Source organism: Myotis daubentonii, chromosome 2 (genome assembly GCF_963259705.1).
Source record: "Myotis daubentonii chromosome 2, mMyoDau2.1, whole genome shotgun sequence".
Taxonomy (NCBI): domain Eukaryota; kingdom Metazoa; phylum Chordata; class Mammalia; order Chiroptera; family Vespertilionidae; genus Myotis; species Myotis daubentonii.
This window is the reverse complement of record NC_081841.1, coordinates 47875-181530: the sequence shown is the minus strand read 5'-3', so window position 1 is coordinate 181530 and position 133656 is coordinate 47875. Positions and strand designations below refer to the sequence as shown.

Here is a 133656-nt window from a genome sequence, read left to right as displayed (position 1 = left end):
TCAGTTACCTTCCCGACCAGTGATTACTCTTTTTTAAAAAAAATATATTTTATTGATTTTTACAGAGAGGAAGGGAGAGGGATAGAGAGTTAGAAACATCAATGAGAGAGAAACATCGACCAGCTGCCTCCTGCACATCCCCTACTGGGATGTGCCCGCAACCCAGGCACATGCCCTTGACCGGAATCGAACCTGGGACCTTCCAGCCTGCAGACCAATGCTCTATCCACTCAGCCAAACCGGTTAGGGCAGTGATTACTCTTGTAGGAACAAGTCCTCTTCCTCGGTGGCATTCATCACGTTAAATGTTTATTTCTATTGAAGTATGAAATACACGACCTTATAAAGTGCACACATCTTGCCCTGACCGGTTTGGCTCAGTGGATAGAGCATCAGCCTGGGGACTGAAGGGTCCTAGGTTCGGTTCTGGTCAGGGGCATGTACCTTAGTTGCAGGCACATCCCCGGTGGGGGGTGTGCAGGAGACAGCTGATCGATGCTTCTCTCTCATCGATGTTTCTGACTCTCTATCTCTCTCCCTTCCTCTCTGTAAAAAATCAATAAAATATATTTAAAAAAAAAGTGCGCACATCTTAAGTGTGTAGCTCGACTGCTTCACACACATGTCCACACCCCCAATCAAGATGGGGAGCATTGGAAGCACTCAAGGTTCCCTCAGGCCCCTTCCCAGGCACGTTCCACACCCCCACCCACAACACCGCAGGTTTCTGCCACTGAAAATCCACGTGGGTCTTTGACCCCAGGGTCGATGCTCCTCTTCTCTGTGGGATGGTGGTGCCATGGAGCGGGAATGGGTCCCCTCTGGTGACCTGTGCCCCAGCACTAAGCATGGCCCTGGGTGGTGAATAAACGGGAACTAACACAGGGAAGCCCACAGGCCTAGGGGAGGGGCCTGCAGGTCGTGCAGGTGTGAGCATTCGGTTACTCTGACTGTGCTCAGCCTTAGGACCTGGTGCTCGGAGTGTGGCCCTGCTTCAGGGCCTCTGTCCTCGGCCTGGAACGTGGGCCCCGCGGGGGTGGGGGGGGCAGCTGCAGGCGTTGGGGTGCGTGCCCAGCCCCCAAGGACCGGGGCCTCCGCTCAGACCACAGTGCAGGTGGCCCTCCCGAGGCCAATGCAGTGGCTGCAGGGGTCCCCGAGGAAACTACCGCCCTGTAGGGGGAGCCCCCCACGCAGAAGGGGTTGGGGCACAGCCAGTGCAGCCCCCAAACCAGACCATGGGTGGCGGGGGAGTCGCCTGGAGAACAGGTCTGATACGCAGGCCCACTCAGGAGCTCACCTGCCCGTGCACAGGCGCCCCCACACATCCGACCACAGGCCACGCCAGGAAGGCCGCCTTCGGCCGCGAGTAACAGACAGCTCACCAGCAGTGGCGTGAGCAGCAGGGTTTATTTTCTTAAACTGTGAGCTCTGGCGGTGGATGGCCAGAGGCATGGGCTTGGCAGCTACACAAGGTCTGGTCAGGCCCAGTGACGCTGTGGAACAGTGCGCACAGCCCCCAGAGGACCCAGGGAGCCCAGCAGACTTCCCCTGACTTCCGGATCAGGACTCCCCTCATGCCACCCTGGAGCAGGCACGGGACTCTGAGTGGCTACTGCCCTCCTGGGACAGGGAGAGGCCGTACCTCCACGGTTCAGAGCCTCTGCCCACATGGAAAAGGTGGGGCTGGTAATGAGGGGATGTCTGTCTGGTCTGCCAGGAGGAGGGGGCTCGCTGGGGCCCCGAGCACCCAGGTGGCACTCTTCTCACCCAGCCCACACTGAGGGAGCAGTAGGGTCTGCCGGTGTCCTGGGAGCACATGCACCCCTGCTCTCAGCACACACGTGGGACCACGAGGGCTTCATGCCACTGTGTGGACACAGGCAGGCAGGGAGTCCTCCCTGCAGAGCCTGCGATGAGGGGACAGGAAGGCTGAGGGGTGAGAGCAGCCTCAGTGGGCACGTGGCCACTCTAAGGAGCCTGGGTTTTATTCTGAGCCTGATGTTCTGAGCAGGGATGGAACCAAACCTGACCTATTTTTAAGAGCACTTTGCCGGGGGGATGGCTTACACTGGGTGGGAGGGGAAGCCAGGGGACAGGAAACGTGTGCACAGGCCGGAACGTAGCGCTCTGGGGCTCTGTCTGTCTGTCTGTCTGGGGCTCTGTCTGTCTGTCTGTCTGGGGCTCTGTCTGTCTGTCTGTCTGTCGCTCTGTCTGTCTGTCTGGGGCTCTGTCTGTCTGTCTGTCTGGGGCTCTGGGGGCAGAGGTGGGCCAGGTCACGGGATCTCAGAAGCTGCTCATGCATCTTCCTTGAGTCTGACAAGCTCCAGCCCCTTTGTCCCCACCTGGAATGTGCTGCTCATCACGCCCCTCAGGCAGGTTTCTGGTAAGAGCCAAGGGGGTCTGTCCCTGTGCCTCCAGGAGAACCCGGCTCTCTGGACACTCGGCACCTGCTGGGTCTCCTGTCTGCGGTGCCCTTGACCATCCCCGCCCCGTTCCTGGCCACACAGGTGCTCATTGCAGCTCCCGTGAGGGGGCCTGCAATCACAGGAGCCAGGATGCCATGGAGCAGACCCCAGCCCAGCCTCACTGGCCATGACCTCAGACACGTTGCCGGATCTCTCTAGGCCTGTCTCCTCACTTGTGCACAAGCAGAATAGCACCTACCTCTGGCCATGACAAGGACTAGAGGAATCATCACGCCTGCAAGTATGACCTGGTGTTATTGGGGTATCAGGTAGAAACATGTCCATGCCTGAGCCTCAGCCACGGGGGGCGGGCCTGGACGGGTGCCCTCAGCGCAGGGGCCCTGGGCAGTGGCAGCAGGTGGGCCAGGGGCTGCAGCTGGGCTGGCAGCACATCTGCAGGGCAGGGTCCTCGCCCCGGGCCATCTGGCTGGGGCTGAAGGTCATGCTAGCATCAAACTGGGCCTTGAGCAGCTGAAGCTGTTTCATCGCCTCCAGGGCCTGGGGGGCGACCTCGGCCCCACTCCCCACAAGGTTGTAGTTCTCACCAGGGTCCTCAGATAGGTCAAAGAGCAACGGGGGCTCATGGGCAGTCAGAGGGCTGGAGGCGTGGCAGGCAGGGTCTGCTGTGGTGTCACTGTGGATGGAGCCTGGGGGGGGGGGGGCGGGAGACACATCTGTGCACAGAGGTGGAGGCAGGCTCTGGGGCCCGAGGGGTCAGCGGGGTCAGGGGAGGACGTTACCCTGGGTGAAGAAATGGGCCTTGTACTTCCCGCTCCGCACAGCAAAGACCCCACGGATCTCATCGGGGAAGGTCGGGTAGAAGAACATAGTCTGCCGGGGGCTCTGGGGGCAAAGTCAGGGGCAGGGGCAGAGCCCCAACACCGATCAGCCTGCGTTAGGTCCTGGCTCTGCCCACTCAGCAGCAGCACTTGGATGCCACTCAAAGAGGTGACCTGCTCACAGTCACTCCGGGGCTGGGCGTGGGGTTGCTGGCCCTACCTTGCCTTTGCCCAGCAGCAGGGGGCTGAGGTCAAAGCCATCCAAGGTGACGTTGGGCAGTGGGGCCCCAGCCAGGGCTGCCAGGGTGGGCAGTAGGTCCAGGGAGCTGGCCAACTCGTGGGTCACGCCTGGGGACAGAGGGCTGTGTGGTCGCTCAATTCACCATCAGGTTGGGGAGGTGGGGCCAGGGTTGCATGAGGAGAGGACCTGAAGACTGACCGGGAGTGATGTGGCCTGGCCAGAAGGCCAAGGCAGGTGCTCGGACACCCCCCTCAAAGGTGGTTCCCTTTCCACATCGCAGTGGGCCAGAGCAGCCGCCGCGGGACATCCTCATCGTCTCCGGTCTGGGACACACAAGTGGTCATCAGTGTCTCTGACTCGCCCCAGTGGCTCCAGCCCCAGACGTTTAAGTTACGTGCCCAGAAATGGCCACCGGGCGCCTGTCTCCTCCCTGTCCTACCAGGACCAGCTTCATGGATTGTGACCTGGAAGTCGCCATAATGTGGCCAGCATTTTCTGAGACCCCCCCCTTATCCCACTATGTCTGTGGTCAAGATGGGGAGACCTCAGGCTCACGCCTGTGAGAAATCACCCGCATAGGCCCTCCCTGGGGCCTACCCGTTGTCTGCGGTGAAGATGACCAGTGTGTCTTTAAGCAGCCCCAGGTCCCCCACGGCTGTCATCAGGGCTCCCACGGCCGAGTCCAGCTCCATCAGGGAGTCTCCGAATGGCCCACGGCCCGAGCGCCCGGCGAAGTTCTGCCCACTGAACTGGGGGTAGTGGGTATGCTGGGGGCAGAGCCTGGAGTTAGCATTGGGCAGGGGGCAGGGCAGCCCGGGACATGGGGCCAGGGTTACTCACGTGGGAGGCGTAGTACAGAAAGAAAGGGCGGCCCTGGCGATGGGCATCGACCATGAGGTCATGTGCGAAAGCCACGTAGCGGGCCTCAAGTCCAGGCAGCCAGGGGGGCTGCGCCTCCACAGACAGGTTGGCTAACAGCGGCACAGGGACCAGGCCCTGGTCACAGATTCCACGGCAGGGGGTGGCCGGTGGGAAGCAGGTCAGGTTCTGGCAAGGGCCCTGGGGAAAGGGCTCCATTTAGGGTCTAGGTCAGCGGTTCTCCACCTTCCTCACGCTGCGACCCTTTAACACAGCTCCTCATGTGGTGGCGACCCCCAATTTCATTGTTGCAAACTGAACATAATGAAAGCATAGTGATTCATCACAAAAACAATATGTAATTATATCTGTGTTTTCCGATAGTCTTAGGCGACCCCTGTGAAAGGGTCGTCCGACCCCCAAAGGGGTCGCGGCCCACAGGTTGAGAACCTCTGGCTTAGGCTGTGCGGTGGAGCTGGGAGGTCAAGGGAAGGGGAGTAGGAGGAAGTGGACAGGGGGCAGCTGAGGGCTCTGGCTGTTCCTACCTGGTCATGGGAGTATGGGATGCCCAGGAATCGATGGAAGCCCTGGTGGGGGGGCAGAAAGGTCCCCTCAGGCCCCACCCCAAGATGCCACTTGCCAGCCATCCCTGTGAGGTAGCCTTGGGCAGCCAGGATCTCAGCCAGGGTCACCTCCTCCAGGGGCAGGCCCCCTCGGGAGCCAGGCTCCAGAACGCCAGGGTACAGGCCCGACCGGACTGGGAGTCGGCCGGTCAGGAGGGCAGCCCTGCAGAGCCAGTCACAGTTGGTGAGACAGTGAGAAACGAAGACAGAGGTGCACCCGGGAGACAGTAGGGAACTATGACCCTCACTGCAAACCAGAGGAAACCGGGGGGAGCTGGGTGGTCAGGGTGGGCACGGGGTGAGGGCTCCCTGCCCCCTTGCTCACCGGGAGGGTGTGCACAGAGACACTGGCACGTAGAAGTCCGTGAACCGCAGCCCCGCGGTGGCCAGCTGGTCCAGGTTGGGGGTGGTGGATGTGGGGTGGCCGTAGGAGCCCAGGTCCCCGTAGCCCAGGTCATCAGCAAAGATCAGCACGATGTTCGGTGGGTAGGCAGAGGCCAGACCTGCAGCCAAGGCCAGAGCGAGGGCCCACAGCACCACCATGGCATGCGGCACACACAGGCTTGTCACCAGAGACCCTTGGGAAAGATGGCAAACGAACTCCAGCAAGCTCTGCGGGAGGCCCCAGACCAGGCAGTCTCCCCCCGCCCCCCGCCCCTCCGCCCCCCCTCCCCCGCTGCGGTTCTCCCTCCCCCCGCCTTGAGGCCCCAGACCCCATTAATCCCAAGCCAGACAAAAGACAATCCCTTCCCGAAGCCTCGCGCCACCCCCCCCCCCATTGTCCTGGGATCTAACTCCCTGGAGACCCTCCTGGAGACACCTACAGATTCTCGCAGAGACCTGAGCCTCTTCTCCTAGGGGTCCGGCCCAGGCTCGCGGTCAGGGCCAGAAGTCACATGACACTGACCCGCGGGTCCGGCGCTGCGGGCGAGAACAGGACAGAGTAAGGAGGGGGCAGTGGGCGGTGAGGCCCTTCGCGGGCACTTCCGCATCGGCCCCGCCCCGGCCCGCCCCGCCCCGCGCTCTGGTGACGCGCCGCGCTGATCCCGACCCGGGGCGGGGCGGGGCGCAGGGCCGGGCGCAGGGTCCGGGTAGGTGGGCGGCCAGCTGGGCGGGCGGGCCTGCTCGCACCGTGAGCGGGTCGGAGTCTGGGGTCGTGACCGGGAGGCCGAGAAGGGGTGCGGCGTGCGCAGGGCGGAGCGGGTGCGCGTGGGGCCGCTGTGCTTCCAAGCCGTTGGAGCCCGGGGCGCGGGCCTGGTGGGCGGCGTGGGGGTGGGTGCGGCTCCCGGCGTTCGCGCCTAGGTGGCGGGGGCTGTCCCGGCCTCCCGGACCTGCGGGGCTGGGACCTGAGCGCAGGGCGTGTCCGGAGCGCCGGGTGAACCAGCCAACCTCTGCTGGCGATTCCGTCAACACCACTCGTGCTGGTTTTGAAACACTAGATGGCGAATTCTTTCAAACCCGTCCTTCCCCGTGTGTGTGCGTGTGCGCGTGTATGTGTGTGCGTGAGTTTGCGTGTGTGCGTGTATGTGTGTGTACGCGCGCGCGTGCTTATGTGTGTGTGTGCGTGTATGTGTGCGCGCGTGTGTGTATGTGCGCGCGCGCGCGTGTGTGCGCGCGCGCGAGTGTGTGCGTGCGTGTGTGCGCGCGCGCGCGCGCGCGCGCGCGCGCGCGCGCGGCGTCTGGGTCTGGGCTGTCTCCAGGGCACACCAATGGGAAGGACCCATCAGAAGAGAAGATGCATGGTCCAGGCTCTGTCATGGACAGACAAACAGCCTTGGACAGATGACTTCATCTTCTGGTTCCCAGTTTGTTTAGCTGTCTCCAAGTAAGAGAGGGGCCCCGCGGGTTGTTCGGTGGGTAAGGTACTCCTGTGCTCCCTGCACTGCTCCACTCAGCAGCTCCCCTACGGCCACTGCCCCAGAACCCTCCCTAGGGCAGCTCTCTGGCCTCAGGTTCCTCCACAAGCTCAGGGCACTCCTCTGGGAGAAGTAGGACTTGACTTACCGTGGTTACTGACCCTGGAGGGCAGTGAGGGACAAGGCTGTGGAAAGGCCTCCGGGACTGGGGTGGGGGACAGGACATGGCTTCCTTAGAAACCGGCCCTGTCTGGGGAGCTGCTGTGAACACGACTCAAGACAAGGGGCAGTGTGGGGAGCCAAAATGGAAGGGCTCAGAGATGGCGCTGCTGACTTCATGGGGAAGGAAGGGGTCAGTCTCCAGGAACCATCCCCTGGCTGTCCGCCTCTAGCCTGGTTTCTGGGCTGGTGCGTGGGAGCTGAGTTTGGGGGAGGGGGTGCGGCCTGGACAGAAAGTTTCTCTGCTGCCCAGAAATCTTTGAACCTGTAATTGGAGCAGTCACAGCTGGTGGGCGCTGTGGACGGGAGTTTAAAAGGAACCAACCAAAGGCTCTTTCTGCTCTTTCAGCTGCAAGCTGGGAAAACCCCGGGCAGCAGAGACCTGCCCCGATTCTCAGAAAGAGCCTGCCTTCGGTTGTAATGTTACGCAAATGGCTGCCCTGTCCCCTGTGGTGTCTGCAGGCTGCTCAGGTGTTTGCACACGGGACCACAAAGCCAGCCCAGCCCTGACCTCTGGATGGGGGAGGAGGTGTATGTGCCACCAGCTATGTTTGTTCAAAGCTAAGCCTCTGCAGGTGGCTGAGTCCTTTGGAGCTGTGAGCTCTTTCTGGCGTTGCTGCAGGGTCAGCTTGGGGCAGATACTGAGTGGGAGGCGGCCCACCAGGGTGCAGGATATGGCTCTGGACCCCTGGGCCATTGCTAATTTGGAACTCACGCCCACAGTTAGCAGAGAGGCCTTGCAAGGTGTGGGTCTTGTCTTTCTGGGACCAGAGATGAGAGAGACCTCCATCTCCTGGGCCTGGGTGGGTGGGTGGGGTGGGTGGGGTGTAAGCTGCTTTTGTGGGAACATGGACACCTAAAGGCTCCTGGGCCGGCTGTGAGAAATGGCTCCCTGTCCAAATTTAAAATGACCGACTAGGGAACAGAAGCACTGCGAAAATGAGACTCTTAATAACACTCTTGAGAGTGGGCACTCATTGTTCAGGAGGGAACGCAGCCTATTTACTTAGTCCCTCCTCCAGGTCCTCATTGGCTGAGTACTATTCGGTCACCTACTTCCTAATAGGTCACCTAGGTCTTACTGACTCCCGTTAGGTTATTTTAAAAAATGGGCTAGGGCCTTTTCTAGTTGCCTCCACCTCCCTTTATCTAGGGCAGTGGTTCTCAACCTGTGGGTCACGACCCCTTTGGTGGTCAAATGACCCTTTCCCAGGGGTCGCCTAAGACCATCCTGCATATCAGATATTTACATGACGATTCATAACAGTAGCAACATGACAGTTATGAAGTAGCAACGAAAATAATGTTATGGTTGGGTCACAGCATGAGGAACTGTGTTTAAAGGGCCAGAAGGTTGAGAACCACTGGTCTAGGCCAGTGGTCGGCAAACCCATTCGTCAACAGAGCCAAATATCAACAGGACAACGATTGAAATTTCTTTTGAGAGCCAAATTTTTTAAACTTAAACTATATAGGTAGGTACATTGTTATTAACTTAATTCAGGTACTCCTAATTAAGGCTTAGGAAGAGCCACACTCAAGGGGCCAAAGAGCCGCATGTGGCTCCCGAGCCGCAGTTTGCCGACCACTGTTCTAGGGGAACCATCCTAGGATATGCTATCAACCATGTGTCCCTCTCCCCACCCCTCACATCCTGTTTGCTCTGGGGAAATTCAGTAACCACCTGGCCACATGCTGTTTCTTTTCTATGAAGATGAAGCTTAGAGGCATGCTTCCTACACAGCTGATGTGAGGACCTGGGGCACCGGAGTCCAGCTGCCAGGCTTCTGCTGCCCCTCACTCGGCTCTACCTCCTTGCCCTCAGCAACCACCATTCCTGCTTCCCCACTTGGCCACCCAGCTTCATTTCCTTACCCTTCGTCACACAATGGCCATGTGGTTGATCTCAATTCTGGGCTCTGCAGATGTTGCAAAAGACCAGAGAAAAACCAAGCGACGCTTTACAGAAAAGGAGTGACACTGTTTATTTACGCCAGCGGACTCGGAATAACTTTCCAGATCTGAGTAAAGTAACATGCAGGGGGCTTCTCTTTATATCTTTCTGGGGTCTTTGTCCCACAAATATGGATTATGCTCCCGGTCCTTTTCACGGGATTTGCAAGAAGCCCCCCAGGTGTGGGAGTCTCCAGGCCGTATCTGATGGTCTGGCCTGGTGCCAGCGTTAATAATAATAACTCACCTCTGGGGCAGTGCACTGCTCACAGTCTTATGGCCTCTGTAACAGGTTCTGCAAGACCAGTTTCTGGGAGAGAGGTAGTGACTTAACTATAGGTTATCAAGAATGTACACTGAGCTTGCTGGCATGGATTCAGGTCGCTAGCCCCCCTCAAATATCAGGATCACATTGGAATTAGCCTTTGCGCCTCCTCACAGATAGGTGCACGCCTCAGCCAGGGAGACGTGGCAGGTGGCAGATTCTCTGCTCAACCAAACCTAGCTCCTAAGCCTTCGCCTGGGACCCTCTGCGTCCTTCACCTGCCCGCCTTCAGCAAGAGTCCTGGTGGGTGGATTTAGCCAGAATTCCCCCTCATCCCTGCTGTTTTCTCGTAGTAACTTTCCACTCCCTGTCACCCCTCTCCCCTTGCTCTTTGGCTCTTGTAGAGGAGGAAGAGTTTCCCTTGACCCTCACAGGATCCCTGGCTGGGCATGAAAATTAAACTGACAAAGAATTGTCATCAGGAGAAAAGCAGTCACATTTATTTAATTTTATAAGTTTGATGTGACATGGGAGACTTCATAAGAATTGAAAAGAAACAGTTACCCCTGAGTATGTTGTGCTGGTTTGATGGGGAGTGGACAGTCGTGGCAGTGATCAGGTGTATGTCATCCCGGTGTTTCTGAGACTAAATTGATCTGCTTCCTCATTCATGGTGGCCAGGCGTGTAAGTTCAGGGCTGGGTTAAAAGTCTTTGGTTTTTGGACACAGACAGTAGGTGGGTGAGGGCATGCGCTGGGGGGTGGGAGCGGCTGGGGAGAGGTCAGCTTAGGGTAAAAAGAAGATTCATGTAATATTTAAACAATAAAGAATTAAAAAAAAAAAAGTTTTTGGTTTTGCCTGGTCAACTAAGAACTGCAATAAAATCTTAGCCAGAACATAAGGTTAAATATATACATTTGATTACTTAATACATATTCTGTTAGTAAAAGGGTGGGAAAGAAAAGAGAAATTAAGACAAGAGGGGAAAAACAAAACCATACCTTTATTCTACCCTTATACCCCTATCAGAATGGAGTGGGGCCCTAGCTGGTTTGGCTCAGTGGATAGAGCGTCGGCCTGCAGACTCAAGGGTCCCGGGTTCGATTCCGGTCAAGGGCATGTACCTTGGTTACGGGCACATCCCCGGTGGGGAGTGTGCAGGAGGCAGCTGATTGATGTCTCTCTCTCATCGATGTTTCTAACTCTCTACCCCTCCCTCTTCCTTCCTCTCTGTAAAAAATCAATAAAATATATTTTAAAAAATTAGAATGGAGTGGAGCAGACAGGGGAGGCTCTGCCCAGGAGCGCGGTGGCTGGTGGGAGGTGGCTCTGTGTGGTGCTGTCCCTCAGCCCCCTCTCTGCTGTCCCCTACCCTCAGCCTCAGGCTGCAGACCTTGCTGTGCCCCATCTGGAATTCTTGATCCTGGCATAGCTAGCTCCCCCACTCCTTCCAGTCTGGTGGATGCTACTTTCTCAGTGGGGACTTCCCTGGCCCCTGGTCCCTCTCCCATCTCTCTGCTCAGGTATGAGCTGCTGCTCTTGGGCTCCTGTGAATGGAGGACAATAATCTTATGCACTCAGCTGGTTGGTGGGCAGGGCTAAGCCACTGCTGGCATGTGACGAGTCTATATCTTTACTACTGTTATTGTCGTGTGGGGGCTGGGTGGTGCTGGGCAGGTGCCATGAGAACGGCAGGCAGGAGGGATCTCCCGCTGAGACCTGGGGAAGAGAGGGCTATCTGGCCAAGGACAGGGTGGAGAGATGAAGACAGGTTGCCACCCAGCAGCGGTCAGGTTTCATGACAATGGTGCACGCAGAGGCAGGAACCTGAGCGGCCACGTCAGGGATTCACTCAGGGCGGGAGGAGGATCCGTCTCAGACTCAACACAGAAAACCTGTGGTGAAGACCCTCAGAGGGGCTGGTGACCGTTTCCAAATCAAGTCATGCTGTCATTGAAGTTCACTGGATTATCTCAAGAGCATTTTATCAGGAACGTCCATTCCATCCCAGAAGGACATTCTGCCCAGACCAGGCGAGGGGAAATTTTCAAGGAACTAGATGGAGCTCGAAGCATCTTCTCCAGCAGATCCAATATGTGGTCCTCCAAGCGGCAGCCTGGGGACTCACGGTCTGGCAGCCAGGATGCCCCTGCAGGCCTGGTGCAGGTCCGGCGGAGGTGGGCTGATAGCCGGCTGCCGTTCCACAGGCCCAAGGGCTTGAGGAAGGCACATGGGTCACAGCCCAGCCTCCGGAGGAGGAGACCTAGACACCAGGACAAGTGTACCCTTTTGCAAAGTCCTGAGGCAAGGATACTGGAGGAAGATGATCCTGCACTGGGTGGATATGAAAAGGTATCCAAAGACTGAGAGACAGGAATGTCTTGTGCTTGACCTGCTCAAGGTCCCTGAACTCTCCTCTGGGAGGGCCTGAGGACACCCCCTCACACGACATGAGGGGCAGCAGCACCTTTGAAAGGAATGTACTGTGCTTGACCTTGAAAGCGGTGGGGAGGCTGGCCTCTAGAGGGCAGAAATGAAATGGGGTACAGAGAAATGGGTGGAGCCCCGGGTCGATCTCTTTCTCAAATCAATCAAGAAAAAATATTAAAAAAATTTTTTTATTGATTTCAGAGCAGAAGGGAGAGGGAGAGAGAGAGATAGAAACATCAATGATGAGAGAGAATCATTGATTGGCTGCCTCCTGCACGCCCACTCCTGGGGATCATGCCCCCAACCCGGGCATGCACTCTTGACCAGAATTGAACCCGGGACCCTTTAGTCCGCAGGCCGATGCTCTATCCACTGTGCCAAACCAGTCAGGGCAAGAAAAAATATTTTTTGAAAATAAATGGGTAAAGAGATCGTGGGGTGACAGAGGCCATGTGGCCAGGTAGGTGTGGTCACCATGATGGTCAAGAAGAATGGTGTGGCCTCAGAGACCTTTGGCTCATCGGTCATGGAGTCACCCTAGGACAAAACAGGGTTCTGTCAGTGGAGGTGGGGGTGGGGGTGGAAAGACCCCCATGTCTCAGGAACACGACTGGAACCTGACTCACAATGCAGTCACATCTCCCCTTCCAATTCCTGGACATGAGTCATTCGCATATCCGGAGCCTCTGCCAGAGGGAAAGACCTGGCGGAAACACCCAAGGCCCTATGGTCTTCCCCTGCCTGGTCCCCCTCCCCCAACACAGGGATGTGCAGACCGGCCAGGATGGCGCGTGCGCTGGGGGCGGGGACACCCCAAGCTCTCAGGAACAGCTGGGCTCTGGCTCTGAGCTAATGACACTTCCCAGACTCTCTGATGCCCCCGCCCACCCACAGTCCACTGATCGGAGGGCTCAGATGAAACATGCATTTAGGGCCACAGCCCATCTCCCCACGGACACAGCGGGAATGTGAATCTATCTTGTGTTAATTTCTCCGGTTCTCAAGGCGTTCGGTTTGGATGGATGCACTAAGCAGCAGGCCAATGCAATATTACCTGCAGATCCCGGCAAAGACTCAGGCGAGAAGCCCAGTGGAGCCCCCGGGGGCTCCCTCCTATATCAGTTGAGGAAAAACCAGCTACTTGGATAGGTAACCCCCAAATGCTAGTGACTTAAAACAATTGATGTTTATTTCATGCTCACAGAAAGTCCAGTTGGCAACTTGGGCAGGGATGGCGGCCCTCTGCTTCATCTAGTCATTCAGGGAAGTGCTGCTATTGTTGACATGAGGATTTAAGGTCATCCCAGGAGGGTGAAGACAGCACAAGCAGGACTGGGCAACAGAGATTTGTGGGTCTGGGAGTGGCCCACAGCATTTCTACCCAGATCGATTCCAGAGCTCCGTGACACGGCTCTACTGGGTGCAAGAGGGGGTGGGAGGTACAGGTCGGCTGAGAGGGTGGTCCGCAGGGAGCTGGCAGCAGGGCATTTGCTTTCTGACGCCTTCATTTGCTGCTGCTGACTGTGGCGACAGGAGTAACTCCCCAGGGGACCTCCGGGTTAGTGTGTTTGCAATGACTCTGTAGCACTAAGTTCGTGGATTCAATCCCTTTCTGCTCAAACTAGGCGTCTGCAACCTACACCCAGACCCTAGCTTTTACAGTCAGGGAGGTGAGAGGTCAAGGAAGAGGGAGGCCATAGTGCAAGGAATCTCGTGGATGGAGATGGATGAGGTCAGAATTGGGATGCACAGGCAACTCATGATCAAGACACCAAAACCTTCAGTGACTGAGAGGACGTGGTTGACCAGAGGGGCCCATTAATCACCTCTCTGTTCCTCCTGCTTTGTGCTCTGGTGTGTATGTATAATAAACGTTTTAAAATGCAGAATGTTCTTTTGTTCATTTATGCATTCATTTAATATCTGCCCAGCAAAAAATCAATAAACACTTCTACAGGCTGACTGCTGTGGCTGAATAAGAAAAACAGTTTCAACAAAATAATCTAAAGCCCCTGTATTATAAAGCACTTGGAAATGCTGACAAAAGTATAATAAGCATTTTTTTAAATGCATAGCTGAGCTTGAAAGAAAGCAAGGTGTATTCCCAGAGACACAGAATGAAGTGGAATCTAAAAGCAACAGCGTTAGCCCATATGACCTTGGGACAGTCTCAGTACCAGGAACTTAGAGCTTGGGGTTTTAATGGCCGCACAGGAGACAAAAGACAGGCTTAGGCCCATGCAATACAAGAAGTTAGAATTTAGATTCTCACACAGTCAGGACTTTTAAAGACCCATAATTTCAGTGAGAAGCTAGAAAGACTGAGAAAAACCCCTGCTCTCCAGGAAAGAGAAATGAAAAAGATTTTGTAATGATGTCACCACAAGATGTAAATCAAATCTCCCAAAATTCAGAAATATACATTTACCTTCAAATGGGTGTGAATTTTAAATATATATGAGGAGTGGTCTGGAATCAGTTGAAGGTTGTTGGTTGGCAGCACTGAGGCACTGCCTGAGCAAATGATCAGCCCAGCGCAGTCCCCCAGGATCCCACGGATAGAATGGGGCAAACATGAGGTCATAATCTAAAGTCACAAAACATGGCTTGGCCGGCATGGCTCAGTGGTTGAGTGCCGACCTATGTACCAGGAGGTCATAATTCAATTCCCTGTCAGGTCACATGCCCAGGTTGTGGGATCGATCCCCAATAGGGACATGCAGGAAGCAGCCAATCAATGAGTCTCTCTCATCGTTGATGTTTCTATGTCTCTCTCCCTATCCCTTCCTCTCTGAAATCAATAAAAATATATTTTAAAATAAAAATAAAATCACAAAACATGGAAGTATGCCGAAGATATTCACAGAGATAAAAGATGCCATTGAAAACCTGGACAAGAATGAGAAACTACCGAAAAGGATCAGAAAAAAGAGAAACAGAAAAATCTGATAGATTTGAAAAGGAACAAAAATATGTAATAACTACATTTTAATGGGCAGGTTAACTAGCAGACTAGACACAGCTGGGAATTACTGAACTTGAAGATAGTCTGAAGGAATTACCCAGCACCCGGGCAGTGGTTCTCAACCTGTGGGTTGCGACCCCTTTGGGGGTCGAACGACCCTTTCACAGGGGTCTCTTAAGACCATGGGAAAACACATATATAATTACATATTGTTTTTGTGATTAATCACTATGCTTTAATTATGTTCAATTTGTAACAATGAAAATACATCCCGCATATCAGATATTTACATTAGGATTCATAACAATAGCAACATTACAGTTATGAAGTAGCAACGAAAATAATTTTATGGTTGGGGGTCACCACAACATGAGGAACTGTATTAAAGGGTCGCGGCATGAGGAAGGTTGAGAACCACTGGACTAGGGGATGAGAACATTTTGCAGAAAAAATGTCACACTTTATAATTTCATTAAATATATTACAATGCTGTAGAACCATCACCACTATTTCCAGAACTTTTTCATCATCCTAAACAGCAACTCTGTGCCCCCAACCAATAACTACCTAGCCTCTCTGCCCCCATCCCTGTACTTCTATTCTCCCTTCTGTCTGCATGACTCTGTGTAGTCTAGATACCTCTTGTAAGTAAAGTCATATGTTTGTCCTTTGTGATAGCTTATCTCACTTCACATAATGCTTTCGAGGATAATCCTTGAGGTCTAACATATTTTCAATAGGAGATACTGAGGAGACAATATTAAAGAAGATAATAGCAAACTAGCCAGGGAAGCTATTTCAAGTTGAATTTCCTAACTTCATTGTCCACATGGATAAGATGTCCATAGTCATACCTGCCTTATGGGGTTACTGTGAGGGTTAATGAAACGATGTGTGTTTGGGACCAGGCTCCCTTAGGGGTGCTGGTTTCCTGTCCCCATTTGTAGGTGGGTTAATGGTTTCTATGGCTGGGCAGCTAGTTAAGAGGAGGGAATTTCTAAGCCCCTTCTCTGCTGGCCTGACCAAATCCTGTCTGAAGTCAGGGGAACCTCACCACCTAAGAAGAATCTCACCTCACCCCACACTCTGGAAGGTTCCATCTCCAGTGTAGGATCTGTATCTTCCAAGATCTGTTTTACTTCCCCCAAATGCTCGGGATCAGTTTCTTCTATAGTCTGTAGGCACATCTGTATTCCTCACCTGCACCCCTCCCACTCTTCCCCTTTTATATCACACTAGAGGCCCGGTGCATGAAATTTGTGCACAGGTGCAGTCCCTAGGCTTGGCTGGCGATCGAAGTGCGCGTGTCTGACGTGGAAGGGCAGGTCCCAGCTGACCTCTGGGCCCTGGGCAACACCTGGGCCCCTTCGTGCCCCCCTCTGCCTGAGTCACGATGCCCGAGTCCCCACGCGGAGATGCAGGCCAGGGCGCAGCGTGGACCTCTGGGCTGACCAGGGGCGCCAAACAGAAGCCAGGCAGGCAGCATGCTCTCCCAGCCAGCCTCCCAGACCGGCTCCTGTGTGAACTCAACGAGGAGCCTGACTGGCCCCTGCTGTCCTGGTGGCTGTGGCCTGGCTCACCCAAAGAGGCCCCGGGGGTGCAGGTGGGCTCCTCACAGGTGCCCAGCACCTGATTTCGGGGACTTCCCCGGTGCGCAAGAGCCCTGGCGTCCTGGGGTAGGGTGGCAGAGGGAGTGAGAGCAAGCTTGGTGGACACCCCGCATTCTCACTGCACCTCCATCCCATCATTCTCACCCCCAGGTAGCCGGTGAGAGGTCGCCCCCCCCCCAACCCAGACAGGTGCCACAGGAGGTTGGTCGCCACAACCCACCCCCAGTTCCCGTCCCAGCCCAAGGCCAGACCGATTGGGCGATCAGGCCCTGCTCGCACCCGCCTTGGCCTGGAGCTGCCTGCTCACCTTCTCCACCATCCCTCCACAGTCCTGCTCTCATCAGGGCCCATGGGGCGAGCAGCACCTCCACTGCTGCCTGCTGCCTGTGTTGCGTCGCTGATGCCCACCATGCTCTGCGCCGCCCCCTGGGGGTCAGCACACGTCATAGAGAATGTTCGAACTCCCAGTCGAGGGGACAATTTGCATATTAGGCTTTTATTATATAGGATTTTTAAAATATATACATTTTTAATTGATTTCAGAGAGGAAGGGAGAGGGAGAGAGAGATAGAAACATCAATGATGAGAATCATTGATTGGCTGGCTCCTGCACAACCCCCTACTGGGAATCAAGCCCGTAACCTGGGCATGTGCCCTTGACCGGAATTGAACCTGGGACCCTTCAACCCATAGGCCGACACCCTACCCACTGAGCCAAACTGGCTAGGGCTATATCACATTTTTTTAATATTGGATTTTTATTTTACAATAAAACTTTGCTGATTAAAAAAAGAAGATAATAGCAGAGAAATTCCAGATTTGATGAAAGACATAACTCCTTACAATCAGAAACCACAACAAACCCCAAAGAGGACAACTAAAAGTAAAACCACATCTAGACACATCATGTGAAACTGAATAATATTAAAGACAACAGGGTCTTAAAAGTAGCCAGAAACTTATACAGAAAAAAAATGACAATTATAGGTAGCATTTATGTAAATGGCAACAATAGAACCCAGATGACAAAGAACAGTAAATTAAAAATTTGGCATGTAAATGACTGTTCCTCTAGAATTGCATGATTGCTAGTTGCCTATCCTAATATCCATCTTGCCTTCTTCATTATTCACAGCAGCATGGTTTTATAGGGGCAGCAATGTGCTCGCCTAAGAAAGAACCTCATTTCCTAGCCTAACTTGCATACAGACCCAGTTCTGGCTAATGAGAGGTAAGCAGAGTCATTGGGTAAGGTTTCCAATAAGTTCCTTTAGAGAGACAGACATCTGTACATGGTGCAGAGGGAAACTTTCTCAATCTGATAAAGGGAATCTACAAAATACCTTCAGATAACATTATACTTAACAGTGAAAAAATTGAACATTTCCCCCATATGATTGACAGCAAAGCAAGGATGCTTGCTCTTACCACTTCCATATGACACTGTGCTGATGGTCCTAGCCATTGCAATAAGGCAAGAAAAAGAAATAAAAGGCATAAAGGTTCAAAAGGAGGAAGTGTTTGGTATTTGCTGATGCCCTGATTGTTTATGTAGAAAAACCCAAAGGAACCTGTAAAAAATGCTACTAGAATGAAGTGAATTTAACAAGGTTATAGGCTATAAAATTTTATATACAAAATCAGTGTACTTTTATGTATTAGCAAGAAACAGTTATAAAATGAAACTTGAAAAGTTTAGTTGCAATAATGTGAAATAACAAAATTCTTAGAAATAAATTTAACAAAAATATGCATACTTCTAAATAAGCATACTTTTCTGCAATTCCCAAGCCAAAAAATATAACTGATATTAGAAAGTCATAACAAGGTTTAATTAACAATACTACTTATCAAAACTTAAGGGACAGAGCTAAAGTGGCATTTGGTAATTTATAGCCTTAAGTGTCCATTGAAGAAACTAGAAAATGAATCATAGAAATAAAAGAAAAGGCAGAGAAAAATAAACAGATTAGAATTAAACAAATAGAAAATAGAGATGATAAACAAGATGAAAAAAAGATTCTTTAGAAGTTTTTCCTAGAAAATTTAACAAACCAGACTCAGGATGAAAAAATACCCAAATATACTGATAGGCATTAATAAGCAGGAGCAATAAAAAAGTCTACCCACAGAAAAGACCAGATCCAGTTTTCGAATCAACTGAGCCTTCAAGGATTCCTGCCTCCTGCAAACTCATCTGGAGTTTGGGAGATGTCTGTCCTGAAGGCAGGTAGGTGTGAACAGCCTAGAACGGAAGCTTTGATTCATCCACTCAGCAAATATCTGTTGAGTACCTACTGTGCACCAGGCACTATTTCAAGACCTTGGACACACTGGCAACCAGACAGGTCGAGCTCCCTCCCCACAGAGAGCCCATGTTCTGGTGGCAAGACAGATACTAAACTAGTGAGTCCCATACAGCACCTGACAGTAGGTGCTGCTGAAGACAGAGAAGTAGATGGGAGTGAGGGGGTAGGGGGCTGAGTCTACTGGGGGAAAGCGTATAGACTGGGCAGAAAGGAAGCGCAGACAGGGAAGGCCTGATTGCAGAAGCCCCTGCCCCCATGAGTTGTTTTGGAAACCAAGGGTGTGAGGTTCCAGGAGGAGTCAGGTGAGCCAGGAAAGAAAGCTTATGGTGTTATTCCAGGGTGGATATGGGTCTAGGCCGCTGAGGCACGAGGAGGGCAGGGCTGGAATTCAGTGAGGCAGTGGCCCCAGGAGGGTTAGAGGAGGAGGGAGGGGTGAAGGAGGGGGCACACCTGAGCTGCAGTGAAGGTCAGTTGAGACAAACACCTTGTCAGAAGAGTTGACCAGGAGGCACTTGGGGCCTCAGGGGAGGTGGAGTGAAGGCTGGAGCAGCGGGGGCCAGTGGGCAGGCTCCATCCAGGGCTGGGTTTGCCCTGTGCCAGGCACTGTTTGGGGTGTTTAGCTCACATGTGCTCCCCAAGGCCCTAGGAAGCTTGTTTGTGGTGGGAGAATGTGGGGAAGAAGCAGGGACAACGATCTTTCTGGGACCCTGTCCTGAAGGAAGGAGGGAGGCCATGGTCAGGTGAATCCTCACCTTCGAGGACAGAGGCAAGGGAGGCGAGGGGGCAGGGCTGGGCCAGGCAAAGGTGGACCTACTGAGGCAGGCGGACAGGAGCCTGGGGCCTTCTAGTCTCAACAAAATAACGAGCACAAACGCCAGCGTCCTTGGCTTCCACGTCTGCAGACCCACCGCACGGCAGGCACAGAGGCCCCGATGTGGGTGCAGGGCTTCTGGGTGTGCCGTTTTTGCTGCTGCGGGTGGTGGGGGAGCCGGGGAGTGTGGGCCTGGATTTCATGCGTATGTGCCATCCTGTGTGCCATGCTCTTTGCGGAGCCAGCACTGTATGAGGCTCTGTTATCACCCTGGGCTGAGCCAGGCCAAGCGGAGACCATGAGTCCGATGGAGGGTCTCTCCCCAGGGGCTGGGCATCAGTGCACAGGGCTCAGGTAGGGAGACCTGGGGAGGCAGGAAGGGCCCTGTGAGGGCCAGTCTGGGTGGGCAGGTGGGTAACGTGGCCATCAGGCAGGTTTGCAGGGAGTTGGTGAAGGACTAGGACTGCTCCGAGTCTGGGTGGGGGAGCGGCACAGCCTCCTCCTGGCGTCTGTCAGGGACTTCGGTGAGCTTGTCCATGGCCTTGCAGTGGCCACAATGGGAGGAGCCTCTGGGAGCAAAGGCAGGTGGAGGTGGTAGTGGTATGGATGGGGGGTGGCAGGGCCGCTTTGGGTGGGCATGGAGTTGGGGGCCGGGGTGACTGGGGAGGGAGGAGGCGGGAAGGGGCAGGAAGGGGCAGGAAGATGGTGGAGACACCAAGCACCGGACGCAGTCGTTTCCTCTCTCCAGGGCTGGGCCAGGAAACCCAAACTCTCATGCTTCCCAAGGTGCTTCCTGCAGATAGTGGGCTTCCAACCGCCCCTTCCTGCTCCCCGCTTTCCCCACCCCTCCCATCCTGCTCCAGTCCCCAGGGGACCCTCAGCTCCCTCACTCAGGCCAGGCCAGTGGCCTTGGGAAGAGCCTGGACAGGGAGGTGGGAGGCCTGGGCATCCTGGGGCAACGCTTCCCGGCAGGGAGTGTCTGCTGAGAAAGCGGGACAGACAGACCCACAGTCAGCGCTGGAGGCTCGGCTCTGTGGGGTCAGTGGATCCTGGGGGACAGAGATTTTCCCTAAAGTAGGTGGATGGGGGTGGAGGGAGCCAGGGCTCCCTCAGCGGGTAGAGCTGGCCCTTGGGAAGCGGCCCCTGCCCTGGGGAGGAGGGGGACCAGAGGCTGCCCTGGAGGCAGAGGGATGGGCATGGGTGGTGTGGTGGGAGGCCCTGGTGGTGGTGGTGGCTCTGTGGGGAGCCGGCTGTTCTTGGAGGGAATGTCAAACACTTCCGCGTGGGGTGAGGGTGTTTCCAGGTTGCCATGGGGAGGGCCCGGGAGGTGTTCTGTGTGTGGGTTCATTCAAGTGTATTCCTGGGAGCCCAGGGAATCCAGGGCTGCGCCTGGAGAAGGTGGGGGCGGCCGAGGTCAGCGCGTTTTCTCCAGGCGCCAGGGTGCCCCATGTTGGCCAGGCTGTGAGGGCTCACAAGTGTGCGCTGTGAGGGTTCGCAGTGTGCCTTCCCCGAGGGTGCGCGGCTCTGCTGGGAGGGGCAGGGCCGTGTTTTGGGGGAGTTCTGGGGGAGTCAGGAGGTATTTCTCTGGGGTTTAGGGGTGTTGCGACGTTTAGTGGCGGCTGCTCCCAGAGCCCTGGGGTGCAGCGTTTGGACGTCCTGGGGTAGTTCCGTAGGCCCCGCGGGTGGGGGGCCGGGCAGGCTCCGCGGGGTGGTGGTGCCAGAGCCAGTTCTTCCCTGCGCTCCCCTCTCCTCCACCCACTCGCCACCCCTCCTGCGTTGCCACGACAACGGGTAAAACTAAAATTCTCTTCCTGCCGCAGGTGGAGTCTAGTAGCGCCCCCTCCCCTAAACCCTTCCTCATAGGTCGCGCCCCCCATCCTGCCGTCGCTAAGGTGACGGGGAGGGGGCGTCGGGCGTTGGATCTGGGCGAACCTGGAGGCTGGGGGGGGTGGGGAGGAGAGGCGGGCCTCCGAGTCCGGAGCGAGCTCCCCAAACTCGGCGGAGAGCCGCGCGGAACGCGGTGGCCGCGAGGTGGCCTGGCTCAGGGAGCGCACAGGCCCGACCCCGCCCGAGGTCCCCACCGTCGGACCCGGGCCTGGGGCAGGCTCCGTACCTGTCAGTCCCGGGCCTCGGTGGTGGTGGTGGTGGGGGTCGAGCGGGGAGGTCGGGAGAGCGAGGCGCAGCCGCTCCCGGACACTAATCCCCGATTCTCTCTCCTCTCGCCCTCCCTCGTCCCGGCGCCCCTCCCCAGCTCCAGGACCCTCCTCGCCGCCTCTCCCGCGAGGTCCGCGGAGGCTCGGCGCAGCCGGAGCCACTCCCAACGCCCAGGCCAGGGCTCCCGCACTCGGCAGCCCCCAGGTCCCCGCCCGCCGGTGCCCCCTCCGCACCCCCCTCCCACCTCACCCAGGACCCTCCCAGGCGCCCCGCCCCGCCCCGCCCCGGGCTGGCCCCGAGCCCTACCGCCCCCGCCTCGGCGCAGCCCCCCGGCCGCCCCCGCTTCCCTCCGGCGCAGGCCCCCTCCCCCCGCCGCCCCCGCCCCCGGGGAAGCAGCGCCGCGGAGCCCGGGCCCATGCAGCTGAGCCGCGCCGCCGCCGCCCCAGCGGAGCCCTCGGCGCCGCTGTCCCCCGCGTCGGCCCCGGCCCCCTCCGGCCCCCTCCCGCACAGCGAGACCGACGGGGCCCTGGCGGGGGGCGAGGGGGGGCCGGGGCGCCGCGTGGAGCCCCCGAGCACCCCGCTCCCGGACGCGAGCAGCCCCGGCCCCGGCGCGGGGATGGACGGCCCAGGGGCCGGCGCCGTGGTCGTGCGTGTAGGCATCCCGGACCTGCAGCAGACGGTGAGCCCGCGCCCGGCCCCGGCCGCCCCCTCACCCGGCCGCCCCCCGCCGTGCACTCCGAGCTGGGCGCGGGGGACCCCCGGCCCGCGGCTACTCACCCCTCCCCCGCCGCCTCGGAGGGGACCCTCCCCAGCGCCCCGCGGGGCGGGGCCCGGGGAAGCACCGCCCTTGGGGCGGGCGGGGCCTCGCCGGTGGCCGTGGAGGCGCCGGTCCGCAGCGTGGGCTCCCGAGTCCCGGATTCCCGCGGGGAGCCCGGGGCACGGGGCCCTGCGCTGCCGAGCAGGGCAGCCGCGCTCATGCGCCCGCTCCGCCGCAGAAGTGCCTGCGCCTGGACCCGGCCGCGCCCGTGTGGGCCGCCAAGCAGCGCGTGCTCTGCGCGCTCAACCACAGCCTCCAGGACGCGCTCAACTACGGGCTCTTCCAGCCGCCCTCCCGGGGCCGCGCGGGCAAGTTCCTGGACGAGGAGCGGCTCCTGCAGGAGTACCCGCCGAACCTGGACACGCCCCTGCCCTACCTGGAGGTGAGCGGCGGCCGGGCGCGGCCCGGGCGGGAGGAGGGCGCGCGTGGTGCGACCACTGAGCTCCGAGGCGTGAGCAGTTCGTGTGGGAGCGGGGGCTTTGTGTGCAGGGAGCGATGTGAATTGTGTGTGCGGTGCGTGCAGCGAGCCGTGGTGTGTGTGTGTGTGTGTGTGTGTGTGTGTGTGTGCAGGGAGTGGTGTGCCGGCCTGCAGTCAGCAGCGTGTGCGGTGCGAGCCCAGAGCGTGATTCCAGGGGTTGGGGTGCGAGCAGGGGTGCGCCCAGAGCGTGTGTGGAGTAAGCCAGCGCGTTATCTGTGTGTCGTCAGCCCCCTCCCGGGAGCCTGTGAAGGCAAACCTAAGCCTCCTCGTTTGCTCACCCATTTGTGCTGTAAAGGCCAGCAGTGCCCTGTCAGGCATGGGGCACAGACTCGTGGTTTGGGCGGAGGGATGCCAAGTGCAGTGAACAATGAAATAAGCATTGTGGTAGCTGAGCTCCGACTTGGCTTGGCCCCTGTGGTGGCCCTGGGTCAGTTCTGCTCAGAGAGTGGGTGTCAGGGAAGGGAAGCCTGAATCCAGGTCTTGGAAGAGGAGTGGGGTTTTTCAGGGAATCCTGGGGGCAGGAATGAGACAGAAAGCCCACTGCAGGCCAGGGACAGCTAGGCGAGGCGTGTGTCCCTCTGAGCTGGTTGGCTCTGTGCCCATGGTGGTGGGGATGGGATCTGTGTGGCTGGCGAGAGGGGTTCTGTGCTGAGGGGGTGATCTGCGTGAGGCCTGAGCCGCAGAGGTAAGCAGGACTTGGTTTTGTGCGAGCGTTCACTCAGCCCAGGAGGGTGCCTTTCCCTGCCTTATTGTCACCCGAGCAGTTTCGATACAAGAGGCGCGTGTATGCCCAGAACCTCATCGATGATAAGCAGTTTGCCAAGCTTCACACGAAGGTAAGCAGGCAGCCATGCGGCTTCGGCTCAGCCTCTTTTGTCCTGTGGTCAGGGGCCCAGAGCAGGGGTGGGGGCTGGAGGGCTGGGTCTGGGGTAGGTGGTCTGGTGCCGGGTTCTGGTAGGATCAGAACCTCTGGCCCACCCTGTCTCAGGAGGATGGAGTGCGACGGGGCACATGCCTTGGTGAGAACCTGGGGCCGGGGAGGGGAGAGAAGTGAACACGCACCACCATGGTCACTGGCGGAGAGGGGGTCACTCCGTGGTCACCAGGGCTGGGCACTTGGAGTCAGGCGTCTCGTTAGTTCCCTCCGGGAAGGGACTGTCAGCCTGTGTGGCACAGGAAGGTACCGAGTCCTGAGCAGTGAAGTGACTTGCTCACTGCAGCCAGGGGAGCTGGGCTGAACCCAGATCTGCCTGACTCTGGGGCCCGTGCCGGGACACCCTGTGGGTCACTCCCGATGCCATTGCGCGGGGGCACCTTGCTGCCGCCTCTGAATGCGGGAGGGGCAGGGTAGTGCTAGGGGCCCTCCCCACAGGTGGACCCCCTGAGCTCCCTCCTCAGGTTCCCATGAGCCAGGGGATGTTTGCTCGCTGGGCTCTTCTCTGGAGCCTAGACAAGCCCCAGTGACCCCTCTGTGTCCCAGTGACCCCCCCGTGACCTTGGAATCTCCATGCCAGACTTCTCTGCTGCCCAGAGCACGTGGTGGTCAGCGATGTGACGCTGTGGCTGCAGAGACTATTGTGGCCCCTTTGTGACCCTGTTACCCTGGTTCCTCCCATGGTTACTTCTCCTCCAAAGTCCCACAGGATACTGGTGACTCCTTTTTTTAAAAAATATATTTTTATTGATGTCAGAGAGGAAGGGAGAGGGAAAGATAGATAGAAGCATCAATGATGAGAGAGAACCATCGATCGGCTGCCTCCTGCAGCCCCACACTGGGGATTGAACCTGCAACCTGGGCCTGTGCCCTGACAGGAATGGAACTGTGACCTGGTTCATAGGTCGATGTTCAACCACTGAGCACCGCTGGCCAGGTGACACTGGTGACTCCTGCTCTTCAGTGAGCCCTACTTGTTTTTGGGATGAGTTTCAACCTCATACCACGGCCCTGTGTCTCCTCCTGCCTGGGCTCCAGCTGCCCCACCCTGACACCACCCACCCTGGATCCGGCTGAGGCCTCTCCCTCAGTCGTCCTGAGCAACCTGAGGAGGCCCCCTCCTGTGGGGTGGTCCCCGTGCTGCCCTCTCCCGTTTCTGGTGTGCTTGTGTGTTTCCAGCCGGGCACCTGCCTGTGCACGAAGCTTCTGTAGCAGCAGGGACTCGGGGGCTTTGCTGGGCAAGGTCCTGGCACAGGCGGGGCCACCTGTGGGTGGAGAAGACCCCGGGAGGTCTGCCAGGGGGCGAGCGCATGTGGAATATGGGCCAGGGAAGAAGCAGGCCACCTTAGACCCCCTAACAGAGCCCTAATGGGGACGGGGGGTGGGTGGGCTGGTCCTTGCCTGGGTGGCCTTGAGGCGCTAGTATCAGGCGAGGAGCCGGGGCAGCGTGGACGCTCCCCAGGAGGCCTGAATCTGGCTGTTGGAAGGTGGGTGACGGCCTGATGATGGCGGTGGTGATGGGGCTGACCAGGATGGCCGGGTGTTCCAGGCGAACCTGAAGAAGTTCATGGACTACGTCCAGCTGCACAGCACGGACAAGGTGGCCCGCCTGCTGGACAAGGGGCTAGACCCCAATTTCCACGACCCTGACTCCGGAGGTGAGAAGCAGTGGGGGAAGGGGCATGGCTCTGGAGTGGCCGGAACATAACCTTCCTCTGTCCCTTGAACCCAGAGTGTCCCCTGAGTCTGGCGGCCCAGCTGGACAATGCCACGGACCTGCTGAAGGTGCTGAGGAATGGTGGTGCCCACCTGGACTTCCGCACACGCGACGGGCTCACGGCTGTGCACTGTGCCACGCGCCAGCGGAACGCCGCGGCTTTGACCGTTAGTACCGGTGGGGCCGGGTCTGGAGGGGCATGTGGACCAAGATGGGGAGGAAGTTGGGTCCAGCGTGGACACTGAGGCTCCTCGCCCTCAGACCCTGCTGGACCTGGGCGCTTCACCTGACTACAAGGACAGCCGTGGCCTGACGCCCTTGTACCACAGCGCCCTGGGGGGCGGGGACGCCCTCTGCTGTGAGCTGCTCCTCCACGACCATGCTCAGCTGGGGACCACTGATGAGAATGGCTGGCAGGAGATCCACCAGGTGGGCAGGGAGTCCTGTCAGGGGGGTGAGGCCCTGGGCTCTGTCGGGCGTAGGGGCCTTTTTGGCTCTCTCTGCAGGAGTTGGGATTCCAGCCCCCCTGCAAGCGTGGGGGTCCCAGGCTCTGTCAGAGGCCCAGCAGCACCCCCTCTTCCCCTAGGCCTGCCGCTTTGGGCACGTGCAGCACCTGGAGCACCTGCTGTTCTACGGAGCCGACATGGGGGCCCAGAACGCCTCGGGGAACACGGCCCTGCACATCTGTGCCCTCTACAACCAGGTGTGACTGTAGGTGTACCCGTGTGTGGGGGTACCGGTGATCCCATGCAGTGACTACATGTGTGTACACGTCTGATCCGGTGTCTCTCCATGCATGCTTGTTCTGCGTCTGCAGTGAGCTGTGGCCCTGCAGGCCTACGTGTGCTTGTCTGTTTCCTGAACACACGTGTGTTCTGAATCACAGGTGTGCATTGTGTGCACCTGGGCCTCCTGGGCCAGATGGGACCTGGTGTGTACTCCTGCCCTGCTCCTCTCATGCCATGCGTGTGTGCTCTGAATGTGTGGTGCGTGCTGTCACCCCATGACCCTCACTCCCACGCTGCCAACAGGAAAGCTGCGCTCGTGTCCTGCTTTTCCGCGGCGCCAACAAGGATGTCCGCAATTACAACAGCCAGACGGCCTTCCAGGTACCAGAATGCGCAGGAGCGAGAAGCCACTCCCCGGGTGTCTGTCTCTTTGTGGCTAGACCTCTCTGGATCTTGGTTCTTCCCTGAGGCAATCTCCCCCGGGTGGGGTGGGGGACCGGGTGGCCAGCAGTGGGGGACTGACTGATGGGGGTGGTGAACTCTCACTTTCTGGGACAGGCGGGTCAGAGGGCTCTGGGGCCAGGGGAGAACAGATGTGGGTCTGACCTTCAAGAGACAGGAGGGTGCAGAGGTGACGGGGGTCAGAAGGGTGGTCCCAGCTCCTGACTAATTTCGGTATGTTTCCGAGTCCTTTCTCTGGCCGGGTTTGGTTCTCGGCACCGGATGACTAGATGGAGGGGTGTCCATGTCTCCTGAAATGTGTGGGAGGAGTTGGGGACCACGGAGAGAGCTGGGGCCTACCAAGGAGATGTAGGGAGAGCAGATCAGGCCGCCATGCTATCCAGCAGGTGTCGAGATGGCAGTGGAGGGCCTGTGGGAGGACCAGATGCAGGGGTGAGGGAAGGGCAGAGGGAGGGTGGCAGGAGGGAGGCAGTGGGGAGCCATGGCTCAGAGAGGAAAGGTGGTGTGTGGAGGGACCATTGAGAGAATAGGTGGAGTGACCAGCACGCCCCTGTGTGCTCAGGGCTCTTCTGATTTCAGCTCTGTGTCCCAGGACATCCCTCAGTCCTGGGCAGACTGGTGGGAGAGTTAGGCGGGGACAGGGTCTGAACCTGGGGCCACCAACCCCCAAAGACAGGAGCCCCAGGAGCCACCAGGGCCCAGGGATGGGGAGTGTGGTGTGGCTGAGCCTCCCCCGTCCTCCCACCCCAGGTGGCCATCATCGCGGGGAACTTTGAACTGGCGGAGGTCATCAAGACCCACAAAGACTCGGATGTCGGTGAGTTCTGCCCACCCCAGGTCCAAGTTGAAGGTGGGTTTGTGGGGGTTGTCTGGGGTCAGTGGGAACGTGACAAGGGAGCCCTCATGCCCTGAGCTGCTTCTTCCAGCCCTGGCTGCCAGCTGTGCTCTGTTTTGTGAGTCCATCTGTGGCCCCTGCAGGGCTGGGGAATGGGCTGAGGGAAGGGAAGGGCCTGTGCAGAGTGGACAAAGGGTCAGGGTCAAGGTCAATGTCAAGGTCAAGGGCATGGTTAGGTTGGGGCTGTTGGTTGGGGCCAGTGCTGGGTTTAGGGATCCGCTGAGGTTGAGAGGGGGTTGAAATTAGGGTCAAGGCTCGATTTCCCAATAGGTCAAGTGTAGGACTAGCCGGGGGTATGGGACAGTGGCTGTGAGCCCCTGCCCACAGCAGGAATGAGGTTCAGTGACAGGGTCACCCCCCCCCCGGACAGGGTGACATCAGTGTGATGCAAGCACACAGGGATGGGGTGCTGTCCTCAGGGCCAGAAGTGTGAGTGACTTGTGGTCCCAGAAAAAAAAACAGACATGCCATCTAGTCTCGACTCCAGGGCAGGCAGAAGCATGGGCACGCCTCACAAGTAGCCTCAGGGAGGTCCCCTCCCCCCAGTCCCTGGGGCTGTGGGCTGGTCTGAGATCTGTCCTAGGAACCCTGCTATCCTTCTCTGGGGTGGGGAGCCTGGAGCCGCAGGAATGGGTGGGCCTCCTCTTCAAGGAAGAGTATTTTCTGGCCAGAGGCCACCCCTCTAGGTACCTGGCCACATAGTGGCTCCCTTTTGGGCTCCCCTGTGTCCTGGTTGGCCCAGCTTTTCTGCCCATGGCGCTCTCTGGAACACAGATTCCCAGGCTCCCCTTTCTGCCCTGAGTAACAATGAATAGCAGCGAGCCAGGGCGGGTCTTAGGGCTAGGGCCCTTCTCGGTTGTAATGTAAGGTTACTGTCAGGTCTGGGGTTGAATTTTGGACTGGGGTTGAGACTAAGGCCAAGTTCACCTTTAAGGACCTTTCTCTAGAGCAGTGGTGGCGAACCTTTTGAGCTCGGCGTGCCAGCATTTTGAAAAACCCTAACTTAACTCTGGTGCCGTGTCACATATAGACATTTTTTGATCTTTGCAATCATAGTAAAACAAAGACTTATATTTTTGATATTTATTTTATATATTTAAATGCCATTTAACAAAGAAAAATCAACCAAAAAATGAGTTTGCGTTTCCCCTCTGACACATGTGTCATAGGTTTGCCATCCCTGCTCTATAGGGTCTCCCCTGAGTAGACCTCTCAGCAGTAAGGCTCGCTTATGGGCCCCTGATGCCCGAGCAGGGCCGGGACCATGGAAATGGGTAGTAGGTCCTGGTGTGGGCGGGTCCAGGGCAGCAGCGTCCATCTGCTGAGTGAAGTGGTGTCGGGTTTGGCTCTGGCTGACAGAGCTGTGCTGAGGTTGGAGGTCTGTTGGGCAGGAGACATCTCAGTCTGGCTGGGCTCGAGCTTGCAGTGGTTGTCAGCCTGGGAGGATCTGGGTCCGAGGACGTGGGGGTCTCTCTTCTGCTTGTGGTCCTCCAACTGTGGGAAAGCTGCTTAGGGCCTCTGTGCCTCCATTTCTCTTAAGCAAAAATGATCTTTTACGATTATTTGCACCCACTTCTCACCTCTGACCTCATGTGGGATTCGGTTCTGTGGGTCTGGACTCTGGCCGTGGCCTCAGTCCAGCTGATTGAAGGGAGGAGGCTTGCCTGAGCCAAGCTGAGCAGCAGGAGGGCCCCAGCTGCCTCTCATTTTTGTGGCGTGGACAGAGATGCTTGGGCTCCTGGGGGCACCATTATGGCAGCTGACTGCCTGGCCGGCCCAGGGTGCGCTCTCTGGTTGGCGTTAGAAGTGCTGTAGGTGGGTCCAGGTCTGGGGCCAGCATCTAAGTCACTTAGGCCAGTGGTGATTGGCTCTGTGGCCACTCACCTCTTTCTGCTCACTTGTCACATGCACACTTAGATGATACAGCCTGATGTCCCTGAGCCACAGGCAAATGTAGTCATGAGTATTTATTATAAACCCTGTTGTTGTCTAACTTACCTTCTCAGCAACCCACCCTCCATGAGTGATTATTAGTTCACGATTCCCGAGGGGGAAACTGAGTCACAGCCGGTTAACGGCAGAGCCTGTCTTCAGACCTGGACCATCCCAGGGGTCTGTCCTCCCCACTCCCTCTGCACACATTCACTCCAAGGACACGCCCTCAGTGACAGATGCAGGTTGCTGTGTCCATCCCAGCTCTGAACCTGGGTGGGGCCTGCACACAGGAGCTGGAGGAAGCTCTGCCCCTCTACCCCTTCTTCTTCCTCAGGGAAGGAGCCCACCTGCAGGGTCTGCCAGGCTGGGACCCGTCACCCTCAGGGGACAGGACACTTGGGCCTCCTGGCAGTTCCACCTGTCCCTCTAGACTGCCAGGCCTGAAACAGGGCCCTGGCCTAGGAGCAGCCACCTTCAGACCCACGTCCCCCAACAACCCATGCGCACACTCAAGCCCGTGTCCGCACGGACTTGTGTCTGAAGGTGCACTAGGGAGGCCCCCACCCACTCTCATGTCACATCTTCTCACCTGATCACATCTGACTCAGTGGACCTGGATGGAGCCTGAGATTCCGAATTTCTAAGGTGCTCCAGCTCAAGGTGAGCCTGCTGGTCCATGGCCCACACTTCTGTCACAGGCGTCTAGAATAGGGCTTGGCAAACGATGCCCTGCAGGCCAAATCCAGCTCCAGTCGGCATTTTTTGTATTTAAATTCAGGCTTTAAAATTGAGGATTTAAATTTCATTTAAAATTAAATTCACATAACATAAAATTAACTATTTTAAATGGAATAATTCAATGGTATTTAGTACCTTCACAGTGTTGTACAACCAATTCTATTGAATTCCAGAACATTTTAATCACCCCAGAGAAAACCCTATATAACTAAGCAGTTATTCCACATTCCCCTCTTTCAACCCATGTCAGTCACTAATATATTTTCTGCCTGTATGGATTTACCATTCTGGATATTTCATATAAATAGAATCAGACTATGTAACTCTTGTCTGGCTTCTTTTTGCTCAATACATTTTCAAGCTTTATTCAGATTGTAGAATGCATCACTGTTTCATTCCTTTTTATGGCTGAATAATATTTTTTTATTTGTATATATGACATCTTGTTTATCCATTCATCCTTAGGTGGAGACTTGGGTTGTTTCTATCTTTTGGCTATTGTAAATAGCGTTGCTATGAACATATGTGAAAAGTATTTACTTGAGTACCTGTTTTAAGTTGTTTTGGGGTATATACTTAGGAGTGGAATTGCTGGATCATATGTTAATTCTGCATTTAACTTTTTGAGGAACAGCCAAATTGTTTTCCACCATTTTATAATTCTACCAGGAATGTGTGAGGGTTCTAAATTCTTCAGGTCCTCACCAAAACGTGTTCTTGTCATTTTTTTTTTTTAAATATGGCTATTCTAGTCTGAGCGAAGTGACATCTCATCGTGGTTTTCCAGTTGCATTTCCCTGATGGCTGATGGTGCTGAGCATCTTTTCATGGGCTTATGGGCCACTTGTACTCTTCTTTGGAGAAGTGTTTGTTCAAGTCCTTTGCCCAGTTTTTAATTACTCACAGAATGAGTCAGGAAGTGTTCCTTCCTCTTCCATTTTTAGGAAGAGTTTGAGAAGAATTGGTGTTAATTCTTTAAACGTTTGGTAGAAGTAATCAATAATGCTATCTGATGCCGGACTTTTCTTTGTTGGGAGATTTTGATTACTCATTCAATCCCTTGGCTTGTTATAGGCCTGTTTAGATTTTCTCTTTCTTCTGGAGTCAGTTTTGGGAATTTGTCCATCTCATCTAGCTTATCTAATTTGTTGGCATATAATTGTCCATGGCATTCTCTCACATTCCTTCTTAATTCTCTAAGATTGGTATAATGCCTCATATTTCATTTCTGATTTTAGTTACATGTGTCCATCTTTTCTTTTTTTTCTTAGTCAGTCTAGCTAAGGTTTGCTCAATTTTGTTGATATTTTCAAAGAAATAGCTTTGGTTTCATTGATTCTCTCTGTATATCTAGTCTTTATTTCATTTATCTCTGTCCAACCTTTATTATTTCTTTCCTTCTGCTAGCTTTGGGTTTGGTTTGCATCTTTTTTTCTAGTTCCTTAAGATACGTAATTAAGATATTGATTTTTGAGACTTCAGTCCTTTTTAAACATAGGTGTTTTCAGCTATAAATTTTCCTCGTAGTATAGCTTTTGCGAATCTCATAAGTTTTGGTACATTGTATTTTTGTTTTCGTTTTCACAAAGTATATACTAATTTTCCTTCTGATTTCTATTTTGACACATTGGATGTTTAAAATTGTGTTGTTTCATTTTCACATATTTGTGAAATTTCCTTTTTTCCCCTGTATTTGATTTCTAGTTTTATGGTGATTGGAGAAGATACTGTGTATGATTTCAGTGTTATAAAATTGATTGAGACTTGCTTTGGTCTGTCCTGAGGAATGTTCCATGTGCATTTGAGAAGAATGTGTGTTCTGCTGTTGTTTTGTGGAGTGTCCCTGCCCTCCCCCCTGTTTTTCTCCACATATGTATATATCTTGTTAGGTCTGTTGGTTCAAGTCTTTTATGTCCTTATTGATCTTCTCTGTAGATGTTCTATCCATTATTGAAAGTGAGGTGTTAAAGCCTTAAGTATTATTATAGAACTATCTATTTCTCCAAATGTGTCAATGTTTATTTCCTATTTTTGTTTGATACTCTGTTTGATGAATATATGTTAATAATTGTTAATCTATTTATGAATCGACACTTTTATCAACATAATGTCCTCTGTCTCTTGTAACACTTTTTATCTTTAAGTCTATTTTGTCTGATATGAATATAGCTACTTAGCTCTCTTTTGGTTTCTATTTACATGAAATATCTTCTTTTATCTTTTTACTTTAAACCTGCTTGTGTCTTTGGATCTGAGGTAATTCTTCTGTAAATAGCATATAGTTGGACCATGTTTTCCGAATCCTCATCTGCTTTTTAAATAAAGTTTTATTGGAACTCAGCCACAGCCCATTTGCTTCTATATGTTTGTGGCTATTTTTGTGCTGCGGCGGCGGCAGTGTTGGGTCCTGCAACAGAGGCTGTGTGGCTTAGGAAGCTTGACACGGCGACTGGTTCTTGACAGAAGTTTGCCAGCCCCTGGTCTAGATGCCCCTCACAGTCTCCCGGGTGGAGGAGCTCCAAGGCCCGTACAGCAGCACCTGGTGAGAGTTGTCACCAAACATGTGGCCTGGCCTGTCTCCCCTGAAACGAGCAGTTCTAAGACCTCGCCTGGCGACAGGAAGACCAGGCTCTGCCCTGAAGCTCCAATTGCAGGCAGTTTGGAACGTGACCCAGTGGTAGCTTCGGGGTGGCCAACTCTCCTGGTTTGCTGGGACTGAGGCAGTTCCTGGGACACAGGACTTTAGTTCTAAAATCTGAGAGCCTGGACAAACCAGGACAAGTTGGCCACCCCATCTGGCTGCCCAGAGCCTCACCTGTGTGCCCCCCGCCCCCAGTACCATTTAGGGAAACCCCCAGCTATGCAAAGCGGCGGCGGCTGGCCGGCCCCAGTGGCTTGGCCTCCCCACGGCCCCTGCAGCGCTCGGCCAGTGACATCAACCTGAAGGGCGAGGTGCAGCCGGCAGCCTCCCCTGGACCCGCGCTGCGCAGCCTCCCCCACCAGCTGCTGCTCCAGCGGCTGCAGGAGGAGAAAGACCGGGACCGTGACGGCGACAAAGAGAATGACGTCGGTGGCACTGACGCAGGCAGGGGCAGCCAGAGCAACATCAGGTAGGAGGGGATGGGAGGCCCCGGCAGGGTCTGGGCTGGTGGGTGCCAGGACCCAAGCTGGGAGGAGCCGGCATGGGGGCGGGCAGGGAGAGGTCGACGGTGTCTAGCACCTGGTGGGCTGAGACTTGGGGTGGGGGACTCCCCCCATGGATCTCCCTGGATGAGGAAGGGAGAAGGTGAGGCCCTGTGGGCCGGGGCAGCTCCCCCACGTTCGTCTCTGGTGGGAACTGGACTTCCTCTGAGGACAGTAGGCAGCTGAGGGAGCATATAGGGAGGAGAGGGTCTGATCAGACCTGTGGTTTAGAAAGGGTCCTGCCATACCAGGAAGGAGGGCTAGGTGGTGAGTGGTAGGGGTTATGGCTTCCGCTCCAGGAGAGCTTAAAACCTGCAGGTGGTCCTTAGCCCTGTCCCCAAGGGGAATCTTCACCTTCCTACCACCTCTCCAGCCAGGACACTGCGGTTCTTCTCTTTACCCTTTACTGTGAGCGGTGGGACCCCGAGAACAGGGGCATATGAGGCACTTGGCATCCCCAGGACACAGGCCAGACACCTGGCTAGAGCCCCACTGGCCGTTGCTGGCTGTGCAGTGGGGAGTGAGTGGGGCACTGGCTCTGCAGACAGATGGCCGGGGTCCATGCAGTCCTTGCGCCTGCTGACCATAGGCTTGGACAGGTCAGCCAGCCCCTGTGCCCGGGTTCTCATCGGTAAGGTAGGACTAATCCTACCTAAGTCATTTCCTTCTGGAAGCCTTCTGAACCTGGGCAGGTGAGGGGTCCCTGTGAGAAGCCCCTGGCCCACAGTGCCGGCCAGCCGCCGCTGGTTAAGGCATCTCTCCTTCCTGCACCTCCAGGGCAGGAGCCATCGTGCCTTTTTTTTTAAAATCCTCATTGGAGGACATATTTTTATTGATTTTATAGAAAAAGGAAGGAAGATAGAGAAAAACATCGATGTGAGAGAGAAACATTGATTGGTTGCCTCCCGTACGCACCCAACCCAAGATGGGACTCGCAACCTAGGTGTGTGCCCTGACTGTAATCGAACCTGCAACCTTCTGGTGTACGGGATGATGCTCCAAATAACTGAGCCAGCCACACTGGCCAGGGCAGGAGCCATTGTTCTAGCTTCCCAGGTCCCCAGAGCGGGTCGTAGGGAAGGTGCTGGGGAGACACTGTTGAGTGTGTCACACAAGCAGCTGTTTTCACAATGACAGCTGGGCTGCAGCGTCTAGCTCAGCGGTTCTCAACCTGTGGGTCGTGACCCCTTTGGCGGTCGAACGACCCTTTCACAGGGGTCGCTTAAGACCATCCTGCAGATCAGATATTTACATGACGATTCATCACAGTAGCAACATGACAGTGATGAAGTAGCCACGAAAATGATGTGATGGCTGGGTCACAGCATGAGGAACTGTATTTAAAGGGCCAGGAGGTTGAGAACCACTGGTGTAGCGTAACCTTGACCCTGCACAAGGCTGTTCTCCGTCAGTGCCAGTTTATGGGTGAGGGTCCTGACACTCCGGTGGGGTAGGTGATTTGTCCAAAGTCACAGGGCTAGGAAGCAGGTAGGTCCGAGTCCCAGACTTCTAAGCCTGTGCTCTGCAGAGGGCTTGGGGTGCATCAGGAGCTTATAAAACCCACTTTATCACCTGCCATTCCTGCTCGTGTAGCCTTGATTTGTGATGCCTTCTCTGTCTGCGTCCTTGCCCAGACTCCAAGCCTGCCTGTCCTGCCCCAAATCATCTCAGTTCTCCCTGAAGCTTTTGCATGTCCCATGGATTTTTTTAAGGGTGGGACAGTCCAGTGGCTAAAACGGGGGTGGGGAATGTCCAGCCCATGGGCGGTATAAGGCCCGTGAAATCATTGCGTCTGGCCCTGCCAAGGCATTGGGGGTGAGTTAATGAAATGTTTGACCAAATACAGCAGGCTCATTTTTAAGTTGATAATTTTGTATGGCCCGTGAATGATGTTATAAATATCCAAATGGTTCTTGGCAGAAAGAAGGTTCCCCACCCCTGGGCTGAAAGAACAAACTTCTGGGTGTTTCCATTTTGCAGAGGGTCGTTCCTGCTTGGAGCTGTGTGGATGCCCTGCTTTCATTGATCTTTTGTATGTTCCTTCGCCTTTTAGCAAACGCAAAAGCAAGACCTGCTCTGTGTGGGGCGCCAGCTCACTGCTCTGTGGGGGACGCCAGAATTATCAGTATTATTTTTCTACAAACATTTAGTTGGTACCTAGAGTGCTGGAAGTGGTGGGAGCTAGTAGCAGGAGGTCCTGAAGGTCTTGGGACAGTGACAGCGAGGGCCCAGGGCTAAGAAGCAGTGAGGTGGGCAGAGATCCAAGTAAGGACGCTGTCCTGTGAGTGGAGGGGGCTGAAGAAGTTTGGTGAACCTGGAGGGAGAGGGTCTCTGAGGGAGTCACCTTTGGTCCAAGGAGAGAAAGTGGCATTTGAGCTGAGATGGGGTGGGGTGGGTGGTGGAGGGAGGTGGTGGCTCCCTGGCGCCCCATGTTGGCAGAGCCTGGAAGGGAGTTCCTAGTCCCCCCTCCCGTTCGCGCCCCCCCCCCCCCAGATCGCACCAGCATCACAGGGCAGAGGAAAGTGGGGTTGTGGCTGAGAGACAGTAGCAAGGGCTGGAGTAGCTTGATTAGAATATTGAGGTGTTGGAAACGCCATCATAAACATCCCGGAGGAGGGAAAGGAAGGTATCCATGTGTGTGGCTGGGCTGTGGCCACTTCTCAGTCCCAGAGAGCTACTGGTTGAGGATGTGGATCCGGCCTGCCTAGGTACTAGGGAGCCAGTGCAGGCTTTTGAGCAGGCGAAGGTGGAGGACCCGGGCCTCAGGTTCGGTGCCCAGCGGGGAACAGCAGTCGGGGTAGCTGGTCAGCACCAGTGTGCATGGGCCTCGGGCAGGTATCCAAGGAGTAGAGGACCCAGGTGGAGGGGGATTAAGGCGCCGGATGTATAACAGCCAGCGGTCAGGGCGTGAGGAGGCCAAGGCCGGACAGCGAGGGGCGGGGGGGGGGGGGGTGCAGGTGCGCAGACCGGCGCGCGGGGAGCGCCTCTGGCTGGGCGGTAACCTTCGCTGTCTGAAGCATTGCGCGCCCGCCCGCCCCAGCTCCCACCTGGCCGCCCCGGCCGGTCCCGCTGCCCCCTTCCCCGCCTTCCTCGGCCCGACCCTCCGCCCTCCGCGCACCGCAGTCCCCTCGCTCGTGGTCTCCCCGTGGGGGCGCGCGAAGGGCCGCGGAGAGCGGGGGAGGGCCGGCCGCCGCCGCCCGCAGAGGGAGGAGCCGCGCGGGGAGGCGGGGCGCGGGAGCCGCGGCATGGAGCGAGCCCGGCGCGCCCGGGAGCGCAGCCCCGCGGCCCCCGAGCCCTGAGCGGGCGCGGCTCGTGCGCTGGCGGGAGCGGGCCGGGCGCGGCGGCGCGGCCCATGGAGCGGCCCCGGGCCGGGCCCCCGGCGGGCGGGCGGGCGGCGGCGGGCGGCGGGCGGCGGGCGCTGCGGCGGCGGCTGCGGTGAGGCCGGCGGCGGGGCCGGGCCGCGCGCCATGGAGGCCCCGGGCGCCGGCTTCGCGTGCCCGCTGCCCCCCGGGATCGCGTCCGTCACCTACGTGTTCGTCTACAGCCCGAGCGGGCCCGGCGGCCCCGGCGGCCCCGGCCCCGCGCCCGGCCCTGGCCCGGCGCCCCCTGCGCCCCCCGCGCCGCCGCCCCGCGGCCCGAAGCGGAAACTTTACAGCGCTGTCCCCGGCCGCAAGTTCATCGCCGTGAAGGCGCACAGCCCGCAGGGCGAGGGCGAGATCCCGCTGCACCGCGGCGAGGCCGTGAAGGGTGAGGGGCGCGGGGGGCGGGGTCGGGCGCACCGCGGGCTGGAGGGGCTGATGCCATTTTGGGGTCGCCCTGGGAACTTGAGCCACGGCGGTCATGATGGGATGCATCTGCCACGGGGGACCCCTTGTGTCGTCGTGAAGGGCTCCGTGCCCGGGAGGGTCTGTGTGCACGGGGTTCCTGTCCCTCCATCGTGATGGGTTCCCTGTGTCCCCACCGAGGCTCCTCTCGTCGTGGGATGTTTCTGTGTCACGGGGGCCGGTGTCATCGGGGTTCTCTGTGTTCGAAGGACGCTATCCCATTACAGACTCCCTATGGTTATGGGGTCCCTAGGTCACTTCTGGGACTTCTTCCCTGGAAATCCTCGTGCCCGTGGGGAGCCTGTGCCATTGTGGGTGATGTCTGTGACAATTATGTGGGTGTCTGTGTATTAGGAGGGCTTCTGGCACGGGGCTTCTCTGTTCTGGGGAACCTCAGTCTGGGGTTCTCTGCCATCATCGGGGCCCTATCTTCGTGGGTGCCCTATGCCAGGGGAGCCTGGGGAGGAAACAGTCCTGAGGGTCAGCCTGCCTGGTCCATCTGTGGCCCAATCCCCTGGCAAAGCAGTGACCCTGCACTCTGGTCAGTGGCCCTGGGGTGGGTGACAGCAAGGATGGAATGGGAGGAGAGGGGTCACCTGGGAGAGCAGGAGCAGGATGGTGGCCCCTGCCTCTGCCTCCTGTCCCCCCACGAGCGTGTCCATCTGTGTGTCTCTCTGTCCCCCACATGCCCATCCTGTGCTGTGCCCATCTGTTCGTTTCTCTTCCGTGTGGATCCCGAAATCTTTCCAGGGAAAACGCCAGGAGGATAAAGGAAGGGGAGGGAGGAAGGGTGATGGGTGGGTGGGGAGAACCTGAGCCTGAGGTGGTGGTGGGGGCAATGGGGGAGGCCTGGGTCCCTGTGGCCCTGCTCTGCCTGACAGCCTTTCTGGCCTCTGTCCCCCCAGTGCTCAGCATTGGGGAGGGCGGTTTCTGGGAGGGGACCGTGAAAGGCCGCACGGGCTGGTTCCCGGCCGACTGCGTGGAGGAGGTGCAGATGAGACAGTATGATACACGGCATGGTGAGTGACCCCCACATCCCCTGGGCTGCTCTCTAGCTCCCCTCTGGCCTTGCTTGGAGCTGAATACATGTGGACATTCAGAGAAAAGACGAGGGTAACCTTGAACACATATTCGACGTGGACGCAAACTTGTGTGCACAGCAGACACACGGCACACACACACCCTGCACGTACCTACGGACACCATACAGTAGTGGAAGCATGTGTGCTGTGCCCACAGGGCACACATGTATGAACATGCATCTGTGCAGATCCCACATGTGCCCCCCAGTGACCATACAACTGCCCCCCCCCCATGACCCTAAGAGAAATACTGGGTGCTTGGAGTGCGTGGTTCCTGCATGGCTGGCAGACAAGTAATGAGGTCAGTGTGAGAAGAGAGACGTCTTTCCAAAGTGGACAGATTGTCCAGGTGGGCAGTGTAGGGAGGCCTGGATCTGCCAAGAGGAAATGAGGCCAGTTGGGCCCAGAGGGGCTGTTGTGGGTGCCCTGCAGCCAGGCAGGCTGAGGGCAGCAGGTGGGCTGGCCTTGGCCTCCAGGAAGGACCCCTCTGGGTGCTGTGATCTGAGGCCCTTTGGAGGCCCCACACCAGGGCAGCTGCATAGCTGGGGAATAAATAGCCTTGCAGTGAGCACTCAGAAGTCCAAGGAGTCTCCCAGACCCACGAGCGTTATTTCTGGCTTAGAGAGACCTCTCCTGAGTAGTGGCCAGTGGTGGTCACCAGTGGTATCTCTGGACCAAGGGCTCAGGGCCCCTTTATCTGCACAGGGCTTGAGCCCTGGGTGGCTGTGCCCTCTTATCTGGGTTGAGCGTTTCCCGAGGGAAGCCTCCCCCGAGGTCGCCCGGACTCCTGTCCCGTGTGGGACGTGGCCTCTGGCCTGCTCCTGAGCAGGTGCCTTCTCCTGTTTGCTCGGCTCTGCCCTGCCCTGCCCCCATGGCTCTCCAGGCGGCTGAGTGTGTGACAGGGATGCGACCCCGATTGTGTGCCTGTGGAGGGTAGATGGGGCGGCCTGTTCCGGTTTGGAAGGCTTTCAGCGTTTGGGGCCTTGGTGCAAACCTGACGGGGAGGGGCGAGGGAGGAGGGGTCCTCCAGATGTGCTCAGCTGGGAGTGGTCTGTGCTCCCCCTTGGGGTGGGCAGCGTTGGTTCTGGTTTGAGAACTGTGTGGCTCCAGGGCAATTGGACTCGAGGCTGAGGCTGGGGAGAGTGGGAGGGAGGTCTGGACTGGAGTTGGAATTTGAGAATAGCATATGTTTATTAGGTGTTTGACGTGGGTTGGATCTTGTCTTGGGAGCCAGGATCACAGAGGCTGGCTCTCTGCCTGGAGAAGAGCAGGCAGCGCAGTGGTTTCACGTTTGTGTGCGGCCTTAACGCAGTGTTAGCACAAGATGCTCCCAGGGTTGCCTGAGGAGTCAGGGCTTCGAAGCAGAGGCGTTTGAGCTGAGCCTTGAAGGATGACCAGGAGTCCTCTGGATGGTCAGCTGATGGTGGCGGTAGCAGAGCCCGTCTGCGCGTGCTGCCACCTGGCGTGCTCTGAGCAGCGTCCTGGTGCCAGCTGTGGTTTCACGCACTTTCCACACAGAAACCGACTCACTTGCCCTAGCAGGTCCCAGAGGGGGGACAGCGGCTGTTGGTCCATTTCTAGGAGGGCCGGTCCCACGGCCTGGGGAGCAGCCTCGTTTGTGACACAGGCAGTAGCTGCAGGGTCTGTGCTGTGGCCAGTGCAATTCACGGGCTCTGGGTGGGTGACACCTGAGTGTGCAGGGAGGGGCGGTGGGGCTGGAGTGGAGGTGTGAGGCCCGTTAGGTGGCTGCGGCTCCAGGGGGAACACAGAGGACTAGAGTTTGTGGCAGGGTGGCAGGAGGAGACGGAGTGCTGTCTTGAGTGTGCAGGCCACTCAGGGTTAGTATGAGGGCCAGGCAGGGTGGTTGGAGGTGGCTGAGGGGTGGGTGGGCTGAAGTCTTGGGAAGGGAGAGAGCACACAGTATCCCGCTGCAGGAGCTATCGGCCTCTGGGCAAGTGCAGGGCTCCTAGATGGGGTGGCTCTGGGGTTTGTCACCGAAAGCATGTCAGAAGGTACCTGGGTAGACAGGAGCATTTCCTGGGTGGGCAGAGGGAGAGAGGCCTATGGAGTCTGCCTGCTGGGAGGGACGGAGTAACTCTGTCCTCGGTGCAGGCCGGGCCTGCCAGCACTCTGGGCAGAGTCTGATCTGGGACCCAGGGGCTGGGTTGTGCCAGAGGCCAGAGGCAGCCCAGGAACGGGAAGCTGCTTCCAACAGGCCCAGATCCAAAGAAAGCTCTGATTCTGAGACTGGAGTAGGGACAGAGAGAGACTTAGAGGCCAAGGAGGGGACACTGTGCCAACACCTGGGGGCCAGGCTGATGCCCGGGATTAGCAGAGAGGGTGCCTCCTACAGCCCCTGAGCTGTGAGGGGGAGATGATGAGGCGAAGCCCTGTCTGTTCGGAGGCTGGTTTGTAGGACACCTGGAAGGCTGTGGCTCTGGCAGCTGTCCTCCCCTCCCTCCCTTCCTCTGTCCCTCCCTTCCTCTGTCCCTCCTTCTCTCCCTCCCTTTCCAGTACTTGGAAGGGAGGGGGGGTCAGGCTGCGTGTTTTCACTTCAGCGGGCTTCATGTGCCTGATTAATGAAACTGGAAAATGAATTTGTGTTATATAATAAATACATTTTGGTTGACAAAATCTGAAAATGGGAGGCTAGTGAACGATGGAGTTGGGGTCCTTTTGCAGGCAGGCACGGGGGACATGTCTGCAGGTGGGTGAATGTGAGAAGGGTGTGGTGGAGGCGAGGAGGAGTCTGGTGCTGACCTGAGCCGTGATGGGGCCTGGCCTGCTCTGGCCTTGGACGCAGGATGGTGAGTGCAGGAGTGTCCAAGCGGGTGTCCGTCATGATGGACAGTGTGTGCAACGAGGGGAGAAAAGAACAGATCAGTGCTTGGGAGGGTGCCAGGGTGATAACCCTAGGGGCCCCGCAGGGTGGATTTCCCTTCTCTAGAGGGAGAGCCTGGAAGGGGACCGTCAGCATCTGAGCATCACACAAGGTAGTGGCAGACCCTGCCACCCGGACCAGTACTTGCCCTGACATGTGCATTGAGAGGGGCTCTTTCTTCTTTCCATCCAGCCTCTGCTTCCTTTACTCTTACATCCTCTATCCTTTGATTCACCCACTTGTCCTGCCATCATCTCATCTGTCAACCCACCCAGACCACCCAGTGTACCCAACCCTCCTTCCTTTCATTCATCCACCCATTTTTCCATCCATCCATCCATCTACCCACCCACCCACCTCCCCTTCTATCCACCCACCTGTCCATCTGTCCAGCCATCCATCTTTACTTCTATCTATTCCTCCTTCCATCCATCTGTCCATCCTACCATCAGTTCATCCTTGCACCCCTCCATCCATTCATCCACCCACCCATCCGTCCATCAATCCATCTATTCACCCACCGATCTATCCACCCACCCATCTGTTTATCTATCTGTCTGTCCATCTATCCATCAGTCCATCCCTCCATCCATCTGCCCATCCATCCATCCATCAATCCATCTACCCATCCATCCCTTCTTCCATCCATCTCTCCATTTGTTCATCCATTTATCCATCCATCTATCCATCTGTCTGTTCGTCAATCCATTTGTTCATCCATCATTCGTCTGTCCATTAATCCACCCACCCTCTCGTCCATCTGTCTGTCTGTTCATCCATCCGTCCACCCATCCTTCCATCCATCCACCAATCTAGTTATCCCCTCCTCATCAAACCACTCAGTCCACCTTCCCATTTGTTTATGCATCTGTTACCCTTTGACCCCTTCATCCATCCTTCCTGCTCTCTATACCCCCTTCCATCTATTTCTTGTTCCATCCCTCCTTCCCTCCATCCATCATATAGTCATTCATCCAACAACCCACCCACCCACCCAGTTGTCCACCCATCTAACCCTCTAGTTATCTAGGTGCTAGGATCACAGAAATAAATGTTAGCTCACAATTAGTGGAAGAGATAGGTTATCAAAAATCATAGGGCCCTAGCTGGTTTGGCTCAGTGGAGAGAGCATCGGCCTGCGGACTGAAGGGTTCCAGGTTTGATTCCGGCCAAGGGCACATACCTGGGTTGCTGGCTCTATCCCCAGGATGGAGCATGCAGGAGACAGCTGATCAATGATTCTCTCTCATCATTGATGTTTCTATCTCTCTCTCCCTCTCCCTTCCTCTCTGAAATCAATAAAAATATATTTAAAAAAATCATAGATTCTCATTTGATCTCATTTCCTACCCTGAGTGCCCGCCCCCCAGGAAATCCTTTACCCATGCAATCTATGGTGGCTACCTCGTGGCCTGTGCCTTTGGGAGGCCTTCATGTGACCACCCATCCATCCATCTTTACATCCATTATCCCTCCCTCACCCTAGAACCGTGAACTTTCTCTGTAACCCTGTTCTGCGTCCTCTTAACACTTACCAGCATTTGACATGTTATGTATATACATATTTCTTGTCTGCTCTCCCTCTCTTTGAAAGAATTGTAAACTCTATAGGGTAGGGGCTTAGTTCTGTTATCTGCTGTATTCTCAGAGGCCTAAAACAAAGAGTGCCTGGTGCACAGCAGGAGTTCAGTAAATACTTGTTGAATGAATAAATTAAGCTTGAGAAATACTGAAATGATAGAGAATGAGGGAGGAGTTGAGGGATGAAATGTGAGTGGCAGTGGAACCATCTGGGGGAACACCTTGGAGGCAGAGGTGCTATGAGGTCTGGGGGGCCGAGAATCTGGTTCATGGGCAGCTGCAGAAGTGAGCCTGGAGCAGGGAGGTGCTGGATGGGTATGTCCCATAGAACCTGCAGGTCTGCAGGGGATCAGGGAGGCTCAGGGTGGGGCAGTGGCTGTGAGGGACGCCAAGATCAAGAGTACAGGTGGGAAAAAACTCTGTGCGTTGTCGTGACATCAGGGAAGGGACCCAGCCCCCACACCCGGACTCTGTGCACTCAGAGGCTGGACCTGGGGCAAGGGACCCCGTGAGGTTGAGCATCAGTGGGCCGTGTGAGGGGTGCAGTGAAGACACAGTGCTGCTTACCTGGCAGTGCATGTGGGCATGTAGCATGACATAGGTACATGACTGGACACAGAGACATGCATATGCACAAGCACATGTGAGCACAGCACTTACACGCAACTGTGGGCCACATGCATGTGCCTCACACATGGACATCTTTGCTGGTAACTCCGGGCTCCAGTTCTCTGTGGCCTTGGCTGGTCTGCCATGTGCATGGGGGAGAGATGACCCACAGCCCCTGCCCTGTTCTGAACCCTGACCCCAGAAGCCAGAATTTCCCATATGGCCCCCTCAGCCTCTGACCTCAGGACCTCTGGGCCCAGGACCCAGGATTCCCCTCCCCCCCCCCACTTCCTTGTGGTACAACCAGGCCAGGGGGTGTGGGCAGAGGCTGGTGACCACTGTGGTTGAGGGGCTGTTCAGGCCGCTTGGAGGATATGACCCTCCATCAGCAACTGAAACTCCCTTCAGAAACACGGGAGGACCGGACGAAGCGACTTTTCCGCCACTATACTGTGGGCTCCTACGACAGCCTCACCTCTCACAGGTACCGCAGGGCAGGCGGGCAGGTGGGCAGGTGGGCACGCGGGCACGCATGTGAGTGGGATGTCAAATGTAAAGGGAGGCTGAGAGCTGGGCAAGGAGGCCTGGGTGAAGAGGAAGGAGGAGGGAGTGGTGGCGCCCAGCCTTCTGTCTTCTGCCCTCCCAGGTCAGTCCAAGGGCAGCCCTCCCAGGGTGGGTCCTGCCTGCGGGACCCTTTTGGGGGCATGCCTGGGGTCAGCTTGGCCAGCGTGTTAGCAGGCTTCTCCTCACCCCTCCCTGCTTTCCTCCACCAGCGATTATGTCATTGATGACAAGGTGGCCATCCTGCAGAAACGGGACCACGAGGGCTTTGGGTTCGTGCTTCGGGGGGCCAAAGGTAATGAAGGGCTGGGGACTGGTGTCAGGCTGGCAGGGGCTGCAAACTGGGGCTTTTGTTCCCCCCTCTGCTCTCCTCCCTGCCCCTGCCCCTGTCCCCAGTGTCACCCCATCCCCTCTCCAGGCCTCACCCCTCCTTGCCCTCTGCTGTGACTATACTCTTGGTCTGGAATGTCTCAGTTCATGGCAGGGACTCCGCCTCCTTGTGGACGTCCAAGATTGCTGCTCTCGTGTGCCTGACCCAGTGGGGCCTCTCGGTGGGGGTGAGAGGGGAGTTTCTCAGAGGGATGTACCTTGGATTCCAGAACTGGCTCTTGTCCTGGGTGGCGCCTGCCCACTGCCCAGCCCAGGGCGCTCTGCCTGGTTTTATCTGTTCGGCATGTTGCACCACTCTTGGGCTGTTACTGTGTGACAACCGCCTCCACCGGGACACACTAGTGAAGCCCCTCCCTAACGCCCCGCCCACCCCTGCAGCAGAGACCCCCATCGAGGAGTTCACCCCCACGCCGGCCTTCCCTGCCCTTCAGTACCTCGAGTCTGTGGATGTGGAGGGCGTGGCCTGGAGGGCCGGGCTGCGCACGGGAGACTTCCTCATCGAGGTGAGGCTCATCCTTACCTGTGCGTCTGGGTGGGTGCTGACCTCTGAGCCCTGAGGAGGACACACCTGGACCACCCCCACCCACCTACCTGTCTGTCCCAGGTGAACGGGGTGAACGTGGTGAAGGTTGGACATAAGCAGGTGGTGGCTCTGATCCGCCAGGGCGGGAACCGTCTTGTCATGAAGGTTGTGTCGGTGACAAGGAAGCCGGAAGAAGACGGGGCTCGACGCAGAGGTGAGGTGTCAGGCTTCAGATCTCGGTGCCCAGACTCTCCCCTCTGGCTCCTGACCTTAGACCTCTGGTCCCAGGCCCATGTTTCTCTGCCCATCCCCTGGCCCCAGACTGCTGACATCAGGTGTCTGAACCCAAGTGAAATGCCCCATTCGTGGCTTGGGTGCTTTCCCAGTTCTTGGTGTTAGACTGGCCCCCTGGCCCCCAGTCTGTGGCCCCTGACCCCAGGTTGCCCCTCCTCAGATCCCCGCCCCCTGCTTCCTGGCTTCCCCCAGCCCCTGGCGTGGAAGAGCCCTCCTTCCCTGCACTGCCAGCAGCTGCCTGGAGGCCGGGGTTGCCATAGCAACTGTGAGGTTGACGCTGCCTTCCGCTCATTGTCGGAGGGAAGGGGGAGGTGGCACCTGAGGGAAGAGGAAGAGCGTCTTCTCCCTGCGCGATGTCGCGGATCAGCCTGGGCCCAGGAGGCTTTGCTGGCCGGGCCCAGCCCAGGCCGGGGCTTAGCTGACCACACCAGAGTCCCCTGAGGGGCAGTGGCCACCAGGGTCCGGGAGAGCCCTGGAGCAGCCAGAGTCCCGCCTGCTGGGGACCCCTCCCAGCCCCCACCCCATGGCTCTGGTGCCCCTTGCTCAGCCTTCAGAGGCTAAAGGGTGGGCACTCAGGCTAGAGCTGGCCAGCACCGTGACCCCTCCTGGGGCTCTTGACCACCTCCTGAGGCCCCTGGCCAGCCCGGCCCTCAGCACCCCCTGAGCTCCCAGCGCCATGAAGAAGTTTGCATCCAGCCGCAGCCTGAACAAGATCCTGGCGCAATGTGACACGTCCTCACGGGAGTACGAGGAGATCCAGGCGGTGGAGCGCAAGTGGCACCTGCACCTGGCCACACCGCGCTGCCTGCTGCTGGACAAGAGGTCCAAGGCCTCCCTCTTCTTTGCAGCCCCGCCGCCCCCCAAGAGGGCCCCCAGCACCACACTGACCCTGCGTTCCAAGTCCATGACGGCTGAGCTTGAAGAACTTGGTGAGCAGTGCGGGCGGGAGGCTGAGGGCAGCCCAGGGTGGGTGGCCAGGTGGAGTGAGCTGGCGCCAAAGCCAGGCAGAGGGAGAGAGGGCAGGAAGGACAGACAGATGTGTGAAGAGGTCTCAGGTAAATGGGTGGGTGCTGGAATGGTGGGATGATGAGGGGGAGACATGTGGATGGGATGAGGGCCAAGGGGCTGGATGACAGGGTTGGAGATGGATATGGGGCCACCAGATGGTGGCGGGAGCAGGGCCTGGCCCACCAGTGTGTCTGCATGCGTGCACATGTGCTGCCTGTGGCTCTCCAGTCTGACTTCTTCGTTTCACCCATGTGAGAAAAGGGCAGGAGTCTGGGCCCTGGGCTCTGCCCCGGCTCTGCCGGGCACTGGCTGTGTGACTTGTGCATCTGTTTTACCCTCTCAGCACCAGCTCACTCACTGGTTGAGCAGGGTAATTACAGTGAGCGGCTGACCTCACAGGGCTGTGTGCACCTCACTGCTTCAGTGACAGGCAGGCCCTCATGGGCTGCAGGAGGCACATAAGAGTGTGTCAGGGCTTTGATGGGGCATGTTGTGGGCACAGTCCCAGAGTGATGTTGATAACCTCGTTGTGGGCATGTCTCGAGATATGTGACTGTTAATAGCCTCGTCATAGGTGTGTCCAGATATACGTAGCCATGTCCTGACATTCGTGACCATCAGCGTGTTCATCATGAGCGTGTCCTAGTCACATGACTGTTAATGTGCTCTGTCCTTCTACAGTCTATACCCAGTCCTAGTCCCAGACTTTACCCTGGCTTCAGCCAGGATCTATCCCAGCCCTGACCCTGATCCTGGTTCTAAAATGAGCTTCAACCCTGGCTTAGGCTTGGTTCTTCCCTAGTCTGCTAAAGTTATTCCTGACCTGAGTCATTGACTGAGCCCTGATCCCATCCTGGCCACGGGCTGAGCCACCCTGTGCAAGCTGGTACTCTTGACTGTAGTTTATCATGGAGGACAGCCACCAAGATCAATGGAATTGACAGGATTTTCCTTCCCCGTGAATATTATGAGTAAAATAAAAACACATAGCTAACTTGAAACAAAAGAATAGGAATCCCCTAGGTCTCAAAAATGAAGAAAGAAATCAGAGCCAAAAAGAGAGGAAGCTGATGCTGCCATAGTCCATGATGGCTTGGGACAGGATGTAGATTCCCAAGGCAAGGGGTTGAGGCTCTGATTGCCCCCACAAAGCCAAAAGATATGGTTGTGGACCCGAAGCTGGAACCACACCCGAGAGCTGGAATTAGCATCAAAAGAACTGAAAATCATAGAAGAATATGAAAGAGACAAAATAATGTGTTTAAATACAGAGTTTAAGAGAAATGACAGAATTCATAGTGAAAGAACAAGACAGTACCAAAAGGAAAAAAAAAAAAAAAGAAAGAAAAAGATTTTAAAAGGATCCCTAAAAAACTGTATTGAAACAAAAATTATAGCCACTGGGACTAAAAAAAATCTCTGAGGTGAACAGGATTCCTCAGTGTGGCAGGGTTGTTCACAGACCCAGCTGAAGAAGAAAACAGTGAATTAGAAGATAAGTCTGAAGAGATCACCTAAAATGCAGCACAGGAGACAAGGAGATAGCAAACTATCAAAGGGCAGATGAGACACAAAAGAATAAAAACCTTGGGGAAGAGGCAACATTTGAAGAGTAAATGGTTGATAATTTTCAAAATCGAAAAAGGAGACGAGACTCCAGTTTAAAGAAGTGTAAGTCCCAAGCAAGGAGATATAAAATAAATCTACACATGTAGACTTGTCATAGTAAAACTTCAGAACACCATAGACAAAAAGACAAATTGTAACCACCAGAGAGAAAAGCTGGATGACCTAGGAAGGAAGGGAAGACTGACAGCTGATTTCTAATCAGCAGTAGTAGCTTCTAGGAGACGATGGAATGATAACTTCAGAGTCTTGTGTGAAAATGCTTTTCCACCTAGAATTCTATGTCCTGCTAAAACCCACTCATTCAAGAGTGCAGCAGAGAAGCTAGCAGACTTCTGGCCTCAGGGTCACAAGGGTTCAAGGTTAGTCATGGGGAGCTGATCTGCTACACTGATTGAGGGTCCAAACTGATCAATGAACCAATACCCCTAGGCAGCGAGGTCTGGCTAGACACCATATTGAGGCTCTGGTGGGCGGGTCCCAGGAGCCTCCTTCCAGAGGCTGTTACCCAGCCATGCTCAGCAGCACGTTCAGAAGGGAGCCCCCAGTTCTGCATGAAGAGGTGCTTGGGCAACCCCAGATCTGTAATCCAGGGACCAGTGGCTGCTCTGTGTGAAGAAACCCTTGAACAGCCGATCCTCCCTCCTCTCTGCCCTGGCCCAGGACTTTCCCTCTGCTGTGTGTAGCCCTCGTCTTCCAGGGGCTCACTCCTGCAGCCTCAGGCCGGAGTCATCTTCATCCACTTTTCCGGAGCAGAGTTTGGGGAAGGACGAGGAAGGAACAGCTTAGCACAGAGCCTCTGTCCACACTGCTGACTGAGGGGTCACAGCTTCGGTTGAAGCTGGACCCAGGCTTTTTTTTTCTCTGTTTGGAGGAGAATCCATTCCGTCCCCCAGACGACAGCTGTCCTGGGAAGCCAGCCCAGGTGTCGACCTCTAGAAATACCTGGTTTGAGGAAGCCAGGCCGGCATCAGGGTCTTCCCACGTACTACAGAGCTCAGCTTGCGGTCCAGTGTTGGTGCTTTCAAAAGGTAGAAATAAGGCCCGTTGGCTCACTGCCAGTATTAACATGTCAGTTCTGTGTCACACTGTTGAGAACTGATGGGACCATTTAGGGTCCCTGTAGTCTATCGAGAAGATGACCTAAATAGCTGGAAAGAAAGGAAGATGTGAGGTGACAAAAAAAAGCAGGTGGCAAGGGTGGGGGCTCAGAGAGAGTGTGGGGGAGAAGCAAAGCCCCGAATGGCTGAGGGGCTGGCAGAAACAATAGAGAGGAAGGGGCTGGGTAGGGACCCTCCCCTGAGACAGGTGGTAGAAGGAAGGGCAGGACACCCCCAGTGCTCTTAGGCAAGTGTGCATCGGGGTTCCCACATGCTCATCTCCTCAATAAGAACCAAGGACATGCTGGGGCTGCAGAGGTCAGTGGAGACCCAGACTTGGGAGTGCCCGGTGGGTCTGAGTCCCCTCCTCCTCACCCACTTTCTCATGGTAAATCTTGAGCTTCTGGGTCTTTTTCCCTCTGTGATGAGAATGTTGGGGCAGGTGCCACGTCAGTGTGCAGTCTCTGACTGGCCTGCCCTTTGTTGGAAACACACTGTGCAGAATGCTCCAGGGCAACCAGTGATGCCATCAGTGACTCCAAACTTGGTTTTTATGGGATTTTGCCCTTTCTCTAAAACAATTTGATTTACTTGTCTGTGGACGTCTCCACATGTGTGTGCATGTCTGTGTGTGCATGAGCATGAATGTGTGCACATGTGTGAGTGGATGTGTGGGGACGTACAAAAGCATGTGCACATCGTGTGTGAGTGGATGTGCACAAGCATGTATGTAAACGTGTGTGAGTGGACATACACAAGCGCATGTATAAGTATGTGTGGATGTGCACGTGCATGTGCGTGATCGTGTGTGAGTAGACATGTATAAACATGTGCATGAACATCATGTGTGAACTTGTGTGTGAGTGGACATGCACAAATGTGTGGACATATGTGTACGCAAACATGCATGGGCAGTGTGTGTGCACATGTGTGAGTCAATGTATGTGGATGTGCACACGTGTGTGTGCATCGTGTGTGTAGACACACACAAGTGTGCATGAGTGTGAGTGGAACTGCATGGGCCTCATGTGTACATGTGTGAGAGGACTGTAAATGTGTGTGTGCACATGTGTGTGTGCATGCACACAAAAGCATATGTCTCTGCTTGTGATTGTTTCTGCCTCGAGTTTCAAGCTGTGTACTAATTTGGCATTGGGCAGATTTGCCCCTTTGGTCTGGTAGAGAGTGTAGGTTGGGGGTTGTGGGGATCTGGGAGGTCCTGGTTGTTAGAAGGGGTGGGAAAAGAGAGGTGGGGCAAAGGGGGTGGGGAATGGGGCCCGGGTGCTGAGGATGAAGCCTGCCTCTTACCCACTTTGCTCTGTTTCTTGATTCCAAGCCTCCATTCGGAGAAGGAAAGGGGGTGAGTCATCTGCTGTGTCCCCAGGGCCACAGCTTCGCCTGACCCCTGTCCAGGGAAGTGCTGGTGTATGAGGAGGTTCCAGTTCACTCAGGGTGGCCCGGAGGCCTGGGCTGTACCCTCCTGATGGCCTTTGCTCTGGGATCTGGTGGGGGCACAGTAGAAGGACCTGGCTAGGGTCACCTGGGGATGTGATAGGCTTGGTCAGGGGCCTTGTGGCTCAGGTGAGCTGGGGTGGCCTGGTGAGGCAGAGCTGGGAACCCCCAGAGCGGAGGCCTGGAGCCAGGGAGGGTGGGTTTAGGACCCAGCTGTGGCACTTCGGGGGTGGGAGTGTCCGGTGCTTGACTTGGCCCAGGTTGCTGCTGCTTGTCTGCTCTGGGGGCTCCCTTGTGCCTGGTGTATGGGTGCTGTTTCCGTGCTGATCTGTTTTGGGGTCAAGCCCAGTGCTGACAGTCCCTCAGAGCATGAGTCAGGGCCCACAGCACTGGGGAGACAGCCTGGAGTTCCTACCCCAGCATCGCCCACCTGTTGGCTTCCCCATCCCTTGCTGCTACCTTCAGACCTCATCTGCCATGTCCTCTGAGGCTCCTCCCTGTACGTCTGGCCTGCTTTTGAGGGACACAGCACCCATGTGGGGACAGAGTCTGGACCTGGGCACTGAGGGCCAGTATCTGTCAGATCTCAGGGCCTGGCTTCTGCCAGCTTCTCCCACCTCTCGGTGAACAGGATTCCAGGCCACACAGAAGCCAGAGGTGGCTCTGTGGCCCCTCACTGTCCATGTACCCGGTGCTCACTGGTCCTCACTCTGGGACCCATGGGCCTTTCCTGTGCCAGCACACACCTGCCCGCCTGCAGCCCACAGTCTCCTGCACAACCTGCAGCCTGGCCCTCTGAGTTCTCGCCGCCCCTTCCCCAGTCCCAATGAAGTGCTGTCCTGGGCATCTTTTCAGGCGTTAAAACAGGTGATGGAGTCTCCTCTGTGGACACTTTGTGCGCACCTTGAGGCCGACATGCGAACTGTTTCTGGAGCACGTCGGTTCTGTGCTCGGCTCATTAGCGGGGCTCCCAGGGAGCTGTGCTGTGGCCTGCGCACTGCCTCCAGCTGAGGGGCAGTGATGGTGATTCATCGCCCCCTCAGGCCCCGCTTGTTCAAACAGCCGCATCCGCCCAGCCCCACGACAGCTGTGTGTGTGAGTCTGGTGCTGTTGGGGGGTGGGGGGCGCGGGCGAGACACGCCAGGGACCCAGACCGGCTTCCTAATGGGCTTCATTCCCTTATCTAAATATCTGAAATGCTGTAAGAATACACTTGCTAATTTTGAGGGGTGTCAATCTCACTAGTTTATAGTATGAAGAATTTTTATTCTTTCCAATTTGAAAATAATTCTCGTCTGGCCTAGTCCCGTGGCCCACAGCCAGCAGTTGTGCTTGGCTACCTTACTGAGCATGTGGCGTTGGGTCTCGGACTGAGTTCCGGACCTGGACAAGAGGCCTCTCAATTCACAGCTCAGGTGAGCACGTGTCCTGCGATTCCCACGGAAGTGTTTCTCTCCATACTTGTCTTTTTGTCTGTGGTTTCTGGGCAGCCTGGCAGCTAAGTCTGACCTTTCATTTACTGGGTCTGTGATCTGGGCAGTTTATCTCTCAGAGCTTCAGTTTCTTCTTGGGTAGAATGAGGGCAGTAACAGTATCTTCTTCGTGTGGTTGTTGTGGGATGACGGGTGAAGCACTGCCCACTCTGGAAACCGCCTGGAACCTAAATGGTCTCAGCTCCAAAGGGAAGGCATGCACCTCCTTACAAAACAAACAAGGGGCCTCTGACAGGCCTCCCTGGTCTGCACCTGGGCCCGGGTGAGTTGAAAATCTGGTGGAGCCCTCGTGTCAGGGCCGGGCTGGGTGCCCTGGGCTGTAGGGCAGCTGTGGAGCTGATTGTAGCAAACGTGTGCTCGGTGCTTGGTGCCTGCTCAGAGCTGGCACAGTGGTGGCACCTCTAGATATGTGCTAGCTCTCACAACACTGAGGCAGGTGCCGCCTGTGTGCTGTTTCATCAGAGGAGGAAACTGAGTCATAAAGAGGTTAAGCCAGGAAAGTGAGTGTACAGAGTGGTCTGGTCTGGGTTGGGTACTGGACATCTCAGGAGTTTATCTGCTTTGCACGGCGATTGTGGGCGGGTGCAGAGGTGGGACAGCAGGTGCTGGTAGGAGGTGTCGAGGCTGACCCCAGACGTTCCCCCATGTGGGGCGCTTGGGTGACCTGACGCGTGAGCCTGTAGGGTTGGCACAGTCCCTTGGTTGGGAGGGTGGGATCTCGAACCTGAGTGAAGGATGGCGTGGGCAGGGCTCCTGAACAAGAGGGCCCCCTGGCAGCAGGTGGGCACCCTACTGCACTCCGCGCTGGCCCCAACTGGACCTGTCTGTCCTCCAGCTGGACCTGATGGCTCTCAGACACACCCAGTTGTTTAACAAAACCTCCAAGTCATGTTCATAAAAAACAACACTTTGAAAAGCATCAACCAGCTTTAATAAAAACAAACAGAGCTTTTCTTTTACAACGGATTTGAGAAGAACAGTGCCTGGGGGCTCCTGGTGCCTTTCCCCCAGGCCTTGTTCAGCCCTGTGGGTCCCCCTTGTCCCTCCCAACTGTGCCCCACACCCTCTTCTTGGCACCTCCCACCTGGACGAAGGTTCTTTGGCTTCCTGAGCAGCCTGGGGCACTCAGCTGTTTTCTTTCATTCTGGATTGATTCGCATCTTTCGTGGGCACCCACTGGACCTCAGGGCTGTCCTGTGCGCTGGGCCCAGAGGGTGATCCCTTGTGCTGAGGAGAAAAGTGAAAGTCAAAGGACACGGAATCTTGGGGAGACCGGGGCTCTCAGCAGTGTGCCCGGGTCCTCCCCCTAAGGGTCAGTCGGCCTTTTCCTGGAGTGGTGTCTCCAGGGTCCCCTGGAGCCTCGCCAAGGGTGGAGAGGCAGGCTGGTGCAGAACCTGGGTTCTGGTGTGTGAGGGCCACCATCCCAGGTCTGGAAGCAGCCCTGGGGAGTGGGAGGTCTGAGGTGGGCCCAGCATGGGGTGGACCGGCCTTGTGGGAAGGACAGAACAGTGAGGCTGCTCAGGGTCATGGTGGCTGAGAAGACACCTTCTTGGTGTGCAGAGAAACTAGATGAGATCCTGGCGGCCGCCACGGAGCCCGCACTGAGGCCTGACATCGCGGATGCTGATTCGAGGGCGGCCACCGTCAAACAGCGGCCCACCAGCCGGAGGATCACCCCGGCCGAGATCAGTGTAAGCTGCTGGGTGGCTGGGTGTGGGGGTGGGCTGAGGGCTGGGTGGAGCATGGGTGTTTGCACATTTTCTGGGGTGGAGGTCCATCATTTGGACCCCACACTTTAGGAGTGGTTGTGAAGATCCCCCAGACTCCTGGAGACACTCGGGGCCACCTCAGCCCCCAGAATGGCCACAGTTGACCACGTGCTGAATGGCTTTCAGTGCCTTAGGGAGGTTCTGTGCCAGCCCTGTTCATGCCACAAATAGTGTGTCTTTATCCCCTGGCCCACTTCTCCTACTGGGCACCTCCTGGGCTGCTCCCCTAGCCTCACCTGGGCCACACCCAGGGCTGCTGTCTGCTCTGGCCACCTTGGCATCAACCCACCCAACACTCTGCCCAGGCCTCTGCTACCTGGCCCTGCTATGGAGGCAGGCGCCTGGGCACCAGCACGTTGGACATAGTGCATGGGTGAGATGAGGTTTAGGAAGAGTGTGGGCGGAACCTCCATGTACCCTCCCGACTCCCACAGTCACTGTTTGAGCGCCAGGGCCTCCCAGGCCCAGAGAAGCTGCCAGGCTCCCTGCGGAAGGGGATTCCACGGACCAAGTCTGTAGGTATGGCCGGGCTGGGGTCTGCACGGGGCGGGGGGAATGGGACCCGGGTGGACACAGGGCTGGAGGACCCTCTCTCTCCACCTTCAACTGGGTTTTCAGTTCCCCTCTGAGTCCTGCCTCTCCCTGGCCCTAGCCCAGAGATCTCATATGTGGACATATGTGGGGGTGGGGGTGGGGGTGGGGGTCAGTCCTTCGGCAAACTCGGAGATACTTTGCTAAAACAGACTCTTGAGACCCCCCCACACCTGTCTACGGCTTCCTGTCCAGTGGGTGCCCCCCATCCATGGCTCCCACCCATCCGTAGGCCTTGTCTTCTATGCTGGATGCCTGAGTACATGTCCTATTTCTGGTCCTAAAACTCCCCTCCCCTTGAACCTGCCCCACCCCATACCCCAGCTTTCCTCAATACCTCTCCTTTCCTTCACAGTCCATTTCTCCAAAGTCACCTATACTTTCTGTCTCCTGTCCCCCGCCTGCAGCCGGGGGAAGGCTAGCTCTGTACCTAAAATTGAAGTTGCTCCCACCATGGTCACCAGTGTTTTCCAGGGTGTTCCTCCCGGTGCCCGTGACCAGCCCTCTCTTTTGGACTTCAATTCGCAGTTGATCTTCCTGCTTCCTTGTCCATGTAACTCTTCTCCCAGTTTTAGGACACTTCTCAGCTGCACATGTTCAGGCTTCTCCCAGCCCCACACACCGAGGTGGGTCCTTCTGTCCCCCCCAAGGAGGACACCACACCACACCAACATGGAGCTTTCTCAAGGCTGTGTCCTTGGTCTCTCTGCCTCTGCGCCTGTCTCCATGGGACATCACATTCCAGCTGATGGCATGCCCCACACTTGGCCATGTCCTCTTTTCACCCTGGGCCTGGTCATCTAACAAGCCCCACCTGCTGCTCATCCTTCTAGGCATCCAGTGCCCGCTCCTGCTCACCTGTCCATCCATCTACCCCCAGACCTGTCCACTTATCCATCTATCTGTCCATGTACACCTCACCGCACCCATCATGTGTTAACCAGTAAATGCCCCTTCAACACTCATGCCAACACTGCGTATGCTCACTGCCACATGTAGTCCTTAGAGGAACCCTGAAGAGGTAACACTATAGTTAGTACCTGTGTTACCGACGATGAAACTGAGGCAAAGAGGCCAAGTGACTTGCCCAAGGTCACGCAGCTGCCTTACCTGTCTTCTGTTCACCCACCTGGCCAACCAGTTGCCCAAACCCCAATCCCTCATTCACCCTAGGACCTCTGATGCTCGATGCCCACTCTAGACTGACCCTGGGCCAGGTGTGGGGGCTCAGTTGGGGGAGGTGACACATATGCAGACAACTCAGTTTGGCAGTTGTGGTGAGTGTGAAGGAGCATGTCCAGTTAGAGACAACTAGGGGCACCAGCCACACCTGGGTGTCGGCAGGCTGGAGGGGCGTGTCTGAGTTTGACATGCAGGATGAGTGGGGGTTTCTGGGAGATCATGTGGTGAGTTACTGATAAAGGCCATCATCATAAAGTCCCCTTCAGGGACTGCTGTGGGTCCTTTCTGTAGGGGGAGGAGGAGGAAGAGGGTTGGTGAGACTGCAGCCACTTTGGAGCTCAGAGGTCCCTCCCTCCTCCCACTGGCCTAAGCCCTGGGAGTCCTCCCTGGTTTCCTCCTTATCCTCTGCTTCCCCTGACAAAGTAGGGGTACGCTGCCCCCTCGAATGCCTTGTGCCTGACCCCTCACCAGCTTTGTAGCCCTGCCTGGCCGGGCCTCAGTGTCTTGCTCTTGGATCACAGCTTTGGTGTCCTTCAGACCTCCCTTCCCAGCTCCACCCACAGGTCAGATGGGGACTTCTGCAGAGCAGATATCACCCCTCATCCCTGCAGTTGACCCTCTGTGGGCTCCCAGTTGCCTTGGGGTGTTGGGGAACCGACCCCAGCCCTCTTCTGCTTCATCGGGGGCCATCTGTCTCCGCCTCCCTCTGACCTGGGCCTGCCAGACGCATTGTTCTCCGCCTGACTTCACGCTGCCAGAGGCTGTCCCTCAGCTACACCCAGTCCCAGGACATACAGGTGCACATCCAAGCGCCTGCCCATTGGGACAGGAGCCCAGATGGGGATGGCAGCTCTTTCCCACTCACCCTCTTAGACCTTTCAGTGCTTGGGCCGTGAATGAGCCGAGAGGGGCTCATCATTTTGTTTATCCTCATCCCAGGATTTTTTCCATTGATTTTCAGAGAGTGGGAGAAAGTGGGGGAGGGGGAGGGAGGAGGGGGAAGGGGGAGGAGAGATGTGAGAGAGACACATCTATTGGTTGCTCCAACCCGCAACCCAGACACGTGCCCTTGGTTGGGAATCGAACCCGAGAACTTTCGGTGCATGGGCCAGTGCTCTAACCACTGAGAACAACAGCCAGGGCAAAAGGTGCTCTTCTTTGACCCCTCTTCTTGGCCTGCCAAACAAGTTACCAGACTCCTGGAGAGCCCGTCCCCTGTCCTGGCTGTGTGGCCTTAGCACATGGTTCAGTCCTTGAAACCTCAGGGTCCTGATGTGGAAATGTGGGGACCACCGAGTGCCTGCCTACCTCCAGGGCCGCTCTAAGGCTCCCCCAGGGGCTGCACTGAGTGAACACTGGGCCACTGCTTGTGCTTGGTGGTTTTGGTCTAGCATTTGGGGGCCAGCACTCAAGTGCTGGGGTACTGCTCTCTGCCCACCCAAGATGGCATCAGAACAGACTCCCCATTTCATCCCGAGGCAAGGGACTTGAAGTTAGAACTTGGCACATCACACCCCTGCAGCTTCTGGGGCGCCGGCTTCCCTGTGTACCTGTCTCACGCACGTGGGCGGTGGGTGTTTATATACTGTGTTCCTGTGTCCAGCAAAGGGGTGGAAGGCAGACCTGATATGATGATGATGACGACCTGGGTCCCATCTAGGTGCTTAGCCCTGTTCTGTAAGCTCTAAATGGCTCCACCTCACACAGGCCCACAATGGGGGAGGGAGCAGGGAGGGCAGTGCCCCTGAGATGAGGAAACTGAAATGCTGATAGGTTAAGGGACGTCAGACAGTAAGGCCTCTTTACTCAAAAGTCCACCCATGCTGAGCTGGGGATATGAGAGCTGTTCAGCAGGCCAAGAAGCAAATGGGCGTAGGCGGCCTGGCGCAAGCACTGGCTGGCTAACGGGGGAGGCGGTTGGGGACAGGCAAGAGGCATCTTGTTGAGTTCATAAAAATATCACCCAGTCCAGAGGGAGGCCAGGTGCACTTCCCCAAAAGGCACTCCACAAGAGACGTGTGTGTCGACGTGGAGAGCCATTAATGCACTCTCCTTGGGTTGGGCCACGACACCTGCAGCACAGGTGTCCACATGGTGTCTGCAAGGAGGCCCTGCTGGTCTGCAGGTGGGCAGCAGGGAGATGTGGGCTCTGAGCACTCCCACCTGCCCTTGCTCAGACCCTAACTATGTCCGAGGCAGGCAGAGTGGGGTTTATTTTCATGTGTGTTGCCCAGGAGAGAACTGAAGCTCAGAGGGGCTCGGGGCTTGGCCTGGGGTTGCACAGCCAGCAGGGAGTAAACCCAAAATGTGGGGTGGTCAGCCTGCAGTTCCATTTCCATCCACCCTCCTTCCCTCCCAGTGACTGGCAGCCTCTCGGTCCACTCCATCCACCTGACCCTGTACTGAACATGCACCACGCACCCCCTTACTTGGGCATCAGCTGTCTCCCTGCCAGAGGCGTGGCTTCCCTGGCCACAGCCCTTCTGTCCCTGTGTCTGCAATGGATCCTTCCTGCTCAGAAAGTACCCTTTTCTCTGCCTCTGGCTGCCCCCAGGCCCGCCCCCCCCCCCCGAAACCTGCTGGTTGCAGGCCGTGATCGGTTCTGAGCTGTGATTGGACTCGGGAAGCCCTGCACCCCACCTCCATGACTGGAGGGCTGCTCCTACCCTCCTGGGGTGTCTCATTTGAGCCCCTTTATGTCCCAGGTTTGGGGTAGGTCTTGGCCCCAAGTTGTGTGGTCAGAGTTTGGGTACTTTCTCCAGGCCCCCCTCTACCCTATATCTGAACTGACTCCTCTCCCCAGTCTTCACAAGAACACCCCCCCCCGCCCCCCCCGCCCGCCGAAACTAGCAATGGTATTGCGGTGCAGATCCCTGGCTGCCCTGGGGTGAGACAGACTGGCGGATTCTGCCGATGGCAGGTGCTGGGGTCCTTCCCGAAGTCGCCGGCTCCCAGCGCCTGGCCAGTCTCACGGGGCCCTCTGTCCGCAGGGGAGGATGAGAAGCTGGCGTCCCTGCTGGAGGGGCGCTTCCCGCGGAGCACGTCGATGCAAGACTCCGGGCGCGAGGGTCGCGGCATCCCGCCGCCGCCGCAGACCGCGCCGCCGCCCCCGCCCGCGCCCTATTATTTCGACTCGGGGGCGCCCCCCGCCTTCTCGCCGCCGCCCCCGCCGGGCCGAGCGTACGACACGGTGCGCTCCAGCTTCAAACCGGGCCTGGAGGCGCGTCTGGGTGCGGGGGCCGCCGGCCTGTACGAAGCTGGCGCGGCCCTGGGCCCGCTGCCCTACCCGGAGCGGCAGAAGCGCGCGCGCTCCATGATCATCCTGCAGGATTCGGCCCCCGAGGCGGGCGACGCCCGGCCCCCGCCCGCGGCCACTCCACCGGAGCGCCCCAAGCGCCGGCCCCGGCCGCCGGACCCCGACAGCCCCTACGCCAACCTGGGCGCCTTCAGCGCCAGCCTCTTCACGCCGTCCAAGCCCCAGCGCCGCAAGAGCCCGCTGGTGAAGCAGCTGCAGGTGGAGGAGGCCCAGGAGCGCGCGGGCCTGGCCGTGGGCAGCCCGGGCCCGGGGGGCGGCAGCTTCGCCCGCGACCCCTCCCCGACGCACCGCGGGCCTCGGCCCGGCGGCCTCGACTACAGCCCTGGGGACGGCGGGCTGGCGTTCGGGGGCCCGGCCAAGGACCGGCGGCTGGAGGAGCGGCGCCGCTCCACCGTGTTCCTGTCGGTGGGCGCCATCGAGGGCAGCCCCCCCAGCGCTGACCTGCCGTCCCTGCAGCCCTCCCGCTCCATCGACGAGCGGCTCCTGGGGGCCGGGACCGCCACCGGCCGTGACCTGCTGCTGCCCTCGCCGGTCTCTGCTTTGAAGCCGTTGGTCAGCGGCCCGAGCCTTGGGCCTTCCGGCTCCACCTTCATCCACCCGCTCACCGGCAAACCCTTGGACCCCAGCTCGCCCCTGGCCCTGGCGCTGGCTGCCCGGGAGCGGGCGCTGGCCTCCCAGACGCCCTCCCGGTCCCCCACGCCTGTGCACAGCCCTGACGCCGATCGGCCTGGGCCCCTGTTTGTGGATGTTCAAGCCCGCGACTCCGAGCGAGGACCCCTGGCTTCCCCCGCCTTCTCTCCGAGGAGCCCCGCCTGGGTTCCGGTGCCTGCACGCAGGGAGCCGGAGAAGGCGTCCAGGGAGGAGCGGAAGTCACCTGAGGACAAGAAGTCCATGATTCTCAGCGTCCTGGACACGTCCCTGCAGCGGCCTGCCGGCCTCATTGTGGTCCACGCCACCAGCAACGGGCAGGAGCCCAGCGGGCTAGGGGCCGAAGAGGAGCGCGGGCGCGCAGGCACCCCAGAGCTGGCCCCTGCACCCACACAGTCGGCCGTGGTGGCAGAGCCCCTGCCCAGCCCACGGGCGCAGCCCCCTGGCAGCGCCCCAAAAGAACCTGGGCCCGGCCAGGGCAGCTCGGAGGAGGAGCCAGAGCTGGTCTTTACTGTGAACCTGCCTCCGGCCCAGCTGTCCTCTAGCGACGAGGAGACCAGAGAGGAACTGGCTCGCATTGGGCTGGTGCCGCCCCCTGAAGAGTTTGCCAACGGGCTCCTTCTGACCACCACACTGCCTGGCCCAGTTCCCTCACCCGCCACGGTGCCAGGCCCGGCCTCAGGGAAGGCGAGTAGTGAGCTGCCCCCCGCCCCTGAGTCTGCAGCTGACTCGGGAGTGGAGGAGGTGGACACGCGCAGTTCCAGCGACCCCCACCTGGAGACCACGAGCACCATCTCCACAGTGTCCAGCATGTCCACCCTGAGCTCCGAGAGCGGGGAGCTCACTGACACCCACACCTCCTTCGCTGATGGACACACTTTTCTACTCGAGAAGCCACCAGTGCCTCCCAAGCCCAAGCTCAAGTCCCCGCTGGGGAAGGGGCCGGTGACCTTCAGGGACCCTCTGCTGAAGCAGTCCTCGGACAGTGAGCTCATGGCCCAGCAGCACCATGCCGCCTCCGCCGGGCTGGCCTCTGTCGCTGGGCCTGCTCGCCCTCGCTACCTCTTCCAGAGAAGGTCCAAGCTGTGGGGGGACCCCATGGAGAGCCGGGGGCTCCCCGGGCCTGAAGATGACAAACCAACTGTGATCAGTGAGCTCAGCTCCCGCCTGCAGCAGCTGAACAAAGACACACGCTCCCTGGGGGAGGAGCCGGCTGGTGGCCTGGGCGGCCTGCTGGACCCTTCTAAGAAGTCGCCCATCGCGGCAGCTCGGTGAGCAGGGCAGCTGGGGAGGGTCCTGTCCCATGTCCACGGGCCTCCCTGTCTGCCTCTTGTCCATCATGGTTCCATCTGTCCCACCCCTTCCTGTCCTCCTGTCTACCTCTCCGTCCTTCATCTGGCCTTGCTTCGTCTGTCTGAGGCAAGAGGCTCTCTCAGGGGATCTGAAGTGTCGGGGCTGCTGCTCTCCCCACCCCTTTGGTGCTGAGAGTGGGACAGGATAACCGTCAGAGGTCCAGGCTGGGGGTGAGCCCCAGCTCCACAGCTCTCCTGGAGGCTCCCACCTGGAGTTCCTGCAGCTCACCCTGGACCAAAGCTGCTCTGCCATTAAGTGGCATCTGTGGCCCAGTCCAGAGTCGCACCTCCCTGCCCTGTTTGGCTTCCCTCTGGCCCTGGGTCCTCCCTGCTGTGGCCACGTGGCTGCATGTGGCCGGGACGCCCTTCATGTAGCTTTTCTTGCCTCGTGTCCTTTTCCTTGGGGGACCCACACCAACTTTTTGTTTTCTGTCCCAGAAACATTTCTGTCTCTCAGCACCACCTGGAGTCTCTTAGACAGACTGTGGGGTTTTGAAGGTGCATGGAGAAGCCGCCCTTATATGGAAGCCACTCCATCTCCCTGCTCCCTTCATCTGGCCTCTTGCCTTCTCTGACCTTCCCCATCCCTCTGTCTCTCTTGCTTTCCCACCTCCTGCCCAAGGTGGGAACTTGAAGGGGCCACCCTGTGCCCTGGTTGGGTTTTGCCCCCATGGAGACCCCTGTGGCTCCTTGGGTGCTTGTCTGAGGCAGAGCTGGTCACTGGTTGACCCTTCTTTGCCCCTAAGGCCCCCCCCCCCTTGCACTTCTTGTTACCTTGACCAAATGTAGCCAGCCTTTTCCTGTCCACTTGGAAGGCAGAGTTCACAAAGCAGTGAGGGTTCAGGTGTCACTCACAAGGGCTTGTCTTATCTGTCTTCTTCCAATTCAGGATTCAAAGGATAAGTGGGGGTTTGGGAAGCTCCCAGTGCCGGGCAGAAATCCAAGAGTGTGGCCCCACTCCTGTCACCCCAAGGGCTTGCTCTGGGACCCTCTTCCCTTTTGTCCTCTTCCATCTCCCAGTGGCATGTGAAAGCCCCCTTCCTGGCAGGGCAGTGTTGAAAGTGCCCTCAGAGCAGGCACTGTGAGCATGGCCGGTGCCCAGCTGGGATGAGGACCCGGAGGTGTGGGCTTCCCTGACCAGCCTCAACCACCCCCATCCTCTGCTCCTCCTCCCTCTGTGCCCCTTGGTCCCGATGAAAATCCAAGCCATTTACAGTGGGTAGCACAGTGCCCGGTACAGTGCAGACCCTCAATAAACATTTGCTAAACAGATGAAAGAATGAAGCCCAATGCAAGTGCTGTCTTTTGTGCTTTGAGATCTAGGGAGGTGGCTCAGGACAAACCCCACAGGACAGATGCGTGGCTCAGATTTACTGGTTGTCGAGCCCAGATTTTGTCATTCTCTGTGCTGGCTCCCATGGGATGGCTGGGGCTGTCACAGGGCAGGGGGGAGGGATTGCTCAGCTGGCCTCTTCCTACTCGCCCTTCTCTGAACTCACCATCCCACAGGTCATCCTCAACATTTCTCCCCTGTCAGCATCAGGGGCTCTTGTCCCCTGGCTCTGGGTTGTGCCAGAACCCTGTGCTCATTTCATTTCTCAGACATGGGGTGGGAAGGCACGTTCTTTGCATCTCATCTGTTCTGCACCCACTGGAAAGTGAGCCTCCTTCACTCAGTAGTTCCTGCAGAATTCTATCTTCTGATTCGCTTCCCATGGTGCCCTGCTCTCCCCTGAGCCGATCACTGGGGCCAGGGAGACACGGCTGTCATTGGCCAGGCTTGTCCCGGAAGCCTGGGCATGGGGTCTGCCCAGCTAGTGAGCTGGCGCTGAGAGGGACAGAGGGAGGTTCTCCAGGGAAAGTCAGGTGCTGTTTCCAGAGGTACAGGTGCCAGGCAGCCTAAAACAAGAGACATCCTTGCGACATGGCCGTCACCAACTTCGGTAACTCACTTCATTGCCTGACATCAGCTTGGGGTCACATGGCCCTGGATTTCAACCCTCAGCAGGTCGCATCTGAGCGCTGTCATCTTGGACAAGCCACTTAGACGCTGTGGACCACAGTCCCTCTCCTGTGAAATGGTGGGGATGGCAGGCAGAGCCCCCTGCGAAGCTCCACGCCCAGGACTGCAGTGTGGCAGGCTCTCATGGCTCTGCTAGCATTGGCCCCCAGCGTGCAGCCAGGCTAATTTTCGAGTCCTTGTGGGGAAATGCATGCTGGGCGTGACCTGAGAGGATGTCGTGCCATTTCCGTTCATCCTTGCAGCCACTCTGCTACCGGACACTGACAGTCTCCATGGCCAGACAGAACTGACGTGCTGAAGAATGCATTCCAGCCAGGAGGTGGCAGCATCTGTCTGACCTGGGTCCTGCTCTCTGTCCACCATTGGGAGCCTCTCTTCCCAAAACCCTCCTGGCGACAGACTTGGGGTTTATGTACAGTCGTCTCACACAGAAGCGCATGCATCCATTCTGTGGTCGGCACTATTTATTAGGAGTGTGTAACCAGTGCACTTGTGCTCTGAAATCCCTGCACTCGAGCCCACTCAGTGCCCCCAATCTGCCAGGTGCCTGAAATTGCCTCTCCGCATCTCCCTGGGCTCCTGCTCATACTTCCTCCCTCTCCCTTTGCTCCCCTTTCTGCCCTCGGAGCAGGGTGCCGTGTGCCGTGTGCGCAGGGCACTGTGGTGCACGGGATCATGCTCCCGTGGCTGGCAGTGGCTGGGTCCTGTCGCGGCTGCTCTTGTCCTACAGACAGTGGTGGCTAGAGTCTGGCAGTCATTTCTCATTCAGTGACAACACGTCTGCTGGTCCTGCCTTGGAGACAAATGTCCAGGGAGGCTCTCTCCTTCCCAGGACTGTTCCTGGTAGAGGCCCCAGGCACTGGCCATACATCACACTTCTGCTTCCTGTCCCAGTCCCACATGTGTTCTAGACCCACTTCTGTCCTCACCGGTCAGACATGCCCCTCTCTGCCCACCTTTCCCACTCAGTGGGTGCCTCAGTCCAGGCTCTGATGTCCTTTAGCCACAAGATACTCTGGGGCCTGAGATCTTTCTGGGCGAGTTCAGCCGCCCGGTGTGTCATGGATCTGAAGCTCGGTAACTCGTAGGAATGACCAGCCCATTCGCTGGGGGCATTCTTTGTTTTTCGGTGAAGGTGGAGGATGCAGCTGCTGGTTACTGCCTGGAAGGTCCAGCCAGGACCTTTGGCTTGGGGGACATTGATACCAGGCCATCCACCTGCTCTGTGATCCCAGCTTTGGGTCTAGCCTGGGGGACAGAACACTTGTCTGCTCAGAGTCCACATTTTCTCTGAGGTCCCCATCTGCCTGAACTCCATTTGTCTTCCAGGATCTGTGCTCAGATCTGACCCCACAAGTGGTGTGGGGTCCACAGCGTCTGAGCCCCGCAGCAACACTCAGTTCTGCTGTGGCTGTTTCACAGCCGTATGGCCCTCACATCTGGCTTTATAGGGGACAGTTTGTAGCGACATAGCTTGGGAAACACCAAGTTAAAAGGTTTCTTCCCTGCAGTACTTCTTAATGCCTTTGACATGTTGTGTGCTATAGTCTCAGCCTGTCAGCTTCTTCAGTAGGTCACTAGTCAGTGCCTCACAAAAGTTCCTGAGATGCCAAAGAAACCCTTTCCTACTGGGCCCCGTCCTGTTCACATGTGTGACAGGGATCTGGAGGAAACCCCGTGTGACTGCAGGGCTAGTTCTTCTGAAACCTGGACAGACGCTTGCTGTGTGCTGGCCAGAGTGGGGGCGCTGGGGCCAGGATGTCCTTGTAGGCGACACGAGGTTGGGACACATGCAATGTGTTCCCAGAAGATGTGATGGGGGATCGGGAAGGGGCTGCAGACGAGGGGGTGTAGGGGCGTTTGTAGCACGTCAAGGTTGGAGCCGTCAGCAGGGGTGGGCGCTGTGACTGGCGTGGGTGGAGCTTACAAGCCTGTGTCTAATTCTGTGCTCCTGTTCAGGCTTAGCTCCCTAAACGAGGTTCCCACACAACAGAGGCCCCAGGCCCTTGCCTGTCCTATTTCAGCTGCCCAGAGCCCCGAGGCAGAGGCCAGGCCAGGGAGCGGACGTGTTCTGGCCTGTTGACACCAACGGCCCACAAGTGCTAAAGCCTGGGAGTCATGTTACTTTTGTTTGGTGTCATTTGTTCAGTGCATCTGTGTTCTTGGCTTTGTGTTAGGTACCACGAGTTCAGGGAAGCTGTGAGGAAGTGGGATGCAAGGTCCTGGGTGAGACCTTGGATTCACAGGTGGCTGGGGCCAAGGAGCAGGGCTGGGTTACTGCTGGCAGCTGGGCACTGGCAGCCATGAGGCTGACACCATGGGGAGGCCGATGGTGGCTGCAGGCCCCTGGTAGGGGGAGGCCTGGGGGGAGGAAGAGCATGTTTGGAGACCCAGACTGGCCAGGCCACCCATGTGGGCACACTGGCTCTAGCAAAGATGGGGGAGAAAGTGCCAACTAAGAGGGCAGCTTGGGAAACCTGAGTAGGGAGGAAGGGTAGTGGGAAGGGCACCGTAAAAGGCAACAGGTCAGCAAGGGGTCCTGCTGACAGCCTGGCCAGACCTCACTGGCTGGCTGAGGTGTCAGGAGGCAGGACAGTACAAGATCCAGACGCTGGAAGAGATGCTGGGAGGCTGCTGAACTGCCTGGAGGAGAGGTGCCAGGGCGTCAGGGCGATGGGACTGTGTGTTACAGGGTGGCAGGCTGGCAGGTGCTGTGGCGTGGGAGCCTGGCTGGGGGGCAGTCAGACAGCTGAGAGGGGTGATGGACAGTGATGGGTGTGCAGACATGGCTGGGACTCCTGCCCTTGGGACGATGTGGGCAGTTCCCTGTCCCCAACAGGTAGGGAAGGAGGAGCAGACACCTGGGCGGTGGTACCCCAGCCACTCCTGCTGTGCCCTGGACCATGCCCTAGGCTCCTCTAGGCCTCCTGCCTCCAACATGACCTGGGTACCTTAGGCATGAGCTGGCCCTCTCCCTCCACTCCAGCTTGGTGGCACATGGCCCTTCAGTCCCTCACTCGTAGCACCTCCTGGCACCAGCCCGTCTGGCGGGTGCCCACCTCCCTGAACCCAGCACCCCTCCAAGGGAGAGTCTCCCCAGGTTCTCTGGAGCCCGCTCACCCTCACCCCAGGCTTCCGACTCACCCGTCAGGCAGGAGGGCTCCAGGACTGCCTACACAGACCATCTTTGCAGCTTGGTTGTGATCCGTCAAGTCATCATTACACTTCTGTCCCAGGCTAGGGTTGCTGTGTGAGGGCCCTGGTGGGGGTGCCTGTGTTGGGCCCAATCCCACAGGCCACTTAGCATCTTCCCAGCACTGCCCCCTCCCTAGTGTCACTACCTCCGGCACCCACCACCCCCTTGCAGTGCCCCCTTGGGCATTCTTCTTGCCTCTGCCGCTCCACGGTGCCATGGAGATCAGGTTTGGTCAGACAGGGGCTTCTTCTGGTTGGTGTCTTCCTGGGCCAACCCCAGGTGTCCTTGGAGCTCCTCTCTGCTGGGGCGGAGGGCATGGTCTCGCCTCTTCAAGAGGCTCTGCTGTGGGTTGAATGAGTTGGGAGGAGACGGTAGGAAAAGAGGCTAGGAGAGAGGGCCAGTGGAAGGAGGGACAGAACTGGGTTTCCAGGGAGAGGCTGCCCTGCTCAGGTGGGAGATGAAAAGACAAAACCTGCTTTAAGGGGAGGTTGGATGCTGAGAACACCCCATGCTGTGGGATGGGTGCCAGTTCAGGACAGCACGAGATGGATGGGGGTGCCCTGAGGGGATTCCTTAGCCAGGCAGAGGCAGGTGGGATGGAAGCAGAGTGGAGCGTGAGGGGACACGAGACATCAGGTACCAGAAGCCTGCTGAGCACTTGCTGCACTCGGGGTTGGAGCCTGGCTGGGGGTGGTCATTACAGCCTGTGGGTGGGACTCTGTGGTCTGTACCTCACAAACCAGAGAACAGGTCTCAGGCAAACCAGGAGCCAGCCAGATCTGCCCCAGTCTGGGCTCCTCCCATACCCCCAGCAGCTTCAGATTTGCCCCTCCCCCCATCACATCTGGGCCCACTGCACTGGAGCTCCTCCCTCACTGGTTGTCCGGCCAGGGGTCCCTGCCCCTGGCTGCCCTGACTGTGGTCGTGACTGTGGGCCGCGTGCCTGCTGTGTGGGCCGGGCTGCTAACACTCTCTCTCATTGCTCTCTCCTGCCCATCTGCATGTGGCTGCTCTGTCTAGCTGCGCGGTGGTCCTGAGCGCCGGCTGTGTAAGTGAGCATGCTCATCCCATGCCTCTGTCCATGCGCTGCACCTGGCCGCCGGGGCTCCGCTCTGCTCGGCTTCGCGGGGCTGCGGGGCCCCTGGCAGCCTCCTGAGGCTTCTGGCCACACTAGGGGATGGAAGGGGGGTGTCATGGGAGTCCCCCAGCAGGCCTCCCGGCATGGCCACGCTGGCGAGGGACTGGAGGGTCCCACCAGATGATGTTGGGAAGTGAGGTACCATCTGTCAATTGTGTGTGTGGGTGTGTATGTGTGCGTGTGCATGCCCGCACACATGTGCTGCGTCCCTGTCATGAGCAGGTCCCTGCCACTGCATGTCTGTGACACGTGTGGATGCTGTTGCTGCTGCCGTGCGCAGGCCTGTGCAGGGAGACGGTGTCATGGTGTCGCTGCCTCAGGCCCGCCCTGCACGTGCTGCTTGTCCGTGTGGTCTGTCTGGTGTCACCGACTTGTTCAGGCTCCTGCTGCAGCCACAGCCAGCCTTTCTCACGACACAGCTCCCTGCAGCCAGCCCTAGTTGCTCGGGGTCTCCTGAGAACAGCTGCATGGGGGCTGGCGAGGTTTCTGCCAGAGCCGCCCTGCGGGCCGGGGGATGGGCAGCAGCCCTTGGCAGGAGAGGCCGCCTTTCCTCTGGTGGCTGGCGGCCTTGGAGCCCCTGTGGAGGGAAGGGGCTGCTGGTTTTCTTCCTCCTCCTCCCACTCAGTCTAGGGTCCCCGTCCCCGCCCCCGCCCCCCCTCCCCCCGCCACACACACACACCAGCGTGGCACTGGGTCGCACCTGGGAGCCACAAAAATGGCGGGGAATAACCATGGCCATCCCCCCTCCTGCTTCCTCTGGCCCTAAGGCTACCCCACCAGTCCCAGCCCCCTCTGAGCGTCCTCCTGGCCAGTGACCCCGCTCCCCTGAGCCCTCCCTACCCCGCCCGGCGCCCCTCACCTGGCCTTGACCCCTCTCCCTCCGCAGGCTCTTCAGCAGCCTCGGTGAGCTGAGCTCCATCTCAGCGCAGCGCAGCCCTGGGGGCCCGGGCGGCGGGGCCTCCTTCCAGGTGCGGCCCGGCGGCCGCTACCCCCTGGCGCGGCGCGCCCCGAGCCCAGTGAAGCCCGCGTCGCTGGAGCGGGTGGAGGGGCTGGGGGCGGGCGCGGGGGGCGCGGGGCGGCCCTTCGGCCTCACGCCTCCCACCATCCTCAAGTCGTCCAGCCTCTCCATCCCGCACGAGCCGAAGGAGGTGCGCTTCGTGGTGCGCAGCGTGAGCGCGCGCAGCCGCTCGCCCTCGCCCTCGCCGCTGCCCTCGCCCACCCCCGGGCCCGGCCCGGGAGGCCCCGGCCCGCGCAGGCCCTTCCAGCAGAAGCCGTTGCAGCTGTGGAGCAAGTTCGACGTGGGCGACTGGCTGGAGAGCATCCACCTGGGCGAGCACCGCGACCGCTTCGAGGACCACGAGATCGAGGGCGCGCACCTGCCGGCCCTCACCAAGGACGACTTCGTGGAGCTGGGCGTCACGCGCGTGGGCCACCGCATGAACATCGAGCGCGCGCTCAGGCAGCTGGAGGGCAGCTGACGCCCCACCCCCTCCACGCGCCGGCCGCGCCCTGCGGGCAGGGCCCCCACCCCCACCCCCACCCCGGGCCGCGGGCTCGGCCCCTGCCCCCAACTAAGGCGCCCGGGCCAGGAATGTTGCATGAATCGTCCTGTTTGCCGTGGCTCGGAGACTTGCCCTGTACATTGCTTAGCGCCCTCCCACGGCCGGTGAGCCCCACCCCAGCACACGGTCAGGAATGCGGGTGAAAGGGTGGAGCCGGAGGGGTTGGGGAGGAGTCTCCAGCCTGACCGGCTCCCACACAGCTTCCGGAGGCTGCTCCCAGAGGGGGGACCTAGTCCAGCATGCGAGGGGTCAGGACACACCTTGGTGACTCGGGGGGGAGGGGGGAGACATTGGGGTTCTCGGTTGGGGGCCTAGGAGCCCCCTGTTTTGCATATTTTAATCCACTCTATATTTGGAACGAGAAAAGGAACAAATATCTCTGTCCTTAATAGCTTCCCTTCCCGCCCCCCAGCCTCCTACTGGTTCCGCTGTGGCTGCCCAGTCTTCCATCTCTGGCCCCTCACTGCCACTGCCACCCCACGTGGGCGGAGGATGCTCCAGCTGGTCTGGGGTTGGCCAGGGTCCTAGTAGCCGCCCTGGGGCCCTGCCTCGGCTTTCTCCCCTCGCTGAGCTCTAGTGTGCCCCACGACCCTTCCGGTGCTGCGTGGAGGAGGGGCAGCGGGCGGCCAGGCCTGCAGGGCACTAGCAGGGCCTGGGGGCCTGGGAGACCCTCGCCAGGGGTGGGGACGGGCCCTGGCCACTGCTCCCAGCCATTCCCCTCACGGGGTTCCTCCCCAGGAGGGGTCTCGCCTCCTCCCCACATTGTTGGGCAACTACAGCAAGAAGCCTCTGCCTCAGACCCCAAAGTCTCCTGTCCGCCTGTGTGTGTGCAAGCGTGTGACCGTGTGAAACTCTGGGTGCGACTGAGTGCCTCGGAGCCCCGTGTGTGCCTGAGGAGGGAGTGGGCGCGGGGGGCCCTGAACCAGTGCCAGGGTTTCGGGAGCATGTGCAGGGTGCATGCCTGAAAGCACCCCATCCGCTTCCAAAGAAAGTCAGAGGCCCCCCTGTCCCCTGGGACTTGCGTTTGTCCCGCCTGCCCCTCCAGAGTCCTGCCTGGCTCGAGCAGGCTACCGGCCAGCTCTGCTGCTGGGGGTGTCCCCCCAGGGCCCTTGGAGGCAGTGTCTGCCCCCCCCCCACCAGGCTTCTGGGGGATCCTAGGGCGAACCCTAGAGTCAGGCCACCGTAAACCCTGGGGAGAAGCAGAGACCCCCGAGGGCATCCCAGCCCCCCTTACTGTGACTCCCCACACTCAGCAATGACCTGTGGGGTGGGGGGGCCCTGGGACGTTTTTAAACCTAGGGTTTGGCGTCTGGAGTAAGCTCCATCCACGTCACTCACAAGTTTCTGTTTATATTTCTAGCTTTTTTTAATAAAAATAAAAAACCCAGAAAACAGACGTTTTCACAGCCCAGGGGCCTGGCACGCCGGTCTGTGCCCGCCCACCCCAGCCCAGCCCAGCGGCCTCATTCCCTGGGCAGAGTCACACCCCGCCGCCCTGCACTAACAGACCAGATCACACAGCAGCCGTGACTGTAACAGGCTGCCACATACACACTCGGTCTCACACTCACCTGTGGGTTTTTGGTTCCGTTCAATTTGGGTTTTTAACTTTACAGGGTCAGTACCGCTTCACCCTCCTTTTGTATGGAGTTCCATCCAGGGGCTTTCCCCCTGCTCCAGTCCTGAGGCCTCCTGACCCTGATGTTGTGATACACCCCACAGAGATCTATGTTTCTTATATTATTATTATTATTGATAATAATTATTATAATATTATGTAATAAATTTATAAGAAATGAAACTGTTTCTCAGTTGCCTGCTTGAGGAGATATGGGAGCACAGACCCTGCTGTCCCTTAGGTCACAGAGCTGCCCCCTCCCCCCCACCCAGCCTAGGCATGAGCGTTTAGCCACAGGCACTGATGACTCAGGCCCCCTCTTTGATCCTGACTCTATACTGACCTCCATGCCACCGGCTCCTTGCTTCTCTCTGAGTCTCACTGGACCTCAGCCTGTGCTCCTGGAAGCTTTCCTTTCTGCTCACTGGCCAGTCCCCAGCTGGAAGTCTGGTTGTCCTCTGGGGCCCTGTCTGTCCTCTTTTCCTCCCAGAGCCCAGTTTCTCATTCTGCTGCTCCTGCCTGTCAGCCCTCTCATGTCTGTCCCTGTCGTCCTGCCCCGACAGCTGCTGCCCATGCCCAAGTCTCACTTGTCCCTGAGCTGACAGGTAAGCAGCCAGCTGCCACGGCCCATCATGTGGCAGGTCCGGTGTGGCACCTGGTGGGCGTGGCCAGCCTGATGGGTGGAAGGAGAATGAACAGAGGTGAGTGGGTGGACACTTCCCAGGAAGTGAGAGGTGGAGACTGCAGGGTCCAGGGCTGAGAGGGCCAGGCCTGCAGAGCTGATATGCCAGAGAGTTGTGCACCAGAGAGTTGCAGGAGGGGTGGTGGGTGCAGAGCCTGCCCACACTGTGTGAAGGTGCAGCGTGAACGTGACATTGAGAAACGTCGGCCTTGACTCAGGTTCTCACCGAGCCAGGTGAGACTGTTGGGAGATGCCTCCAGGGTCGTGTGCTGGTCCCAGAGGGAGTCAGGGTGCGTGGTGGAGAGAAGCCACAGAGACATGAAGGGTGGATTCCGAGTTTCCGCCCGGAGGCGGTGCAGGGGCACAGGTGCTTTGGGAGCCAGCAAAGGCCCCGTGGGGAAGGTGAGGAAAGCCCTGGTGAGGCCGAGACCGTGACGGCTGGGCATTTTGACCTCGAGAGGCTCGCCATCTGTCTAGAAAGCCCCACAATTTCAAGTTTTTTGTTTCAAGTTAGAAGCTGCTCATCATACAGAAGGGGCCATGAAGGAAGTCTGAGTGTGGGGCCGAGTGCTGGGCACCAGGAGACAGGCCTCGGAGCTGCACCTGGAGCTGGTCTCTCTGGGGTGGGACAGCAGCAGCGGGAAGAGCAGGAGCGGTGGAGCCAGCTCCCACGCGATGGCGTGGCCTCGGCTCCGCCAGTGTCTGAGGGAGAGGATGAACGTCCCTGCAGGTCAGAAGCCGCCCGAGGCCTTAGGAGAGTCAGGACCTCAAGGTTTCCACCAGGGACTTTCCAGAGGCAGGATGCCTGGCAGCCCTTCTAGAACCAGGAGTGGGCATCGCTCTGTAGAGTCAAACAATTATTCTGTGGAATCCAGACGTTGGGTCCTCTAACCCTGGTAGTGCATAACCCTCAATGTTTTGAAAAATTAGGTCCTGCTCTTCATTTCAAAGTTTATATCCAACGTTTTGATCATATATTTAAATACTTGTAAAGTTGTGATTTGCAGAAAAGGGTATATTTCAACATTTAAAATAAATGGTACATCATTCTGGTAAATTATTCTCATGGATCTAAATACCATATCAATTTTATGCCCATCAAAATCATGTAAAAACACCTGAATTGGCTTTTCTTAAACAGTCAAAACTTTAATGTCACTCCGTGAATTCTTATTGCCATTTCCATAACTATATTTCCAAAGACCTTTTTTTTTTTTATTTTTTTTGGTTACTTGATCAAGCACAATCTTGACACTGATTTAAAACAAGTGAGGCCTCCTAACACTCAGTGAACTGCAACCTGTTAACACTCAGGTTGGTGAAACCTCCTGACCTCCTGACCTTCAGATAGAGGAGGTGAGGCTGCCTGATGTAAAGGGAAAGAAGAAAAAGAGGAAGAAAGAAAGAAAGAAGAAAGAAAGAAAGAAAGAAAGAAAGAAAGAAAGAAAGAAAGAAAGAAAGAAAGAAAGAAGAAAGAAAGAAGAAAGAAAGAAAGAAGAAAGAAAGAAAAAGAGAAAGAGTAGAAAAAAGACTGTGGGTTCTTGCCGAGTGGAGATGTGGCTCCTGAGACTCCAGTGGAAGACCCACATCCTGTGACACTTGGGTCTGGGAAGTAAGAGATCCTCTTAGAGCAGTGATGGTGAGCCTACGACACGCGTGTCAGAGGTGACACGCGAACTCATTTTTTTGGTTGATTTTTCTTTGTTAAATGGCATTTAAATATATAAAATAAATATCAAAAATATAAGTCTTTGTTTTACTCTGGTTGCAAAGATCAAAAAATTTCTATATGTGACACGGCACCAGAGTTAAGTTAGGGTTTTTCAAAATGCTGACACGCCGAGCTCAAAAGGTTCGCCATCACTGTCTTAGAGAGATGCCTGAGAGCCCTGAAGCTGACATAAGGGTGCGAGCCCTCTGCACCCTCAGGCAGAAAGAGAGGAAGACGGCCTGACATGCAGGCAGCAGAGACAAAAAACGTTGTGACACAAAGAGTTGATTATGATTATTGAGACCTGTCATCCTGGGAAACAAGACTTTTGCTGGAAAGAAAGGGAAACAATGCAGGTCCAAACTCAAGTGACTTGGGTGATGCATCCCGCCACACCTCGGGGGGGGGGGTGCGGAGGGAGGGGGTGCGGAGGGAGGGGGTGCGGGGGAGGGGGTGGACAAAGCCTCGTCAGTTTCTGGGAAACAGAGATGAGATGTTCCAGCCCAGTAATGGGAAAGAGGATTGGGGGTGCTCATCTAGAGAAAATGAGATGTCCTGACAGACAGAAGAGTGGACATGCCCGACACTCAGGTGAGGCCTTAGGACGCTCCATTAGGGGAGGCAAGACATCTTTATATAAAGTGGGGCAGGTGAGACCCCTAGTCACTTAGAGAGAGGAGGTGAAACCTGCAGATATAGACAGAAGAGATGGGATCCCCAGACACCAGGTAGAGGAGAGGCAGCGTTGGGACACTCAGGTGTGGCATAGAAGACCCCTTGCCCACGACCCTCAGGCAGGGCAGACGAGACCTCGAGATGCTCAGGAAGAGGAGAAGAGGAGATAAATGCTCACGACCTGCTGGCAGGAAGAGGAGACTGTGCTCAGGGAGCGGGGGGGGGGGGGGGGGGTGGACCTCCTGGCAGCCAGGTGGGGGTGAGGATCCTGACACTGCGTGCGGCGGTTGGAACCTCAGAACGCTCATCTCGATGAGAGGTCACCTCTGCCATTCAGGTCGAGTATGTGAGACTTGGTTCTCAGGGAGAGAGGTGACGAGTGACACTAGAAGGCTTTGGCCCTGAGATGGAAGGAAAGAGACACCTCATCTTCAGGGAGGAGAGATAATAACTCCCTGGTATAACTCCCAGCCGGGCTAGGTGACACTTTAAGACTCAGGTGTGTGAGGTGAGGTGAGCATTGGTATCCCTGGTGGCTGAGATGCTGTCTCCTGACAATCAGAAGAAAGGATACTTCCAGGACCGGCCTAGCTCCATGGTTGAGGGTCGACCTATGAACCAGGAGGTTTGATTGCTGCTCAGGGCACATGCCCAGGTTCGGGCTCAATCCCCAGTGTGGGGCGTGCAGGAGGCAGCCAATTGATGATTCTCTCTCATCATTGATGTTTCTATCTCTTTCTCCCTCTCCCTTCCTCTCTCTAAAATCAATAAAAACATATTTAAAAAAAAGAAAGGGTACTGCATGATATTCAGGTAACTGTGATGAGAATTCCTGACAATGATAGGGGACACCACCTTGCTGCATGCAGGTCTCAGAAAGGAGGTCAGAATACACTCAGGTAGAGAATATGAGACCTGTGGACTCTGCAGCGGGTTAAGGAAGGCGGGCTCCGTCATCTCAGATGAAGTGGGACCTTGAAGATCCTGGCCAGATTTGGGGACAAGGGAGGGGCTGCACTTGAGTCTCCCTCACCCAGGAGAACCTGTGTGGGAGTGGGGAAGTCATTTCAGCAAGAACTGGTTGGGCTAAGGGGTTCCTGCAGGCCTGCCTGCTGGGGGTGGGGTGGCGGAGCTGGCCCTGCTGATTGGTCAGGATGCTCAGAGCTTTGTGAGGTCAGCGGGCCTCCCGGCGGCTGGGCAGGATGATGGAGGAGATGCTGCCAACTGCCGTTCTGCTGGTCTTGGCAGCGTCTGTAGTCGCCAAAGTTAACAACACGTGTGAGTAAGTGTCCGGGACCTTGACAGGGGATGGGGTGCCTTCTGAAGAGCAGACTCAGAAGGCCTCTGTCCAGAGAGGAGGCCATGCTGGGGCCTTCGCAGTCCCCTGGAGACCCACCGCTCGACTCAGACTCCCTGCTCCCAGCATCCTCAGCCCAGAGTCCTGGGCCCAGCTGCCCTGGGTCCTGAGACAGACCCCCAGCTCTGAGGGCATGCACAGCATGGGGATCTACCTGCACACCTACATCCTGATGCTCACCAGTCCCGCAGACATGAGATGCCCCAGCCTGTGGATGAGTCCCAAAGCATCAATCTGCTGTAGCTCTAGGGCCTTCACACCCCTGAGACCCCACAGCCTCCAGGAGACCCCACATGCCAATAAGTCCCAAACTAGTATGGCCTCTCACCTGTGACACCGATCCCACCTCTTGACCCCCACAGCCTCCCTACACCAGGGGTCCCTCCATCTGACAAGGTCCTCACCTCTCCTGTCACTGCCTAAGCTAATCCTGAACCCCAAAGTCTGGTTTTGAAGACCCCAGGCCATGGCACCCTGCACTCCCATGTCAGCCTCCCCGAGCCCCTGGCCCCCAACTTCTATGGCCCTCACTGTCCATCTTCCCAGCTGCCTGTGGCACCCTCTCCCCCCACCTGTGGCTACACCCACAAGACCCAAGAAGTCACAGCCCTCACTACATTTCCTGGAGCCTGTGGCTCCTCCCTCGTCACAGCCCCACAACATGTCCCTCATGACACCCCCTCTGGCCCTACACCAAAAGTTGCCTTCGTGTTCCCAGATCTTCCCCACTTTTTTTAAGATTTTTTTTTCAAAAAAAATTTTTATTGATTTCAAGAGGGAGGGAGAGGGAGAAAGAGATGGGAACACCAATGATGAGAGAGAATCATTGATTGGCTGCCTCCTGCATGTCCCCTACTGGGGACCGAGCCTGCAACCCGGGCATGTGCCCTGACCAGGAATCGAACTGTGACCTCCTGGTTCATAGGTCGATGCTCAACCACAGAGCCACGCTGGCCAGGTGATCTTTCCCGCTCTTAAACCCCATATCCCTGCTCTCAGTTGAGGCACAAGGACAGGCTGTGTCTGCTCTCGGCCTCATCTATGCCCGTGGTCTCTCCTCAGTGGCTCCTGTGGGCTACCGTTCAGGCAGACCCTACAAGCGACCACACGTGTGGTCGGAGGCCAGGCTGCTGCTCACGGGGCGTGGCCCTGGATGGTCAGCCTGCAGGTCTTCACCTACCACAACAGCCGGAGGTACCATGCCTGTGGAGGCACCTTGCTGAATGCCCAGTGGGTACTCACCGCTGCTCACTGCTTCAGGCTCAATAAGTAGGTGTGGGAGCGGGCAGGGGGTCTTCCCAAGGGCTCTTGTCAGGGACCTTCTTGCGGGGGCATGTCTCCATGTGGAGTGTCCTGGGGCTCTGGGCCTAGCGGCCACCTGACAGCATGTCGAGGGGACCCCTGCGAGGAGAGGGCTGAGGGTCTCGGGCGCAGCCGGTGCCAGGTGCCAGGCGGGAATGACCTGGTCCTCTGTGCGCACAGAAAACCGTACGACTGGAGACTGATTTTCGGAGCAAGGGAACTCGAGTATGGCAGCACCGGGCCCGTGAAAGCACCCCTCCAGGAGAGATTTGTGGAGAAAATCATCCTTCACGAGAGATATTCCTCCATCTCAGAGGCCAACGACATTGCTCTCATGAAGGTCACCCCTCCCGTGGTCTGTGGGAGCCTCGTTGGACCGGGCTGCCTGCCTCCGTTTAAGGCCGGCCCGCCCAGAGCGTCCCAGTCCTGCTGGGTGACTGGCTGGGGGTTCTCAAGGGAGAACGGTGAGTCCGGGAGAGGCTTCCGGGGGGCATTGCGCAGCGTTCCCTCAGCGCACTGTGAGGTGAAAGGGTGTGTGGGGGGCCTTGGGTGGGTGCAACCTCTGCCCCTTTCCAGCTGGAGAAACTGAGGGCGAGAGCCGAGTGCCTGCCCAGGGCCACTGGTGCTGCATTTTTGAAACGGGGAGAGAAGCTCTAAGTGGGGTTTTGTGGCCGCAGGCCGGTCCTTTCTCTCTCTGGCCTCAGTTTCCCCACCTGTGAGTGGAAAGGCCATAGCCCAGGCCGTCTACCCCCACCCTTGGGAGTCATAGCTCCCAAATCCTCCCCACCCATCACAGCTGCTGTAGGGTTTCCCTGCAGAAGGGAGAGGGAGGAGGGCGGGGGGTGGAGGGTGTCTGCCGTCTCAGTCTCCGTGGCAGGAAGGTTGAGCCGGCAGGGCAGGGCTTTGCACAGGGGGCCGCCTGACTGTTACCCTGTCACACCAGGGATGTGAAGATATGATTGACGCTAACTTACCTCTCATGCTCTTCTGTTACCTGATAACAGACCCTTTAGGCTTTCTAATTCCAGGCTGTTCATCTTGTGGAGTTTAAAACTCAGCTTTTGTTGCTACCCCCAAAATCAGTAATTCCGTAACTCTTCGTCCCCTCCCTGAAGCTTGCTCAGTTTCTGATAGGGTTGCCACCTGTCTCCCCAGGAAAAGTGTCTCCCGCAGGTGCCCTGGCTACCACTGGCTTCTGCTGACCTTTGACCTTCCCTCCCTGGACCTGCCCTGCCCACTCACCCAACCACCAGCCTCCGGGGTGCATGCAGTCCCAGAGGCTGATGTCAGGGTTCGTGCTATCGTGTTGCTGGGGAGTGCAGGCTCCAGCTGCAGCCTGGATGTCTTGCAAGGCCTCTTTCGTCCGAGAATCCCTCTAAACCTAATGGGATTTCTATCGTGTTTTGGGCACACACATTCCCCCTCAGTCCCCCTCCCCTAAGGCTGGGCCTTAAAGAAATCTCAGGCTCCCACTCCTGTGCCCTCCTTCCTCCACACCTTCCTTTCCACCTGTCCGTGGAACACACACTGAGCCCTCTCCTTTCCCACTGAGGAGGGCGGACTGTCAGCATGCGTCCTGTGAACCAGGGCCTGGGGATCCAGAAAACCCTTCTTGCTTGAGGATACCAGGCTCTTCACAACGAATCTCTGGCTCTCTGGGCTCAGGCTCTGCCATAGACAGAACGGGCAGCTCGCTGGCTAAGGAGCCTCTGTGGTCGCTATCTCGGTGTCACCCCTACCCCAGGGCGGAGCATGCGCAGACTGGGCCTGCCGCTTGGGGGTCAGGGGAGGTGGGGCCGAAGGGATTGGAAACATCAGAGCCATCGGCTGTGTGCCTCGCCCCCACCCACGTGCTCCGTGGGGTCCTGTCTTCCCTTCTGGCCCACATACCATGGTCCACACCCGCCCCTCCGCCAGGCCTTACCTGTCTACGCCCCCGTCTGCGCTGCAGATGGTGGGTGTTCAAACCCACCCTCTGGGCTATGGGGCCAGAGCAGCAGCTGCCATCAGGACCTCTGTCTGTGGGACCCCCTGACAAAGAGGGGGCAGCTGGTGGCGCTCAGGCTCTGTGTGGCCAACTTGCTCCCGTGCAGACAGGCTGGCCCTTCCCAACCCAGGGGCACCCACAGAGTGTCTGCACAGGAAGGTCTGACTTGGTGCTGACGGGGGTGCCCCTTTCTTCTCTTTCATGACTTCCTGGGAACAGAGAAGGGCCTGCTCATGGGGCGGGGCTCGCCAGCCCACCTGGGGGGGTCCTGTCCAAGAGGGTGGAGGAGTCCTGACGGGACCACAGAGAGGGCGACTGACAGCCAGAACTGGACTTGGTTCTGAATCCAGGCCACAGCACATCCCTGCTGCAACGCAGGCAGGCGGTGCTCCAGGCTCCTGACCGGGCAGGGAGCTGGCGTGCAGAAGCCCTGAGGTTGCTGCGGGGACTACGTGACACGACCCCCGTGGGCCCCACAGTGCTCAGCACAGCCTGGTGCCAACTGCCCTCCACGGTCCGTCAGCTACCACGAACATACATCTCAGCGACACCGCCCACCCGACATCCCTCTGTCCCTTGTCCAGACTCTCTCTCTGTCCCCCCTCTAGGCATGCGCCCTGGGACACCGCCCCACCCCTCGCTGGTCTGCTGTGTGAAGGGGAGGGTGGGTCTGGGTTTAAATCGAGCATTTCAGGATGAGGAGGGCGCTGTGCGGGGTGGTGGCAGGGCTTTCCCCAGCGTGTCTCCGAGATCACTGACCACCGAGTCCCTGGTTGTAGACCGCAAGATGTCACCTGTGCTGCAGGAGGCGCGAGTGGACATCCTCGACCTCAACCTGTGCAACTCGACCCTGTGGTACAGAGGGCGCATTCGCTCCACCAACGTGTGCGCAGGCTACCCTGAAGGCAACATCGACACCTGCCAGGTAACTGTCCTGGGGGTGCCCAGGCCCGTATGGCCACCTCCTTTTTGGATCCCTCAGCTCCATGCACTCAGGGGACCTGATCTAGTGACCCTTTCCCTGGTTGCATGTCTACGGTCACAATGAACATGGGCTGTGACAACACCAGCTGCCCCTACAGAGAACCAACCCCCACCTTTAGCACCTTCTCCCACCCTCACACAACGATCACATCACCAAAACACGGCTCGAGACAGAACATGTATGTCCTTCCCCAGAATATAAACCCTTCCAATCACTTACACACACACGCTCACGTGTGCCTCCATGGACACGTGAGTTCCTCATCTCCTCCTCCCCGGGAGGAAACCCTCGGTGGCCACACCCGTCACATCCCCACGGACCCTCCACCACAGCCAGCTGCGTTTCTGGGAGCGGAAAACTGTGTGGCTGCAGAAGTTGTCTGCCCAGAGCCTGTGGCCCTCCCTGGGCGACAGGGAGAAGTGGCTCTTGGTTCAGCGGAGAGTGACTCCCGTGTCCTTCTGGCAGGGGGACAGTGGTGGGCCGCTCATGTGCAGAGGCTCGGAGGACGCCTATGTGGTCGTGGGAATCACGAGCTGGGGGGTAGGCTGTGCCCGAGCCAAGCGCCCCGGAATCTACACGTCCACCTGGCCCTATCTGACCTGGATTGCTTCCAAGATCGGTATCCAGGCCTTGCAGATGGCTCAGCCGGCTCAGCAGGGCACCCCTGCCCCTCCCAGTACTGCCACAAACCCCACTCAAGCCCCTTCTGCTAACCCTCCTTGGTACTTCCAACACTTTCCTCAACCACTTCCTCTCAGGCCACCTGCATCCAGACCCCGACCTCCAGCTGCACCCTCACCCCGACCCCCAGCCCCACCTTCACCCCAACCCCCAGCCCTACCCCAACACCGACCCCCAGCCCCAGCCCCAGCCCCAGCCCCACCCCGACTCCCAGCCCTACCCCTATACCGACCCCCAGCCCCAGCCCCAGCCCCACCCCGACTCCCAGCCCTACCCCTATACCGACCCCCAGCCCCAGCCCCACCCCGACCCCCAGCCCTACCCCTATACCAACCCCCAGCCCCAGCCTCACCCCGACCCCCAGCCCTACCCCCACCCCAACCCCCAGCCCTACTCCCACCCCAACCCCCAACCGCACCCTTACTCCGACCCCCAGCCCTATCCCCACCTCCACCCCCTCCAACACCACCCCAACCACCTCCACCTTTCACTAAACCTACCGAAGCTCCTTCTTTTGCCAAACGACTCCAGCAACTCATAGAGACCCTGAAGGGGAACACGAGGAGTTTTACGGGAAGAGGCCACGAGGGAATGGAGGCCACAGGCCTCCGAGAGCTGACCCTACTGTCAAAAGGCCTAGTGAAACCTTCACTCCCGGGGGAGGAAAAGAAAGATGAATAAGTAAATAAAGCAATATTTCTCTAAGAAGAGATGTTTTCTGGACTTTTTAAAAAAATTGTCTTTATTTCTCAAAAAGCATCTATTTTTATTTTAAAAGCAGAATATTTAATTATAAAAAATTCATAGAAAAATAAAATAAAATATCATAGAACTGCGTTTCTCAAAGTGTGTGGACCACATACAATAGAATCGCCTCATGGTTCATGTTGACAATGAGCCTTGCCGGGCCGGCGTGTCTCAGTGGTTGTGTTACGGAATTTACCAGGCGACTGAAAAATACACAGGGAGGACTCAGAGGCCCAGGGTAAACCCATTGATTTTCAGATGTTTCACATGGACTGGGACAGTGACTCCGGGTCAGTTCTCCAAATCCCGAGTTTGTGATATGGAGGAAGCTTTCCCTTTATACCCTTCGGTTTCTTTGCTTTCTATCTGTTTCCTAACTACCAGGCTTTTGTGGTGGCTTCCACAGCCCCTCCTGAGTCAGTCAGAATGGGCAAGTGAGATTGTCTCGAAATGCCTGGTCCGGGTGGTGCTAGTGACCTCCCCTCCAGCTAAGCGGCTACATTCTTTGCTTATGGTCCCTTTGTAAACTGGGAGTAATTAGGAAAACAGGTTTTGCCCCCCCCCCCCCCGCCCCGAATGTCTTATATTCCCCATCAGTTGAACATCAACCTATAAACCAGAAGATCACGGTTCGATTCCCAGTCAGGGCACATACCCGGGTTGTAGACTCAATCACTCCCCAGTTGGGGGTATGCAGGAGGCATCCGACCAATGATTCTCATCATTGATGTCTCTATCTCTCCCTCTCCCTTCCTCTCTGAAATATATATATATATATATATATATATATATATATATATATATATATATATATTAATGGGCCTTATCATGGATTTTGTATAGGAATCTCTGAGAATACAATAGACTTTAAATGATATTGTTACATGCAATAAACACCAATTATTCAAGAAAAATGATCTTACATATAATATTACATGCAATAAACATTAATATTTCAAGAATAAAAGGATTTTTAAGTATAATATTACCAAAACTGTACTAACATGTTATGACATCACAAAACTTATAAGTACTATTAAAAATTTGCAAATAACAGGATTAATTCTATTATAATCTAGTATATCCCCCTCCTTTCAGCTCTATTTTTGTTCATCAATTTATGTTGTTCATTACATTCCACAAATGAGTGAGATCATATGATATTTATCTTTCTCTGACTGGCTTATTTTGCTTAGCATGATTCTTTTAAAGTCTATTTTGTCAGATATGAGTATTGCTACTCCAGCTTTTTTTTTCTTTTCCATTTTCATGGAAAAATTTTTTCCATCCCTTCACTTTCATCCTGTGTGTGTGTCTTTTGTTTTGATGTGGGTTTCTTGTAGACACCATATAGTTGGGTCATGTTTTAGTATCCATTTAGTTACCCTACACCTTTTGATTGGAGCATTGAATCCATTTACATTTGGGGTTTTTATTGAGAGGTACTTATTTATAGCCATTTTATTCTGTATGGCTAGGTTTCTCTCTCTGTTTCTTCTTCTCAGCAATCCCTTTAGCATTTCTTGTAATGCTGGCTTGGTGGTGATGAAGTCCTTTAGCCTTTTTTTTTTTTTTGTCTGGGAAGCTCTTTATTTGACCGTCTGTTTTGAATGATAGCCTTGCTGGATATAGTAATCTCAGTCTCAGATCCTTGCTTTCCATTACATTGAGTACTTTCTGGTCTGTAGAGTTTCTGATGAGAAATCTGGTGTCAGCATTATGGGAACTTCTTTGTAGGTAACAGTTTTCTTTTTTGTTGTTGCCTTTAAGATTTTCTCTTTGTATTTAATTTTTGGCATTTTAATTATGTGTCTGGGCGTGGGTCTGTTTCGGTTCTTGTTTGGGTCTCCTGTGCCTTCTGAACTTCTGTGACTTTTCCTTTTACCAGGTTAGTGAAGTTTTCTACCATTATTTCTTCAAACACCTTCTCTATTCCTTTCTCCCTTTCTGCCTCTTCTGGCACACCTACTATTCTAATGGTGTTACGTTTCACATTGTTCCACAGCTCTCTGAAGCTGTCCTCCTGTTTTTTAATTGTCTTTTCTTTTTGGTTCTCTAATTGATATAGATATTACCTGTCTTCTAATTCACTGATTCAATCCTCAGCTTCCCCTAATCTGCTGTGTATTCCTTCCAATGTTTTATGTCATTCTTTATCTCAGACTGTTCTCTTTTCATAATTACTATATCTTTTTTCATACTGTTGAGCATTTTTAACATCATTACTCTGAACTCTGTTTCAGATAAATTTCTTATCTCTGCTTCATTCATCTCTTCTCCTGGAGAATTTGCTAGTTTTTTTTATTTGGGGTTGTTTCTTTGTTTCCTCATTTTGGTTGTTTTTGTTTGTGACTATTTATTAGGTAGATCCTCTACACCTCTCAATCTCTAGTGCAGGGCAGTGTTAAAGGATGCTTCTGACTAATTGGATCAGGCAAAGACTCAAAGTCTCCAGAGACTGCCTCTGTCTACAGACTAATAGGATGCTGACTTGAATTACCCCCAGGCAATCATCCTCAGGTGTGGTGAGAGTTTTTTCAACAGGGTGGGGCAGTTGCTTCTACCTGGAGGCTAATTGTCATTTTTAATCTCTAAAGTGGCCTCAAGGCAAGATGTTTTCCAATAGGGTGTGTCAACTATCTTTCTGCTCTCACAGCTCCAGTCCACTTCACACTGCCTCTGCCAGAACACCAAGTGGATGGCTCTACAGGGAATTTTTGTGTGTTGGCCCTTTAAGAGGGTGCCTGAACTTTCAGCTGCCACTCCCTGGCAGACAGCACCCCACTGCTTTTCACAGCTAGATGTTATGTGGGCACCCTCCTCAGTTTGGTGCTCTCTGCTGGGGAGCCCAGCTTCAGGATTAGATCCCAGAGTTCTCAGTGGCTCCCCCTCCCCAACAGCTGAAATATCTCTTTGGGACTTCAGTTGCCATCTGTGGGTGCCCGGCCAGTCCTTTCATGCCTCCGCCCCTCCTACCAGTCTCTATGCGGTGTCCACCTTCGGACCTTTGGTATCAAGGTTCTCTCTTATGAGTTTTCTATTGATTGTTCAGGAAGCCTTTTTGTATTTCAGTTGTAATTCCAGCTTGCTCCTGGGAGCATGTCCATGCAGCATCTCCTACTCTGCCGCCATTTTTAATCTCCTGGACTTTTTCTTATCTGCCCTCCCCAACTGAACCCAAACCCACATCAACTCTACCCTCCTTCATACTTCAACAGATGGATTGTTGTACACTATGTCAATTGTGTTTTTTAACCTTGATTTTCAAAATGAACAAATTGACCTGGGCACGAGGGTCAGGGATGGTCTTTCTCACTTAGCCCTCTGTTCATTAAATCAGTGGGGGTGAGGTCTGGAAAAAGCTCCTATAAGGTGGTCTGGCTGGGAAGAAGGGTGTGGGGCAGCTCCAGGGGAGGCACACTGTCCTAGTGTATGGAGACAGATCCATGAGAGGACTGGGTGTGGAAGGGTGGGGTCCCCAGAACACAAAGGGTGTCTGGTGACTGGGCAGCCAAGCGACGAATGTCCACCACAGACCCAACTTGCTGTTGCTCTAGCAGGAGATTGTCTGTTCAAGCTCATTTCTGGCCTGTGGCTCAACTCTATTACTTCCTGGATTCAAGCATATTGGAAAAATTATGCTTTTCCAGAGCTTTCCAGGGTTGCAATGGCAGGTACTTTTGGATACCTGTGAGTGAGCTCTTAATGGTTTCCTTACCACTTGGGAGTCCTTATTTTAAGACTTTCTGTCATAAGAGAGAGAAACCAAGTTAAGCTATTTAAGTGATGAGGGAAAATGAGGTGTTATGAGGATGCAAAGGTGTCACACAGAACCAATAGGAAGGGCCAGCAGCAGACACCAGGAATGGTGAGGAGCCTATGGAACAACCCTCGTCTGGACTTTCTGTAGAGTAGCCAACCACCTGAAGTCTGCACTCAACCAGAATCACTTGTGTCCACTTGCAAATTCCTGGGAAAGAAATTCTGATGGGGTTGGTCAGCTGTCCACTCCGGTGGGGTCAGAAATCAAACTGTCTTTGTGGGGTTAAAAAACACTCCTGGCTCCTGGCGAGCACCCAGGTGCCCAGGTCCAGGAAGCTGACTGTGTGTCAGGTGCAAGATAGTCCCAGGATGACGGTGCAGGAGCAAGTGGAGGAAGCCTGGGCGCAAGAGGCTGAGGGACTGTTCTCCTCTTGCTTGGGCTGCAAGGTGGACAGAGGAAGCAGCCATGAGTCTTTGTTTTCCAGACTCGCCCATCTGCCTGGGTACAAACAAACCCCCTGTTCTACCCTCACCAGCTACGTGGCCTTGGGAAGATGCAGAGCAGAGCTGACCTGGAAACGCACATGCATGTGGGCTGGCGATGAGATGCTGCTGGACAACATTATACTCACCTGCAAGGGGCACCTAGGTGCCCACTGTTTGTCCACTTATGACCCCTGAAATGCTTAGGCCACACAGGAGGCTTAGTTGCCCACAGCTCTGTAGTGTGGTGACATTTGTTTAAATAAAAATTAAAAAAAAACAAATTCTATCATGTTGGCTAAGAGCTGGCATTGCTCAGATTGGAGCTGGCATGATTTTCCATTCCATTGGTTTTGACTGACTCTTCTAAAGCTCATTTCTTAACCCCGGTGCCAGACACTAGTCACCTGCTAAACACTGAACAAAACCCAGTGTGCTGGTCACAGGACAAGACAGAAGCCAAATTATGAGCCACATGGTCCAAAGAGCAGAGACAGTAACTGCAGCAACACAGGACCCACTCTTGCCCTCCCTGGGTGTTCCTGAGCCAGAGCCAGAGCTAGTGGGCCTGCCTGTGGAAGTGGTGGGGCAGGTTGTGCCTTGACGTGGGCATCGGGGGGCATAGAGGAGTCTGGGCAAGCAGTGGAGAAGCCCTGTACCAGGAGTTCCCCTCACCCCTTCTCTGCGGAGCCTTCTGGGACCCAGAATGGATTCTTCAGCCCTCTCCCCTGCACATGCTTGAACCCTTGTCCTTAGTTCATCCTGTCTCCTCATGGACTGTGGTGGTGGTGGACACGTGGATGTCCGCCTGGAGGGAAGTGTGAGTGAGGCTTTCGGGTACACCATCAGAGACTTCCCTTTTGGGAAGGTCAGGCAAATGATAAGTATTTGCTGAAATAGAATTCATGATGAGTCTTAACTGCTAGGTACAATAACAAAATGCTTGACAGCAACTGAAAGTACACAGGTATAAGTCCAACTCCAGAAAGGTGGGCCTGTCAGGAATAACAGATGTACAATACCAACGGAGGGGAGGGATTTCTCATTGTGAACTTGATCAGAGTAAACATCCCAATGACTGTAATTTTTAAATGGAAATGGGAAAAATGGAAGTCATTCATCATTAATGCATAGAAAATTCATCAAGAAACAGGTTACCTTGTGGGGTTTGCTGTAGAAACTATATTCTTGGTAACAAATCACAAAGGACCTACCTCTAGTTTCTGTGTGGGAACATTTGTATAAACGTGTGCTTCCACTTCTTGGGTGAACACTCAGAAGCGGAATGCTTTCTGCATCTATTGATATGCGTATATGATTTTTATCCTTCATTTTGTTTATGTGATGTTAATTGATTTGAAAATACTGAATCAAATTTTCATCTCATGAATAAATCCCACTTGATCATTGTGAATGATCTTTTTAATGTATTGCTGAAGTAAAATAATTATACACCATGAACACATGGGATTTATCACAGGAATGCAAGGGTGGTTCAATATACAAAAATTAATCAATGTAATACACCACATTGCTAGATTGAGGTTGAAAAAAACCACACAGTCATCTTGACTGATGCCGAAAAAGATTAACAGTAAAAGCACTCAGAAAATTAGAAATAGAGGAGAACATCTACAACATGACAAAGGCCGTATGAAAAAATCATAAATAACATTGTTTTCAGTTTTGAAACACTGAAAAATTCCCCCCTAAAACCAGGCATAAGACAAGGATGCCTGCAACTTTAATTCAAATAGTACTAGAAATTCTAGTCAGAGAAATTAGGCAGGAAAACAAAAAGAAAGGTATCCATGCCCTAACCTGTTTGGCTCAGTGGATAGAGTGTCAGCCTGTGGACTCAAGGGTCCCAGGTTCGATTCAGGTCAAGGACATGTACTTTGGTTGGGGGCACATCCCCAGTGCAGGGTGTGCAGGAGGCAGTTGATCAAGGTTTCTCTTTCATCGATGTTTCTAACTCTCTATTCCTCTCCCTTCCTCTGTAAAAAAAAAAATCAATAAAACATATATTTTTTAAAAAAGGTATCCAGATTAGGACGAAAGTGAAACTTTTTTCCATATATCCATGATGATTCTATGTATGGAAAATCCCAAAGTACTCACAGAAAAACTACTAAAGTTAATAAGAGAATTTAGCAAAGTTTCAGGGCACAAGATCAACACACTAAAATCAGCTATGTTTCTATAACAAGCAATGAAAACTCAAAAAAGAAAATAGCATCCAAAAAATACCTAGAAAGAAATTTAATTAAGAGGTGAGCCGAAACCGGTTTGGCTCAGTGGATAGAGCGTCGGCTTGCGGACTGAGAGGTCCCAGGTTCAATTCCAGTCGGGGGCATGTACCTGGGTTGCGGGCACATCCCCAGAAGGAGATGTGCATGAGGCAGCTGATTGATGTTTCTCTCTCATCGATGTTTCTGGCTCTCTGTCTCTCTCCCTTCCTCTCTGTAAAATATCAATAAAATATATTTAAAAAAAAAAAAAAGAGGTGAAAGACTGGGCCCTGGCCAGTGTTACTCAGTGGTTAGAGCATTGGCCCACACATTGAAGGATCATGGGTTTGAGTCCTGGTCAAGGGCATGTGCCTGGGTTGTGGGTTTGATCCCTGATCCTGATTGGGGTGTGTAGAAGGGACAACTGATCAATGTCTCTATCTCATCGATGTTCCTTTCTCTCTCTCCTCTCCCTCCTTTCCACGCTCTTGAAAAACCAATGGGAAAATATCCTCGGGTGAAAATTAACAACAACAACAAAAAGAGGGGAAAGATTTGTACATGAAAACTACAAACATCACTGAGAGAAATTAAAGACCAAAATAAATGGATGGACACTCAGTGTTCATTGATTAGAAGACTTAATAGTGTTAAGATGTTGTGGTTAGCGGCGACAGTGTTTTGGACAGGTTCAAGCCTTGGACTAATGAGAGAGCACAGTCCTCTCATTGCCACGTGCAAGTCTAACCCTGGAGGGCAGGGCCCTCCCAGCACAATTCTAGCCAACAGCTATAGCTGTAAGCTTGAACCTATGGTCCAAACACATGACCCCACATGCCTGAGTGATGTGGGCTTGATAGAGTTCAGGTGCATGTAATTGAGTAGGATCAAAACCCACGAGAATGTTGTAAACATCTTGACGAAGCCCTTACTTTGCCTCGTGGAATCTGGCTATAATATAAAGACACGGCTTGTGGGTGCTGTCGCTGTCTCTCAGAGAAACAGCATCCTACCGAGACCCAGCTTTCATTCTCTTGTCTGTCTTGTCTAAGCCTTTCAACCGCCCCCACTCAGGTTCACCCTTGGCCGTGCTGGCATGACACAGATGTCAAAACAATCTTTAAAAAGAATAAAGGTAAAGGATTCACACTTCCCAATTTCAAAACAGTACTGCAGAACTACAGCAATTAAAACATGCAGTATTGGGATAAGGATAGATGTCCAAACCAAAGGAATAGCAGTGCGAGTCCAGAATAAACACATACAACTATGACCAATTGATATTTGACAAGGGTGGCAAAACCATTCAAAGGGAGTGCCTTCAGAAAATAGTGCTGGGCCGGGGCCAGGTGGCTTAGTTGGTTGGAGCTTTCCCTGTATACCCAAAGGTGGCAGGTTTGATTCCTAGTCAGAGCATAGACCCAGTTTGAGGGTTTGATCCCTATCTGGCTGCATATAGGAGGCAAATAATCAATGTTACTCTCTCTCACATCGATGTTTCTCTCTCTCCCTTCCTCTCTCTCTAAAATCAATGAAAGCATATCCTTAGGTGAGGATTTAAAAAAAATAGCCTGGCCAGCATGACTCAGTGGTTGAGCATCAACCTATGAACCAGGAGGTCAGGTTTCGATTCCCAGTCAGGGCACATGCCCAGATTGCAGACACAATCCCCAGTGTGGAGCATGCAGAAGGCAGCTGATCAGTGAGTCTCTCTCAGCATTGATGTTTCTCTCTCTCTCCCTCTCTCTTCCTCTCTGAAATCAGTAAAAATATATTTAAAAAAGAAAAGAAAAAAATTAGTGAGAGGAGAACCAAGATGGTGGCAGAGGTAAATGCAGGTACTTGCCACCTCCCACAACCACATCAAAATTTCAACTAAAATACAGAACGATCATTATTCAGCACTGCCTGAAATCTGGCTGAATGGAAGTCCTACAACTAGAGAAGTAAAGAAGAAAGACATGGAGAGACAGAGGCGCGGACCTGGCTGCTCCGACATGTGTTTTTAATTGGGAGGGAGATCTCTGCTTTGGAGGCCTCCCTCTGAGCTCTAGTGCTGGGTGGTGGCATTGGGGGAACCAGAGAAATACTGAGAGGAACTGGATTGTCTGGCATTGGGGCAGGAACAGATTTCTCCCGGAGGGAGGTGCTCTGAGGGGTCATTGTTCCTATGCTGGGACCTCTCCTGTCCCAGAGCTGATTGGCAGCCATATCTGAATTTCCATCAGCCTAGCTCACACTGTCTGCTCCACCCTGGTGATTCCCTGAGATCCCACCCCATCCTACTTGCAGCCCCACCCAAGCTGTTTGCAGCGGCTTTTCCATATGAATGGCCTGTCCTGGCTCAGGCTTCAAACTTTCCTACAATCTCTTAAACAAGCAGCAGCTGGTATCAGCATGCCCCAAACCTATCAATAAGAGCCCAAGACCTGGCACTAGCACCAGCCTGCCTTGTTTCACAATTTGGCCTCGCCTGGGCACTTCCAAGCCAAATACAAATAACAGCCATCTACAGATTGCCCAGTAGCTCTTGTTGAGTGGCAGCAGGCAGTGGCTGACTGCACAGAAAAACTTGTAAAGTTAATAAAAGAGTTTAGCAAAGTTTCAGGACACAAGATCCCTGTCCATATCTGAGTTTGGAGGCCTCAGAACTAGTGTACCTGAGCTGGCTAAGACACCAAAGAACTGAAGACTGATGCTCACATAAGTACCTGTGACAGCATGTCACTGAAAGATAGAGACAGCCCAACTGTCCATCAACTAGGAAACAATAAACTGTTGTGGCTCTAGTGGGTTTGGCTCAGTGGATAGAGCAGCGGCCTGTGGACTGAAGAGTCCACGGTTTGATTCCGGTCAAAGGCATGTAACTCAGTTGCAGGTTCTTCCCTGGCCTGGCCCTGGTCAGGGTGCATGCAGGAGGCAACCAACTGATGTGTTCTCTCACATCAATATTTCTGTCTTTATATCTCTCTTCCACCCTGTCTAAAAATCAATAGAAAAATATCCTCGGGTGAGGATTAAGAAAAACAGAAAACAAACTGTTGTTAATAAATACAACTAGAGGCCCAGTGCACAAAAATGTGTGCACTTTGGGGGGGGGGGGGGGTCCCTCAGCCTGGCCTGCACCCTCTCGCAGTCTGGGAACCCTCAGGGGATGTCCACCTGCTTTGGGGGAGGGTCCTGCTGGGGTGCCTGGCCAGCCTGGGTGAGGGGCAGAGGGCTATTTTCAGGCTGGCCACAGCCCCCCCTTCAGGGTGGAGGTCCCCACTGGGGTGCCTGCCAGCCTGGGTGAGGGGCTGATGGCTGTTTGCAGGCTGGCCACAGCCCCTTGGGGGGGGGGGGGGTCCCACTGTGGTGCCTGGCTAGCCTGGGTGAGGGCTGTTTTCAGGCTGGCCACATCCCCTTCAGGGTGGGGGTCCCCACTGTGGTGCCTGGCCAGCCTGGGGAGGGGCTGATGGCTGTTTGCAGGCTGGCCACACCCCCTGGAGACCCAAGCTTCCAGCCTGTCCTTTTTTTCTTTTTTTTCAGCAGGTATCTGGAATTTATTTATCTTCTATAATGGAAAATTTGTAGCCTTGAGCAGAGCTGACTGGCCAGGGCTGGCCAGGGCAGGCGGGAAGCTTGGCTTCCTCCATCACTGTGGGCAACCCAAACCTCCTGCTTGCTTCAGCTCAGTGGCTGCCACCATCTTTGTGATGGAGTGATGGTTAATTTGCATATTACTCTCTGTTTTTAGATAGGATGAATTGTTATTCCGACATGGAATGAAGAACATGATAAATGGTTACATCTGGATACATTATGCAACTGAAGGACAAAGGGTGACATATTGTATCATTCCATTTATATGAAATGTCCAGAATTGACAAATCTATAGAGACAGATACAGATTTGTATTTGCCAGGGGCTGAAGGAGAAATGACTTAATGAGTAAAGGGTTTTACTTTTAAGAGATGGAAATGTTTTAGAACTGGAGGTAAGAGTTGCTCAACATTGTAACTGTATAAATGGCACTGTAGTATTTACTTTAACCCCTAGAGTACCAGGGAGCGTGATCGCACTCCTCCTGTCTTTCGCCAAAAGTGCCGGGAGTGCGATCGCGCTCCTCCTGCAGTGTCACTATTAGATGCTAGTAGTTCACTCTTTATTGACAGATGGCACTCAAAGGGTTAAAATGGTTTTGCTATGTAAATTCCAATTCAATAAATTATTACCAAAAAAATTTTGAGGGTGGTGTTTCTTGCATCAGTCAAGACAGAATGAACTTTACAAAGCAGGTGGATCTGAGCAACAGCAGGGTGAGTGGTGTGGACGTTGCTGGCAACCTGCGGAACAATTGCTTTGTGTTGGGGGGTAACTCAGAGCTGCTGTGCTTGCCCTAGGGGCTGTGAGCCACCTCTCCACCCCCTGCTCCCATGGATGACTGGACAAAACCCTGGTGTCAAGTGGGATCTGTGGGGCAGCTTGTCCTGCAGAGGATCCCTGAGCGGGAGGGCAGGGAGATGAAAGCTGGCCCTGCTGAGCCCACACCTGCTCAGCTTCTGCTTCTGCTCCTGCCCTGCTCCAGCCACTGCTTTTCTGAGAGAACTGCCCCGGGAAGTTAGGGAAGAGGTGGCTCCTCAGGCTCTGCCTGGAAGGACCCTGATGCACAATGGTTATGTAAAACCAGTATCAATGGTGAGCCTTAGGGTATTTGAAATACATCTCAATAAAGCCATTACATTTAAAAAATACTTGTTATTTACAGTAACTCAAAGGTGTTTTGTTTTTATTGTTTTTAAAAGCCCACCTCCCCAGAGTAACACATTCCTGTAAATCCGTGTTCAGCTTTAATCTCCTAAATAGAAATAGCAGTAAGCATCTGTAACTTAGAGGGGAAAAGTTTGTTCTCCCCCCCCCACCCCAAACTCATTCTTTTTAAAACACTTAGTGGCAGTGAGTGGTCTCTATCCCAGCAAGTACAGCGTTAACCTGGGTGACCCCAGACATCAGGGCAGTCTCCTGCACTATGGCGGTTGGAGACCTGCAAATTCTTTCATGCTGTTGGCCCAGTGAAAACCAGATCCACAAAACACGCACGTGTTCAATGGTTATGTAATCCAACCTTTATTGTAAAAGGAAAACATAAAAAATACAGTGGAAATGACGTACAAGATGATCGCTAAGCACATCAGTGAGCCACAGGTACTGGAGAGAAGGGCATGTCTGTGCCCTGGCTGCCGGGCACCACGTCCCACCATTGCTTTGAATGGGAGGGAATGCCTCATGCTGAAGTCGGGCTTTTAACTGTTCTGGGAGACAAAAAAAAAAAAAAACACACCAAAATTTCCTTATATCTAAGAGACACACGAAGCAGGTTCCAAGATTCTCTTCTCTGTCCAACTCTAGAGAGGGACTGATCTCCAATCCTGGTCAGGGTCTGGATGGTGATGCCCTGTCCCTGTCCTTCAGCAAGGGGGTGGCTGTAGGGGGTTGGGTGTGGAAGGTCATGAAGTTTCTCAGTTCAGAGCCGGAGCTGTGAATGGAGAGGCATCCTCGGGCTCAGGAGGGAGGCAGGCTCTTGGTGCTGCCACACTGCTCTTGGTCTGGCAGTTCCTCTTCCTTCTGCTCCAAATCAATGTTCTGTGGACAAGGTTTCGGGTGAGGCCTGGCCCTATGCTTGCCTGCCTGCGGCGATACATCCACGGCGGTGCATGTGCCAGCAGGTGCTGCCTGCAAGAGCCACTCTGTTGGCTTATGCTCCGTACCCTCTGAAGAGAAGCCTTTTTGGGATCCCCCCTAACACTGGGGCCTGACCTACCTCAAGCTCCTGCAAAACCTCATCCATGAAGTCCTGGGAATTCTGCTTGTAGGACACAGCTAATCGAATTGCGTCGTTGAAGAGCTGGGGAGGAAGGAAAACATGGCCATGGGTGCCAGTGACCTGGGCTCTGCCTGCCTTGGACCCACTGGCCAGGTTTTAAGTCCACACAACACTTAAGTCCAATATCAGCAAAGTCACCCCTTAATTTCCTTTCTTCCCATCAGCCTGACTCCACCCATGGGCCCATTAGCTCCCCTGTCAATGCCACAGGGACCCCTACCTGTCAGCCCCAGTGCCCACCCCCTCTGCCAGTCCTTCTCTTGTGGTTTCCCTGTCCTTCACCACCTGGCTGTCTGACCTCTGCAGACCAGTATTACCTTCACCACGTTGGTGCCATCAGCAGCTGAGACAAAGTACAGGGGTAGGGAGAACTTCCTGGCAAAATTGAAGCTTTTTTGGGTCACCTTTATGTCAGCTGTAGAGAGAAGGTAGGAGACAGGCCTGTCCATCCAGGGAAAGAGAGAGGGGTTTGCAGGGCGGGTCACCGGCAGCTCCATTCCAGAAAGTGGGCTCTTTACTGGGAAGGGAGTGAGGGCCTCCAACCAATGGCTGTGTCTTGGGAAGGATGAATCATTGAAGACTCATGTCCCTGGAAAACTGGAAGAAACCTGTGGTGGGTCCCCGTGAACTGCTGACCCCAGACCCAGGGGTGGCCCTACCATCGATTTTATTGGCCACCACGACACACGGGATCTCTGGCCTGAACTCCCGAAGCTCCGTGTACCAGGTGCCCAGGTTCTTATACGTGACTTTCCTCTGCACATCGAACACCTGCAATAAGCAGAGAAGTAGCTCGGGTGTGTCAACGTCTCCATATGCCACCTAGGCAACTCGCCCACACGGGCAGTGAGCTTGGTGCACATCACAGGCTTGGGTACTGGGACTGGGCCCCTGCTGAGCTGCAGTCTCTCTGAGCAGAGGCTGTACCTGTGCCCGCTCTTCTCCAGAAAGCCCCCAGAATCAAAGTGGTTTTAAAAATGTTTTTTTCCATCTTGTCACCTAATTTATTTATCTATTTTAACCATGTTGTATCACCTTACTAATCAATAGTTTGTAAAAAAACTGTAAACTTTTTCCTTAGTCTATTATTTTTATTGCTGAAAGTGTTTTAAAATTCCTTTGTAATAATGTAAAGTGTTTCCAGAAGTTCACTTTAGATACTATTATTTACTTTAAACTCTAAGCCTCTAACCTTCTGTTCACTTTGTACTGCAAACTTTTAAAAGTTAATTTTTACATTTTATTATTTTGTAGCTTTTAATTTTATTAACTTTTTGAAACTTGTAGTTTTTACCTACTTTAAAATACCAGCAGGAAGTGTGAGCACCTCAGATTTGCACTAATGCCTCGAGTTGCCGTGCAGGGACCCTCAAGCCCCTCGGAGGCCAACCTCCTGCTTCTAAGCTGTCTGTCCTCTGGAATAAACTCACTGCCCTGAACCACCCCACACAACAGGGGATGTGACGACAAGCCTGTCTCCTGCTGGAATGGCTGCTATTACTTCTAGATGGCCCAGCCTTTCGTGGGAGCTACATGGACCAGGACCAGGCCTTGCGTGCACACGGCAGGTGTAGATCAGCAGCTGTCACATCCAGGACAGCGGGAGGTCCACCTGGGAGGCTCATCCATGGTTCTCCCAGGACCAATGCCAACAAGTGACCAGGTTGTCTTGAAATCCCAACAGACTTCTTGTAAAGCATCCTTGTGACAAAACTCCTGCTTCATACCAGGCTGCCTCCCGTGATCACCATCCAACAGTCACCTTTTCCCAGGTCTTATTTCTGGAGCTTCCTCTCCTCATTGTGGGAGCCAAGGTGCTGGCTGGGATGAGGAGCCCTCCTGTCAGAGGTTCAAGGTGAGGGTGGAAGCCCAGCTCCCTCTGGGACTACGGGATCCCCTTGTGGTCATCAGAGATAGGTGCTTTCTACCTGCCAGGCCATGCAGCAGGAGGGACTGCATGCCAAGCCCCAGAAGAGGGTCCAAGAGGAGCCCATGGAGGTGTGTCAGAGGCCAGAGGAGGTCACTCCCAGAGAGAAAAGAGAAGTGAGCTCTGAGCACCAAGAGCCAGGGCTGAACTAAGGCAGAGCGGCTGGGACCCACCTTCCCTGCTCTCCAGGGTCATGTGTGACTCCTGGCATGATATTGCCCTCAATGCCTCACCTTGCCACCCTCTTCTGTCCCCTTGCAGACATTAGCTAAAATTCTGGAACATTTCAAGGGCTTTTGTACTTAAGGGAGAGTAGGACCAGAGAGTTCAGGGGCAGGTCCTGAAGGACAGTGGCTGACAGGCTGACACAAATCTCTCATGTCCTGGCTCTTCCCAGTGCTGTTTCCTGTCCTGCTGTGACACTATGACCCCAGCCTGGGCTGCAGGGGGCACCTCAGGATACTGTTCTAGACAGCGAGATAAAGGCTGGGAGGGAGAGGAAAGGGCTGGTTTGGGAGGGCAAGCCCCCTGAGAACTGCTTTCCTTTTAGCCCCCCAGCGTCTGTCCTTAGTGAGCACCACCAGGGATGGTCATGGGAGACCTCAGGAGCCCCCTCAGTATTGCTGGGCCCCTTGCCCCTCCCCCCCAGGCTAGAATTGCCCAGATTCTTCGCCCACCTCCCAGCAGGTCTCATACCATGATGCAGGCGTGGGCCTTGTGGTAGTAGGAGGCATGCATACTCTGGAACCGCTCCTGGCCCGCCGTGTCCCAAAAGTCTGCAATATGAACACAGCTCTGACTGCCTGACAGGCTGGAGGGCAGGGTCCCTGAGCATCTCCACGCAGGTGTCTGCGCGGAAGCATGGGGGACATGGAGTCCACCCAGCGTGCTATCAGGACCCAGGGAGCCTGGCTGAGCTGAGAGGCCTGTGCACACCTGTGTGCATGTGGGTGGATGAGAAGAGGCACAGGGCCAGGAGGATGGAGAATGCAGACAGGAAGCCCCAAGGAGAAGCTTCCTCCCACCCCCATGTCCCCCTGTGTGGTGACTGCAGATGGTGAACATGGTTAGGGAGGATGTTGGGCCTGGCCAAGGGGAAGGTTGTCACCTCACGGTAAGTCAGAGCCCTTTGTGGAAGAGAATTTTCAGACCATGTTTGTTATGTCTGGACGCTGGCTCCATCAGAACAGGAGGTCAGAGCACTGGAAATGAGCCCCTGCATCTTCCTCCCCTCGCAGGCCTCCAGGCTCTCAGCAGGTGGCCTTCCTGCCACCCCTCGCCTGCATCCCTACTGGGGTCTCATTTCCTCCCACTGGATTCTCTCCCTCAGACCTTGTCTCCCTCCCACCCCCCACCCCCCACCCCCTGCCTGAGAGTTGGAGTAATTGTGTTGCTCACCCACAAGAATGGTCTTGCCATCCACAGTAGCTGTGTGCTTATACAGGGTCAGGGCATACGTGGATAGCTGCTGGGGCTGACTGTGGTCAGGTTAAGGAGCAAAGGTGAACAAAAAGGGGAGAGGTTGGTGTGACAGAATGGGTTCTTTCTCTCCTTTTCTTGCTGGCATTATTTCGAATTTATATGGAATGAATCAGCCTCAGGTATCTCTGGCACCAGCTCCATGGGCGAGGACGAGTGGGAGAGCCCGGCAGCATGTCCTGACCTCCTGGGTCCGCGGGGACCCCTGGAACGGAACTTCACAGATAGGCTATCATAAGCAGAGCCACGTGTTACTTTAGCAATATGACCATTTCAGGGAAGAAAGCTACCACAAGCCAGACAGCTGACCAGCTGTGAACTGTAGTTGGCCTGTGTGTGAAACCCCAACAGGACCCCTGCGGGTAACCCTTCCTGAAGCAGCAAGACGTAGGCAGTCACCCCTGGGACACAGGACATGCAGGTGGGTGGGTGTAAGGGAGACCTGATGGAAGGGGAGGCAAGAAACGCCCCAACTCCCTCACCCACAGTTCCCAGTGGGTTCACCTGGGAAGCTTTGTAAACTATCCTGGTTGCCAGGCAGGTCTCACTCCCAACCTGCAGCACGAACAATTCATGGGGAGAGTGGGGCTGGCAGCTCCTATTTCGTAGAGCTCATTCACACCAGAGAATTATTAAGTATCAGGAGCCCAAGCTTTGGGGTGAGAGAGGAAAAGCGATTTGCACAGGGATCCAGGCCTTTGGCAGGCACTATTAGCCACGCTACCGCCCTCCGTACAGCAATCCAAACATGAGTAAGGACCAATATACGCAGCACCTCCAACCTTGAAGGATACAATCCGTCCATGAGAAATCTCTCCATGAGTCTGCAAGGAGAACGTGCACGATGGTCAGGCACGTCCCCCCGGGGCCACCAGCTGAAGTCACCCGTGGCCCCTCCCATTCGATCCTCAGCCACACAGGTTCCCTTTAAGGATGATGCCCAGGACCTCCCCCTTCCTGACTCCCCTGAAGTTCCCAGCACACGCAGCTGCTCTGCCCACGGCGGGCACCACAGCAGCTGATCAGCAGCGCCAGCTGAAGAAGCAAAGACCCGTCACCTGAGCTCTGCGTGTGTCCATGCTGGAGATCTGTGTGGACCATAGTAAACGCAACCGATCTAAAATTGTAACCAACTAGATCTGATCCTGCCGAGGGACCTAGTTAGTGCCATCCCTCCTTCTTCACGCCTGGAACCTGGGACTTACATGACTAACCTCCATGACCTAACAGCTCACGCTGCTGTGTGCACCAGTCCTGTGAGGCTCGGAGATCCACTGTCTCCACCTCTGCACTGTGGACACCGCAGTCACCACTGCGTTATAAATGGGAAGCTTGAGGCCAGGAAGACTGTATCCCCAGCCTGAAATCTGTTTCCCCCACAATCTGCAGGTCTTCCAGGCTTTGGTCAAAGGTCACCTGAGCAATGAGACCTTCCCTGATGATCATATTTATGACGAGCAGGCAAGTTCTATCTCACCTTGCAGTGCCTCGCTGCCCCGCAGGTAGCACCAATGGAAACATACATATTTTACTTATGATATCTCTCAGATAGAGTGGAATGCACATGGAAGCAATTTTTGAATTTTTAGTTTATTTCTGCATCCCCAGGGCCTAGGTAAAAAAACATTTAGACTATAACCACCTTCCAAACACCATGGCATATTGCAGCCATGCCCTCACCTCCACAAGCAAAGGCCGAGCAGACTTCCATGCTTTTGAGACTGTAACTAGTGTCCAACAAGGCCAGGTAGGGAGTGGACTTCTTCCCTGCAGAGGGTAACGAGGTTCCCTCCCCCCACAGTGTCAGCTGAGACCTCACAGTCAGAGGCGGTGGGTGGGGGTGGTGCAGCCCCTCCTCCTTCCCCAGTGAAGAGCACCACAGGAAGCCAACTCAGACAGAAGTTTAAATAACACAATATTCAAATGTCCCAGTTTCAGCAGAAAATCATTCATCATACCAAGAACCAGGAAACTCTCCAACAGAATGCAAAATGACGATCAGCAGACACCAACACCATGACAAGCCAGATGTTGCAATCATCTGACAAGGCTGATAAAGCAGCTTCATAAAAACGCACCACTGAGCAAGTGCAGATGTGCTTGAAGTAAATGAAAAATATAGCAAGTCTCAACAATGGACTACTTTTCAGCACAGAAATAGAAGATATAAATAAGGACCCAACACTAGGAAGAATTAACGCCAGTAAAAAGTCCATACTTCCCAAAGCAATCTATAATGTCAATGCAATTCCCATGAAAAGACCAATGGCATATTTCACAAAATTAGGACAAATAATCCTAAAGTGTATATGGAACCACAAGGACCCTGAATAGCCACAGCAATCTTGGGAAAGAAGAACAAAGTTGGTGGAATCATGCTACCTGATATAAAACTATACGACAAGGCCATAGTAATCAAAACAGTATGTTAGTGACATAAAAACAGACACACAGATCAATGTAACAGAATAGAGAGCCCAGAAATAAACCCACACCTTTATGGTCAATTAATAAGTGACAAAGGAAGCAAAAACATACAATGGGGTAAAAACAGTCTGTTCAATAAATGGTGTTGGGAAAACTGCATAGATAACATGCCAAAAAAAAAAGAAGAAAGAAACTAGACCACCTTTTGTTTTTGGATATGTCTCCTTGGACAACAAAAGAAAATATAAACAAATGGGATCACATCAGACTAAATGAGAGCTGCACTGGGTGCTGTGGGCATGAATTCATGAAGACAGCCTGAAACCAGCAAATCCCCAGAGATTCATTCACAGCTACTCAAGTCCAAGGCCTTGTTAGTCAAAGATAAAGGTGGACAACAATGTGGTTCTGGAGCACCTGGGAGGGAAGATTACACAAGACATTTGTTTGGGGCAGGTCCACCCTCATTCTGTGAAGGCAGAAATGGATGTGTGCCCTTGCTAGCCCAAGACAGGTGAGAACTAGGATCACAGCTCCTGGAGAGAAGGTGCCAGAGCCTCCTTTCCAATCTTGTGCACATAGGTACTGACATCAGTTAAAAAATAAGCCAAACTTGCCCTAGCCAGTTTGGCTCAGTGGATAGAGCATCAGCCTGCAGACTGCAGGGTTCCAGGTTCAATTCCAGTCAAGGGCACATGACGGGGTTTGGGCTCAATCCCCAGTAGAGGGCGTGCAGGAGGCAGCCGATCAATGATTCTCTCTCATCATTGATGTTTCTCTCTCTCTCTCTCTCTTTAAAATATATTTTTAAAAATTAAGCCAATCTTTACGTTGAGCATGCTTAGTTGTGATTTCTACTCACTCTTTGAGCTCAGTGAGTCCCTCAGAGAAAGCATTTTTACTACCTTTACCCGGTCTGTCACTGGTTGTGTTAGTCACATCTGTCACACTTCCTCCAACTTCAGTCTCTCAGTCCACAACCACATACAGGAACACCCCAGTTCTCCCTCCTCAGCCTGGACTGCTCCACACCATCTGCCAGTACTCATGGAAAAAGCTCAACTTCCTTAGTCCTATGACTTGAGCCCCCACAGGTGCTGATGTGATCCCCTAGTCTCCCCATTTCCCCAGTGCACATCTGGGCTCCAGCCAAACTACTCTCATGACTTCCACAGAAGCTGTGCTCCACTGTGCCTCCAGAGAACTTCTGAGAGCTCAGACCCACTCTGGGCCCTGCCTTTCTCCCCCAATTTCCCAACATACTTGGACTTGCCCACAGCGCTGTCCCCCAGGCAGATGATCTTCACGTTGTCATCAGCATCATATTTCTCTTGGTCCACCTCACAGGGGTTGGCTTTGTCCCTGGCCATTGGCCCCTGGCTCAGCTCAGGGGAGGGGGCTATCTGTATGGACAGAGGAGAGAAGGAGCAGGTGAGAGGGGCCCGAGGACACAGGTACCCCTTCTCTATTCACCACCACCTGGCCCACACCCGCTGAATCAGCGGGCCGTAATCTCTCACCCCACCACGACCCCCTCAGAGTGGTTGACTCTGTCATCTCCTTACCACAGACACACGCTCAGGGCCATACCGCCCACTCCCACCCGGAAAGAGAGTACAGGCTTTCTACACACAGTTTTCTCATTTGTAAAACAGGGAGACAACGCAGTGCCCGTGTCGTATGACCGACGTCAGACTCTGTCAAAGACACGGCGCTCTGTAGCCTGGGCCGCCATCATTGAATCACAGTGACAGGCCCCCAGCAGAGGCAGGCCCCGTCCTCCCGATCCTCTGCCTCAAGCCTCTCGCCACCGCTTCACTCCCGGCGCGCCCGCGAGACGCCGCCCCAGCAGCGCCCGGAGTGGCCACCTCCGAGCCCTGCGGCGGTGGGCCGTCCTCCGCACCCAGCGGCAAACGCCCTCCCTCCACAAATATCTGGGGGCGGCGGACAAGTCTGGGGCCCGCCGCCCGCACCTCTTGGGCCCTGCCCTCCATCCCGGGTGCCCGGGGGGCCGTGCGGACCCGCACCCCTAGGACCCGTCCGCTCGGACGCACGGGGCTCACGCAGCGCCGCACCGGCTTTGGACTCGGCCGCGTCCCCGCAGCTGCTACGCAACGGCGCAAGGACCCCGACGAGGGCTGCCCGACCGAAGCCTGAAGGACCCCACGAGGCGCGGCTGCCTAGCGCGGTGCCGGCGGGAGGACGCGGGGAGGCTGAGGGGGGTGGGGGGGGGTGGGGGGCGGGGAAGCAGGGGGCAGTAGGGGCGGCCTCGGGCTGGTGGAGGCCGGAGTCTGGGTCAGCGGGCCCGGGACTAAATCGGGGCTTCCGTGCTCAGGCCTCCTGGGATGGCGGGACAGCGGGCCTCAGGCGTGGGGGTAGGACCCCAGGGAAGGCCCCCTGCGGGCGTTGGGGCACAGGTGCGGAGGCTGCCGCTGCGCCCAGGGACCCCTGGCTTGGCCACCGCCTTCAGGAAAGTGGTGGAGGGTGACGCTTCAGGGGCGGGAGGCACATGACTGGAGAGTTCTAAAGTTTGCAGTTCTCCGGTGGGTGAATTTGAGTTCATTTTTCTTTGCGGCGACATTTGTGATTAACCGTGAATCGAGACAGCCGCCACCGAACCTGGGTGAGCAGGGAGCCTAGCCCTCCCTCGGCACCGCCGGCCCAGGTGCATCCATGGATTCTGTCAGCAAGGATCTGTGCGGAGCAGGTGTGCGCCAGGCCAGCCATTCCTTCCAGGGACTGAGCTACCGCCGAGAGCAAATCGGAGTTGCCCTCGTGGAGCTGAGCGCCCGGTGGGCAGGCAGGCGTGGATCAAGTGCCTGCACAAGAACGTTCCGGAGGACCCTCCGAAGGAAATGCGCTAGGAGGCGGGAGAAGAGGCATCAGGACTGGGAAGTCTAGGGGCTGAGTAGACGCCATCCAGGGGGAAACCCCACACCAAGGCCGTCAGGCAAAAAAGTGTTTTGGAGCTGAAAGGCTCATGAGGTCATAGCGAAGGAAAGCTACAGGAGGAGGGGTCTCAGGCGACCTTGGAAAGACAGGAGGGCCACAGCATGCAAGACATAACAGGCCATGAGGGGGGTGGGGATCTTGATTTCTATCCTGAGAGCAAAATCCTCCTTGAAGGGGTAAGGAGAGGGGGTCCCGTGAGGAGGCTGCTGCCCAGTGTGGTACTGGGGTGGTGGACTGGAGCGATTTGAGAGGGAAAAGTGCCAGGAGTTGGTTATAGCTTGGATATGGAGGAGGGTGTCCAGGATGGCCCTCTGGATATTTGCAAATACTGCATTTGCTTTCGAGTTACCCAGGGAGAGTGGGTCCCCCACGCTGTCTTCATCTTGCATACACTGTGCCTCCTACAAGCTGAGAGCTGTCAAGGACCCAGCGAGCTTGGCTTGGTGTCTTTGTTGGGCCAGACCCTGTACTGCTCTTCTGTGGCGGCCAGGCCTGGTTCCGGTGGGAGTGCTGGCTGACCTCTGTCCTGCCTTTCTTACAGATGCCTTCCTCACCCACCAACACCTCCTGCTGCTGTGGATCGCACGGTGGTGACCAGGGCTGTGCGTCTCTGTGCAGGTCCTTGTTTTCACTTCTGTGGGGCGTACACCCAGAAGTGGAATTGCTGTAGTGTGTGTTGATTTTATATTTAATTTTTAGTGAGCCACCCTGTTTTCTGCAGCAACTGCACCATTTAGCATTTATCTTCCCTGTTTATGACTGAATAATATTGTATTCTATGGAGAGACTGCATTTGGTTTATCCGTTTTTCTGTGGGGGGATGTTTAGGTTGTTTCCACCATGTTGCTATTGTGAATAAGGCTGTTACAAACATTCATGAACAAATTTTGTATTGAACATCTGTTTTAAGTTTTGGGAGTGTATAACTAGGAGTGGAATTGAGTTAAAAGGTTACTATTTTTAACTGTTTGAACACACATTAAACTATTTTACACAGAGGCTGCACTATTTTGTATTCCTATCAACAATGTAAGAAGGCTCCAATTTCTCCACATACTCGTCAAAGCATCAACTTCTTTATTGTATTCATCAAAGTGTGTATGAGAACAGGCTTCTCTCATTGTGGTTTTCCTTTTCAATAATTATGAAGTTGAACCTTCCAAGTGATTGCCATTTGTGTGTCTTCTTTGGACAACTGCCTATTCATGTCCTTTGCTCATTTTAAGATTGGGTTGTGTAGCCCTGGCTGGTGTGGTTCAGTAGTTGGAGTACCGACCTGCTCATTGAGGGGTTGCAGGTTCGATTCCGGGTCAAGGACATGTACCTGGGTTGCAGGTTCAATCCCCAGCCCTGGTCGAGGTGCATGCAGGAGGCTACCAATCGATGCATCTCTCTCACATTGATGTTTCTTTCTCTCTCTCCCCTCCACTCTAACTAAAAACATCACTGGCAAAAAATATCCTTGGGTGAGGATTAACAAAAAACAAACAAAAAGATTGGGTTGTGCCCCTAGCCGATTTGGCTCAGTACAAACAGCATTGGCCCACGGACTGAAGGGTTCCAGGTTCGGTTTTGGTCAAGGGCACGTACCTCAGTTCCAGGCTCGATCCTCAACCCTGGTTGTGGAGCACATGAGGAGGCAACCAATCAATGTCTTTCTCACACAGATGTTTCTCTCTGTCTCTCCCTCTCCCTTCCACGCTCCCCACAAATCAATGGAAAAATGTCCGTGGGCCAGGATTAACCAAAAAAAGCTTCCGGCAAGGCTTTTTCCTAAATGGAGAGGCGGAGCCAGGGTGGATTGTGGGCGGGGCCAGGGTGGAGTAGGGGGCGGGGCAGGGCTTGCTGCTAGCGCTGAGCTGGAATTTGGGGGCGTGGCCTAGCGGTGCACCGGGAGCCCGAAGACCCGCTGGGATGTGCGGGCAGAGCGGGAATGGAGGTGAGAGGTCCCTGAACCTGAGGGAGGGAGGGAGGTGGCCCAACTGGAGCTGCACGGGGTTCAGGACAGGAGGCAGGCGGCTGGCGGACATGAGGTGAGTGTGGCCTGGGAGCAGCGCGGCAGGTCCTGAGGTGTGAGGCCAGGGGTGCGGAGGGCGTGAGGCCTGAGGTCAGAGACGAGCGCGTGAGGGGAGCCATGCGGATGGCGTGAGGCGAGGCCGCCGGCTGTGCGGCCTGAAGCCTGAGGTCGGAGGCGAGGGTGTGAAATGTGAGGTGTGAGGTGTGAGGTGAGGGGTGCGGAGGGCGTGAGGCGAGGCCGCCGGCTGTGAGGCCAGAGCTGGCGCAGGGCCGGGAAGAGCGGCTGGGCCTCAGGTGAGGCAGCTCCCGACGGGTCCCCTCGTCGCTGTGACTTTTCTTTCCCCGGAGCCACAGCCGCCCTCCCAGGCTCCCCTGTGGCTGCTTCTGGGCCAAGTTCTTCTGTGCGTCCCTGTCCCGGCTGTAATGGACGCTCCCTAAAACAAGGGCGATGTGTTTGAGCTGTAAGAACATGGCCGTGTGGCCCAGTGGGTGGAGCACCCTCCCGGCCGGACGCAAACAATGTTGCAGCTTTGGTCCCGGGACTGCGAGTCCGCGTCTCTCTACCTCCTCCCCGTCCTCTGACGTCAGGGAAGATGAAGGGGGAACCGTGTGCAGATCCTCACACGCCAACAGCGGGTCCTCATGGCATCGGCTCCCAGGGGTCATGTTCTCTGCAGGGAGCGCCCAGTCTTCTCTCTGACCCCGCGGAGCCTGCGGTGTGGCGTCCAGTGACCGCCCGCAGCGCAGCCCTGAAGCCTGGAGGCCGAGGAAGCAGCGGAGACACTGCCCGCTGCTCAGGTGGCGCCGTGTCCCCGCGGCCGCGCCATGTGCCTCAGCAGACACATAGGGGCGCCTCCATAGACCGGAGGCCTCTCCACAAACCATGAGGCAGAAGGAGTGTCGCCTGCAGAGGACCAGCGGGGGGTGGCCGGTGTGGGAAACGGGGTGTGTTGTGGTTTATTGTCTGTTGCAATGTAGTGAGAGTTTGGGTGAGGAGTGGGGTTACTGAACACAGATTTATTCATGCTTTGCTTCATCTTATAGAAGAACTAAAGACATTGGGACTATTAGCAAACATGTCCTGTGAAACGTTAAAAAATTGTACCATGAGAAGGCATGTTTCTAGAAAGGTGTTTGTTCATGCATTTACCAATCTAAAGAATATTGGTTTCACAGACAATTCACATTCCTTATGAAGGGGTCACGGTTTTGCCACCTGATACTTGGAATCTTGATCTTTATGGAGGAGCAGGACTCAGAGAGACCCTTTGGCCCCGCCCCCTTTCCTGCCAAGAAAATGCTCTTCTCTGCTGCCCCCTAGCGAGCATAGTAGGAATAGCATCTCCTAAAGCGCCTGCTCATGTCGTTTTGCAAGGACTGGAAGGCCCGAGCTCCGAATGCCTCGTGTACCCAGTGTTCTCTTTCTGTTTCAGCCTCTCCTGCAGGCAGGGCCTCTGACTCTCATGTATGTGAGGGGCCTTGCTGTGCACCCGGAACCCAAAGACCCGCCAGGATGTGCGGGCAGAGTGGGAATGGAAGCAAGAGGCCCCTTGAACTTGAAGGGAGGGAGGTGTAGCCCTGAGGAGGGGGGTGGAGGGGTGGGGGTGGGGGTGGCCAAACTGGAGCCTACACGGGGTTCAGGATAGGAGGCAGTCAAGGGCACATGCTTGGGTTGTGGGCTCTATCCCCAGCGGGGGGTGTGCAGGAGGCAGCCAATCAATGTTGTTCTCTCATCATTGATATTTCTATTTCTCTCTCCCTCTCTGAAATTAATAAAAATATATTAAACAAACAAACAAACAAACAAGAGCATTGCTTGTAAATGTTAGAACCAGGCTCAGATAAATTCCAGGGATCCAAAGCTTAGGAGTTCCCTCCCTCAGAACTGCTGGAATTGCACATGAAGAAATGCAAATTATGGAAGGAGCCACTTTGGGCTAAATAATTAGAAAGAGTTTTTATTCTCTTTAGACTAAGAGACCAGGCTTGGTGAGCAAAGGAAAGACTTGTGTTGTCTTAAATCTAGCTTATTTATAAATTATCCTGTGTTTTCCTCTAGCCCTAGCCGGTTTGACTCAGTGGATAGAGTATCAGCCTGCGGACTAAAGGGTCCTGGGTTTGATTCCAGTCAAGGGCACGAACCTCAGGCTCCTCCCCTGTTCAGGCCCTGGTTGGGGTGTGTGCAGGAGGCAACCAATCAATGTGTTTCTCTCACATCAGTATTTCTCTCTGTCTTTCCTTCTCTCTTTCACTCTAAAAATCAATGGAAAAATATCCCCGGTTGAGGCTTAGGAAAAAAAAAAAGTATACAAAGCCGTGTTTTCCTCTAGAACATTATTTCCTAAAGTAAAAATGGCTTTGTTTGAGCAGTTTACTTAATTGGGAAAAATAAAATTAATTCAAAATTCTACCCCAAGAGCTAAAAAAACTGCTATCATTTTTAGTATATCCCCCTTCAGACATCTCTACATGCACACATTTCCTTTATTCTGTTTTCTCTAGATTTAATTTACCTTTTTAGGTTCTTAATCTGGATGCAAAACATGTAAATTTTTCAACTTTTATTCCTAAAGTTCAAAATGGGTACACATGTTTTAATAAGTTTTGGTGTGTAGTATTATCATTCAGTTCAAATTATATTCTAACTTGAATTATGATGTATTTTTTGGTTTACTTAGAATTGTATTTCATAACATTTAAAAATAAAGAGTTTCTAGGTACCTTCTGTTTCTGATTTCTAGACTAGATTAATTACACTGACAAGTAACATCCTATATAATAAAAGGCTAGTATGCAAATCTACCACATGGTGGAATGAAGGGTTGCTATGACGTGCCCTGACCATCAGGGGGCAGACTCACAATGCAGGAGCTGCCCCCTGGTGGTCAGTGCGCTCCCACAGGGGGAAACATTGGTCAACCAGAAGCTGGGCTCACAGCTGGCGAGGGCATCAGCAGTGGTGGGAGCCTCTCCTGCCTCTGCAGCAGAGCTAAGGACCCCTCAGGGGATGTCCGCCTGCCGGCTTAAGCCCTTCCCCACCGCACCCCACCCCCGTGTTGGAGCGGGCCTAAGCTGGCAGGCGGACATCCCCTGAGGGGTCCTGGACTGTGAAAGGGCACAGTCCAGGCTGAGGGATCACCCCGCCCCGCAATTGCACGAATGTTGTGCATCAGGCCTCTAGTACTGTATATAGTTTTAATTCTTTGAAGTTTGTTGAAATTTGCTTATAGTGCAAATGGTCACTTAAAAAATAAGTGTACCTCTGCTGCCATCTCGTGTTCATCTTGGGAAAAACACTGTAGTGCAGGTCTTCAGGAAAAGGGGGTGGCTATAGTGCAGTGGTTCTCAACCTTCCTAATGCCGCGACTCTTTAATACAGTTTCTCATGTTGTGGTGATCCCCAACCATAAAATTATTTTGGTTGCTACTTCATAACTGTAATTTTGCTACTGTTATGAATCGTTATGTAAATATTTGATATGCAGGACGTATTTTCATTGTTACAAATTGAACACAAAGCATAGTGATTAATCACAAAACAATATGTAATTATATATGTGTTTTCCGATGGTCTTAGGCGACCCCTGTGAAAGGGTCGTTCGACCCCCAAAGGGGTCGCGACCCACATGTTGAGAACCGCTGCTATAGTGGGTCATGTCTAAGTGCTGAATGAAACGTTATTTAGGAGTGTATTTCAGAACTTTTAAAAGTAAGAACTTTCTATGTACCTTTTGTTACTGATTTACTGATTAATCTGTATTAGAGCAAGAAACGTAATTTGTATAATTTCAATCTTTTGAAACTTTTTGAAACTTACATGGAGCGTTAAAAAAATTTTCCAAGTATGATTCTTTGCTGCCACCTCGTGTGTAATTTGGGAATAACACTTTAGTGCCTTTCAGCAGGAAAGGTTGTTGGGTATAGTGGGTTACCCGAAGGTTGAATACAGTTTGCTGCTCAGGTTGTTGAACTTTTTTTTACATCCTTACTGGAGTCTTTGTGGGAGGCTATTCGTTCTGAAAGAGGTATGCTCTGTCTCTGAATGAGAGAGGTGTGTTAAATTTATCTCATTTCTCTTGTATCTCTGTTCTATGTACTTTAATTTTGTTATGAAGTGCTTGTGAATTTGGATCTTCCTGGTAAAATAAAGTTATTGATATGAAGTGCTCTTTATTCATAATAATCCTTTTTGCCTTCAAGTCTCATGTGTTATCATCATTTTTTATTTGGTTTTTCTACTGTTTGCTTAATATATCTTTATTCCATTCTTTCACTTTTGAGCTCTTTGTACCCTTATGTTTTAGGTAGCTTTCAGTTTTTATACTAGTTATGAGTGAAATGAGTTGCTTGTGGTTCAATATTTTTTCCCATCCAGTTGTTCCAACACCTTTTATTATATAATGCATTTTTTTCAATTATCTAAGGGGATATTTTTATTATACCAAACTTCCATATGTATTTGAATCTATCACTGGACTTTGTATTCTGTTCCATCAATTTATCTATTCACAGGACATTGCCCAAGTTTTTAAATTACTGTAGCTTTATAACACAATACATTGTTCTATCTGGTCAGGATAGCTTTTGTTCATTCATTTGCTTTTTCAGAATTTTCTTTCCTTATTTAAAAAATATTTTTATTATTGATTTCAGAGAGGAAGGGAGAGGGAGAGAAAGAATCATCAATGATGAGAGAGAATTATCGATTGGCTGCCTCCTGCATGCTCCCCACTGGGGATCAAGCCTGCAACCAAGGCATGTGCTCTCACCGGGAATCTCCTGATTTATAGGCCGATGCTCAACCACTGAAACACTCTGGCCAAGCCAGAATTTTCTTTTCTTTTCTTTCTTTTTATTTTTAATTAAATCTTTATTGTTCAGATTATTACAGTTGTTCCTCTTTTACCCCCCCCCCCCATAGCTCCCCTCCACCCAGTTCCCACCCCACCTTCTGCCCTTACCCCTGCCATTGTCCTCATCCATAGGCGTATGATTTTTGTCCAGTCTCTACCCGTACCCCCGACACAGTTGTATGGGTACTCCCTTGTAGGTAACTAATTGTTTTTCTCTTGCTGCTTTTAAGAGTCTCTCTTTGTCTTTTGCTCTTGGCATTTTAATTATGATGTGTCTTGGTGTGGTCCTCTTTGGATTCCTTTTGTTTGGGGTTCTCTGCGCTTCTTGGACCTGTAAGTCTATTTCTTTCACCAGGTAGGGGAAGTTTTCTGTCATTATTTCTTCAAATAGCTTTTCAATATCTTGGTCTCTCTCTTCTTCTGGCACCCCTATAATTCGGATGTTGGTACGCTTGAAGTTGTCCCAGAGGCTCCTTACACTATCTTCGTATTTTTGGATTCTTTTTGTTTTTCCAGTTGGGCGTTTTTTTGCTTCTTCGTATTTCAAATCTTTGATTTGATTCGTGGGATCCCCTAGTCTGCTGTTGGGTCTCTGTATAATATTTTTTATTTCAGTCAGTGTATGCTTAATTTCTAGTTGGTCCTTTTTCATATCCTCAAGGGTCTCACTAAATTTATTGGCGGTTTCTAGAAAATTCTTGAAAAACCTTATAACAGTGGTTTTGAACTCTATATCCAGTAGTTTGCTTTCCTCCATTTCTGTCATCTGTGACCTGTTTCTTTGTCTCTTCATTTTGGCTGCTTCCCTGTGTTGGTAGAGTGGCTTTGTGTGCTAGGTGTCCAGAATTTTCTTTTACATTTTTCGTTTTAACATGTGAACTTAAATGAGCTTGTTTTGCTCTTAAAAATTTTGCTCATATTTTATTCAGATCATAATAGATTTATAGTAAACATTGAGAGATTGACATCATTATGATTTTTCTCTCCAATAATATTTTCTGTCCAAGATATTGCTGTCCAGTTGTTCAGGTGTCTGTTATTGTGTAGCTTTTAAAATTTTGTTTATACAGATAGTTCACACTTTTGTTATGATCATTCCTAGGCATCTTATGTGTTTTGTTGCCATTCTATATTTTCTTTGATTATATATTTCATATATTGTTTTAAAGGGTATGTATTTATATGCATGTTATTTCTCCCTTCCTCTCTGAAATCAACAAAAATATATATTAAAAGAGGAAGATTAGATCAACCAAAGGACTTGTATACATGTATATAAGCCAAACCAACGGACATGGACAACAGGGGGATGGGAGCATGAGTGTGCAGGGCGGGGGGGGGGGGGAGGTTGGGGGTTAATGGGGGGGATGAGGACACATTTGTAATACCTTAACTAATAATAATAATAAAAAAGACACAATTTAAAAAAAGAGGAAGATTATTGATTGCACATAAAAAATCAATATGAAGTTTGCTTTCTTCACCATATAAGCCAAGTAATAAGACATTTTGGGAGTACATGTCCATCTCCATTTCTGGAACTAAGATTTTAAAAAATATGGTAATATTGATTTTTAGAGAGAGAGGAGGGGAAAGGGAGAGAGAGATTGAAACATGGATGAGATAGAAACATCATCTCAATTGGCCGCCTCATGCACGCCCCCTACTGGGGATTGAGCCCACAACCTGGGCATGTGCCCTGACTGGGAATCCAACCAACCACCTCTTGGTTCCTGGGACAGCACTCAATCCACAGAGCCACTCCAACCGCGCTGAACTGAGATTTAACAATTGAACTAAAGTAACTTATTCTCAAGTGAATGATTATGTCAATGAAATGTGGAATAGTCTACTAATTTATCTTGTGGTTGTAAAACTTTAAAAAAAATTTTTTTGTGCCCTAGGTGGTTTGGCTCAGTGGATAGAGTGTTGGCCTGCAGACTGAAGGGTCCCAGGTTTGATTCTGGTCAAGGGCACATGCCCAGGTTGTGGGCTCAGTCCCCAGTAGGGGGCATGCGGGAGGCAGCCGATCAGTGATTCTCTCTCATCATTGATGTTTCTATCTCTCTATCCCTCTCTCTTCCTCTCTGAAATCAAAAATATTTATTAAAATATATATTTTTTGTTATTGATTTTTAGAGAGACAGGAAGGGGAAAGGGATAGAGAGATAGAAACATTGATGACAGAGGAACATCATCGATCGACTATTATTCTGCACTGCCCCTCCTGGGGATTAAACCTGCAATCAAGGTATGTGCCCTTGACTGGAATCGAACCCAGGACACTTCAGTTCTCAGGCCAACATGCTATCCAGTGAGCCAAACTGGCTAAGGCCGTGAAACTTTTATTTAAATTTTCAAAGGTGGGAATGAAGTGGACCAAAAGTTTGCATTTGGCATACTCATGTTAAGCTCATTGTTAAGAAGTAAAAATGAGAAAGAACCTACAATTAGCTCCCATTTCTTTTTTTTTTTCCAGTTGTCATTTCTCTTTATTCTTTCTCCCATTTCTTTCTAAAAGATTTAGTTTGAAAAAACTGGTTTAGGAAGAGAACTTTACCAGGAGTTTCTTTAAAAAAAAATAAAGATTTTAATTTCAAAGAAGGGAGAGGGAGACATAGAAACATCAATGATGAGAGAGAATCAGTGACCGGCTGCCTCCTGCATGACCCACACTGGGGATCAAGCCCTCAACTCAGGTATGTGCCCTGACTGGGAATCGAACCGTGACCTCCTGGTGTGGCTTCAACTGAGCCACACCAGCTGAGCTACCAGCAGTTTCTTGATACCCCTATTTTACCCCTCCCCCATCCTATAGGTTTTGAGATTACCTAATGAAAATTAACAGGCCACATATTCTGCACTTTTCCTAAATATCACCCATTTCACCTCCACAATCTAAGGCCCTGGTTCCCCATTTTTCCCTGTTCCTAATATTACCTTATTGTCTTCGGCATTAACTTGTATGTGAGTTTTCCTTTTGCATGCACTAGATGTAGTACATCTCTTGTTAATTTGATTATGTTAATTTGATTATTAGCCCAGCTGTTAGAATTTACAACGTATAAGGCAAATAATTACTTTTTAAATCTCCCACAGTTTTGAAGAGCTGGCCTTGTGATATTATCGGCTGGGACACGGCTAACTTCTGACACTGCTGCAGCCGCGAGATCATGGACACCTGCCAGCAAAGGTAAGCATTGTCATTACTCTTTCATTCTGTTAGCCTTATGTGTGTGACACTGCAGGGTTTGGTAGAACTTTGAAATTCTGGAATTATTTTCTTTTCTTATACATTGACATTGGCATGAAAAAAAGTATTTGTGAAACTAGCTGCTTGGACTTAGAGTGACATGGTAGTTCACATGGGTTCTCTATTGAATCATGGGTTTGTGAACAACATGAGGATCTGGTTCAGTTCACGCATCTTGCATTGGGCAGCTGAGGTCTGTTTTCTCTCTCCAAGTCCTGATTGTGGCTATGGCATCATAGTTATAGATCCCTGTTATATGTTCAGGATCTGTGGTTTTGGGTCAAATATGTATTCGAGTGTGTGTCTGGGGTTTTGGGTCTCTTTGGGCGTGGCTTTGTGTCCTGGGTTCTTATGTGGGGTCCAAGGGTAGCTGTAGATTCATATTCCGGTGTATGGAATCTGGTCTTAAGAATCTGCTGTCAGTCTCTGGCATCTGGTTTCTGGCTTTTGTGCTACACAGTATGCTTGAGTCAGGAGAATCACTTTGAATTTGAGTTCCAGGGCTGGGGGTCCAGGTTTTGGTTTGTGGTCTGCTATAGGGTCCAGGTTCCAGAGTCCAATGTGTGTGTCTGGGGTCCTAATTTTGGCTCTGGTGTCTAGTGTCTGTCCACTGATGGTCATTGTGTGGAATTCAACACTAATAAGAGCCCCCAAGTGTATAGAGTTCAGGCAGGTTATTAAAAAGCTAGGAATATTCCTTGGTAAGTGGAATGGGAAATCTAAGACTCTAACAGGGCCTAGGAATTTACAGGCATGAATTAAAAAAAAAATACAAGTCCATGTAGGCAATAATGGTTGCTTAATTTTTCATTATCATTGAAAATTTAGATTTCCAAACACTAAAAATTCTCATAACTTAAATTACTTTAAATAAAAAAAAAAGTGAACATACATCCCTGGCCGGCATTGGTCAGTATTTAGAGCAGTGATGGTGAACCTTTTGAGCTTGGCGTGTCAGCATTTTGAAAAACCCTAACTTAACTCTGGTGCTGTGACAGATATTGAATTTTTTTGATATTTGCAACCATAGTAAAACAAAGACTTAATATTTTTGATATTTATTTTATATATTTAAATGCCATTTAACAAAGAAAAATCAACCAAAAAAATGAGTTCGCATGTCACCTCTGACACGCGTGTCATAGGTTCGCCATCACTGGTTTAGAGCATCGTCCTATGCACCAGCGGGTTGCGGGTTTGATTCACAGTCAAAGGTACTTACCTGGCTTGCAGGTCCAATCCCATCCCCAGTCAGGGCACGTGTGGGAGGCAACCAATAGATGTGTCTCTGTCACATCGATGTTTCCCTCTCTCCTGCCTCTTCCCCCCCCCTCTCTCCCCTCTCTCCCTCCTCCCTTCCACTCTCTAAAAATCAATGCAAAAAATATTCTCACTCCTGGTGAGGATTAAAAAAATGTAAAAATACATATTTAGGACAAAAAGGTGAGTTAATCTTGAATTATGCATATGGTCTGTAAATATATAGTATTTGTATGATACATATACATCTTTGTATTATGTGCTCCATATGTTATATTAGAATGTAATATTTTTTTGGCCTAAAAAATGAAATACTTGTAAATTAAACAAAATCTTGTAGCCTGTATGAATATTTAATACACTGTTTTAATGTTAGTTGATGTCTTACCCAGTTTTTACAAAATTTATGTCATAATATTTAATTAATTTTATTTTACAATCTTTCCAAAGTTTAAATTTTAAGAAATGTTATAATTGCCCAAAACATGACTACTTTATTCCAATGGGCCCTGAAATACCTAAAAAATTTAAGCTCTATCTTTATGAAAAAAAGTTTTAAAACTCATTAGGACTAGTCCTGGTTGGTTTGGCCCAGTGGATAGAGCTTTGGCCAGCTGAATGAAGGGTCCCAAGTTCGATTCTGGTCAAAGGCATATACCTGGGTTGCAGGCTCAATTCCAGTCAAGGGCATTACCTGGGTTGCAGGCTCGATTCCCAGCCCTGGTTAAGGAGCATGCAGGAGGCAACCAATCAATGTGTCTCTCTCACATTGTTGTTTCTCTCTTTCTCTCTCTCCCCCCCCCGCCGCCCCGTCCCTTCCGCTCTAAAATTTAATGAAAAAATATCCTCAGGTGAGGATTAACAACAAAAACCAAGTAATTAAACAAGTTTAACATACTTAAAATCTATTTACTTCTACTTATATAGAAACCCTGGGTGTAACATCACAGCCAGAAGTGCGACCAACTGGAAGGAAGTTAGTCCTGCAGCAGTCCTCTTGGAAACGGCTGTGCCCTCCCCCAGCTGTTTCCTGGAGGAGGAGGTTTCAGGCAGGAACCCGCCCTCTGAGCGGAGCGTGGAAGTGAAATGATTTGTAATGGATCTATTATTGAAGCTACCTTTGGAAATACTATATCTATAGATCAGTGGTTCTCAACCTTGGCTGCACATTAGAATCACCTGGGAATCTTTTTAAAATCCTGATTTCTGGGCCTCATCCTCCGGAAATTCTGTTTCTTTGTTACTAATGTTGTGGCCCCACCCCATAACACAGAAACAATTTCCGGAGGATGAGGCCAGAGTGGGGTTCTCCCCTGGGGTGCCTGGCCAGCCTGGGTGAGGGAAGTACTGCTAAGCAATAGCCACACTGTGTTGCTATAAGACATTAGTGTAAGTATCTGGACACTTGTATTCCAACCCACCATGAAGAGAAGACTTCATGGAACTCACAGATTCCAACAGCCTATTACTCATCAGGTGATTCATTGTGAATCTGCAGAGTCCCAGGATCGATTCCGGTCAAGGGCATGTACCGTGGTTGCGGGCACATCCCCAGTAGGGGGTGTGCAGGAGGCAGCTGATGGATGTTTCTCTCTTATGGATGTTTCTAACTCTCTATCCCTCTCCCTTCCTCTCTGTATCAAATCAATAAAATATATTATTTTTAAAAATTGTGATTTCCTCTTCTTTTCAGTTTCAAATTGAGGGTTACCAAGTGTGATTTGTTCCTAGGAAGAAGCATCTAGAATTTAACACTGCCCCTCCTACAGGCTTTGCAAGGACAATTCATTGTTCACCCTGGAGCATAGATCATCCCTTGCCATCCAAGGGAGGGATAATTCATTGGTTAATGTATAAAAATTTTATCAAAGAATAATAACATTGGTGACAACTTGGTAAACTTACCAAATATTTAATTATATACTTAAAATAAGTGAATGTATAAATTACCTCTTAAATCATCATTATAATAACACTAAAGATAATTTTTTAAAGAATAATTTGGCACTCATTCTCCCTTGTATCTCACATATGTAAAAGAATTAATAAATATTTAATAAATTAATAAACAATGCCCAGTCCTCATAATTATTCTCAGCCTGAAACAAATATTCCAGATTCAAATACCTATCTCTCTCTAGGACCACCGTCTGTAGGACCACGGTTGGCAGCTTAAAAGTAAAAGTAATTGTTTAGTTTTACTTTTTTAAAAACTTGCGGAAGCTGAGATCATTCTCCTGCTAAAATAAAGTTTTAGGATAATTCCTAGTGCTCAGGGCACATGGCCCTGTCCCTCAGATAGCAGGTCCTTGGTGTGGTGTTTCATTGCCAGAACTGCCCTCTGCAATGCATGCCTTGAGAGTTCCTTATTCTTCAAACCTTAAGTCTGAGTCAGTTCCTGAGACAAAGGTCCCAGAATTCACAGAATAGAAGTTCACCTGCTTCCTACTGTTAGAGCTCACTATCACAATTCTACTCTTTCCGACTTAAAATTTACAAAAAATATTTATGTGTTATTGTTTGATTTACATTTATTTTTTTACTTTATTGTAAGCTCCCTTAGTGCAGAGTCCATATGTGGGCTTTCCACAGTTGCACTTAATGCCAAGTAGGAAACTAATGAACATTTGTGATGTTATGCCCAGATTTCAGGATCCCCAAAAGACCACCAGGGAGCCAGCCGAGTCCGATGCAAAAGCAAAAAGAGTCTTTATTCGAGCTAGCTCAAGCTCTCCATCCACCACATTCGCCGACGCAGTGGCAGGGGGCAGAGAGAGAGAGAGCCCTATGGGAAGAGGGGTTTTATAGGGTGGTTGGAGTAAGGGGAGGAGAGAGGACTGTGGGCCCTGCCAATTGGCCAGGTGCAAGTCGGGGTCTTGTTACACAGGATGTGGTTGTGTCTATGGCGTGCACTTCCCTTGATCGTCATTGGTTAGTTTAAAGAAATCCTAAGTGTGGCTAGCAGAGGCTTGGGATTCTGGGAAGAAGCTCCTTGCTGAGCACATGGCTAATGGCTGCTGCCCAGAAATGGAGGATCCGGGGTAAGATGGAGTGCTTATCCCTTGCCCTTTCATTCCCCCCTTGTCTTGAGAGTTACAGGCCCAATCATGGGTCGGTTTGCATTTCTACTTCTAGAGGCCTGTACTGGGTACGCAGAACTATCGCTTGAGGGTGATCTTCAGCGGGTGTGTCTGGTTAGAGGCCACCTTCCACTCAGGCTTCCTGCTGTCCTGGGCACAGAAGGAGCTGGGCTTGCGACCTGGCAGAGACAAACTATAACAAATGGTCTGGTGGAAGGGAAAGAAACCATTTCAGCTTCAACAACTTAAACACAACAAGAATGGTAACTGACCACCTTCCAGGACAGCTAATACATAGCTATAACAATGTCCCTCAGTGTGGGAGACTGGACACTTTCCAGTTACTCCCAAAGACTACCAAGGATTGTAGACCATCACCGGTCTACAGCAACTGCTGGCAGCTACAGCTACATTTAAACCTGTAAGAGAATCAAAGGTTAATACAACATATTAATGCAGTGGAACATAATATTGGCACCATGGCCGCTTCAGGCAGCCAAATCCTCCGCTACTAAACATGAGATATGGCAGGGCTATACAAACATCTTAGGGAGGTGACTAAAGTCCACTCCTGACCCTCCTATTTAAGGCAAAATTGTCCTCGTCTCTCTGGAGCCATGTCCATGAAGATGCAGGAATCACCTGAGTCTATTATACAGTTTTCTGCAGGTCACTGTCAGGGCTGTGCATTTCGGCCAGTTCTTCTTTCTAGAAACAAACACAGTCTGTCCAATTTCCTTAAAATGTATTCTGGCATGGGAGAAAGTTGTTTTGCTGCACACAGGTAGCTCAACCCCTATATAACTGGGCTTTGATCTCTGCCCAGCAAACTGCAGTCTACAAGCTCAACATTCAGCCTCCAGTTCTCCTAACCCAACGAGGTTTCGGCCAGTCTCTGAGTCAGACTCCTCCTCTTCTTGGAGAACTTCAAAGTCCCGATGGCTTCCAGGTCCAGGGAGAGTGCCCCTTTGTTACCCCTGCCCGTCAGCCACAGCGCTCCGCTCTCCTGTCTTTACACCAGTTCCCTTTGTGGCAGAGCAGCAACCAGGCCTCCTCTAAGGGAGCGCACCGGAAGGGGACATCAGCCCCCCTTGCGAGCCAGCTGCTTCACCTAGGGTCTCCCGGGGGCCTGGCATGAGCGTCCCCCAGCAAATCCCAGAAGCCACTGCCCTCTCGCAGTGGCATGGACTCAAGCAGGTGGTTTAGGAGCTGGGCGGTGTTGTGACTTCAGCTTTGTTCCTCCTCCGCTTTTCTAGCGGTCTGCAGCTGGTAACATAACTGCTAACACCCCCGCCCCCCTTGTCTCAGCCCAGGCCAGTTGCTTGTCTCCCTTTAAGCAATGGGAGTTTCAAAGAAAACTACAGACTGCTCCCATAGAGTCCTCCCTCCTGGAGGCTGGGGTTCAACCTGTGGGGAAATATGACTCCTAGTTGGCCTGGAAAGACAATGGGTGCATAGGGAGGTCTAGTGCAGACAGAAAGCCTGGAGATCACCCGAAATCCAGCTATAGACGCTCTCAGAATCAGGAGGAGGGAGGAAGGGCAAGACCAGGCCACGTCCTCCATGAGGATTCCAACAAACAATTGAAAACAGCAAGTCAAACAAAACACAGTCACAGGCAGGGTTAGGAATGATAGGGGGTGGCCTGCCAAACATGATTTCAGAGGGAGTAAAGCCCAGGGTGTAAGGGGAGTTCCTTACCCAGTAAAGGGCATATGGTAGGAGAGCCACCCAGTCCCCACCAGTCTCCATGGTTAATTTGGTAAGGGTCTCCTTTAGAGTTCTGTTCATCCTTTCTACCTGCCCTGAACTCTGGGGCCTATAAGAATTTCCAATTTGCCCCAATAGCCCTGGCTACTACCTGCATTACCTGTGAAATAAAGGCTGGTCCGTTGTCGGATCCTATCATAACAAGAAAACCATGCTTGGGTAAGATGTCTTCCAGCAGCTTACCACAAAATGAAAATTTTGGTTAATACCTTTTGAATAATTACCTATTTCAAGTTAGCCAAATTTAATTAATTTGAAAACTTGACAACTATTTTACTGTCAAATTTAATACTCTAACAATAATTTTAATTTACATCCTTGTGAAGGCTCTGAGCATTCCTGTTGTTAGGCTAGATTTAGACATAGGGTCTGTTAGCCAAGCCTCCGTTTATCTGGATTCTGATTTCAGTGGGACCAAATTTCTTTCTGTTATTTGGTTCCTGATCTGGGCTGGGCATGGGAAGCAAAAAGCAGCCATGGGGACAGGAGGCCTTCGTCAGAAGGGGCGAGTGTTCAAGCCCCAGCACAATTGGGGGGGGGGTGAGGATCTGTGCCCCACCTTTGTTGAACCCCAAGTTCTCTCCTACTGGCCCCCTGACTGTGCCTGTCTTAGGCTGCCCCTCCCTGAGGGGTCTTACCCATCATTAACTACCAGCCATCCTCTGGGCCAAGTAGGGTAATGTGAGGTTCAGTTCTGTCTCCTTGTTAACCTATGTCCTTCTGGCCTCCATGCCCAGCAACTGCCTTTGGGTCCCCTCACCTGCTGGCGGGGCCCTGGCCTTGATCATGGGGAACCCAGGTTTCTTCTCCAGAGAGGGCCCAGCTTATGCCATTGGGCAAGAGACAGATCCATGGTACCAGCTTTTCATGATCTCAGCTTGAACGGAGAGCTCAGATAACAGCTGTAGACCATTGGAATCCTCTTGGCAAAAAAAAGGTCAAGAGAGGTCAATACAGAATGCTTAAGTGCCTTTCCAGGGGGCCTTCCACACAGTGGAAGGGAATAAATCCTTTAATGTCCTTAAGTTGCTGCCAAACATTCAAAGAATTAATTTTTAAGTTTGTTTGGGATAAATGCACAATATACTGTTGTAAAGCATCAAATATTATTAATGAAACATAGAATAATACCATGTAAGAATATCATGACAACTTAATTTTACCATACTTCACTTTAGAAATTGGATTACTGCTATCAGTCCCTTTTAAAGACTTTGACATAAGCTACTTAACTTTTTTTTTTTTAGGGAGGGAACATATAACCTTTAATTGTCCTTAGTTTAAGGAAAGCAGGGTTTTCTAGATTTAAGAGATTAGCTTAAAAATAGTATTAAATAAATCCGAGAGGCAAGCACACTTCCTGCCCCATCCACATTTCTGTAGTAAAACTCTGCCTTAAAACTCCACCCCTGAAATCCCATCCTGCCTCAGTGAGCAGACATTCCTTTTGTGATTGGCTAAATCAGAAGGAGGGGCCTTTGCTGTTTCAAGATGGCGGCCCCCAGGGTGCACGGCAAGCCATGTGGCTGACATGGTGGCTGCCAAGTCATGCAGCCCAAAATGGTGGCTGTCTACACTGTCTCATTTTGACTGAGCAAACCAAAATCCTTAAAAGATAGATGGCCAACATTATATTGCAGACAAACTGAAATCTCATTAGCTGTTTATACCTTTTATAATTATCTTAAAGAATATCAATTAAATTTAAACTGGTTTTTGTATTAAAAATTTTCAGTTGAGATCATAAAATTAATCCTATTTTTTTAATCAGACCAATAAGCAAAGGCATTTAGCTACCACAACTACACAATTTTTCTCAATTCAATCTGAACCTTAAACTTTTAGCTGGCAAGTCAAATATTCAGCATTTTTCAATCAGTAACATTTTTAAGAATAAACTTCAAAAATGCAAGACATAATCAACCAACAGATTTAATTCTGTCCTCTAGATTTTGTACGAAGCACACTCAGATCTCATTTAATTCACTATTATGTCACTTGAAGATACCTAGGTATAAGTTTTTATCATTTGATTCAGTAAACTCCAAGATCTCAAGTTTCCAGCAGCTCTGGAAAACCACACCTGAGGCTGGCAAGGCAGGCCTGGCCCAGCCCTTGATTTTAAAATGACCATAATGCTTAAAGGAGTAGTTTGAGTCTGTCCCATATTGTCCGTCCAGTAAGTCCACAGAATAAAACAGAAAAAATACAAACACAGACAACTAAAGGGCCCAAAAGTACAGCCTTCCAACTCCATGGAAGCAAACCTGAAAGCTAGACGATGGCCATACGCCAACTGGCGGGAGCGACCCATCTTGTCTCAGATCCTCAAGGGGAATACACGTCCCTCCTGAAGAGCAGAATGTCTTCCGACTCTCCCCGCCCATGGTCCTTCAGCAGTGCATCCACCTAGACTGCTTCGGGCACTACCGAATTTCAGAAGTGAGCTCACACAGGACAGAACATATACAGAACAGAATACACAACACACAGACACCTACCATGGCCAGTCACTCTCCGGATAGGGGGTCCCTCGAGGGTCTTGGGGTCCTGGGCAAGCCTCCAAATGTTATTCCCAGATTTCAGGATCCCCAAAAGACCACCAGGGAGCCAGCCGAGTCCGATGCAAAAGCAAAAAGAGTCTTTATTCGAGCTAGCTCAAGCTCTCCGTCCACCACACTCGCCGATGCAGCGGCAGGGGGCAGAGAGAGAGAGCCCTGTGCGAAGAGGGGTTTTATAGGGGGGTTGGAGTAAGGGGAGGAGAGAGGACTATGGGCCCTGCCGATTGGCCAGGTGCAAGTCGGGGTCTTGTTACACAGGATGTGGTTGTGTCTATGACGTGCACTTCCCTTGATCGTCATTGGTTAGTTTAAAGAAATCCTAGGTGTGGCTAGCAGAGGCTTGGGCTTCCAGGAAGACGCTCCTTTGCTGAGCACATGGCTAATGGCTGCTGCCCAAAAATGGAGGATCCGGGGTAAGATGGAGGGCGTAGCCCTTGCCCTTTCAGTGAATTAATGAACAAATGAACCAATGATTGTTTACCGATTTCTTCTAGAAAGTTTTTTTTTTTTCTTGGCTTCTATAATGCCATATTTCCCTGATTTTTCTTCTTTCTCTCTGGCTTCTTCTCCCCAAACTCCTCTGATCATTTCATAAATGTTAGTTGTACTAAAAATACTTCTATAGATCATCTTCTCTTATTACTCTACCTATTCTCTATCAGAAATCTTAAGTACTTTCCTTTTTTTTCCCTAGGCAAGATCATTCTCCTAATCTCCAATTATATATGTAATCCTAACTGCCTCTTGAAACATAGACAAATAAACTCAACGTTTTCAAAAATAAACTCACAATTTAATGGGTTTATAAAATTAAACACACCACATCTATGCCATCTCCCATGATCTCTCTCAGTTGTTCAATCCAGACCGTAGGTTTTACCATTCTGTTATGTTTCCCATCTCAAATTGCTCAGCAAATTCTATTGACTCTACATGCTAAGTTTTGTCTTCTGGCTGTAAAGCATAGAGTCAAGGTGCTAAATACAATCTTCTACACCATCTTATGCTTCAGGAAGACCTAAAACACCTTTGCTAAATGTAGTTTAATAAGTGTTTCATAAACTAACGCAACCTTCCATTTATTTAGTCCTTCTTGAACTCACAAATTTAAGCCCAATCATTGGAGTGTTTTAAATAATTTTTATGTAATTCATGGGACCTCTTCAATAAAAAGTTGAATAAAAACTTTTTCTTTTTTAAAAAAATATATTTTATTGATTTTTTACAGATTGGAAGGGAGAGGGAGGGCTAGAGAGTTAGAAACATCGATGAGAGAGAAACATCGATCAGCTGCCTCCTGCACACCCCTACTGGGGATGTGCCCGCAACCCAGGTACATGCCCTTGACCGGAATCGAACCTGGGACCTTTCAGTGTGCAGGCCGACGCTCTATCCACTGAGCCAAACCAGTTAGGGCTGAATAAAAACTTTTAAGAAAGATTCAATAGCCAGAACCGGTTTGGCTCAGTGGATAGAGCGTCGGCCTGCGGACTGAAGGGTTCCGGGTTCGATTCCGGTCAAGGGCATGTACCTGGGTTGCAGGCATATCCCCAGTGGGAGATGTGCAGGAGGCAGCTGATCGATGTTTCTCTCTCATCGATGTTTCTGACTCTCTATCTCTCTCCCTTCCTCTCTGTAAAAAATCAATAAAATATATTTAAAAAAAAAAAAGAAAGATTCAATAAATTTTTACTGTTTGTGTGCTATCTCTCAGTGGGTTTGTTTCAATTCTAAAAATATAACTAGCATCTGTTTCAATTTTTAAAGAGATTTCAAGAGACAAATTTTTCCTCACAAATAATAATGACCAGACCAAATTACAACCAGTTTGCAATCTATTAAACTCACACTGTGAAAGGTGAATGTGCACAATTTGACTTTCTGGTGATCATATAATAGTCTACAAAATTTGTTGCGATAGTTACCTGCTGATAAAAATATTTTCACTTAGAAATTCTATTACTATTTTTAATCTAAATTAAGTCTTATTCCATGAAAAGCCAATTTCTAAACCTCATCCCAGCAGAGGTCTAGCAGATGTCTGTTTATGTTATCTTTAGGAGCTATGACAACAAAATGCCATGTGAGCCCATAGCAATTTACAAGTGCTCCAAACCCAGGAGGCTGGTATAGCAAACATCCACATACTAATTTGGACATTAATCTCCAACCATCAGCTGACTAAGGATGTTACAGCTGCATTGGAAACACGTTGCAGTTTTAAATCACTTCATCAAGTAACTCATCTTAGTGTTATATTTTAATTTCTTTTTAAAAAAATATATTTTATTGATTTTTTACAGAGAGGAAGGGAGACAGATAGAGAGTTAGAAACATTGATGAGAGAGAAACATCGATCAGCTGCCTCCTGCACTTCTCCCACTGGGGATATGCCTGCAACCCAGGCACATGCCCCTAACCAGAATCGAACCCGGGACCCTCCAGTCCGCAGGCCGACGCTCTATCCACTGAGCCAAACCGGTTTCGGCTTAGTGTTATATTTTAGTACTATTCCAATAGGAATGGCAAGAAGGATCAATGATATATATAGCTGATACCTAAGTTAAATGAGCTGAATATAATAAAACTGTCATCCAGAATCCAAAGGGCATTAGTTTTTTTTTTTTTTAAATCATCTGTTTATATGGAGGATTTCTTATTAAGTAGGGTGTTTTCAAGATAGTAGGTGATTTGCTCCTTTTAAACTCTGGTATCTTAAGCCATAAAGAATACTTCCACTGTATTATAGATGGCCTTATCTATCAGAGCTAGGATATGGTGAACATATTTTATACTTTCCTTGATGTCCCATAATCATTATGACGAACAATACTTATTATATTGTAATGCAATGATAACCTTGGTTTTAATTTAGGAGTGTGGGTTTTATTTTACTCATTGCCATAGGGACTCACGTGTGTGAGGAGCCAATATAAGTTACCGGGAGAAAAAGCTCTTGCCTTTCAAGACAAACAAGCAAGATAAACCTCTCTAGTGTGGAAAGAATCTAAGTAGGAGAGAACAGTGTCAAGTAAGGGTTGTTCAATTAGACATCTGAGCTTTCTTAGCTCTCATTGATTAGCTGCCTAGCATTGAGCAAGGTCCTTAACTCAGTTTCCACATACATACATAAAATGAGGACAATAATACCAGCTACAAGGTCAGAGCCCAGGGATAAATTAGATAATGTGTATGGAGTGCTTAGAAGAGTGCCTGATACATATTAGAGATTATTGGTTATTAATGGAGGGGGCAGAAAATTAATTTGCAATTGTATTGTTGTATATAGAAATACAAAAAGAGTTCATAATATAACAGAAGACATGACTGGGTAGGAGGAAGGGATTTGAGAAAGATGGAGGTAAAAAAAGAAAGATTTGAAAGAAGTGTCCTCTAAAAGGTAAATACATGGATTAAAGAAGATGATTTTAGAGGATTATATATATTGATAGTCCATTGGTTATGTGTCCATTGGTTATGCTTACATGCATGCTTATAAGTCCTGTGATTGATATCTTACCCCCCAGCCTTCCTGCTGTAATTTGACAGTTTGTTCGATGCTTCTCTGTCTCTGTATCTATCTTTTTGTTCATTAACTTATAATGTTCTTTATTATCCATAAATGAGTGAGATCGTGTAGTATTTTTCTTTCACTGCCTGGCTTATTTCACTTAGGATAATGCTGTCCATTTCCATCCATGCTGCTGCAAATGGTAAGAATTCCTTCTTTTTTATACCAGCTTAGTATTCCATTGTGTAGATGTACCATAGTTTTCTAATCCACTCATCTGCTGATGGGCATTTAGGCTGTTTCCAAATTTTAGTTATTGTAAATTGTGCTGCTATGAACATAGGGGTGCCTATATCCTTTCTGATCGGTGTTTCTGTTTTCTTGGGATATATTCCTAGAAGTGGTATTACTGGGTCAAATGGCAGTTCCATTTTTAAATTTTTGAGGAAACGCCATCCTGTGTTCCACAGTGGCTGCAGCAGTCTGCATTCCCACCAGCAGTGAAGGAGGGTTTCTTTTTCTCTGCATCCTCGCCAGCACTTGTCATTTGTTGATTTGTTGATGACAGCCATTCTGACAGGTGTGAGGTGGTACCTCATTGTTGTTTTGATTTGCATCTCTCGGATGATTAGTGACTTTGAGCATGTTTTCATGTGTCTCTTGGCTTTCTGAATGTCCTCTTTCGGAAAGTGTGTATTTAGGTCTTTTCCCCATTTTTTGATTGGGTTGTTTATCTTTCTTTTGTTAAGTTGTATGAGTTCCCTGTAAATGATGGAGGTTAAACCCTTATTGAAGATAACATTGGCAAATATGTTCTCCCATGCATTGGGCTTTCTTGTTGTTTTGTTGATGGTTTCTTTTGCTGTGCAGAAGCTTTTTATTTTGATGTGGTCCCATTTGTTTATTTTCTCCTTAGTCTCTCTTGCCCTATGATCTGTGTCTGTAAAGTTATTGCTATGACATATGTCTGAAATTTTTCTGCCTATGGAGTCTTGTAGGGTTTTTTTGGTTTCCCGTCTTACATTCAAGTCCTTTAGCCATTTTGAGTTTGTTTTTGTGTATGGTGTAAGTCGGTGACCTAGTTTCATTTTTTTGCATGTATCTAAGCAAATTTCCAAGCACCATTTATTAAAGAGGCTGTTTTGACTCCATTGTATGCTTTTGCCTCCTTTGTCAAATATTAATTGAGTATAATGGCTTGGGTCAATTTCTGGATCCTCTATTGACCAGTGGTTCTCAAGCTGTGGGTCACAAAGAATGAAAATACATCCTGCATATCAGATATTTACATTACGATTCCTAACAGTAGCAAAAATATAGTTATGAAGTAGCAAGGAAAATCATGTTATGGTTGGGGGTCGGCACAACATGAGGAACTGTATTAAAGGTGCCGGCATTAGGAAGGTTGAGAAGCACTGTAATTAGAAAAGAGGATCAGAGTGATTATTTCCATCCAGTATGACTAGAACCATGACATAGATAAGCACAGGCTAGCACTGGGCCCCAGGGGAGAGTACCTGGCACAGACAGGAAAAGGGAATTAGAAAGACTCTCCTAGATTACATACTTTTGACCAGAATGGAACCTGGGACCCTTGAGTCCACAGGCTGTCGCTCTGTCCACTGAGCCAAAGCACTCAGGGCTCTTTTCCTCTCTTCTTTTTCCCTAGAAGAAGGAAAGGAGAAAGGCAGAGGGTTTTGAATCTGTACCAAAAGGAGGGAAAAAGAACTCTACATGGACACAGAGCAGTCCAAGTAAGACCCCAGAGGCTTGAAATAGTGTACAAGTTGGGGAATTGTGATGTGTTCCAACCATAAAGTGAAAGAAAGGATGGAAGGAGATGAGGCTGGAGAAAGGGGTCCCAGGCTGTCCGCACATGGAAGTCATTACAAAGCCTCTCTTTCCCATACTCCCTCCTCACTCTCTTTCTCCCTTTTACCAGGTTCATCTATTTGCTTTAAAATAACCCCTCAATTGAAAATATTTGAGGTTGTTTTATCTTCCTTCTCCTGACCCAGGAGCACTTGCGAGTGAGAGTTACAGATGCCCCGAGGGGCACAGTCACAACGAGGTGGGCGTGGCCTGCGGAGTTCCCAGGTCCCTTTCGGGGCTGGTCAGGGGCAGCCCTGCCCGTGTCCTCCCCCGCTGTGTGACCACCTGGGCCTCACCTGGACCTGGAACACAGGCCACCAGATAGCCAGCCGCCCCACTCCGCCTTAAGCCGACCCCACGGCCTGAAGCAGGAAGAGGGAGCCTGGCCCGCTCACGGCATCCCACGGTCAAGCCAGAGACGGGCACCTGTTCCCGCAGGTCCCGCTCCCAGTTCAGTCCCGAGAGAACCCCAGTCACCTCATGGGCGGAGCACTCTCAGGGGTCCCCTAATTACTCCCTCCTCAGCCAGGGTCCCCACAGCTGTGATGAACTCTGTCCCTCGGGAATCTGTCATTTGGGGGAGACAGGCAGGTTAATGACTATTGTGGAAGGCTGAGCGAAATAAATGCTTTAATAAACGTACAGACGTGAGTTATGGAGACGCAGGGAGACAGTGATGACAGCTGGCGGGGCGTTGGGAGGAGCAGGCATCGGAAGGGCTTCAAAGGATGCCATGAAGGAGGGGGGAGAGGGGGTACCACAGAGAAGGGGGAGGGTGCCATTGAGAAGGGGTAGGGGGAGGGTGCCATGGAGAAGGGGAAGGGGAGGGTGAAGAGGGGTCGGAGGGAGGAAGCCATGGAGAAGGGGGAGGGGAGACAGAGATGAGCAAAACACTGACCTGAATCTCAAGCTGTTACCGAGGCTTTAACTTTCTGATGAGCCGGATGATAGCCATATATATATATTATGGATTTCAGAGAGGAAGGGAGAGGGGGAGATAGAAACAGCAATGATGAGAGAGACTCATTGATTGGCTGCCTCCTGCACGCCCCCTACTGGGGATTAAGCCCACAACCCAGGCCTGTGCTCTGACTGGGAATCAAACCCGGGACCTCTTGGTTCACAGATCGATGCTCAATCCACTGAGCCACACCAGCCGGCCGGGTGTTAGCTTGAAGTTCAAAGCTCAGCATGATCTTAAAGATGTCTGCCACACCTCATCAGCTGTATCATTTTTTGTTTGTTTATGTAAATAAAAGCACATGCTGACACAGTCCTCCCCCCACCCCTGCAGGTCTGTATTTTGCTTCTCACTTGGCCTCATGCTCTGAAGACCTTGACAGCAGCACGCAGCTCACTCTCGCCCTCGCTCAGAGCTGCCTGGCGTCCCAGCAGCCCGGGCGCCATAACCCAGACCCTCCCACCCTCTGCCTGCGGGCTCTGCCCCGGGAGCCATGGTACATGTAGGTCTCTGTGCCGGTGGCGGGTGTGACCGAGTTACCGAGCTGGGGCTGCAGGCCAGGTCCCTGTGTCTCCCTACCTGTGGGGACAAGACAGATCCCTCCCCGATGCTGCCGCTTCCACACCCACCTCGGGGTGCAGCACCTGCTCCCAGCCCAGCCCAGTGCCTCTGGCCTCTGGAGGGTGTGCCCATCTGCGGGGGGAGAAATGGAGTGTTCGTTTCAGTTGCCTTCCTGTTGTTGGGAACGACGAAGAGCCACCGGACTGTGTGTTCTTGGAAGAACGATCCGGACCTCTCGTCCAACATCCACCCGAACACCCAGCACCGGCTTTTGGAGGCGCCTAGTGAGACCGCATCGCGCACCGCCCTCCCCTCCCTCCGCCTGGGTGGCTCCCTCTGGAGGAGGAGGGAGCGCACAGCACGGGGAGACCCGCAGAGGGCGACTTATCTGCTCCTGTTTGGTGGCTGTTTGGTGGCCCAGGGGGCTTTGCCGGTGCCAGCGGGAGCCAGGCAGGCTGAGCCAGGGCGATCCCTAGGGGCGCCGTCTCAGCACCCGGGCCCCTCCCCGCCCAGGCGGCGTCCCTCTCCTCTGAGCGGGGTCCCGTGGGCGGCCTGCCAGGCCGTGAGGACCCTGGAGTCTTCGTGTGGCCCCAACCTCAGCCCCTGTGCTCACAACCACCTTTGTCGCAGCCACAGGCCCCTGGTCACCTCGGGGTGACCTCGCGCAGGGCGCAGGCTGTCTCCGCTGGCGGAAGCCGGTGGCTGAGGGTTGGAAATAACACAGACATTTTTGACGGAAGCAAAATGGAGCAACGGCGTCAGGGCCATCCGGGACTGAACTCAGGTAAGGCAGGGCGGGCGCTGTGCCCATGTCATGGCAGCCACAGCAGCCGGGAGGCAGGGGGGCGGCCGGGCCGTGGGGGGTCTGCGAGGAGCCCAGGCTGCCAGCTTCCTCTGTGGGCAGGAGCACAGGCTCTGGCCCAGCTGGTTCTGCGAACACCCCACGTGTGGGCACCTAGCGGCTCCCAGAGCCCCCTCAGCTGACTTCCTTAATCCCACACCAGGACTCCTCAATCACCAGCCAGTATTTAACCAAGCCCGACCCGGGGAGCCTTGGGGCGAGCGCGGTTTTTTTTTTTTTTTTCCAAAGAGGCTTTCCAAGTTTATTTAGTAATGACCTATTCACCCAAGAAGACATCTTACATCAATTAACCTGAGAGGAAGTATTACATGTGCCTGGTGAGAACTATTATCCGTTTATTTTATTTAATTAAAGAATAAACAGTGTTGATGTTCTGCGACTATTCTTTTAAAAATTTGCTCCAAAAAGGAAAAAGCTAAAACTTGAGAACACTAGAATCTTATAATCAAAGTCCTAGTGGTTGTCTCTTCTTGAACATGTATTTATTGGAGGAATTAAAGATGAAGTGAGCTCATATGTTTTAATAGAAATGTTATTTACCTTGGGTTCCATGAACTCGGATGGTAAAGTATTACATCTTTATTTTTACCAGCCTCTGATACCTAACATTTCCTAAAAGTATGATTGTACGTAAAAAACCACAGACATTGTTACTTTGTTACCAATAAACTGATACTTCTGTATTACATTAGACTTGATGTAGCTATCTGGATCTTTTATAGTATCACCACTGGGAAAGTATAGTAGTAAACAGGCCCCTCTCCAATAGATATTGAATGCATTCCTAAAGAAGTATACATCACAGCACCACAAATTGTAATAGCTGTAATATTTTGATTACTGTTAGTATTTACAAGGGAGCCAATTAGATCATCTTAAGTGTGTAAAATAACATATGAGTTATGATTTTAGGAGAATTTAGAGAAGAAGTTTCCCCAGACTGAAGAAAATCATGGCAAACAGATTTACAATCTATTTCAGAGGGAGAGAAAATACTGGGTTCTATGTGTTTTATTTCATTTCCTCTCTCCGCACAATAAGGTTTTTCTTACAAAGTCTCCTCTTTTACTCTTGTCACTCTAATGACCATTTGCTGGCACCAGGCCACTGTAGATACTCTCCTATATTTTGTTTAATGCAACGTATTTAAACAGTCAAATTCAACCTCTTCCCTATTCTGTACTGCACCGATTAATGAGCATCCACATACTATTGAAAACCCTCTCTTCCTTTCTGACCTTTTCGTTATATGTACACATCCTTTTCCTTCGATCAGCCTAACATTTAAAGAACAAACTTAAGTAAGTCCAGGAGCCTTGGGGCGAGCGTGGGGAGCGCACCCTAGATGCGTCCATGACTCAGGCAGGCCGTCAGTACGGAGAGGTGTGAAGTATCGCGAGACCCAGAGACCCCGCGAGAGTCTGCCATTACGGAGGCATCCGGGAACCCGGAGGCCGCCATGACTGAGGCCGTCCGTACGGCGGTGCCTCCAGGAACGAGGCAGCCCGTTCGGGCCGACGGCGTTTACCGAGGCAGCCAGGACGCTGTAGGCCGCCGTCCGTGTCACCCGGAGGCCGCTGAGTGCGGCGTTCCGTCCCCTGGAGGCCGCCATCCCTGAGGCAGGAGGTCCGTACAGCGCGGGTGTAAAGTCTCAGGAGCCAGGCGACCTGGGAGAGTCCGTGGCCCTGGCTCCGTTCGGAGGCATCCAGTGCCCTGGAGGCCGCCGGTGCTGCCTGGCCTGCGCGAGTGAGGCATCCGGAGCCGGACAGGTCGCCTGTACTGAGGTCACTGGTTGCCAGCTACTAGGTTACTTGTTACAGGCACCCGGCTACTGGCCCTGGCCGGCTTGGCTCAGTGGATAGAGCGTTGGCCTGCGGACTGAGGGGTCCAGGGTTCGATTCCGCCGGGGGGCGCATGCCTCGGTTTCTGGCTGGGTCCCCAGTGGGGGGCATGTAGGAGGCGTGATTCTCTGTCATCATTGATGTTTCTCTCTCTCCCCTGTCCCTTCCTCTCTGAAATCAATAAAGAAATATATTAAAAAAACAAAAACAAAAAACAACAAGTACCGGGCTACTGGTAACTGAAAAATCAGACAGAGGCCGAAAACCAGGACTACAGGCTTTATTAGAGGAGAAGGACCTGCCGGCTGTCTCGCAAGGGGAGGACAGCAGCACGTGCAGGGTGAATGCAGAATGGGAAGGGGTGGGGGCTCAGTGTCCTCGGCGCTCACGGATTGGTGGCTTACTGCATGGTCCAGATAGGACAAGGGCTTAGGGTATGTGGCAGGTGTGCATTGGTGGTCCAATGTCTAGTCCATCTAAGGTACCTGGTTAGTCACGCAGGTATTTCCAGGCTGCAGGTTACATCATACTCCGCCCACCAGTTGGGGGAAGGGAGGACCTATCAGTAACCAGTACACTATGTTAAGGATGACCACGTGCTAGTTTCTAGGTCACTAATTGCCAGGTACTGGTTGCCAGGTCACTAGGTTACAAAGGTTCCTAATTGCCAGCTACTAGGTCACTAGGTACTGTGTTCCTAGTTAATACCTACTAGGTTGCTTGACAGCACTTACTAGGCTAATGGTTTCTGGTTACTATGTTCGTGATTACTAGTTTCCAGGTGACTGGTTACCAGTCGATTAGGTTAAGTATTACATTTATGCATGTACATACTTATGACACCAACCTTAAAGGAAGCTGTCAGCCAATTCCTTTGGGAAAAGTATCCTCTGCTCCCCTGCTGTGGCCCTTTAAAGAATAACACCTCCATCTTCTGTCCGTGGTGCTGAAATTTTAGCTAATGTCCTGTGAATGTAATGAAGAATTGTACCCCAAAAAACACAACCAGCCCTGACCGGTTTGGCACAGTGGATAGAGCGTTGGGCTGTGGACTGCAGGGTCCCAGGTTCGATTCCAGTCAAGGACATGTACCTTGGTTGCGTGCACATACCCAGTGGGGAGTGTGCAGGAGGCAGCTGATGGATGTTTCTCTCTGATCGATGTTTCTCAGTCACTATCCCTCTCCCTTTCTCTCTGTAAAAAAATCAATAAAATATATTTTTCAAAAAATACAGACAAACCAACAAACAAAGACCACAGAAAACCCTAGAAAATCATCGAGGCTGTCCAGGGTGCAATTATTCCCCCCTCCCCCCCTCCGCCTGGTTGTACTGAAGTCACGGGTCTGGATTTTGCACCCCTTCCGGTCCCAGCCCTGCAAAGGGAGGCTTTGGCTGCTGCAGTGACATGGGGAAGCTGTGTGTTCCCGAATTCAGTCCGTAACCTAGAGGCTGCCATTATTGAAGCCGTCAGTCCTGGGGAGGCCGCCATTAATAAGGCAGCCAGTACCCAGTACCGGACAGGTCACCTTTCCTGAGGCAGCCAGTAAGCCGGCGGCCATTGTGATTGTGGCAGCCAGTCCCTTGGATGACACCATTATGGAGGCAGCCAGTCCGTACAGTGAGGTGCAGAGGTATCGGGAGAAGGTGTTATTCCCGCTCGACTCAGCGGCCCCTGGAGTGGCCTCCTTTACTGAGGCAGCCAGTAGCCTGGAGGCTGCAATGATTGATGCAATCAGAAGCCTAGAGGTGGGTCTTACTGAGGCAGTCCTTCCCCTTTAGGCTGCTCTTATTGATGGCACCTCCAGATGCAGGGTTATCATGGGAATGTGCTAGTTAGTACCACGAGAAAAAAAAAATCAATTAAAGTTTTTTGTTGAAACACAGTGATTTTTTCAAAACTATTTTTTTTATTGATTTCAGAGATGAAGGGAGAGGGAGGGAGGGAGGGAGAGATGGAAACATCAATTATGAGTGAGAATCATGGATCAGTTGCCTCCTTACCCCCTCCCCCCCTGTGGAGTGAGCTCACAACCAGGGCATGTGTCCTGATTGGGAATCGAACCAGGGACCTTTCAGTTTGCAGGCCATCGTTCTACCCATTGAACCACAGCGGCCAGGGTTACAGTGTGTTTTTTAGAAATATATATTTATCCTATTTCATAAGGGAAGAGAGAAACGCGAATGATGAGTGATCATCCTAGATTGGCTGCCTTTTGCAAGAAGAAAGATGGACACGTGTTCTCATCTGCTAAGCGGAAGGAATAGATCCTTGTCAGTGTTGCTCACTGGTTAGACTTTTGGATGCCTAGGGAAGGGTCGCTGGTGGGATTCCTGGTCCAGAGCACATACCTGGGATACATGTTTCTTCGCCTGCCCCGGTCTGGGCTCCTGTGGGAGCCAAAGATCCATGTGTCTCTTGCATATTCATGTTTGCTTGCTTGTTTCCTCTCTCTTCTCCCCCTCCCTCCCTTCCACGTTGTCTAAGAAAGTGAACGTGAAAAACATCTCTTTTGTAAAGAATTAATGAAAACATACACATGAAAAAAGTACAAAGAAGGAAAAGATTTGGAGGGTGTGAAAAAGCAGCATACCCCTAAAGAAAGGCACCATGATGAGCAGAGCATTCAGCTCCGCTGATGTTTTTCAATGCAATGTGTCTATAAGATAAAAATGAAATGTCTGAGTGTCCCTCAGCTGGCAAGCTCCTGACACAACACGACGAGGCCACTGTAGTGCAGTCCTTGCAGGGTCTCCCAAGCCACCACGTTAGGGGCGAGGCTTTAGGCGGGGAGGCCGGGAGGAGCAGGGGAAAGCGAGGTGTGAAGGAGGTGGGGAATGGACAGAGGAGGGTCCTGCATGTGCTCCCCTCTACTGCCTTGTGTCACTGCTCCCAGAATCACCCCCACTGAGAAGATGCGAGCAGACTCACCCAGTGTCGGTGACCGAGGACATACAGACTGAGGGACACATAGACCAAGGGACACAGAGGCCGAGGGACAGACAGATAATCGAGGCCGCAGTGGCCTGGAGAGGTGACGTCCGGGAACCTGTGGCCACTGTGCTGGTTCCTTGTATCCTCCTGGAGGTACCTTCTCAGAGGTTTTTGACTCCAGAACCCTGGATTCCATTTCCACACACAGCCCCTACTTCATGGTGACTCTGCCCAAGACCCAAGACCCCTTTGTACATCCATTCACACAGCAGTTGTTTGGAAAGTGATCTCAAACTTATTTTATGTGGTTATGATATGTATGAAAAATAAATCATAGCCAGCAGTTATCTGTGTGATGCATTATACACACATTGTATTTTAGAAAATGACATTTCTCGTACAAAGTTGCCTTCCTAAGTGTAATTAAATGAGCATGTTAAAAACTTTGTAAGTGTGAATGTTTTACTTGGGAAATGTTTAGCAGCTTGGTAAGTATTCGTGTGTATCGCTGCCCAAGGAACTGTTGGGGGTCATGTGTTGTCACCAAAGCAGAATGTTTGCTCGATGACTGGTCCCCTTGTAGAGACAGCCTGCATGGTTTACTTTCATTCTATGTTATGAAGCAATAGGCAGAAGGTAGAAGTAGGCTTGTATTGATGCCACAGCTCCCACCTGCTGTGATGATGGAAACAGGCCTGATGCTCCAAGCAGCATGAGAACACCAGCAAGGTAAAGGCTCTCATCCCCCTGGCATGTAATCTACCCAGCCAGGGCCGCATTGTCTTTGTAGAAATGGGTCATCCAAACAGCAACACACAGCCCAGCA

General features: G+C 53.1%; 4 protein-coding genes across 20 annotated transcripts; 2 read left to right on the top strand and 2 right to left on the bottom strand.

Annotated features, from left to right (window-relative positions):
* Positions 1–2701: 2701 nt before the first annotated feature.
* ARSA (arylsulfatase A) lies at positions 2702–5961 on the bottom strand. The gene is made up of 9 exons (XM_059681261.1): positions 5791–5961; positions 5292–5544; positions 4889–5129; positions 4326–4544; positions 4083–4252; positions 3684–3808; positions 3465–3592; positions 3206–3308; positions 2702–3112 (listed from the first exon to the last, which is right to left on the bottom strand). Exons 2-9 carry the CDS (start codon positions 5507–5509, stop codon positions 2793–2795), a joined length of 1524 nt encoding a protein of 507 aa, XP_059537244.1. The 5' UTR covers positions 5510–5544; positions 5791–5961; the 3' UTR covers positions 2702–2792.
* A 14313-nt stretch (positions 5962–20274) lies between these two features.
* SHANK3 (SH3 and multiple ankyrin repeat domains 3) lies at positions 20275–70427 on the top strand. 4 transcript variants are annotated; one of them, XM_059681260.1, is made up of 24 exons: positions 20275–20422; positions 21636–22217; positions 22534–22737; positions 23598–23669; positions 25317–25425; positions 25500–25651; positions 25746–25913; positions 26071–26187; positions 26516–26593; positions 27425–27491; positions 33079–33352; positions 36970–37172; positions 38155–38268; positions 43811–43886; positions 44176–44258; positions 44732–44856; positions 44958–45090; positions 46019–46099; positions 50241–50264; positions 53410–53540; positions 54053–54137; positions 58382–60626; positions 66947–66974; positions 67951–68101. In XM_059681260.1, the coding sequence occupies exons 2-24, from the start codon at positions 21954–21956 to the stop codon at positions 67969–67971; spliced, it is 4854 nt and encodes a 1617-aa protein (XP_059537243.1). In that variant the 5' UTR covers positions 20275–20422; positions 21636–21953; the 3' UTR covers positions 67972–68101. The 4 variants fall into 4 exon arrangements, with proteins under 4 accessions (XP_059537243.1, XP_059537240.1, XP_059537242.1 ...); XM_059681257.1 differs by lacking the exon at positions 66947–66974 and having other exon boundaries at positions 67951–70427; XM_059681259.1 differs by having other exon boundaries at positions 66947–68070.
* A 4090-nt stretch (positions 70428–74517) lies between these two features.
* On the top strand, positions 74518–80359 carry ACR (acrosin). Its single transcript, XM_059680887.1, has 6 exons — positions 74518–74594; positions 75732–75938; positions 76152–76435; positions 78738–78883; positions 79409–79776; positions 80065–80359. The coding sequence occupies exons 1-6, from the start codon at positions 74518–74520 to the stop codon at positions 80303–80305; spliced, it is 1323 nt and encodes a 440-aa protein (XP_059536870.1). The 3' UTR covers positions 80306–80359.
* Positions 80360–91929: 11570 nt separating this feature from the next.
* Positions 91930–100690, bottom strand: RABL2B (RAB, member of RAS oncogene family like 2B). 14 transcript variants are annotated; one of them, XM_059681248.1, is made up of 10 exons: positions 100517–100568; positions 100109–100187; positions 99807–99946; positions 96899–96940; positions 96036–96115; positions 95334–95413; positions 93370–93481; positions 93028–93125; positions 92648–92731; positions 91930–92559 (listed from the first exon to the last, which is right to left on the bottom strand). In XM_059681248.1, the coding sequence occupies exons 3-10, from the start codon at positions 99911–99913 to the stop codon at positions 92389–92391; spliced, it is 774 nt and encodes a 257-aa protein (XP_059537231.1). In that variant the 5' UTR covers positions 99914–99946; positions 100109–100187; positions 100517–100568; the 3' UTR covers positions 91930–92388. The 14 variants fall into 14 exon arrangements, with proteins under 14 accessions (XP_059537231.1, XP_059537230.1, XP_059537228.1 ...); XM_059681247.1 differs by lacking the exons at positions 100109–100187; positions 100517–100568 and adding an exon at positions 100598–100690; XM_059681245.1 differs by lacking the exons at positions 100109–100187; positions 100517–100568 and adding an exon at positions 100571–100674.
* Positions 100691–133656: the final 32966 nt, after the last annotated feature.

What these genes read in the sequence shown, in the direction of transcription:
- ARSA (XM_059681261.1), bottom strand. Translation starts at nt 5,509, where the DNA reads ATGGTGGTGCTGTGGGCCCTCGCTCTGGCCTTGGCTGCAGGTCTGGCC. An exon ending in GCCAGGCCACATCACTCCCG is followed by an intron (nt 3,593 to 3,683) that starts GTCAGTCTTCAG and finishes CTCTGTCCCCAG; the next exon opens with GCGTGACCCACGAGTTGGCC. An exon ending in TGCTGCTGGGCAAAGGCAAG is followed by an intron (nt 3,309 to 3,464) that starts GTAGGGCCAGCA and finishes CTTTGCCCCCAG; the next exon opens with AGCCCCCGGCAGACTATGTT.
- SHANK3 (XM_059681257.1), top strand. Translation starts at nt 21,954, where the DNA reads ATGCAGCTGAGCCGCGCCGCCGCCGCCCCAGCGGAGCCCTCGGCGCCG. An exon ending in GGAACGCCGCGGCTTTGACC is followed by an intron (nt 25,652 to 25,745) that starts GTTAGTACCGGT and finishes CCTCGCCCTCAG; the next exon opens with ACCCTGCTGGACCTGGGCGC. An exon ending in GCTGGCAGGAGATCCACCAG is followed by an intron (nt 25,914 to 26,070) that starts GTGGGCAGGGAG and finishes CTCTTCCCCTAG; the next exon opens with GCCTGCCGCTTTGGGCACGT.
- ACR (XM_059680887.1), top strand. Translation starts at nt 74,518, where the DNA reads ATGGAGGAGATGCTGCCAACTGCCGTTCTGCTGGTCTTGGCAGCGTCT. An exon ending in CACTGCTTCAGGCTCAATAA is followed by an intron (nt 75,939 to 76,151) that starts GTAGGTGTGGGA and finishes CTGTGCGCACAG; the next exon opens with AAAACCGTACGACTGGAGAC. An exon ending in GGGGTTCTCAAGGGAGAACG is followed by an intron (nt 76,436 to 78,737) that starts GTGAGTCCGGGA and finishes CCCTGGTTGTAG; the next exon opens with ACCGCAAGATGTCACCTGTG.
- RABL2B (XM_059681242.1), bottom strand. Translation starts at nt 100,537, where the DNA reads ATGGAGGGCAGGGCCCAAGAG. An exon ending in TGGAGGGCAGGGCCCAAGAG is followed by an intron (nt 99,947 to 100,516) that starts GTGCGGGCGGCG and finishes CTGTCCATACAG; the next exon opens with ATAGCCCCCTCCCCTGAGCT. An exon ending in GACGGATTGTATCCTTCAAG is followed by an intron (nt 96,116 to 96,898) that starts GTTGGAGGTGCT and finishes ACCTGACCACAG; the next exon opens with TCAGCCCCAGCAGCTATCCA.